General features: G+C 36.8%; 3 protein-coding genes and 1 long non-coding RNA gene across 7 annotated transcripts in view; 3 read left to right on the plus strand and 1 right to left on the minus strand.

The window, feature by feature from the left end:
* The first annotated feature begins 23,661 nt into the window (after nucleotides 1-23,661).
* Nucleotides 23,662-31,979, plus strand: LOC113923134 (early activation antigen CD69). 3 transcript variants are annotated; one of them, XM_027595744.1, is made up of 7 exons: nucleotides 23,690-23,815; nucleotides 24,354-24,458; nucleotides 25,308-25,393; nucleotides 27,875-27,997; nucleotides 28,930-29,129; nucleotides 29,494-29,597; nucleotides 30,875-31,979. In XM_027595744.1, exons 4-7 carry the CDS (start codon nucleotides 27,901-27,903, stop codon nucleotides 30,981-30,983), a joined length of 510 nt encoding a protein of 169 aa, XP_027451545.1. In that variant the 5' UTR covers nucleotides 23,690-23,815; nucleotides 24,354-24,458; nucleotides 25,308-25,393; nucleotides 27,875-27,900; the 3' UTR covers nucleotides 30,984-31,979. The 3 variants fall into 3 exon arrangements, with proteins under 3 accessions (XP_027451543.1, XP_027451544.1, XP_027451545.1); XM_027595743.1 differs by lacking the exon at nucleotides 24,354-24,458 and having other exon boundaries at nucleotides 23,677-23,815; XM_027595742.1 differs by lacking the exons at nucleotides 24,354-24,458; nucleotides 25,308-25,393 and having other exon boundaries at nucleotides 23,662-23,815.
* A 22,591-nt stretch (nucleotides 31,980-54,570) lies between these two features.
* Nucleotides 54,571-84,359, plus strand: CLECL1 (C-type lectin like 1). 2 transcript variants are annotated; one of them, XM_027594755.2, is made up of 6 exons: nucleotides 54,571-54,708; nucleotides 59,931-60,018; nucleotides 62,299-62,397; nucleotides 74,809-74,978; nucleotides 82,216-82,328; nucleotides 82,895-84,359. In XM_027594755.2, exons 2-6 carry the CDS (start codon nucleotides 59,973-59,975, stop codon nucleotides 83,025-83,027), a joined length of 561 nt encoding a protein of 186 aa, XP_027450556.2. In that variant the 5' UTR covers nucleotides 54,571-54,708; nucleotides 59,931-59,972; the 3' UTR covers nucleotides 83,028-84,359. The 2 variants fall into 2 exon arrangements, with proteins under 2 accessions (XP_027450556.2, XP_027450557.2); XM_027594756.2 differs by having other exon boundaries at nucleotides 82,913-84,359.
* A 17,781-nt stretch (nucleotides 84,360-102,140) lies between these two features.
* On the plus strand, nucleotides 102,141-113,246 carry LOC113922275 (C-type lectin domain family 2 member D-like). Its single transcript, XM_027594242.1, has 6 exons — nucleotides 102,141-102,277; nucleotides 103,105-103,248; nucleotides 108,548-108,717; nucleotides 110,789-110,892; nucleotides 111,286-111,347; nucleotides 113,236-113,246. The coding sequence occupies exons 1-6, from the start codon at nucleotides 102,229-102,231 to the stop codon at nucleotides 113,244-113,246; spliced, it is 540 nt and encodes a 179-aa protein (XP_027450043.1). The 5' UTR covers nucleotides 102,141-102,228.
* Nucleotides 113,247-138,885: 25,639 nt separating this feature from the next.
* The window catches only part of LOC113921385, a 7,876-nt gene continuing 2,582 nt past the window's right edge, over nucleotides 138,886-144,179 (minus strand). The window contains exons 2-3 of the long non-coding RNA XR_003519665.1: nucleotides 141,805-141,952; nucleotides 138,886-139,063 (exon numbers count right to left, since the gene is read on the minus strand). This is a non-coding gene — a long non-coding RNA (uncharacterized LOC113921385). The remainder of the gene's footprint in view (nucleotides 139,064-141,804; nucleotides 141,953-144,179) is intronic.

The following is a 144,179-nucleotide window of genomic DNA, read 5'->3' on the forward strand; positions in this document are numbered from 1 at the left end:
ATCCTATTTAAGGAATACTGCCCAATGTTGTCTGAATCAAAACATGAGGACCACCTCTGATTCTCTCTTTGTACCTCCTCTCCTTAAATTCTCTCATCCAATCAATCAGATGATTTTTACTAATCATGTCTTTAATTCCATGACTTTCTTTCATCTCTGCTGCCACCGCACTAGTCTTGAATACAATCATCTCTCTCTCCTCATGGTTACTACAGCCACCCTGTACTAGTCAGCCTAAGTAATACTTCTAAAAATGAGTATCTAATCTCAGTTAGTCCCCAATTTATAGCACTTTAGAGACTTCCCACTGTGGTTAGAATAATTCTAGATTATTTAACTTCATTTATTTGGTCCTTTGTTGCTTGCTTCCTTTGTTACTCCAGGTTCCTGAATTTCTGTCAGTTTCTCTACTGGACCACCCTTCCTCTCATCTCTGAGACTTGTACTATGTACTCCTATCTAAAAAGCTTTTCTCCTGCCCTAGTCACCTGGAAAATTTCTGCTCATTTTTGGCTTCCCATATTAAATGTTACTTTTTACATAAAGCTACACTGATCCTAAGCACATTCCCCAATATATGCCTCTTTAGCTCTCTTTATTTTTTCTATCAAAATACTAAGTATATTTCATCATAATTACATGTTTAATTGTCTGGCCAGACATCTGCAGGGATGGTGGAATTAAGACCTACAGAAAGCTATCCCTTCAACAAGAACATTAACAAAAATTGTCAATACCAACTTCCCCAAGATGCTGGAAATTAACTAAAGAGTTGCAAAACTCTAAAAGAATTTATTCAAGAAAACAGATGACTCTCATAAAGAACGGTGCTATTTGTGGTGTTTTGATTTGCTCTTCCCCCATCCCCTTTTCAGTTTCACAGTAATCCTGAAAACCAACCATCTCACAACTACAGTAGCTGTGGAAAACAGCAGCTTAGAAACCAGAGGGGGCAGAAGGAATTTGGAAGTTTTCAAAAGAAAACACTCAGAGTAGTCATTCACTGAACTATCTGGCATTTTCCCAGAAATTCCTGCCTATAGATCATGTCTTTATTTGGCCTGAAATCGACAAAGAGAGCTTGCTCAGTGCAAATAGATATTCTCCAAGGGCATTTGTCAAAAACCATTGACCCCAGTTGCTGAATATTTTTGCTGCCTGAGGTGGAAGTAACAGTTGGGGCAAAGGAAGATTGACAAAAAATTATGAGGGAAATTTGGGGGATGGAGGGGCTTTGAAAAGATCTAACATGTTGCTAGAAATACAGAATTTTATACACATGTGTAGGGTTTTTAGATACCCAAGAAAGACCAGAGAAGGCCCTAAATTCTCATCGGACAGAACTTAAGGCGCTGCAAAAGCAGAGAAAGGCAAACATTTTAAATCAGCTGTTTTAAATATTTTTAATGGTCTAAAGCAAGCAAACTTAAAGAACTAAAAGAATATATGAGAATGATGATTAGCTTGCTTCTCATTAGAGAACATGTAGGCAATGAGACAATGGATGACATATTCAAAATCCAAAGGGCTAAAAGAAATGTCAACCAAGAATTCTATATCCATAAAAACTATCTTTTAAAAATAAAGGAGAAAGACATTCCCAGATAAATAGAAACTAAGAGAATTAGTTGCAATCAAACCTGCCCTACAAGAATGAAGAGAGTCCTTCAGGTTGAAATGAAAAACACTAGATCACAACTTGGATTCATGTGAAAAAATTAAGACCATTGGTAAAGGCAACTATTTGGGTAAATATAAAAGGCAGCATAAATATATTTTTATTATATATCAGTTTGTATAGATGTATAATTTGTAAATTTATGCAGATGCTTAATGCATACAGATGTAACTTGCATGATAACAATACCACAAAGGGAGAGGGGACAGAGCTATATAAGAGCAAAATTTTGGGGCACAATTGAAAGTAAGTTTGTATTAACTGGAACTGGATTGTTATAAATCAGGATGTTAATCATAATCCCCAGGGCAACCACTAAGAAAATAACTGAAAAAAGATATAGTAAAGTGAAACAAAATAATTAAATTGCACATTAGAAAATATTGAACACAAAAGAAGATAGTAGTGGAACAATAGAGGGACAACAAGACATGAAACCTATAGAAAACAAATAGCAAAATGGCAGACTTAAACCCTAATAAGCCAATTATTACATTAAGTGAACTAGATTAATTTTTAATACTATATTTGCTAAGAGAGTGGATCTTAAAAGTTCTCATCATGAGAAAAGAAAATTTTAACTGTGTGGTGATGGAGGTTAACTAGATTTATAGTGGTGATCATTTTGCAGTATATACAAGTATGGAATGATGTTATACACCTGAAATTAACATAATATTATATGTCAATTATATTTCAGTAAAAATATCAATCTGGTGATTAGAACTGGTGACTCAGTACCTCAATTTCTGTAATAAATAAAACTAAACAGAAAAGCAACCAGACCATGGAAGATTTAAACAACACTATAAGCCAACATCCATAGAACACTTCACTTAACAATAAGAATTCTTTTCAAGTGGACATATTCTCCATATTGACCATATGTTAGGTCAAAACACACTAAAACAAGTCTTAATCAATTTAAAATGACTAGAATCACAAAAGGTATGTTCTCTGACCACAATGGGATGAAATTAGCAACTAATAACAAGGAAATTTGGAAAATTCATGAATATGTATAAACTAAACAACAATGTATAAATATGTATAAACTAAACAGCACACTCTTAAATAACAAGAAATCACATGAAGAATTAGAAAATACTGTAATATGTACAAAAATAAACAGATAACATACCAAAAAACAAAAACTTTATAGGATGCAGTGAAAGCAGTTCTTAGAGGAAAATGTATTGCCATAAACACCTATATTTTAAAAAGGAGATCCAAATCACTAACCTAACCTTCTACCTTAACTAGAAATAAGGAAGCAAACTAGATGAAAAGCAAGGAGATACAAAGGAATAATAAAATTTGAGAGCAAATACAGAATATGAAAGCAATATAGAAAATCAGTGATACCACAAGATTTGTTTTTTTAATCAACAAAATGTTAAAACTTCAGCTAGAATGACCAAGAGAAAAGAAAGAAGACTAAATTCCTTATTGTCTGTCCTATTTGCTAGACTGCACATTCCTTAAAAGCACAGATACCACTGTTGTTTCGTCAGTTCTGTGTCTACAGTACCTATTTTCAGTGTTTGGCACAAAGTAGCAGTCTGTTAAATATTTGTTAAATAAGTAGATGAATAAATGAATGAGTGCAACTCAGTGGAATAGAGCGACTTCCCTACATTTGTACATTACTAGCAGTCAATCTTCAAATTGCCTCCATTTATGATTTCCAGGCCAGGATTCTACCATTTGCATCACAAGATACGTTAAGCCTCTCCATCTCAAGCTTTTACTACTGAAGTGAGCCGTTTCTATTTTGTTTTCTTTTTACCTGATCTTGCTACTCCCCACCCACTTCTTCAAATTCTATATCACAGAATACCTCTATGGTGTTGAATAATAGCACTTTAAATTTTTTTCAAGTTACCTGATGTGGTTTTAAATTTCCTGTTAGGAGATTAAGAAAAATGTAAGCTAGGGGCATAAAGTTCCAGAGCTTGAATACAAAGATCAGTAACAAAGATTTCTTTTTAGCAAATCTTTTCAATAATTGTTGCAGGTTGTTATGATTTTCTACCCAGTAGGCAATTTCTCCCTTCTTCTTTTCTAATACAAATTAAGAGGCTATTCAGGCATTCACTCTCTTCCATGTGGCTACGGTGTTCCAGGGGGCAGTAAATACAATCATTTAACTCAGAAGATGAGTCCCAATTGGTTCAATAATCATGGTGATATGCATTCTTTGCCAGCAACTGGGTTATGAAAGACTAGTGAGGGATAAAAGCTAACATTTATTGAACACCAACTTTCAGCCATGCACTGTTTTAAGTGTTTTACATTAAACTTTTGCAACTGCCTCATATGATAGTTACACTTATTTCCATTTTAAGTTTAATATAATTGAGGGACAACTAGAATAACTTAAACTTAATTTTTTTTAAAGATTTTATTTATTTATTTGAGAGAGAGAGAATGAGAGACAGAAAGCACGAGAGGGAAGAGGGTCAGAGGGAGAAGCAGACTCCCTGCTGAGCAGGGAGCCCGATGTGGGACTCGATTCTGGGGCTCCAGGATCATGACCTGAGCCGAAGGCAGTCGCTTAACCAACTGAGTCACCCAGGCGCCCTAACTTAAACTTAATTATTCTAGATTTGACAACCCCTGATAAAGAGGAATTAGACAGATTATCTAAAATAAACTTTTTTTTCAGAAATATATTGCATCTAGTCTAGAACTTTGAAATTACTAAAAGTTCTGGTATCAGTGTAAAAAGCCCAAGAAGAAATAATGCTGATAACTAGAATGGGGGTTATCTCCAGGCAGGAAGAAGAGTAAGAACTAGGAAGACTTGGAAAAGAAGGTAATTTCAAAGGATATGGTAATAACAATAACCTGAATGCTGTGAGAATTTGAGCAGACCAGGGAAAACAGAAATGCTTATAAATTCTAGTAAACTCTCACTGACAGACCACTTTCACCTCATTCCAGAAGCATAAGCAAAAGATCAGATATTAAAGAATATATATATCCTCTTCTTCACTGGTTGCCCTTGTGTCTGTATGGGATTCTTGGAACAGGTACAGCCATTTTGTGACCATTGGTGAAAATAATTCCAACGAATAAACAAAAATAGCAAGATAGAAAGATAGACAGCTCTTGATCCTTGAACTTTGGAAATTACTATCTCTGAACCTACCACCAGATAATGTTTAAGCCATCTCGAGTCAAGTTACCTGCTATGTACATCCAAATGATTGATACTTTACCTCTGACTCTCTTTTTTCAAGAGACAGTGATTCCTAACTGTTTTAGTCAACTGACACATGGTTTTTGTTGTTTCTTGCAACTAAAGTCACTCTTGTTTTTACTGGAATGCAAGATCAAAGTTATTAAAGATGAAGACTGAACTGACATAAAACCATCTTAAAGAGGAATCTCAGTGTCTAAGAAGTAACAGATTGAATATTTAGAATGTTGACATTAAAAGGATAATAAAAGCATATAATCATATAATAAACCAACAAATTCAACAACTTAAATGAAGTGGCCAAAAACTTGTCTGTTTTTCCTAAAGATTGCTTTGACTATTCAGGGTCTTCTGTGGTTCCGCACAAATTTTAGGATAGTTTGTTCTATTTCTGTGAAAAACATCTGGAACTTTGATAGGAATTGCATTGAATCTATAGATGGCTTTAGGCAGTAAAGACATTCTAATGATATTAATTCTTCCAATCCATGAGTACAAATATTTTTCTATTTATTCAAGACTTCTTCAATTTCTTCCATTTATATCTTGTAGTTTTCAATATACAAGTTTTTTTTCTTGTAGTTTTCAATATACAGGTTTTTCACCTCCTTGTTTAAATTTATTCTTAGGTATTTTATTCTTTTTGGTACAATTGTACATAAGATTGTTTTCTTAATATTTTTCCAATAATTCATTATTAGTGTAAAGAAATGCAATAGATTTTTGTGTATTGATTTTTGCATGAGAAAAGACAATAGATACAATCATTATGATAAGAGAAAATAATCTTAGAGTTGTTAGATCTTAGAATTATCTGACAAAAATTTTAAGACAACCACCATACAAAGTCTTCAACAAGTGATTATGGACACATTTGAAACAAATGAATAAATGGAATGCCTCAGCAAATAAGTACAAGATATAAAGAAGAACCAAATGGAAATTTTAGAACCTGATATTAAAGTAACCAAAAAAAATTTTTTTGTTTAAATGAATAAATAGGATCAACAGCAGAATGCAAGGGACAGAGGGAAAAAGTCAGTGAACTTAAAGATAGAAAAATAGAAATTAAACTGAACAACAGAGAGAAAATAGACTAGAAAAAAAAAAAAGAAACTGAACAAAGCCTCAAAGATCTGTGGGACCATAACAAAGGGTGTAGCATTCATATCATTAGAGTTCCAGAAAGAGAGGAGAAAGGGTAGAGCTAAAAATTTATTCTAAAAATTAAAAGCTGAAATGTCAAATTTGGCAGAAGATAGAAAGTTTCGTACTTAAGAAGCTGGGCAAACCTTGAAAAAGGGCAAATACAAAGAAATCCATGGCAAGACACATCATAGTAAAACTTCTGAAAAGTAAGACAAAAACAAAATTTTGAAAGTAATGAGACAGAAACAAAAGCTTACCTATAAAGAAGAAAAACTGAATGACAGGATATGGGAGTACTGTTACATTTTCCAAGTGCTGAACTGAAAATTCAGAATCCTATACCTAATGACAATATCCTTCAGGACAGAGTGGGAAATCTGGACATCCTCTGTTGAAGGTGAACATTGAATTTGTCACCAACAGACCTACCCTAAACAGGTGGAGTAAAGAAAGAATAGTTAAAGGAATAATAGTTAAAGAAAGTTCTCTAAATAGAAAGATAACATTTCAAGAAGGAACATTTGAACATAAAGTAGGAAGAAAGAACACAGTAAGAGCAAAAATATGGGTAAATACGATAGACTTGACTTCTCATCCTGTGTTTTCCAAGTCACTTCATGATTGATGTGGTACTAAATGTATTTACAGGAAATATTTTTAAATTATATTTAATCAGGGGAGGACAAAGAGTAATAAAGAGACTTAAGTTTTCTACACCTCACTCAAATTGGTATGTCAACACCAGTAGACTGTGATGTTATGTATATAAAATGCAATACCTAGAGCAATCACTAAAAAACCTATAAAACACATACATTCAAAATAGTATAGAGAAATCAAAAGGCAATTCTAAAAAGAATGTTCAAGCAGTCCACAAAACGATAGGGAAAAGAAAACAGAAAAACAGAAAACAGAGAACAGACACATATCAAAAAATAAAGTGGCAAAGTTAAGCCCTAACATATCAATAATTACACTGAATGTAAATGGTCTAAATATAACACTTACGAAATACAGATTGACAGAGTGGATTAAATGACATGACACAAATATGCTGTAAAAAATAAATTAATTTTAATTATAATGTTGTACATAGGTTGAAAGAAAAAGTGTAGAAAGAGACCTATTATGGAAACTTTAATCAAAGGAGAACAGGAGGGACACTTTGGTGGCTCAGTTGGTTAAGTGGCCAGCTCTTGATTTTGACTCTGGTCATGATCTCATGGCCTGTGAGATCAAGCCCGAGTCAGGCTCCCCACTCAGCACAGAGTCTGCATGGGATTCTCTGCCTCTCCCTCTACCTCTCCCCCTGCTTGTGCTTAATCTCGCTCAAACAAATAAGCAAAACTTGAAAAAAAAAGAAGAGTAAGAGTGGCTATTTAATATTTAATAACAAGTAATATAGACTTATAAATTTTAAAAAAATCATTACCAGAAATGAAGAGTGAAGTTAATGATAAAATTTCATTCACCAAGAAGACACAGAATCTTAAACACGAATGCAGCAAAAACAGAGCTGTGAAATATGTGAAGCAAAAACTTACAGAAACAAAAAGAGATGAAAGCATAACTGCAATCATAGTAGATGTTAACACTTCTCTTTCAACAATTGTTCGAATAAACATAAAGTAAATAATAATATAGAAAGACTCAACACCACCATCAACAAACAAGATCTAACAGACACTTATATAACACTCAACCTAACAAGAGGAGAACATTCTTTTCAAAAGCCTGATAAACATATATCAAGGTAGACTGTATCCTGGACAATTAAACAAACTTCAGCAAATTGAAAAGTATGGAAATAATACAAAGAATTTGGTCTGACCTCAATGGAATCAAACTAGATATTGAAAACAAAGACAATAAGAAAATCTCCAGATACTTGTGAATAAAACAACACGTTTCCAGATCATCCCTGGATCAAATAGGAAGTCTCAAGGAAAATTGGGAAAAGATGCTGGACTGAATAAATACAATCTATCAGTATCTGTGGGCCAATTAAGCGAAGGCAGTGGTGAGAGGGGAATTTATAGCACCAAATGCTTTTATTATAAAAGAGAGAAAGTCTGAAACCAATGATCTAAGATTCTACATCAAGAAATTGAAAAGAAGAACAAAATAAACCCTTAGCAAGTAGAAGGAAGGACATAATAAATGTAAGATTAAAAATTAATGAAACTGAAATCAGAAAAATAATACACATTCAATAAAAACAGAAGTTAAAACATTTGCTCTGTAAAAGACTCCATGAAAAATATGAAAAGGCAAGCTGCAGACTGGAAGTAAATATTTGTAAACATATAACAAGCAAACGATCTAGGTTTGGGCAAGACACAGATGTTTCATTGTAGAGGACATACACGTGGCAGCTAAGCACATGGAAAGTTATTCAACATCATTAGCCCTTAGGGAAATAGAAACTAAAATCACAATGAGATGTCACCGTATACCTATCAGTATGGCCAATGGGAATGTACAATGCAGTGCTAATGGGAATGCAAAATGGTACAGCCACTGTAAGAGTTGGACAATTTCTTTTTTTTTTAATTTTTTATTGTTATGTTAATCACCATATATTACATCATTTGTTTTGGTGTAGTGTTCCATGATTCATTGTTTGTTCATAACACCCAGTGCTCCATGCAGAATGTGCCCTCTTTAATACCCATCACCAGGCCAACCCATCCCCCTACCCTCCTCCGCTCTAGAACCCTCAGTTTGTTTTTCAGAGTCCATCATCTCTCCTGGTTCGTCTCCCCCTCTGACTTACTCCCCTTCATTCTTCCTCTCCTGCTATCTTCTTCTTTTTCTTTTTTCTTAAAATATGTTGCGTTATTTGTTTCAGAAGTACAGATCTGTGATTCAACAGTCTTACACAATTCACAGCACTCACCGTAGCACATACCCTCCCCAATGTCTATCACCCAGCCACCCCATCCCTCCCACCCCGACCACTCCAGCAACCCTCAGTTTGTTCCTGGACAATTTCTTAATAAACCAACATGAAACTACCAAACCACCCATTAATTATATCTCTGGACATTTATTACAGAGAAATGAAAACTTCATTTCATACAAGGATGTATACACAAATGTTCATAGCAACCAATTATATTCACAACAGCCCCCAAACTGGCAACAAACCAAATGTCTTTTGAAGAGTAAATGGTTAGTCTATGGTACATCCATACCATTAAATGCTATATAGCAATAAAGAAGAAACTATAGGGGCGCCTGGGTGGCTCAGTAGGTTAAGTGTCAGCTGTCCACTCGGGTCATGATCCCGGGGTCCTGGAATCAAGTCCTGCATCAGGATCCCTGCTCAGCGGGGAGTCTGCTTCTCCCTCTGCCTGCCGCTCCCCCTGCTTGTAATATCCCGCTCTCTCAAATAAATAATTAAAATCTTTTTAAAAAATTAAGAAGAAACTGTTGGGAAAACTGAATGGGAAGAAATTAGAGAGGGAGACAAATCACGAGAGACTCTGGACTCCAGGAAACAAACTGAGGGTTACAGAAGGGAGAGGGTGGGAATGGGGAAACTGGGTGATGGGTATTAAGGAGGGCACATGTTGTGATGAGCACTGGATGTTATATGCAACTAATGAATCATTGAACTACATCAGAAACTAACGACGTACTATATGCTGGCTAACTGAACATAATAAAAATTTTTTTTAAAAAAGAAGAAACCATTGATGCTTGCAACTACACTACATGGAACAATTCACAGAGAATTATGCTGAGTGGAAAAAAAAAAAGCCAATCCCCAAATGTTACATACTGTATGACTCCATTCATATAATATTCTTAAAAATACAAAATCATAGAAATGAAGAACGAGTTGTTTGCCAGGGCTTATGGACAGGGGCAAGGGCAGATAGAGATGAGGGAGAGGCAGGAGGGAAATGCATTTGCCTCTAAAAGAACAACCAAAAAGATTCATACGGTAGGGGTGCCCACGTGGCTCAATCGTTAAGCGTCTGCCTTTGGCCCAGGTCATGATCCCAGGGTCCTGGGGTCGAGTCCTGCTTCGGACTCCTTGCTCAGTGGGGAGTCTGCTTCTCCCTCTCCCTCTGCCACTCCCCCTGCTTGTGCTCACTTTCTCACTGTCTCTCTCTCTCTGTCAAATAAATAAATAAAATCTTTAAAAAAAAAGATTCGTATGGTAATGGTTATGTTCTGTATCTTAACTGCATTGGTGTCAATATCCTGGTTGTGATATTGTATTATAGTTTTCCAAAATGTTGTCACTGGGATGAATTAGTTAAAGCTTAAAACTGCATTTGAATCTAAAATTATCTCAAAATTAAAAAAAACTAATTAAAAATGTTTGATTCTTCAATTTTTATCTACTTATTTTTATATGTATTTATTCATTCTCACTGTGTTACTACATCATACCTCATTTCTGATTTCACAGGAAAGCTTTCTCAATTATTTATCCTTAAGTACTATATATTTATAAACACTCTTCTATACTCTACAAATTAAGGAAGTTCATATAATTCTTAGTATGTTACAGGCATCAATCATGAATTTATGGTTAAATTTATCAAATACTTTATTTTACGTTTTTTGAGTTAGTTTTTTCCTTTTAATTTGTTAATGTGGTAATTATGCTTGATTATTTTTTGAATGAAAAAACAGCATTTTTTTCCTGGAATAAAACCAATATTGTTGAGCAAGATGGCAGAGGAGTAGGAGACCTGGATTTTGTCTGGACCCAGGAATTCAGCTGGATAGGGATCAAACCATTCTGAACACCTACAAACTCAACAGGAGATCGAAGAAAAGAATAGCAACAACTCTCTGAACAGAAAAGCGACCACTTTCTGGAAGGTAGGACGTGTGAAGAAGTGAACCTGAGGCGATATTCGGGAGGATAGATGGCAGGGGAGGGGGCCTCTGTAGGCCGCTTCTGGCAAGTGATAGAGCAGCGGAGCACAAAATTGGAACTTTTTGAAGTCGGCTCCGCTGAGGGACGTGGCTCCAGTGGCTAAGCGGTGGGTGGAAGCTCACTGAGACAGTGTGGTCTCAGGACCCTCGGGGTCACAGAAAGACCAGGGGTGCCTGAGTGCGACAGGGCTCCCAGGTATCGGAGCGGGGAAGCTGGCTGCAGAGACGGAGCCGAGGCACGGGCTCTCAGCTTGGGGTTGCCATAAACCATGATCCTCGGCCCAGTCAGGCCACCGCTCCTCCAGCAGGGACCCAAAAAGTGGCAGATCCAGGGAGACTCCCCTCCTTCCCCCGGGAGGAGCGGATTGGAGCAAATTACAGCAGAGAACTTCCCTAATTTGGGGAAGGAAACAGGCATCAAAATCCAGGAGACACAGAGAACCCCCTCTCAAAATCAATAAAAATAGTTCAACACCCCGACATCTAATAGTAAAACTTACAAGTCTCAGAGACAAAGAGAAAACCCTGAATGCAGCTCAGGAGAAGAGATCTGTCACCTGCAGTGGTAGAAACATTAGATTGGCAACAGACCTACCCACAGAGACCTGACAGGCCAGAAAGGACTGGCATGATATCTTCAGAGCACTAAACGAGAAAAATATGCAGCCAAGAATACTATATCCAGCTAGGCTGTCATTGAGAATAGAAGGAGAGATAAAAAGCTTCCAGGACAAACAAAAACTAAAGGAATTTGCAAACATGAAACCAGCCCTACAAGAAATACTGAAAGGAGTCATCTAAGCAAAGAGAGAGCCTAAAAGTAACATAGACCAGAAAGGAACACAGACAATATACAGTAACAGTTCCCTTACAGGCAATACAATGGCACTAAATTCCTATCTTTCAAGAGTTACCCTGAATGTAAATGGTCTAAATGCCCCAATCAAAAGACATAGGATATCAGATTGGATAAAAAAAACAAGACCCATCTATATGCTGCCTACAAGAGACTCATTTTAGACCCAAAGAAACCCCCAGATTGAAAGTGAGGGGGTGAAAAACCATTTACCAAGCTAATGGACACCAAAAGAAAGCTGGGGTGGCAATCCTTATATCAGACAAATTAGATTTTAAACCACTGACTATAATAATAGATGAGGAAGGACACTATATCCTACTTAAAGGGTCTAGCCACCAAGAAGATCTAACAATTGTAAATATCTATGCCCCTAACATGGGAGCAGCCAATTATATAAGGCAATTAATAACAAAATCAAAGAAACACATTGACAACAATACAGTAATAGTGGGGGACTTTAACACCCTCCTCACTGGAATGGACAGATCATCTAAGCAAAAGATCAAAAAGGAAATAAAGACTTTCAATGACACACTGGACCAAATGGACTTCACAGATCTATTCAGAACATTCCACCCCAAAGCAACGAGTACACATTCTTCTCTAGTGCCCATGGAACATTCTCCAGAATAGATCATATCCTAGGTCACAAATCAGGTCTCAACCGGTACCAAAAGACTGGGATCATTCCCTGCATATTTTCAGACCACAATGCTTTGAAGCTAGAACTCAATCACAAGAGGAAAGTTGGAAAGAACTCAAATACATGGAGGCTAAAGAACATCCTACTAAAGAATGAATGGGTCAACCAGGAAATTAAACAGGAATTTAAAAAATTCATGGAAACCAATGAAAATGAAAACACAACTGTTCAAAATCTGTGGGATACAGCAAAGGCAGTCCTAAGAGGAAAGTATATAGCAATACAAGCCTTTCTCAAGAAACAAGAAAGGTCTCAAATACACAACCTAACCCTACACCTAAAGGAGCTGGAGAAACAACAGCAAATAAAGCCTAAACCCAGCAGGAGAAGAGAAATAATAAAGATCAGAGCAGAAATCAATGAACTAGAAACCAAAAGAACAGTAGAACAGATCAACGAAACAAGGAGCTGGTTCTTTGAAAGAATTAACAAGATTGATAAACCCCTGGCCAGACTTATCACAAAGAAAAGAGAAATGACCCATATAAATAAAATCATGAATGAAAGAGGAGAGATCACAACCAACACCAAAGAAATACAAACAATTATAAGAACATATTATGAGCAACTCTATGCCAGCAAATTAGATAACCTGGAAGAAATGGGTGCATTCCTAGAGATGTATCAACTACCAAAACTGAACCAGGAAGAAATAAAAAACCTGAACAGACCTATAACCACTGAGGAAATTGAAGCAGTCATCAAAAGTCTCCCAACAAACAAGAGTCCATGGCCAGATGGCTTCCCAGGGGAATTCTACCAAACATTTCAAGAAGAATTAATACCTATTCTTCTGAAATTGTTCCAAAAAATAGAAATGGAAGGAAAACTTCCCAACTCGTTTTATGAGGCCAGCATTATTACCTTGATCCCCAAACCAAAGACCCCATCAAAAAGGAGAGTTACAGACCAATATCCTTTATGAACATGGATGCAAAAATTCTCATCAAAATACTAGCCAATAGGATCCAACAGTACATTAAAAGGATTATTCACCACGATCAAGTGGGATTTATCCCTGGGCTGCAAGGTTGGTTCAACATCCGCAAATCAATCAATGTGATACAATACATTAATAAAAGAAAGAACAAGAACCATATGATACTCTCAATAGATGCAGAAAAAGCTTTTGACAAAGTACAGCACCATTCTTGATCAAAACTCTTCAGAGTATAGGGAAAGAGGGTACATACCTCAATATCACAAAAGCCATCTAGGAAAACCCACAGTGAATATCATTCTCAATGGGGAAAAACTGAGAGCTTTCCCCCTAAGGTCAGGAACATGGCAGTGATGTCCACTATCAGCACTGCTATTCCACAGAGTATTAGAAGTCCTAGCCAGAGCAATCACACAACAAAAAGAAATAAAACGCATCCAAATCGGCAAAGAAGAGGTGAAACTCTCACTCTTTGCAGATGATATGATACTTTATGTGGAAAACCCAAAAGACTACACCCCAAAACTGCTAGAACTCATACAGGAATTCAGTAAAGTGGCAGGCTATAAAATCAATGCACAGAAATCAGTGCATTCCTATACACCAACAACAAGACAGAAGAAAGAAAATTAAGGAGTCAATCCCATTGACAATCACACCCAAAACCATAAGATATGTAGGAATAAATCTAACCAAAGAGGCAAAGAATCTTTACTCAGAAAACTATAAAATACTCATGAAAGAAATTGAGGAAGACACAAAGAAATGGAAAAACGTTTCATGCTCAGGGATTGGAAGAACAAACATTGTGAAGATGTCAATGCTACCTAGAGCATTCTACACATTCAGTGCAATCCCCATCAAAATACCATCCACTTTTTTCAAAGAAATGGAACAAATAATCCTAAAATTTGTATGGAACCAGAAGAGACCCCGAATAGCCAGAGGAATATTGAAAAAGAAAAGCAAAGCTGGTGGCATCTCAATTCCGGACTTCCAGCTCTATTATAAAGCTGTCATCACCAAGATAGTATGGTACTGGCACAAAAACAGACACATAGATCAGTGGAACAGAATCGAGAGCCCAGAAATGGACCCTCAACTCTATGGTCAACTAATCTTCGACAAAGCAGGAAAGAATGTCAATGGACAAAAGACAGTCTCTTCAACAAATGGTGTTGGGAAAATTGGACAGTCACATGCAGAAGAATGAAACTGGACCATTTCCTTACAGCACACACAAAAATAGACTAAAAATGGTTGAAAGACCGAAACGTGAGACAGGAGTCCATCAACATCCTAAAAGAGAACACAGGCAACAACATCTTCGACCTCAGCCACAGCAAATTCTTCCTAGAAACATCACCAAAGGCAAGGGAAGCAAGGGAAAAAATGAACTCCTGGGATTTCATCAAGATAAAAAGCTTTTGCACAGCAAAAGAAACAGTCCACAAAACCAAAAGACAACAGATAGAATGGGAGAAGATATTTGCAAATGACATATCAGATAAAGGGCTAGTATCCAAAATCTATAAAGAACTTATCAAACTCAACACGCAAAGAACAAATGATCCAATCAAGAAGTGGGCAGAAGACATGAACAAACATTTTTCCAAAGAAGACATCCAAATGGCCGACAGACACTTGAAAAAGTGCTCAGCATCGCTTGGCATCAGGGAAATCCAAATAAAAACCTCAGTGAGATACTACCTCACACCAGTCAGAATGGCTAAAATTAACAAGTCAGGAAAGGACAGAATTTGGTGGGGATCCGGAGAAAGGGGAACCCTCCTCCACTGTTGGTGGGAATGCAAGCTGGTGCAGCCACTCTGGTAAACACTATGGAGGTTCCTCATAAAGTTGAAAATAGAGCTACCATACGATCTAGTAATTGCACTACTTGGTATTTACCCCAAAGATATAAATGTAGAGATCCAAAGGGGTACATGCTCCCTGATGTTTATAGCTGCAATGTCCACAATAGCCAAACTGTGGAAGGGGCCAAGATGTCCATCGACAGATGAATGGATAAAGAAGAAGTGGTATATATATATATACAATGGAATATTATGTAGCCATCAAAATGAATGAGATCTTGCCATTCACAACGACGTGGATGGAACTGGAGGGTATTATGCTGAGCGAAATAAGTCAATTGGAGAAGGACATGTATCATATGACCTCACTGAGGAATTCTTAATCTCAGGAATCAAACTGAGGGCTGCTGGAGTGGTGGGTGGTGGGAGGGATGGGGTGGTTGTGTGATAGACACTGGGGAGGGTATGTGCTATGGTGAGTGCTGTGAATTGTGTTAAGACTGTTGAATCACAGACCTGTACCTCTGAAACAAATAATACATTATGTTTAAAAAAAAAAAAAAGGAAGAAGATAGCAGGAGGAGAAGAATGAAGTGGGGGATATCGGAGGGGGAGACGAACCATGAGAAACTATGGACTCTGAGAAACAAACTGAGGGTTCTAGGGGGAGGGGGGTGGGGGGCTGGGTTAGCCTGGTGATGGGTATTAAAGAGGGCACGTTCTGCATGAAGCACTGGGTGTTATATGCAAACAATGAATCATGGAACACTACATTAAAAACTAATGATGTAATGTATGGTGATTAACATAACATAATAATAAAAAAAACACTATTGTGGTATATTGTTTTATATACTGCTGAGTTCAATTTTCTAAACTTATTTTTAAAAATTATTCATTTATCTTCATGAATAAGACTGGCTCTTCTGGTTTTGATTACAGTGTTTTACTGACCAGATCTTTTTATCTTCTTTGAAAGAATTTGTAATTCCTTATTTCTTCCTTATATGTTTGGTAAATTGGAACATAAAATTATCTAGGCATGGAGTTTTGTTGGTTTGTTCTCATGTTTTATTTCTTTCCCAAAAGGACATATTTAGTTATGGATTCAATTTATTTAATAGTTATAAAACTATGCTATGTTTTAAACATTTCTTCTTGTTTCAATTTTGGAAAAGGTGTTTGGGATATGTCCATTTTACTTACATTGTCAAGTATGCTAACCTAAAATTATTCATAATACACTATTATGATTTTTCATGTCTGCCTTGACCCCTCCTACTTTTGGCAAATTCCTTTTAAGGGTCTCCATTTTCCTTTCCTAACATCTTGCCTCAGTAAAGACCAATCCAATCCATCAGAAATATTTTCATGCATTAGGGGTGTCTGGGTGACTCAGTCACTTAAGCTACCAACTCTTGGTTTTGGCTCAGGTCACGATCTCATGGGTCATGAGTTTGAGTCCCCATTAAGCTCCGGCAGAATCTGCCTGAAGAGTCTCTCCCTCCGCCCCTCCTCCACTCATGTATACTGTCTCTAAAATAAATAAATCTTTACAGAAATATTTTAATGCATTTAAACTTCACATTGATTAGGCAAAGGAATGGCAACAATTCCTGAATGTTTTCTACCTGCAGGTTTTTCTCTCAGTATATAAGTAAGTGCAAAGAGATCTACAGTTGTGATAAACAGTTCTGTCAAATTCATTGTGCATCTACCAAGATTCAAATACAAATGGATACATTTTATTTATTTTATTTTTTAAAATGTGGTTTCTTATGTTCTAAAGATTTATTTATTTATTTGAGAGAGTGTGAGCACAAGTTGGGGAAGGGACAGAGGGAAAGAATCCCCAGCACACTCCCCACTGACAGGGTCTGGGGGTTGATTTCAGGAACACAAGATCACAACCTCAGCCAAAATCAAGAATCCATCACTCAACTGACTGAGCCATCCAGGTGCCCCCAAATGGACACATTTTAGTCACTTAGTGGCTCAGGCCCTGGCCTGCCCCGCCCTGCCTCAAATTTCTATGTTACATTTGCCATTTCCACACTATTGTCTTTGAGAATATTCTCCCAAAATGTTCTCTACATGTAAGAAGTCTGGGACTAATTTCCGTAAAGTACTAAGATATGGTTATGAGAGTTCTTGTACATCTTTTACTTTCAAAAATAGTCAATTTTTTCAGAGTCCAAGTTTATGTATATGTGAACTCTGTTTTTAACCTTCACTGTTTCAAGTCAGGGAGAAGAAATATAACAGTTCATACTTTCCAAACCAACTCATTTCTGGTTTTTAGTAGATAGTCCACTGAAGAGGAAAATTAGAAAGTTCAAAGAGTAAATTCAGAGAGCAGAGAAGATTGGAACGTGTTTAGAACTGGAAATTCCCCCACTTACTCATGGTTACCTGCATTGACCCTTTACAGTAAGCAATTAGAAAGCACACACACATCTGCGATTTAAAAATAAATTTTATCAATTTGCATAATTTATACTAATTTGAGACAAAACATTAAAAACTGAAGTTTTGATTTCCAAGATTAAAAGCCATTCAGAAACCTAAATCACCCATTGAAAGAAAAAAGTTTCAGGAAAAAAATTATGAACACTTTGTCTCCGGAAACTGTCTTAGGTCGGAAGTTTGTGGTCCCTGTGAACATGAGCTACTAAAAGCATCCTGCTGAGCTGCTGTCTGATAAGGACTGTATATCCTGTCTTCTCCGCATCACTTTGCATCTAGCTCATATTACTTCATTTCCTTTCTACGACTTTGCCCCGGATTCTTCATATATGGTCAAAAGCTGCGCGGACTTCTGGTGTCCTGAGTGGTTTCTTCCAAATTTGTGCAGACACTAATTTCTCTAAGCCTCAGTTTTCTCAAATGAACTATGAAATGTTAATGATAATCTCTGCCCTGTGGATGTTCTTCAATTTTTTGATATGTATGAAATAAGACATACAACATCTCTGAAAGAATTGAAAGCTACATATGTATGTCTATATATATATATATAGAGAGAGAGAGAGAGAGAGAGAGAGAGAGAGAATTATGTGTATTTTACAAGGAGATTGAAAAAAAGTTTAGTTGCACTAGTTTTGTTTCTTTAGTTTTCTTCATGTGTTTCTTTGCTTCACAGAATTGAATCCATCAGGGCTGACCACACAGGAAACTTGCTTCCATATTTAGATGAATAAGGGGCAACTGAAAAACCTGACCCCAAAATCTCTCCCCCACTGCATCCTGATGCTCTACACTTTGCTTTGTCCTATTTACTCTAATTCCACATGTAGAGACACCCTTCTTTGATTTAAAAAGTACTGATTAGCAATATGAGCGTATAATTTATTGTATATAGTAAGACACTCTGGCAAGTGAAATGACATCAGGACAACAAGTGTCAACCAGAGCTGTGCTGGGCAAACCCTCTTCATTGTCCTTCCACTGCTTTACATGAATCTCAATTGATTGCTTTCTCATATCTACGGGAGATTTCTTACACTTAAAAAGAATAGGGAAGCACGGGGCGCCTGGGTGGCTCAGTTGGTTGAACGACTGCTTTCGGCTCGGGTCATGACCCTGGAGTCGCGGGATCGAGTCCCGCATCGGGCTCCCCGCTGAGCGGGGATTCTGCTTCTCCCTCTGACCCTCTTCCCCCTCGTGCTCTCTATCTCTCATTCTCTCTCTCTCAAATGAATAATAAGTCTTTAAAAAAAAAAGAATAGGGAAGCAGAGGAGGATTCATGGAAAAATATTAATTCTGCAGTGAAGTTCAGGTTATTGTAAAGGACTTGACTAGCAGGAGGTCCAGTGGATACCTAGAAGGCCTGCTGATGACATATGTTCTCAGGAATTGGGCTGGTTTTTATGTTAGTGGAGGCTGCCTACTCCCATCTATACAAGTGTTGATTTCAACAGAATACTTTGGCTCCTCCCATAAAAAGAAAAATGATTTCAGAAAAGGGTAACAGATTTTGATCAATGTTATGTTTACAGATTTATTTACTTTTTTAAAGATTTATTTATTTGAGAGAGAGAGAGTGAGAGAGAGAGAGAGCATGAGTGGGAGGGGCAGAGGGAGAGAGAGAATCTCAAGTGGACTCCAGACTGATCACGAAGCCCCACACGGGGCTTGATCTCAAAACCCTGTGATCATGACCTGAGCCAAAACCAAGAGTTGGACGCTTACTGACTGCACCACCCAGACACCTCCAGATATTTGTTTTCTTAAAATAAGATCTCATTATCATTTTTCTGTGCCCAATGGTCTGCATATATAATACATATTACATATTCAAAGTATATAATAGATGTCACATATATATGCATGTGTTTATAAATATAAATATATATAAATATGTACATATAATATTCATTCAGTTGATTATGGCTGAAGAAACGAGAAGACTTGAGCACACAGGCCAGTGTCTTAGTGTCATGGGCACTCTCAGAGGTGGACCTAGGAAACAGCAGCCTCCCCTGTCTGTATCCTAGACAGACAAGAGCCACATTAAATACATTACATCATCACAGCAAGAATGCTGTGACTTCTCAGTTTTATATCTTACATCAAATGCAAATCTTTCCCTTTTTATGACTTATGTCAAACTGATTCCTTTATACATCATTAAATGCCTAATATACACCAAACACCTTGGAACACTAATTTTCTAGTTTATAATTTTTTCTTCACAAAACTTTATAAGTTGGATGCTAATATTTTTAGTTCACAGATAACAAAGCCAAAGCTCAGTGGATCCGCACAGTTAACAACCACTTGAGCTAATATTCACATACATTCTATCATGTATCTACCCAGTAAATATTTATTGAACTCCTTCTATGTTCTTGACGCTTATTATATGCTAGAGATTCATTGTTGAATAAGTTGGCCATGCCCCTGCTCTTAAAGATGTTACTTTCTATAAGGGAAGTAATCATAATAATGATAATTTTTTTTTGAGAGAGAGATAAAGAGTGTGTGAGTGGGGAGGGACAGAGGGAGAAGGAGAGAATCTTAAACAGGCTCCCCACTGAGCACAGAGCCAGATGTGGGTTTGATCTCACAACCCTGAGACCATGACCTGAGCCAAAATCAAGAGTCAGATGCTTAACCTTATAACCAACTGAGCCACCCAGATGCCCCAATAATGATAATTTTTAAAACTATATAGATATGCATATATCTAATGAGCTACAAAATTTCAGATGAGGATATATTTAATGAGAGAGTGAAGTAATAAATTGTGGCCAATGGGAGGTAATTTGTACAGGGGATTAGGAAAGGTCTTACTGAGAGGGTGACATGTGAGGTAACATAAATAAGAAGAAAGTGTCAGCCATGGAAAATCTGAAAGCAGAGAAAACAAGAGCAAGAACACCCTCCATAAAATTAAAATAAGTTTAATTTTTCAAGGAACAGAAAGTCAGCATAGCAGACTTACAGGGAATAAGAAGGAAAATTGTGGGAAATGATTATTTGTCTGTAAAATCTATACTTTTTAGATAATGTTAATTAGCCTAACTGTACTGGAATATATAATTTCAAAAATAGTTGGTGTCCAACTAAGACAGTTATGTTTTTCACATGAATATGGGAGTCATCAGAGGGGAAAAGTCACATTAGTAAGTGGTTAAACCAGACTACAATTTCTAGGATAGTTCAATGAGCTATTGAAAACTGCTTGGCATATGGGAAACACACACGGCAAGGGTTATTAGTGTGCGTAAAGATATTTTCTTTCCCTCTCTTTATACCCCACAGACTTAGAAGAGTTCAAATACTGTTGCAGATTTAGAACTGCTATATTACCCTGTTACCGGACCCCCAGGACTGTTCTTGAGCCTTAATGTCATAGAAATGAACACTGAACGCAAGAGAAAGAAAGCCAGGCAGAGTTTATGAGAGATAGCTTGTATACAAGGGAATCAACAAGAAAGAGGAATGTTGCTCCCCAAAGGGGTAGTGTGCAAGGCTTATAAAGGCACTCTTCCAAAGGGCAAGGGGCTGGGAGTGGGGAAGCGTCCTTCGGTCCCACGGTCATTATCTTTGGTCGTTACTTTTCAGTGGACATGAGACAATTACAGGATGCCTTTCTCCATGGTCGACATCCTTCTAGGGCTCCTGGAACGTAGAAATACTTGTACAGCAGACTTTAAATTGTGACTCCTAATTTTGCCCAGATGACCATTAATCCCTAACAGCTGTTATCTCTCATTTGTTTGCTTTCCCAGGACGTATCTGTGTCTAAGAGTATGAAAACTTTTAACCTCAAACTTTTGCCTCAGACCTGTGGCCTTACAGGAATTAAGTCCCTCTTGCTTTCCTATACTCCCTCAATCCCATGCATTCTTCACATTATAGGGTATGTAATTAGTATCAGGATGTGGACATTAACTCAGATCTCCCAAGTTTAGAAAAATAAACTAAGTTGCTTTCACCCAAAGAAATTAGCAAAAGCATCAGCCGTTTCCCTTAAGTACCCAACTTGACCCTTCCGTCACTCATCTGCAATATTCAAGTGGGCATTCATCTACAATATCCACTGGCAATCTACAATCCCACACACCTCCTCGAATAACACGCTATAGTTTAGAACTTTTTATGTTTTTTATACATATTCTTTCATTAGTTCATATTTATTTATTCATGCATTCAACGAGTATTTACTGTTTGTACTGCCTACGTACCAGTTTCCAGTTACTATGTCAGTGGTTAGAGGCACAGAAGGGGCAAGCCAGAAAAAGTTCTTGCCCCCAAGCAGTTTACAATCTAGTAAAGAAAGTAGACAATAAACAGTGGTATAATATCAGATATCACCAAGTGATATAAAGAAAGATAAAGGTATATGGTGGCATAGAGCATGAGATTCTTTTTACATAAAGAAGGTAAGTGAAGACCTTCCTGGGCAGATCACAGTTGAATAGTTAATAAAATGAGTTGAAGGGAGACCAAGACTTGCAAGGAGGTGGAAGAAGAACCTTTTAGAGAAAATACAAAGATTCTGTAGTGGGGGTATGCTTGACATTTTTGTGGTATAACAGAGGTTACAGCAGGAGAGGACAGTGACTAATTGGGAAAATGGCCGGAGAGGTAGCCAGGAGTCAGATCATGGACCTTCTCAACTATAAGAAGGTCTTTGGATTTTATGGCAATTTTGATAAGAAGACTTTGAGGGTAGGGTGGGGGATGAACATCTCACCAAAGTGATTTGACTTAATTGTAAAACAACCTTGCTGTTATGTGGAAAACATAGTAGGAAATTGACTGAAAAAATGGAGTGGAAGCAGACAGCCCTTAAGACCAACATACACCTCTTCATGTCTTACTTTAACAAATAAATACGTTGGCTCAACAAAGCTATGGTAGATGATAATGCCGAACCTACCTAGGCATAATACCTCCACAAATGTTTTATTCTGAAAACACATAGTCTTTAAAGAGGTGATATTAATGATAAAAATTAGGGCAGAAAGATTGGTAACCAGAGTGGTATTTTGATCCCCTCCTTAAATCACCATACACAGACATTCTGCCTTCATAGCTCACTGGGATGGTATTGATACCATGGTAATATATTTTTTATAATAATCATACTCCAAATGTCTGACACCTCAGAGATACAGGAAAATAATCTAAAATAGGGGAAATTTAGAGAAGAATAAGGTATTAGGAGAAATTAGGGCAATCTATATGAAAGTAAAATATGACCAAAAAATTAACAGGAGATAAATGAGACAGATAATTTAAGATAAACAATTTTAGAACATAGAAAGGAAGTTCCGGACCACAAGGTTTCTATTTCCTTAAAGCAAGTACGTACTAAATGATACCTTACAAGAACTAGTCCCCAGGAAGAAGTGAACGATACCCTTCTGACAGCCAATTTATCGCTTCCTAAGTAAAATTCTTCCAGAGTGGAGAGAGATCCATAAGGACAGAGGTCTTAAGATTCTTATTTAACAATAAACCCTCTAGCCCCAAAACAGGTCAGGTTCAAAGTGCATGCTCAATAAATATTAGTTGTTTATTAAATAAATGAATGAGGTTCCAAGGGAAATATTGCTCTCCAAATTATTTCCACCTCAAAGTTAGGAATCCTTAACTTTTCATTCTTTACTTAAACAGGCTGTCTCCTAAGTTATTTGTGTTTTTCACAAATTTAAAGAAGGATGTCTCAGATTCTGGGAAAATCCCGCTTGTCTCTTCATGCTACACCTACAGTTGTGAGAAAGCACATTTCAGACAACAGGGAAAACCCGCAGCTCACCACAATAACACATTGTAAATTGTCTGGGCTGTTGGAGCATAAATTAAAGAGAACTGATGAAACTGAGTGGTTAGGAGGCAGGAGAAAGGGGGTGGAGACAATACAACCGAATATAAACGCTGAGATACCTCACAGACTCAGAGACTGAACAAGAGCTTTGGCAAAGACTTTTGCTATAGATTGGCTTGACCTGGGATTAACCGGGGAATCTTGACTAGAACAAAGATGAATTCTGAAGATTGTTCCATAACAGAGAACAGCTCCTTGCGTCCAGAGGGTGGACAACAAAGTAAGTCAGACCTCTGTTATATACTGGTAACAAAACTCTCTCTCTCACACACATCTACCATGTATCATCTCTCTCTTTCTCTCTCTCTCTCTCTCACACACACATCTATCTATCATCTATCTTCTATCTCTCTATCCTCTGATATTAGCAGTATTTTAAAAAATGAGCCTTTGTCTTAGAAACACTCGATTACATTTTACTTCAGTCCAGGTAAAGGAGAAAATGAGAACAAGTAAATATTTCTCTATCCATGAGAAGACAGGATACCTGAGACTTGAGAGGAAACCACAAAGGTGGATTTCTGAAGATAGTTGAGATCTGTTTTTTGTTTCAGTTTATATCATATCAATTCTTCAGATTTAATTAGAAAATTCCCTGCACTGGCCCAGTGCATTCACCACCGTTTTTCCATATCCATCTGTACCTGCTTCGGGATGCATTGCCTCTCTTTATAGCAATTCTGTTTTCCCCATAACCAATTGCATTCCTTATTGTCTTCACCTTGTGTCTTTCTTTGTATGCTTTCTGTTTGCTTCAGCTTGTGTTCTCATGACAGCATCTTCCAGTTGCTGGGAATGAAGGTTTCCAATCTTTGAAAGAATAGCTGTATCTGAACATATCTGAACATTTACCAGGCCTGGAGGTAATTTCTTAGGAGAATGTCATGAAAAATTCTTGAAAATATGAACTTCTACTTCTGTACTCTTCATGGAACTCTTCATTTCATCATTCTGACTCCCCCTTTCAATCACAGGCTTCAAATTCTACATGAATCATACGTGGTTCTTCCTTTCTTTTGTTTTTCATCAAAATACATCAAAATATGGCCATCTTAGCTATTTACCTTTTCCTCTCTTCTATTCATCTATTCTGTCCACAGACCTATTCTATTTCCTATTATTAGGATGCTCCCATTGTTTTTCCTATAATGTGTTTCTGTGAGGTTTTCTTGATTTTTTCCATATATCCCTCTTCCTCTGTAATTAATGAGGTGCTCCAAACACTAGCATGTGGGAGGGACAGTTTACTTATAAACAAAGTAATCCAGTAATAAAGGGGTGTGTTATGAGCAGCAGAGCTGAACAATCTGGAGGAAGGGATTGTTTTCTGAGTGTGTGTCTATTAGACTGGTTTACCTTAAAAAGGCATCAGTCACTTCTGATAAACCCATCTTTCACCTAAGAACACAAAATCAAGGGTAGATAACAAGTGCATGCCACACAGATTTCTGGTGGCTAGGTAACCGTACTTTTATGGTCCAGTTGAGCTGCTGAAAAGAAGAAATGTATATAATAATAAAACTACTCAATACATAGAAAGCATAGTTGAAAGAAGAAGGACCTAATTCAGGAATCCTCACCTTTTTCTGAGTTCATCCAATTTTCTGTTGAATGTTTAGTTTATGCTGCCCTTGCGGTTGCTTTATTAGTATGAACAATCCTCGGGCATCACCTTTGGATGTCTCAGTATATAATTGTTGATTTATTTTCAGTTTCTTCATTAATGAACAAGGCCCATAATCAGAGCGGAAGTATGCTGTTGGGGGAGTGTTTTGTCACCTAGGTGATAAATCAAACTGTGAGTAACAATAGCCCTCACGAATGGAAAACAAATGTACAGTCTGAGAATTATCTCCACAGCTTGCCCATTGGATAAGCCAATAGACTGAGCTAGGCTCTGAGTCCATGAGCCATCTGGACAAGTTAGTGTTTGCTAAGGAACCAGAACTGTTGCTTCATTGAGTCTAAGCGGCATGATCGACTCTCACATGGGAAGAAGTGAAACTAGACAGACAGCTCTGAACTTAACACCCTACCTATCAAAGGCTGCTTCTGGTGATCTACTGGTGAAAAAAAGGAAGATTTGCTTTGAGAAGCTGTGAGAAATAGAACTAGATAGGAGCTCAGTAAAGGCTTCTCTTGCAAAATCTGAATGCAGACCTCCGCTGGGAAAAACAATCCCCAGCAGCAAAAGCTGATGTTGGCAACCAGTAAACAATGAAAGAAAGCGTATGTCTTTGCTCAGTCTGACTTTAGAGAAATGTGTCAAGGAATAGAAATAAAAAATTTCAAGATATGTTCTCTGTTAACATCCTTTGAATTATGAAAGCCATACACATTGAAAAACAGGATATGTTTGCATTTGAGGCTATTTTGCTTGGTAAACTCTAATATCATGCAAGTGGCCATTTTACATTTCAGGTTTTGAGAACACATTAGGGAAATACAGATTTCTTGTGAGGCCAGATTTTTAAAATCTCAAGAGCTCATCCTAGCAAAAATCAAATTCAAACTCTGGATGCAAAATCCCCTTCTCTTCTTCCTCAATTATTTACTTATATTCTAAGATAGATATTCTTCTAGTTTTTTTTAAACTAAGAATCATCATTCACATCATATTCATATTCCACAAAAATATTTCTTACTGATGAAATCAAATTTTTACTTGGTTTCAGCACTATATGGAAGGTAAATGAAATAATCAACTTCCACCTAACATTTGTTAATATTGTTATGTTTCTTCTATTAATTTAACTTCTCTTGAAAAATTCAAATATTTGACTCTTCATCTACATATCACTTTTGACTGAGGTATAATTTACATACAATGGATGCACACATCATAAGTATGCAGTTTAATGAATTAAAACAAAAACTCCAATCAACATTTGAAATTTTCTATCACCCTAGAAAGTTCCCCTGTGTTTCTTTCTGGTTGAATTACTTTTCCTACACACATAAAAGCAATCACTTTTCTGATTTCTATCACCAGAGTTTAGTTCAACTATTCTTTTATTTTTAAGTATAGTTAACATGTATTATTATGTTATTTTCTGGTGTACAGAAAATGTAATGCTACATCCTTTTATGTTATGCTATGCTCACCATAAGTGTAGCTACCATCTGTCACCATACAATGCTACTACAGTATCATTGACCATAATCCTTATGCTGTGCATTTCATCCCCATGACTTATTCATTCCATAAGTGGAAGCCTGTATCATCCATCGCCCTTCACCCATCTTGTCTTACCCATTCCTCCATCCGCCTCCCCTCTAGCAACCATCATTTTGTTTTCTGTATTTATAAGTCTGATTCTGTTTATTGTTTGTTCCTTCATTTGTTTTGTTTTTAAATTCCACACGTGAGGGAAATCATATGGCACCTGTCTTTCTCAGTCTGACTTATTTCACTTATAGTTCAGCAATTCTCGAATGTCATACAAATGGAAATATACAGTATATAGTTATAACTGCATTTTCTTTACTCAACATTTTTTTGAGATTCACGCATTTTGTTGCATTTATCAGGGTTTTTTTTTAATTGCTGAATAGTATTCAGATATACCATAATTTGTTCATCCATATTCTTATTAATGGATATGTGGGTTATTTCTAAGACTTGGCTCTTAAGAATAAAGCTGCTAGGAACATTCTTGTTTTGTACAAGTTAGATTGCTGGATCATAGGGTGGGTGTATATTTAATTGTATAGAGAAAGAGTTTTCCAAATTAGTTTTCCATTTTACTCTCCCATGAGTAATATATGAAAATTTCAATTGCTTCACATCTGTACCAACTTCACCAAAAAGTACCATCAATCTTTTTTTTTTAAACTTTCAGTCACGCTAGTTGTAGCTATTTATATATCAATTCAGTATTTTTTATTCATTATCCACACCTATTGCATTTATGTCATCTCTCTTAAACAGTGACTACAGAAAGGTAAAGGCATTGTGCTTAGGATGTCCCTTTTATATATCTTCTAGGATAATCAGAGATGTAATAAATGTTCTTGTGATTCAAACAGTAAAATTATGATATACTTAGAATTTTTGTAGCTACTAAGTGCATAGATTGGGGAGATATTTTATGATCTCATTATTATTCCTGAATTGTTTCACTATCCTAATTCACTCAAAATTGGGGGGAAGTTAGCTTATAAATTTCATAGAACAAGGTAAGGAAGAATTAAAATGTAAATGCCTCAGGAGAATATCGAATGTCCCTTTCTTGCTTCTACAGTCTGCCTGAATTCATCATCAACTTTCTCTCTTCAGGTAATGCCGCCAGCCCTCGTTTTGCAATGCAGCATGAAGGGTCCCTTCAAGTTCCTATCCCATGTGCTGTCGTGAATGTGGTCCTCATCACTGTTTTAATCATAGCTCTCATCGCTATATCAGGTGGGTCAGTACTTCATGAATTCATTGAGTCTCTGCTGTTAGCGTTTATGTCCAGCTGAAATCAACAGGGATTACTTGGTCTAATTAATGAGAAATTCTGATTAATTTAGAATTATCCCAATTATTATATGTGGCTGATTTCTTAAAGAATACTAAATATAATTCCATATTCCTTAGATGATCAATACAGTGCTTTCTGAGTTTTCTAGAGCTTCTTTACAAGTATTAAAAGTGTCTATGTTTTATACATTATTGTGGGAGAAAATTACACTTGAGCATATTTTAAAATCCAAAATGAAAGGGACTGATTTAGATTCTAAATAAACAGACATTTAGTTAGAAAAAAAAATGTGGGCTTCACATTCACCCTTGATAGAAAAAAATAGTATCGAAGCCATAGATTAATCAGGTATTGATCAGTCTTCTGTCTCTTATCTCCAAGGCCACAGAAGGGTGGTTATGGATAATTTAAAATATATCTAGAATCTCCCAAAGAGTCAACTGTGTTATGGTATTCAAAACATATAGCAATACCAAGATACATTTGTGCCTTTACAAACATGAAATTTTACAACTTTCTGAAACATCCTCAGTCAGGGATCTTTCTGTATTCTGAATTACTTCCCTGTAAATGTTTCTGTCCTTCAACTCCCAATACAGTGTTATATTGACTGCATTGTAATTTATAATGCCCTGTCCCCTTTCTAGTCCAAAGGCTACTTGCAAGATTTTTCTATTTTCCTACCCCTTTCTGAGATTATGGCTCGAAAGACACCCTCTTATTTCTTATATGCTGACAATAATGATTAGGCACAAGAAGAGATTATATAAGGTTGTCACCTAGCACTGCTCAGCACCTCCTGAACTGATTTTGCATACTGTGGGTATTTACTTTCTTTTGTTACTAAAACAAACCACTTTCCTGTTCACAGTGGGCCAATACAATTGTCCAGGCCAATATATGTCCCCATTGCCATCAAATAGCCATGTTTCTTCATGCTCCGATGATTGGATTGGATACCAGAAGAAATGTTATTTTATTTCCACTGAAAAGAGGGGTTGGACGCCGGCCCAAAACTTTTGCTATGAACAGGGTGCTACTCTTGCGTTCATTGATTCTGAAAAGGACATGGTAAGATAGTATTCAAGAACAATTTCATAAAATATTGCTATTTTTTAACATAGATAATCTGTGATTCCTTTCTGTCTCCTGCTAAGTGACGACATTGTGCCTCTCTCCCTTGTGGGAAAATTTAGTCACAGAAAAGCCATATGATCAGTCTGAGGTCCCAATCAGGGTTCAGTTTAATCTTGTAAATTTGCTTTGATTACTTAACATCAAAGCCCAAAAATACAAATGAGCTTGTCCTAAATAGAGCTAATAACTGATCGGCTTAGCTATCATGCCTTGAATTGCAGCTTCTGAAAAATAGAATTAATTATGTACTTACCCAGAGGGGTTGTTTAACACACACATCCTTTGTACTTTCTTCAAGAGCTTTTTAAAACAATATGTGGGTATAACTAATCATTGGATTGGGCTGAAAACTGAAGATGGTCAGACATGGAAATGGTCAGATGGCAAAGAATTTAACAACTGGTAAGTTTCAAGATGTCTCTTTATCCTCCCCAGAATGGCAGCTCAGGGAAGCCATTTTCCTTTCAAAGCACTGTTGTATATGATGGTTGTGCCCTTTAGGAGCAGAGCTTTATCAGTCTGTTTTGTATGCACTCTTTCAAATTCTTTAAAGAAGGGTTAATATTGCCATTTTTTCTTTTTATCTACTTGGAAGTCATAAATAAATGTTTCTAGTAATTTTATCTCAGCAAATTTTAGTGTGAGTAATAGACTCAGACATATTCCAGACATAATTACGATGATGCAAAAAGAAAAATCCAACATTGCCAATCTAATATATATTTTTTCCTGATAAGCTGAGTTTTTAGAAAATAATCCCCTTTTACTCTTTCCCAGTTGTCATCCCCACAAGGATAAAACACAGTATTTCTAATAGCAAATTAGAGGCTTCTATGAACCTGACAGAAAACTTGCCCCAGAATGGAAGATGTTGACTTTATTACCTGTAGTTGATGTACATTTTGAAGTTTGAAGGACATTTTATATAGTTAGTATTAACCTTTGCCATCTGAAAACTCAGAACTGAATAAATTTCTAGCCTTCTAAATAGCCTTTTTTAAAGATTTATTTATTTATTTATTTATTTATTTATTTATTTATTTGACAGAGAGAGACACAGTGAGAGAGGGAACACAAGCAGGGGGAGCGGGAGGGGGAAGCAGGCTTCCCGCTGAGCAGGGAGCCCGATGTGGGGCTCGATCCCAGGACCCTGGGATCATGACCTGAGTCGAAGGCAGACGCTTAATGACTGAGCCACCCAGGCACCCTAGCTTTCTAAATAGTTTTATGATAATTACTGATAAGGAAAATAAATTTAAATTTCTAGATAAGGCATTTTTAATATGTGTCCTATGGTACTTTACACACAGATTGGCTTCAGGGACCATCCACCCTCTAAAATTGTATGCCTGATTGTTGAATGTGTATACTTTCTGGGAATTATTTCTCCAGGAGTTTAACTGAGAAACACCAAGAGTCACTCCTCTGGTGGCATGCCAACCAGATAAATGGAACACTTTGCTCTTACCTTTTTATCTTCCTTCCACAGACCCTTTCTTGCAATTCTTGTCTACTGTCTCTACAGATTGGTTTATGGTCACTTGACCAGATGACTTGCTTCATGAACTCCTATCAAACAAACAAACAAATCTGAGGCTACCCTCGCAAAGTTCATTTTCATGTAACTGAATGAAAATAATGAATTCAAAATCATTCTAAGTTTCTTTATTGTTCAACAGGTTCAGCCTCCCAGGATCTGAGAACTGTGCATTTCTGAATAGTACAGGGGTCAGCAGCACAGCATGTGGAAAGAATTTATATTCGATATGTAGCAAACCCGCTAAATAATGAGGAAACATATTTGCTTTTAGACTATTATAACATGGAACTCAAGGAAATTTGTGTTGATCGATGCTGCTCTATGGTCAGAAATTTTCCACAAAGACTTTCTGAAAAAACTTTGTCTTATTTTGGAAACCTTCTTCCAAACAAGACTATGGGAAAAAAGGAAGAGAAATTCCAGGAATATCTGTATTGTGGAACACTCTTGCCATGAGCTGAAAAAGTCACAGGTTGACTGATCGTTACATCCAAGAATGAGAAGAACGACTTTAAACCTTATGGATGCACTTTATATATTTTAGAATTAAAAATAATAAAATAACTAGGCTTAGAGTTATTATTTATTGTTGAATGACTACCAAAACTGAGTGTGCTTCATGTATTTGCACTATTTGAAAACGTTAGGTGAGGTATTAAAAACTGAATGTAAACAAGAAATTTTAACTGGTAGCATGGACATTTAGTCTAAATGCATTTTTTTTTAAGTCAGAGAACATGTATAAGTGGACAAATGCTTATGAAGCTAAGCTTTGTAATATTTCTCTCTTTTTAGAGAAGTTTGCCAGGTGACTTTGTCATTTTCCCACCAAAAGAGTGGGATGATCATGTATTTATATTGTTGTTGTTTTTACTTCTTCTGTGTAATTCATCTTTTTCAATGTTACATAATTCACTGTCTTAAGAATCTTACACGTAGCATTTTACAGAGATACGGACAAAAACAAATATGAGGAATATTTGTGAAACAGATGAAGTATTGGAAAATGTGCAATATGTGATGTGGCAAATTCCTATCAAGAGAACTTCTGTATTGTTCAAACTTGGAATAATAATAGTCTTATCTGACTATACGTGTGTACCTTTCCTAATCAATTCTATCATGTGCAATGCTTCTTATGAAGTGTTTTCTGAGTGCAATAGTGTTTCTTTGTTTGTCTTTTGTATTCAGTGCCCTTATAAGCTGATTTTATGTATGTTAAAATAAAAGTAGAATCGACAAAATGGTTTCTAAGAAGTGTTCATTTCTTGAAATACACTCAAAATTTTATGTCATACTAGAAATCAGAAAACAGAATACTATAACATTTTTTAAACTTATCTATAGTAAAAACTTAGCTTTATAAATTTGTACTTTTTGAATTGTTTTCATATATATTTCCAAAAGAGCTACAGTTATTTTTCTGTACAGCAGATCCTCAGTAAATATTCTAATTGACTTGGGAGGAATATATGTCACTTAAGGTTTTTTCGACTCTATTTTCTTCCTTTCTGTTATTATTCATCACCCTCATACTAAAGAGGCATAGGAAATTAGGAGACCCCTAGAGTCATCTTGGGAGGACCTGTGATTTGTAGCTCATCTTCTCTCCAATAAAAGGATAACTGGTCCTCATAAATGATGCTCTGAAAGCATCTTGTTCAATTCTGAAGTTCTAGGCATATTTTAGTTATTTACACAAAGTAATCCATGAAGTAGAAACAAGGCACTACGCTAATCTCTATGAGATACTTCAGTCAGGAAAAATTCTGTTACCTTCAAAATTGTTTTGTGAATGTATTTCATAATATTCTTCTCTGAAAGCATTTCTGAATGCTATTGTGATATCTCTAAACTATTATCATGAGTACAGCATATTGAAAAGAAATGTGAATGGGGCGCCTGGGTGGCTCAGTTGATAAGCGTCTGCCTTCGGCTTGGGTCATGGTCCCAGGGTCCTGGGATGGAGCCCCACATCGGGCTCCCTGCTCGGCGGGGGGCCTGCTTCTCCCTCTCCCACTCCCCCTGCTTGTGTTCCTGCTTTTGCTGTCTCTTTCTGTCAAAAAAATAAATAAAATCTTAAAAAAAAAGAAAAAGAAAAGAAACGTGAATTCCAGACATTGCTTAGTGATAAAAAATATAGTTTCCTTCATCTCCATGTCCTTCAGTTCTCACAGCTGTAAAAGGAAACAAATGGCCTTCACCCTCTAATATCCCATCATTAGTAACAACAATATGCACCTGAGTCGTGTGAGAAAGCAATGTCTTGTGATTCGTGTGTTATGAAATGTATAAATGGGGGGCGCCTGGGTGGCTCAGTTAGTTAAGCGGCTGCCTTTGGCTCAGGTCATGATCCCGGGGTCCTGGGATCGAGGCCAACGTCGGGCTCCCTGCTCGGCAGAGAGCCTGCTTCTCCCTCTCCCTCTCCTTGCTGTTCTGCCTACTTGTGCTCTCTCTCTCTCTGTCAAATAAATAAATAAAATCTTTAAAAAAAAAAAAAGAAATGTGTAAATGGAAAGTGTTGCTAAAAGCCAGAGCACAGGAGAAATACTGCCTGTTTCATCTCTGCCACCTGCTAGTTGCCCAACTGTTTTAGTTAGCATTAGTTAGAAATTTCCCCCAAATTGGGTAGAAATTAAATTAGTTAATAACGTGAAAATGAGTTTAGAATAGTACCTGGCTCACAGTGGTGTATTAACTTCTAGTAATGATTGTTATAAATGGGAACATTATGTCATTAAATTTCCAGTATTGGCAAAAAGCAGCATTTCTACATAATATGTGTACGTCTACATAGCCTGTCTTTCTTTTTGGAGGGGTTATTTGTAAAACAATAAACAATTACATTAGGGTAGTGATGAAGCGTATACTAGGGAAAGTGTAGGGTGCTGTGGAAGTATATTACAGATATATACTTGATTTGCTCCTGTGTTCAAGCTTTTAGCTAATTTTTAAAATGTTGAATTTATAGGCTATATTCACCCCGGATAATTATGTTAATATGTACTGAAGGTAACTACCAGTTATCTGTGTTTTATTTGGCTTTTGCAACATAATTGCAATTCCTTCCTCTAAAAAGGGTAATAACAGTTCACCTGCTTATTTCACATAAATATAGGGATTCAATGAAATTAAAAGTATTTTTTAAATGATTGAATGGCACTGAAATGTTAGGTCCTATAGTCAGTATTGAATTGATTCAAAACTTTTAGTATTAATATAGTATTGATATAGAAATTATCTTTCTGTGCTTGTTCTCAATTTTCATAATTTTGACTAGATTTTAACACATGAAAATTGATCACAACTGAGATTAAAATGCTAAGAAAATTCTAGAGAAAATATTGGAAAATATATGGCCAGAAAGACTGTGAATGATCACATAAATTGGTATAGTTTGACCTTTGGAATACAGTTTTAAAATACTCATCAAAAGCCCTAACAGATTCCCTGTTTCTTTTGATGTGACAGTTTTTGGGGTGGGGGAGAGGAAGGACTTTAAAGGAATAATCTCTGATGTCCAAGACATAACCACAAAAATGTTTATCAAAGAACTATTTTTACCAGTGATAAATCAGAAACCACTTAATGGTTCAAAATTAAAGATTTGGTTAAATAAGTATGATTCTACTACATGATGAAATAATCTGACAACAATGAAAAATAACAATAAAAAAGAAAGTTGAGGAATATGGGGAAATATGCACACTATTATTGTTAAGCCAGGTAAAATAATACAGCCAGTAAGAGTCTATCCTGTTAAATATTGGACAGAAATACATATGCTTTGTGTTTCTATATACTTGAAGAGAGAAAATCACAAAGGTAAGCACAATGATTTTCCCTGAGTAATAGGAGTAAAGATAACCTTTCTTTTCTTCTTTATGTTTCCTTATAGTTTCAAGATATTCTATAAGAAAAATTTATATTTTAATATAGTATCATTAAAAGAAAAAATTTATATTTTAAATATAGTTTCATTAAAGTAGTCATTTTATTATTTAAAGCACAGCTCTACTTTCTAGTGACCAATGACATATATTAAAAATTAGTTTGCTTTGAAGCAGACCCATAAATACAGAGAACAAACTAATGGTTGCAGAGGGGAGGGGGCGGTGGGATGGGAAAAATGGGTGAAGCGGAGTGGAAGTTACAGGTTTTCATTCATGGAATGGATAAGTCACAGGGAGGAAAGGTACAGCGTAGGGAATATAGTCAGTGATGGGAGCTATACTTGTGAGCCCAGCATAAGGTATTGAGTTGTCAAAACACTATGTTGTACACCTGAAACTAATGATAATATAATTGACACTGTATTTCAAGAAATAAAAAAACAACCAGTTTGTTTCAAGAATCTCCTCTACCCTAAATTAACTCAAGTCCCCCCAGTTTCATGGGCAGCCACAAGCTGCAGTGTCATCTAGTGGCTGGATAAAATCATGGCAGTTTGGGTTGGTTTGGTTTCTTGGTCCAGGAGATATACTTAACCTGAGAAAAATTAAAGTTTTGTTTTTCTTTTCAAACAGTTTAAGCACAGTTTAAAGTTCGTGGGTAATGTAATCAGGTTAATGTGTTTCACCAGAAAGACATTGCATCTACTTTCTTTTTCTTATTATTATGTTATGTTACTCACCATACATTACATCATTAGTTTTTGATGTGGTGTTCTATGAGTCATTGTTTGCGTATAACACCCAGTGCTCCATGCAGTACGTGCCCTCTTTAATACCCATCACCAGGCTAACCCATCACCCCACCCCCCTCCCCTCTAGAACCCTCGGTTTGTTTCTCAGAGTCCATAGTCTCTCATGGTTCATCTCCCCCTCCGATTTCCCCTCCCCTTCATTTTTCACTTCTTACTATCTCTTCTTCTTCTTCTTTTTTTTAATATATATAATGTATTATTTGTTTCAAAGGTACAGGTCTGTGTTTCAACAGTCTTACACAATTCACAGCACTCAGCTTAGCACATGCCCTCCCCAATGTCTATCACCCAGCCACTCCATCCCTCCTCCCCCCACCACTCCAACAACCCTCAGTTTGTTTCCTGAGATTAAGAATTCCTCATATCAGTGAAATCATATGATACATGTCTTTCTCTGATTGACTTATCTCGCTCAGCGTAATACCCTAAGTTCCAGCCACATCATTGCAAATGGCAAGATTTCATTCCTTTTGATGGCTGCATAATATTCCATTGTGTATATATACCACATCTTCTTTTTACATTCATCTGTTGATGGACATCTTGGCTCTTTCCATAGTTTGGCTATTGTGGACATTGCTGCTATAAACATTGGGGTGCATGTACCCCTTTGGATCACTACATTTGTATCTTCGGGGTAAATATCTGGTAGTGCAATTGCTGGGTTGTACAGTAGCACTATTTTCAACCTTTTGAGGAACCTCCATACTATTTTCCAGAGTGGCTGCACCAGCTTGCATACCCACCAACACTGTAGGAGGGTTCCCCTTTCTCCACATCCCCGCCAACATCCATCATTTCCTGACTTGTTAATTTTAGCCATTCTGGTTGGTGTGAGGGGGTATCTCATTGAGGTTTTGATTTGAATTTCCTGATGCTGAGCGATGTTGAGCACTTTTTCATGTGTCTGTTGGCCATTTGGATGTCTTCTTTGGAAAACTGTCTGTTCATGTCTTCTGCCCATTTCGTGATTGGATCATTTGTTCTTTGGGTGTTGAGTTTAAGAAGTTCTTTACTGATTTTGGATACTAGCCCTTTATCTGATATGTCATTTGCAAATTTCTTCTCCCATTCTGTCAGTTGTCTTTTGGTTTTGTTAACTGTTTCCTTTGCTGTGCAAAAGTCCCAATAGTTCATTTTTGCCCTTGCTTCCCTTGCCTTTGGTGATGTTTCTAGGAAGAAGTTGCTGCGGCTGAGGTCGAAGATGTTGCTGCCTGTGTTCTCCTTTAGGATGTTGATGGACTCCTGTCTCACGTTTAGGTCTTTCAACCATTTTTAGTCTATTTTTGTGTGTGGTGTAAGGAAATGGTCCAGTTTCATTCTTCTGCATGTGGCTGTCCAATTTTCCCAACACCATTTGTTGAAGAGACTGTCTTTTTTCCATTGGACATTCTTTCCTGCTTTGTCGAAGATGAGTTGACCATAGAGTTGAGGGTCCATTTCTGGGCTCTCGATTCTGTTCCATTGATCTATGTGTCTGTTTTTGTGCCAGTACCAAACTGTCTTGATGATGACAGCTTTGTAATAGAGCTTGAAATCCGGAATTGTGATGCCACCAGCTTTGCTTTTCTTTTTCAACATTCCTCTGACTATTCGGGGTCTTTTCTGGTTCCATACATATTTTAGGATTATTTGTTCCATTTCTTTGAAAACGGTGGATGGTATTTTGATAAGGATTGCATTAAATGGGGTGCCTGGGTGGCTCAGTTGGTTAGGCGACTGCCTTGGGCTCAGGTCACGATCCCGGAGTCCCAGGATCGAGTCCTGCATTGGACTCCCTGCTCAGTGAGGAGCCTGCTTCTCACTCTGGCCCTCCCCCCTCTCATGTACTCTCTCTCTCTCATTCTCGCTCTCTCAAATAAATAAATAAATCTTTAGAAAAAAAGGATTGCATTAAAATGTGTAGATTGCTCTAGGCAGCATTGACATCTTCACAATATTTGTTCTTCCGATCCATGAGCATGGAACGTTTTTCCATTTCTTTGTGTCTTCCTCAATTTCTTTCATGAGTATTTTATACTTTTCTGAGCACAGATTCATTGCCTCTTTGGTTAGATTTATTCCTAAGTATCTAATGGTTTTGACTGCAATTGTAAATGGGATCAACTCCTTAATTTCTCTTTCTTCTGTATCATTGTTGGTGTATAGAAATGCAACTGATTTCTGTGCATTGATTTTATATCTTGCCACTTTACTGAATTCCCGTATGAGTTCTAGCAGTTTTGGGGTGGAGTCTTTTGAGTTTTCCACATAAAGTATCATATCATCTGAAAAACAGTGAGAGTTTGACTTCTTCTTTGCCGATTCTGATGCCTTTTATTTCTTTTTGTTGTCTGATTGCTGTGGCTAGGACTTCTAATACCATGTTGAATAGCAGTGGTGATAGTGGACATCCCCGCCACATTCCTGACCTTAGGGGGAAAGCTCTCAGTTTTTCCCCATTGAGAATGATATTTGCTGTGGGTTTTTCATAGATGGCTTTTATGCTATTGAGGTATGTACCCTCTATCCCTACACTCTGAAGAGTTTTGATCAAGAAAGGATGCTGTACTTTGTCAAATGCTATTTCTGCATCTATTGAGAGGATCATATGACTCTTGTTCTTTCCTTTATTAATGTATTGTATCACGTTGACTGATTTGTGGATGTTGAACAAAACTTGCAGCCCAGGAATAAATCCCACTTAGTCATGGTGAAGAATTCTTTTAATGTATTGTTGGATCCTATTGGCTAGTATTTTGGTGAGAATTTTTGCATCCATGTTCATCAGGGATAATGGTCTGTAATTCTCCTTTTTGATGGAGTCTTTGTCTGGTTTGGGGATCAAGGTAATGGTGGCCTCATAAAATGAGTTTGGAAGTTTTCCTTCCATTTCTATTTTTTGGAACAATTTCAGAAGAATAGGTATTCTTCTTGAAATGTTTGGTAGAATTCCCCTGGGAAGCCATCTGGCCTTGGCCTCTTGTTTGTTGGGGGATTTTTTATTACTGCTTCAATGTCCTTAACAGATACAGGTCTGTTCAGTTTTTTTTTTTTTTAATTCTTCCCTAATTTCCTGGTTGACCCATTCATTCTTTAGTAGGATCCTCTTTAACCTCCATATATTTGAGCTCTTTCCTACCTTCCTTTTGTGATTGAGTTCTAGTTTCAAAGCAGCGTGGTCTGAAAATATGCAGGGAATGATCCCAATCTTTTGGTACCTGTTGAGACCTCATTTATGACCTAGGATGTGATCAGTTCTGGAGAATATTCCATGGGCACTAGAGAAGAATGTGTATTCTGTTGCTTTGGGGTGGAATGTTCTGAATAGATCTGTGAAGTCCATTTGGTCCAGTGTGTCATTTAAAGTCTTTATTTCCTTGTTGATCTTTTGCTTAGATGATCTGTCCATTTCAGTGAGGGGGGTGTTAAAGTCCCCCACTATTATTGTATTGTTGTCGATGTGTTTCTTTGATTTTGTCATTAACTGGCTTATATAATTGACTGCTCCCAAGTTGGGGGCATAGATATTTACAATTGTTAGATCTTCTTGTTGGATAGACCCTTTAAGTAGGACATAGTGTCCTTCCTCATCTATTATTATAGTCTGTGGTTTAAAATCCAATTTGTCTGATATAAGGATTGCCACCCCAGCTTTCTTTTGGTGTCCATTAGCTTGGTAAATGGTTTTCCACCCCCTCACTTTCAATCTGGGGGTGTCTTTGGGTCTAAAATGAGTCTCTTGTAGGCAGCATATAGATGGGTCTTGTTTTTTTTATCCAATCTGATATCCTGTGTCTTTTGATTGGGGCATTTAGACCATTTACATTCAGGGTAACTCTTGAAAGATAGGAATTTAGTGCCATTGTATTGCCTGTAAGGGAACTGTTACTGTATATTGTCTGTGTTCCTTTCTGGTCTATGTTACTTTTAGGCTCTCTCTTTGCTTAGAGGACCCCTTTCAATATTTCTAGTAGGGCTGGCTTCGTGTTTGCAAATTCCTTTAGTTTTTGTTTGTCCTGGAAGCCTTTTATCTCTCCTTCTATTTTCAATGACAGTCTAGCTGGATATAGTATTCTTGGCTGCATATTTTTCTCATTTAGTGCTCTGAATATATCATGCCAGTCCTTTCTAGCCTGCCAGGTCTCTGTGGATAGGTCTGTTGACAATTTAATGTTTCTACCATTGTAGCTTACAGATCTCTTCTCCCAAGCTGCATCCAGGATTTTCTCTTTGTCTCTGAGACTCATAAGTTTTATTATTAGATGTTGGGGTGTTGACCTATTTTATTGATTTTGAGAGGGGTTCTCTGGGCCTCCTGGATTTTGATGCCTGTTTCCTTCCCCAAATTAGGGAAGTTCTCTGCTGTAATTTGCTCCAATATACCTTCTGCCCCTATCTCTCTTTCTTCTTCTTCTGGGATCCCAATTATTCTAACATTGTTTCATCTTATGGTATCACTTATCTCTCGAATTCTGCCCTGGTGATCCAGTAGTTGTTTATCTCTCTTTTCCTCAGCTTCTTTATTCTCCATCATTTGGTCTTCTATATCACTAATTCTCTTTTCTGCCTCACTTATCTTAGCAGTTAGAGCCTGCATTTTTGATTGCACCTCAGTAATAGCCTTTTTGATTTCGACTTGGTTAAATTTTAGTTCTTTTATTTCTCCAGAAAGGGTTTCTCTAGTATCATCCATGCTTTTTTCAAGCCCAGCTAGAATGGGAGAAGATATTTGCAAATGACATATCAGATAAAGGGCTAGTATCCAAAATCAATAAAAAATTTATCACACTCAACACCCAAAGAACAAATGATCTAATCAAGAAATGGGCAGAAGACATGAACAGACATTTTTGCAAAGAAGATATCCAAATGGCAACAGACACTTGAAAAAGTGCTCAACATCACTTGGCATCGGGGAAATCCAAATCAAAACCTCAATGAGATACTACCTCACACCAGTCAGAATGGTTAAAATTAACAATTTAGGAAATGAGATGTTGGCAGAGATTTGGAGAAAGGGGAACCCTCTTACACTGTTGGATTGGAACGCAAGTTGGTGCAGCCACTCTGGAAAACAGTATCGAGGTTCCTCAAAAAGTTGAAAATAGAGCTACCCTACAACCCAGTAATTGCACTACTGGGTATTTACCCCAAAGATACAAATGGAGGGATCCAAAGGGGTATGCACACCCTGATGTTTATAGCAGCAATGTCCACAATAGCCAAACTATGGAAAGAGCAAAGATGTCCATCGACTAATGAATGGATAAAGAAGGTGTAGTATATATATATATATATATATATATATGTATATATATATATGTGTGTGTGTGTGTATATATATATATATGTATATATATATATATATATATACACAATGGAATATTATGCAGCCATCCAAAAGAATGAAATCTTGCCATTTGCAATGAGGTGGATGGAACTTAGGGTATAATGCTCAGCGAAATAAGTCAATCAGAGAAAGACATGTATCATATGATCTCACTGATATGAGGAATTCTTAATCTCAGGAAACTGAGGGTTGCTGGAGTGGTGGGAAGTGGGAGGGATGGGGTGGCTGGGTGATGGACATTGGGGAGGGTATGTGCTATGGTGAGCACTGTGAATTGTGTGAGACTGTTGAATCACAGGCCTGTACGTTTGAAACAAATAATACATTATATATGTTAAAAAAAAAAAAGAAGATAGTAGGAAGGGAAAAATGAAGGGGAGGAAATCGGAAAGGGAGACGAACCATTTGAGACTACGGACTCTGAGAAACAAACTGAGGGTTCTAGAGGGGAGGGGGATGGGGGGATGGTTTAGCCTGGTGATGGGTATTGAAGAGGGCATGTACTGAATGGAGCACTGGGTGTTATATGCAAACAATGAATCATGGAACACTACATCAAAAACTAATGATGTAATGTATGGTGATTAACATAACATAATAAAATAAAAAATAATTTATTCAGAAAATATAAAGAATTCCTTACTAATTAAAGCTTCCAAACAACTGCTTTATTTTATCCTGTCAATTCCTCGCAAATTTATTATCTCTTTGTCTACAATGTATCAAAACTGCCTGCCTTGGTCATTTCTTTGGGTCTCAATTTCATTATTGGGTCTCCATGTGCATGTCATAAAACTTTGTCCTTTTTTTCTCCTGTTTATCTGTCTCATATCAATTTAATTCCTAACTATCGAGAAGAACCCTGGGAGAGAGGGAAGAAGGAAATTTCTCCTTCCTCAACACTAGCAACCTGGGATCATTTCCCTTCAATTTTAGCAACTGAAAGGTTTGAATTCATCTCCTTCAAAGACTGGTCCACTCTCCCCTCAGCCTTACTCCTTGGGCAGTGTTTTTCAACCTGGGATGTTTTTGCCCCTCGAAGGATATTTAGCAGTGTTTAGAGATATTTTTGGTTGTCCAACATGGTGGGCAGTCAACATGGGGGAAGGCTTGATACTGGCATCTAGAAGGTAGAAGTAAGAGATGGTTCTAAACTATATACAATGAACACAGAACAGCTCCCAACAACAAAGAATAATCTGACTCAAAACGTCAGTAGTGTCAAGGTTGGAAATGTTGTCCTGGTGTGTAACTTTTTGGTGAACCAACCAGATATACTGATTTTTCAGGCTCCCTATCTCTGCTTGAGGACTGGAACCACCCTAGCTCTTAGACTGCCAAAAGCCCTGCTCTGCTCCTCAGTTTCTCCATCTGTCTTTGAGAATCTTGTATAGGAAATGCAACTCTTCTTTCTGGCTTTCAGCTTTCTTTTGGACTTGCATTGTATCATTCACTAATTTGTTATCTCATCCATGCCTTTATTTATTTATTTATTTATTTATTTATATTTTGGGAGAGAGAGAGAGAGACAGCATGTGAGCAGGGGGGAGGAACAAAGGGAGAGCGAGAACCCCAAGCTGATAGTGGAGCCCATTGTGGGGTTCGATCTCACAACTCCAAGATCATGACCTGAGCCAAAATCAAGTGTCAGACACCTAACCAACTGAGCCACCCAGGCGCCGCTCACCAGTGCCTTTAATATGTTTCAAATATTTTGCTGGCTTTACAGGTTGTCCTTGGTGGAGAGAGGGTTGGTATTAGCTAGTGAGTGAGTATCCATGCTCTTTTTGAATAGCCAAGTAAAGGTATTTGAAGTCGCATGCCTTTAAGAAATCTTTTCTGATAGGGCTCAGACTCAGGGAGCACTTAAAAGTTTTTTTGTTGCTTAATACCTCTCCCCCTTAACCGTTGCTCCAGGCTGCTCCATTAGTCACATTGTGCTGATTTATACCTTCTCCACATGGTACAGCTTTCAATCCATACCACTTTGCTAAATGTGAGGACATTTGCTCCCTGTATAATCCAAAGCACCAAAATTAAATAAATAAATAAATAAATAAATAAATAAATAAATGTAACAAAAGTTTGTATTGAATGATGATACGATTATTGAAAAGGATAATAAAATATAGCAATAACTATAATCAACACTACATAGTGCCTCCATATGTCGGAGACTAAACACTTTACAGATAATTTATTGAATGAATCCTCACAACAGCCTTATGATTTAGGGGTTACTAATATCTTACTTCATATATAAGGAAACCAAGTTACAAAGAAAGTAAATTCTTTGCTCAGGCCTTAAAATTTTAGATTGAGGCAATCTGACACTTTGGGAAAACACGATTTATATTGGCATATAAAAATACAGGATGTTTCAATCTGAAGAGCAAGTTTCATTGCTGCTAAAATTAATCACATAGGGCCCCCTACTGGCAGAACATCTCCTCTTCCTCCAGCTTTCACCAGCTTGCGAAAGCTTGCCTCGTCATCTTCAAATCAAACGGTAAAAAACCCATCTAGTCTTTCTCTAATTCCTGTAGGTGTTTGTCCAAAACGTCAGCGACAATTGTTTTGCTTCCAGAGGCAACAATAATAACATTGGAGATAATGTATTATCTTGCATTTCATGCGTTAGAAGCAAGTCATGGGTCCCACCCACACTTAAGAAGGAGAGGGATCATCCAAGGGCACGAGGGCGAGAACAGAAAGGCTGTGAGGCCGTCACACATTTTTTCCACCACACCCAGCTTCAGAGGTGCATACTCCCTCTAACTCCTTAGCATCTGGAGTTCTATGGCTTAAGTCGCTTGCCATATTCTAAAATGTGTGAACATTTACCTTTTGTGTTCATTTCCTCCTAGTCATTTTTGTTCCATTAAATTTATTTTTCAATGAACATTGTTTTGATGGAGTTTTTGAAGAAAGCACAAACAAATACAGCTATTCAATATTACAAGGGCACCTGAAAGTTCCCTACGGAATTTTTAAGTAATCTTTGTCCAACAAAAAAATCCATTACTCTTTATATATATAATATATATTATAAAAATATATATAATGTATAATGATATAATATATTATACATATAATGCATATAATATAAATAAGTAATACATATAAGACATAATACATATAATGTACTACACATATAATATAAATATAAATACATATAAAATACATATAATGTATAATAATATACTATAATATATAATAAAATACAGATAATGTGTGCATGTAAAAATACATATAATACATACATATAAACTATATATTCTATATGTAATATAATATATAAAAATAAATATATAAAAAGAGTAATATTTCTATGTTATTCCTAAGATGTAATGGAATTTATATATATAAATCATATATATATAAATTAAATATATATATGTATATATATATATGTCCTGCTTAGACTCCTAGCACACACAGAGTGAGATAATAAATAAAATTATTTTAAACCACTAAATGTATGGTAATTCGTTGGTCAGAAATTGAAAACTAATACAATAGAGAGAAAACATGGGGAAAACTGTAGTATTAGTTGAAAATATATATAAGGAACATTTTAATCTCTTGAGATCCTTTCCACCTTGAAAAACCAAACTGCAAAAAATTGGACGTTTACTGGCTGGCATGACTAAACCAAAAAAAAAAATCTGAATTCAGGTTGGGAGTCTTTAGGAAAGGCTAAAGGAGGAAGCATTTTATTAAAAAGAGAGAAATTAATTGGAATTATGATAATGAAATCAGAGACTCTTTTACTCTATTTAAATAGCTTCAAAATCCTTAAGAGCCTGGCTTCAGGCAGCCTGGCTGAAAACCAGAGAATTGTTCTTTTTTGTTTTTCAATTGAGGTATAATTGACACATAACATTATATTATTTTTAGGTTTACAACATAATGATTTGATATATGTATATATTGTGAAATCATCACAATGTCTAGTTGACATTTCTTACCACACACAGTAACCTTTCTTCTTGTAATAAAAACTTTTAAGATCTTTCTTAGCAACATTCAAATATACAATACAGGATTATTAACTATAGACACTAAGCAGTAAATTACATTGTCAAGACTTATTTTATAACTGGAAGTTTGTACCTTTTGATCACCTTCACCTATTATTTCCACCCCTGAACCCCCAACTTGGCAACCACCAATCTATCCTCTGTATCCATGAGCTCTTTTTGTTGTAGTTGTTGTTGTTTTTAAGAGTCCAGAATTTCAGAATTCAAGGAAGATAAAGATCAGATAAAGATTCTTAAAGTTTCCAAATAGAAAAGTTAGGCCACAGACACAGAATCAGAAATTGGAATCCTAATGTATTTTTTAATAACAATACATCATCTGAAAAAAAAACCAATACATCATCTGACAGAAAGTTCCACTAAAATTCATGATTACTAATCTTAACTTTACATCCAAACTATATTTCAAGCTCATAAGTATAATAAAAATCCATTTCAGACAAATTACTGAAAACTGGAATCACTTTCTCCCTCATATATATATCTCATACTGGACAAAAATCCCTTAACCCTAATGGGAACAAATTTCTGTGCTGATACGTAAATGTCTCTGAGTTACTTTTGGCATCACTTACTAGTTAGAGAATATTGGTCCCTCCACTTTTGATTAAACCTAATTTCTTTATCTGCAGTTGAAATTAATGATTTTGTGACTCTATGATTTCTCTTAAGCTAAAATTTTACTCTTTATTTCAGAACATATTTCCTCTTTTTGTAACGAACACTCCTGAACGAACACTCCTGATCTCACAACTTCTCTTTTCTCAGACTTCCCCCTAAGTGTGGTTACTTACTTAACACACTATTTTTCTGTTCTATGTTTTTTTACATTGTAGCACTATTGGACATTTCATCTTCTATTGCGATGTTGTATCTTATTTTTCTGCTTTATACTTTAATCACATTGGTGGAGAAAGGGAACTTTACAAATTCTTAAGAATGTGTACAATTTTTTATTAAATAACTATTTTTCCTTAAGCATTGCTATATTCAGTCTTTTTTCTAAACACAAAAATGCCTCCTTGAAAACACCAGATAATTGGAACAGGCAAAATGAAATAAAACCCCAGGGCTTGAGAAAGGGCTTTAAAAAACTACTAGAGTAAATGTCACAGAAAGTCAGTTGTAAGGACTCGGGGCGGGCAGCTCCAAAAATTTGCCACAATGGCATATGATTACTTCGAATTAAACCTATTGAAGAAACAGCCTGTGCAACAAGGACACACTGACACTCTTTTACCTCATTGAAAACAGGAAAGAAATTTTTCATGTGAAGTGTACCTTTCCTGTATCAGGAGGTTAACAGACATCCTTATCACCAACTAGGGGATTTAGAGCCAGGAAAACTGTGTAGCAGGAGAGATGATGGACTCTGAAAACAAACTGAGGGTTTTAGAGGGGAGGAGGGTAGGGGGATGGGTTAGCCTGGTGATGGGTATTGAGGAGGGCACGTTCTGCATGGAGCACTGGGTGTTATGAACAAACAATGAATCATGGAACACTACACCAAAACAAATGATGTAATAAATGGTGATTAACATAACAATAAAAAAATTTTTAAAAAGTCATAATTTAAAAAAAAACTGTGTAAACAAACCTTGTTACTTTTTATTAATTTACTAACTTAGTCCAAATTCTGTTTAGAATTCCTTATTAATTGAAGCTCCCAAACACAACACTCTGGCCTGTCAATTCTTCACAAATTTATTGTTTCTTTGTCTAAAATGTATCAAAGCTTCCTGCTTTGGTCATTTCTTTGGGTCTCAATTTCATCATTGAGCTTCTGTGTGCATGTAATTACACTTTGGCCTTTTAGGGGCGCCTGGTGGCTCAGTCGGCTAAACATCTGCCTTCAGGTCTGGTCATGATCCCGTGGTTCTGGGATCAAGCCCCACATCAGGCTCCCTGCTTGGCCGGGAGTCTGCTACTAGCTACTCCCTCTCCCTCTGCCCCCTCTCTTGGCTCATTCTCTCTCCCTTTCTCACAAATAAATAAATAAAATCTTTTAAAAAAAAGAACTTTGGGGTTTTATTCTCTTGTAAAACCGTCTCAAGTCAGTTTAATTCTTAGACTAGCTGGAAGATGCTTAAAGGTAGAGGAAAATTTTTCCTTCCTCACAGTGGTAAGCAAGAGATAAACAATAGTTGTATATTTATTAAAGGTTACAGCGTCCCATATCTTGCAGTAGTGCTTTAATATTATGTACATCTGTGGTAAATTGGAGCATTTGCCATTCAAAAGATAAATTTGCCCAAAGTTGTCTAGGTACTACACTTTGAAGTCAGGATTCAAGCCCAGGTGTTTTGCATTCCAAATTCAGTAGTGTTATAATGGTTATGATGGAAACTCAAAACCAAATAATATAGAAAAAAATAAAACCAAAACAATTAGCAATATAATATTCACCTTTGGAAAGCATTTGATTATAGAATATAATATGAATGAAAATATGTTTAAAATGAACAGCTCCACTAGCCATGATGGATTAACAAGAATCATTCTTAACTTCCCATTATAATCAACTAGAAAACTCAACAGATATATCAAAAAATTATTTCAGAAATTATACAATGGACAGCTCAGGACTGTGACCCTTCAGAAAAGGGAAACAAGTAAGGTGGACACTAAGGCAACCCCAGATTTTACTGGGAATAATTTTCCATAATGTAGGAACAGGAAGGAGCATCCAAAGGAAGCTAACAGCCTCACTGAAATTGAGACAAAGAAAAATTTAGGAGTTTGGGGCAGCTGAAGCTGTGGGCAGAATTTCAAAAAAGTTCCCTTGATTCTGCTGAATACTACAATGCTTATACATAGAATAAAATGCACAAAGCTGGGCAAAAACAACAAAGTAGTTACCTGCAGACCATTTCTCAGATCCCAAACAGGGTGGGGAGACATTCAAGCTCTTACTAGCCAAAGTGGAGAGAGCCATTAGTATACACCATCACTACGGAAGCATCAGACCCTAGCGGTAGGAACAAACTATCCCAGCGGCAAAGGCACAAGTTTCAAAATGGTTAACTTGTCTGCAGGTAGCTTAACTGTCTGGCATTCTTTAAATGAAGACAAGAAACCTAACGTTCTTTTTTTTTTTTTAAGATTTATTTAGAGAGAGAGGGTGAGGGAACATGTGCATGCAAGTAGGGGAAAGGGGAGAGAGAAAATCTTCAAGCAGGCTCTTCGCTTAGTGTGGAGCCCATCCTGGGCTCTGTCTCACGACCCATGAGATCATGAGCTGAGCTGAAACCCAGAGTCAGGCACTCAAACCACAGCCACCCAGGTGCCCCAAGAAACCTAACATTTTTTAAACAAAGACCAGAAAACCAGACAACCATAAACACAAAGTCACAATATCCCACATCTCATCAGAGATTATCTAAATGCCAAGAAACAGGAAATGTGAAGAATAGCAAGTTAACTATGTAAATAAAAACAGATCCTGAAATGACAAATGATGTAACTGGCATACAAAATCGTTCAAATAACTATTATAATCACATTCAAACATTTGGGCCATGTGAGCACATTCTTTTTGTACTAACCATAAAAATCCTCCCTTCCAAAATTTTAACTAACAACCCAAGTGTCCATCAACTGAGGAATGTATAAACAAAACGTCATTTGTCTACACAAAGGCATAGTATTTTATGCCATAAAAAGGAATGCCACAACCACAAATGGAAATGTACACACCATAAAGTGTATAGCCCTTCCATTAAGAGAAATAGTTTCATGCAATTACTGTATTTATCTTCACCTCCAGGGTGTCAAAACTATGTATATGTCTCCAAGTCAGATTTGTGTATGACTTGTGGGCCATTGATGTACATTTAAATTGTAATTTAACCTGGTCCTTAAGTCTCCGTGCAAGTAAGCACCTCATCAGATACCTCCAAAAAAGATGCTTTGCTACAACAGAACACAAATTGGTGGTGGCTAGAATAAGAGAATGCTGACTATTCAGCACTCCCGCTAAATTTAGAATATGCAAACTTAGGAGCAGGGGCAGTAACATGCAACATCATACCTCTCAAATCCATTAGTGCAAGGCAGATCCTCAAACACCGATCTACTTTTCCTCTGCTAGAAGGCAAAGGGTATTTCCACACACTCCCTTAGTTGTTTTATTTCTGAGATAGCATCCGAGACATATTCTATAGGGCACAAAGACAACTGGCGGAGGCCCATGATCAAAAGCAATCCATGCATGCATTTCATTTAGCTCACAATGAGTCATGGACTTGTTTTAAAAAAGAAATCAAAGCTAACTTATCAGAGTCATATGTTTTCCTCGGGTTTGGCCTCTACTACTAAGGAGTTTCACTGGTTTGTGGAACATAGTAGACCTTGTTTTCTTTGGTGCTTTGGTGTGTAAGAACCCAGTCTCTTCTGTGTCAGTGGTGCTGCTATTTCTGCTTCTGTCACGGCTGTCTGATTTTTTCTTCTTCTTGTTGCAAAATCTGTACCTCACTCCAAACTCACATGTGATAACTGACAGTTTTCAACCTTGACTACATATGGAATCATATATAAAGATTTAAAAAATTCTGATGTACAGGACACAACCCAAATGAAAATCAAATTCCTCATGTAAAGCCCACACGTCATTTTTTTCTTTTCAAAAATATTCTTATTAAGGTATAATTGACATATAATGTTATATTAGTTTCAGGTGGGCAACAGAATGATCGAGTATTTTGTATATATCGGAAAATAATCATCACAATAAGTCTAGTTAACATCATTACCATACATAGTAACAGAAATTGTTTTTCTTGTGAGGAGAACTTTTTAAGATCAACTATCTTAGCAACTTTCAAATATGCAATACAGTATTATCACTGTAATCACCATGCTGTGCATTACATCCCTAATGACTTCTTTATTCTTTTTTCTTCTTGTCTTATTTTAATTTCTCATTTACCAATAGGAGTAGGATGAATTGAAGGCTTTTGGGGCGAGAACTTTTATTAATTTTTATTTCTCTTTAAATTTATTTTTATAGTATAGTTTAACACACAATGTTACATTTCCAATGTACAACAGTAATTTGACAAGTCTATGCATTATGCTGTGCTCACCGTAAGTGTAGCCACCATCTGTCGCCATACAGCACTATTACAATACCATTGACGATATTCCTATAATGTGCCTTTCATGCTCATGACTTACCTCATTCCATAACTGAAAGCCTGTATCTTCCATTCCCGTGCACCATTTTGCCCATTCTCCAACTCCCTCCCCTCTGGAAACATAAGTTTGTTCTCTGTACTTACTGTTGGTTTCTGCTTTTCCATTTTTTTTGTTTTGTTTTGTTCTTTAGATTCCACATATAAGTGAAATCATATGCTAGTCATCTTCTTTTTCTTAGTTATTTTGCTTAGCAAATACCCCTTCGATTTATCCATGTTATTGCAATGTCACATCTTCTTTTTTTGTCCTATTTATTTTTTTTTGTATGTAGTGTTCCATGATTCATTGTTTGCGTATAACACCCAGTGCTCCATTCAATACGTGCTCTCTTTAATACCCATCACCAGGCTAACCCATCCCCCCACACCCTTCCCCTCTAGAACCCTCAGTTTGTTTCTCAGAGTCATAGTCTCTTGTCTCCCCCTCCAATTTCCTCCCCTTCCTTTTTTCCTTCCTGCTATCTTATTCTTTTTTTTTTTTAACATATAATGTATTATTTGTTTCAGAGGTACAGGTCTGTGATTCAACAGTCTTGCACAATTCACAGCGCTCACCATAGCACATACCCTCCCTAATGTCTATCACCCAGCCACCCCATCCCTCCCACCCCCCACCACTCCAGCAACCCTCAGTTTGTTTCCTGAGATTAAGAATTCCTCCTATCAGTGAGGTCATATGATACATGTCTTTCTCTGATTGACTTAGCATAATGCCCTCTAGTTCCATCTATGTCATTGCAAATTGCAAGATTTCGGGAGTTTTTTTTTGATGGCTGCATAACATTCTATTATATATATATATATATATATATATATATATATATATATAAACACATCTTCTTCATCCATTCATCTATGGATGGACACAGGCTGCTTCCATAACTTGGCTATTGTAAATAATGCTGCAATAACCATAGGGGTGCATATATCTTTTCAAATTACTGTTTTTATTTTCTTTTTGTAAATACTGAATTACTGAATCATATGGCATTTTCATTTTTAATTCCTTGAGGAACCTCCATACTGTTTTCCACAGTGACTGCACAAATTTACATTCCCACCAACAGTGCACAAGTGTTCCTTTTTTCTCCACATCCTCATTTTTTTAATGCTCTCCAAAATATTTCAATGTCCAGTCAAGGTTGAAAACCACTAACCCGGAATAATTAGATAATTAGGAGAGTTATACATTACTGAAAAAAGGCAAACAATGTCATTTCCATATAAAATTAATTCTTTCACACACTTGGGGCGCCTGGGTGGCTCAGATAGTTAAACATCTGCTTTCAGCTCGGATCATGATCTCAGGGTCCTGGGATCGAGCCCCATGTCTGGCTCTCGGCTCAGCGGGGCCTCTGCCTCTCTCTCCCTCTGCCCCTACCCCCTGCTTGTGCTCTCTCTCTCTCAAATGAATAAGTAAAAAAAAAAAAATCTTTAAAAAATCTTTCACACACTTTATAAAGTGTGCATATATGTATACACGATATTACATATATACATATATATAATCATTAACCTTAAAAATCTATATGCACACACACACACACACACACACACGGATACAAATATATCACAGGACAAGTAATTCTTTTCCTGTACTCACGTTCTAGCTAACCTGAAAAAAAACTTTCTTTCCCTTCAAAAGTATTCAGAGAAGTACATTTTTCTACTTCACACTCTTGCCATCACAGGAAGAGTTACCTTATTGGTAAGTTTTTTTTTTTTAAGATTTTATTTATTTATTTGGGAGGGAGGGTGAGGGAGGGAGGGAGCCGAGGGGATGGGGTCGGGGGGGGCAGGCTCCCCGCTCAGCAGGGAGCCCGATGTGGGACTCGATCCCGGGACTCGATCCCGGGACTCGGGGATCATGACCCGAGCTGAAGGCAGTCGCTTAACCAACTGAGCCACCCAGGTGCCCCCTTATTGGTAAGCTTTTAATCATTCTCTGTATTTTCCTTCCTGACCCCACATGGCATCTTTCTCTGAGCATGTTCTCAATCAAATGCTCAGCTAAATTGAAAAGGACTCCATCTCAAATGAATAAATTATTATATGCTACAGTCCCATCACTCACCCCACACATACTTTTTGGAAGGGGACAAGAGGTATATAAAGGAGAGATATTAAGCCTGAGTTTCTGCAAAGGTAATGGAGCAACTAAAAGAAAGGAATGATCCAGTGGAAGGAGAGGTGAAGTTGGATTATTTTTGATTATTTTGATTTTGAGGTGTTGGAAGGCAGTTGGAATTGAGAACTTGTACTCCAGAAAATAGGCCAAAATTGAGGATTCCATGTGGGATTCCTGCACAGAACCATGATTAATAAAATAACTAAAGTTAGGACAATAATAAGAAACATTTCAAATGCATAATATTTAATTACTTAGATCTGGTATCCATCAATAATGATAACGGAACACCACATACTTTAATCACTAATGCTTAATTGAACTCAACATTCAAAAAAGTTATAGACTGGGAAAGTTGCCACCAAATTTGAGATCATTTTAAGCTGTTATTCTTTCATGCCTTTACTGATGAATATTAGATTGAATCTAGAGTACTTAGCTGAACAGCTCTATTTTGTTTCTGGACATATTTTATTTCTATTATTTAATGACACATGTTGCAAAGGCACAACTACTTTTAATATGCCATTATTTAACTAATCCACAAGTTGACTGTCTATAAAATGGTCTTTCTGGCTAAGTGAGCCCTACCTACAAGAATAATGACACTCAATCAAAGTTAAATCTCAACAAAGTTAGAGATTACTTCAAAACTCATACCTTGGTTACTTATTTTGGACATAGAGAAGAAACAGATTATTAATATTAAATGTGTAGATCCCAAGAATTTATTATCTTACTTAAATAGAGCCTCTACATGCTACTATTTCTTTTGGTTTTATGGTTAAACCTTCAATAATATTTTTCATATGAATAGAAGTCTACCTTTTTTGTCAAAAATGATTGCTTTCATTCTGGAAAAATATTAAGAGTACAGTAATAAAATTCAACGTAGCATTAACTGTTTTGGTAATCCAACATATAATTACTAAGTGTCTGTTAAATTTCAGGCATAGATTGAGAGATGGATATAACAAAGAAGAATAATAAAATGTGATACTCGCTCTCAAAATCTAGAAAACATTATCGCATCATAGTGTGGGCTTTGGACTGTTTTGATATGGTTCAAATCCTCACTCTGAAAATGTACTGGTTATGCAACTATTTGCATATAACCTCCTAAAGTCAGTTTTTCATGTATAAAATGAAGATCAACATATAAAGTGTTAGAACAACCCAGGGAAGAGAAAGTGCCAATAGCAGTCTTGAGAGACAGAGGTCAACCCATACATAGCCCATCCATGTCAGAAGCCTAGTGGGTTTAGCCATTATACTGAGCGAACCCTCAATGCCAATAAACCAAGGTCTGTTCTCTAGCTATTTGATTAACATAGATAAAATTCCTTGGATCTGAGGGGGTAAGGATGACTGCAGTTTAAATCATTCTATGCAATGTATTTGGATGAATGTTGAGGAAATCAACTCTTTCATGTGCAGAATTTCAATCTACTAGTTATAAACTAATGCCTCCTGTCATTTTTCATATCTGACATTTCTGAGCTCTGAGTCTTATGAGGGTTTCATGGGGGCTGATCCTTCTCAGGTATTTCCCTTGCTTATTTTTGACTTCACTTTCTCCTGCTTTGTTTCATCAATTATCATATCTCTATCTTTTGGGAAGTGGCTGATTTTTTTTTTCCTTATCTGTTTAGAATTCACTTATTTTTCATTATTGTTTTAGACTTCTAAATTTTTATTCCTTTAATATAATATTAATGGAGCTTTAGAAGAGCCAGGAGATTAAAATCTATTGTTTTCTATATTGCACTCAAGAGGAAAATTCTATGAACCTTATTTAAACATAAGATTTATTTTTTTATGACACAACCTTGAGTCATTTTGACAGAGAGTTTATTTCTGTCTCTGAAATATAATTTTCCAGCTTGGAAATCCTCTGTAGGATCCATGCTTTGACTCAGTTTGATGTTAATATTATAAACCACATGAGAGAAGAAAGAGGGTTTAAGGAATTTTTACCTAGGTTAAAAAAAAGGTAATACCTAGGTAAATGCAATGCATTTCACGATGAGAAGATGCATTTCTATCGCCTCCATAATAAAATCCCTTTTTTTTGTTCTCCCTTCCAAATTGCTATTCCACTTTGGAGAAAATGCTGAATGATCAGAGTTTCTACCAGAGACTATATGGTCTGAACTAAAAGAGGAAGTGGTTTATAGAAGAAAAAAGGGGTATGATATCTTCTGTGGTATTAAATGTTAAAATTATTACAAACCTAGAAAACAAACTGTAGAGCAAGAAACTGCTGGATGAATAGTAGTTTTTCTTCCATATCATGAAGTGTTCAAAAATCTATTACCTTGATTGGTAAGACGGAATACATTGCTTTTGTCCTATATTCATAGAGGAAATCCACCAAATTTGGGGAGAGCAGATTATTTGACTTCACCAGAAGCTTATTTGCAGAACTATGAGACTCCCTTCAGTAGAACATCAGTTTTGGTCTTCTCTCTCTTGTTAATATGCACAATGGCTGGAGATATAGTCTATGCTGATATTAAAATTGATGGGAATCTTTCTTTAGAAAAATTCATCCTCTCTTCAGAAATCTGGTAAGTTGGCTTTAGAGGTCCTTTAAAAACTGATATTTTACCTTTAATCTCCTTTATTTCTATCCTGCATTTGTTTATGTCTTACTAAAAATAGAAGACTAGATTCTAAGAAAAATTGATTGAATGCAAGAATAAGAGTGAATTTTTTAATGAAACAAAGGTTAATTGTAATTTTATTTTCTTCTTTTCTTTTTCAAGTTTTTATTTAAATTCCAGCTAGTTAAATACAGTGTAATATTAGTTTCAGGTGTAGAATTTAGTGATTCATCACTTTCATACAACACCGTGGATGCAGCTAGAGAATATTATGCTAAGCGAAATAAGTCAGTCAGGAGAAAGACAAATACCATGTGATTTCACTCATATGTGGAATTTAAAAAACAAAACAAATGAACATGGGGGGGGGAAAGAGAGAGGCAAACCAAAAAACAGACTCTTAACTATAGAGAACAAACTGATGGTTACTGGAAGGGAAGGGAGCAGGGGGATGAGTTGAACTATGCTTTTGATTTTCATAGCCTTTCTATTCTTTTTATTTCTTACAGTGACCACTTACACTCATACAGTGGACATCTATATTTATGACCCCTTTCTTTACAGCTTTATGTACCCCTGATTATATCTTCCTTTTAATATAATATGATAAATTCACTTACACAAAGGAAAAGAGCATTTGGCTATATAATTCACATTGTTAATTATCTTTTAAAATTTGCATATTTGATAGGATAAAAATGTTAAACTGAACTAAGGAGACATGAAATGCTATTATTTTTATTTCATGAAGTTTAGAATTAATGAACCTCTGAGTAATGGAATATTTGTGAAATACAAAGAGAAAGGCATATAGCTAAAGATAACATTGTACCTTAAACATAAGAAAGATGATAGATCTTCATATTCAGTGTGTTTTTTATCCTTTAAAGTATTAGGGAAATTTTCATGTTGCATTTCTCTTCTTTTCTCTAGGATAAGAGTTTTTTATATTATAAACTTTATATAAAATGTTTACATAATTTAAATCTCCTCATTGCATTTGCCCTTGTGGAATGAATATAATGTTTTGCTTTTCTATATTTCCAAAGAATGTATTTCTTCTTTTATATTTTTAGTTTGCAGTTACCAAATGAATCTGAGGTGTGGTTTTCTCTGGTTGCAAAAGCATATTATTCCTTAATTTTAAACATTACCGCTCTGACTTTGCCCAATAAAAGCTTATTCGCTATCTTTTCTCCCTAGACTGGGTGCTCTCATTTCCTTTCCTTTTTTTTTTTTTTTTAAGATTTTATTTATTTATTTGACAGAAAGAGAGAGAGACAGAGAGAGAGGGAACACAAACAGAGGGAGTGAGAGGGAGAAGCAGGCCTCCCACCAAGCAGGGAGCCCAATGCGGGGCTTGATCCCAGGATCTGGGATCGTGACCTGAGCTGTAGGCAGACGTTTAATGACTGAGCCACTCAGGTGCCCCTCATTTTCTATGAGAAGATAGAACTTAATTTGAAAAATAATGTGGGCTAGAGTTGCTTTCTTATTCTCCCACCCATAAAAAACTCTCATACTATTAGTCTAATTTCCTAGAAGTTATTTTAGCTCACTTCAAGCAACAAAACTAGTATTTTCAATTTTGCATTCCAGGGTTTTATTTCCTTTTTTTTAAATTATGTTATGTTAATCACCATACATTACATCATTAGTTTTTGATGTAGTGTTCCATGATTCATTGCTTATGTATAACACCCACTGCTCCATTAAGTACATGCCCTCTTTAATACCCATCACCAAGCTAACCTATCCCCCCACCCCCACTCCCCTCTAGAACCCTCATTTGTTTCTCAGAGTCCATAGTCTCTCATGGTTCATCTCCCCCTCTGATTCCCCCCCTTCATTTTTCCTTCCTGCTATCTTCTTCTTTTTTTTTAAACATATAATCTATGATTTGTTTCAGAGGTACAGATCTGTGATTCAACAATCTTACACAATTCACCGCGCTCACCATAGCACATACCCTCCCCAATGTCTATCACCCAGCCACCCCATCCTTCCCACCCCCACCACTCCAGCAACCCTCAATTTGTTTCCTGAGATTAAGAATTCCTCATATCAGTGAGGTCATATGAGACATGTCTTTCTCTGACTGACTTATTTCGCTCAGCATAATACCCTCCAGTTCCATCCATGTCGTTGCAAATGGCAAGATTGCATTCCTCTTGATGGCTGCAAAATATTCCATTGTATATATATACCACATCTTCTTGATCCATTCATCTGTTGATGGACATCTCGGCTCTTTCCACAGTTTGGCTATTGTGGACATTGGCTGCTATAAACATTGGGGTGCACATACCCCTTCGGATCCCTACATTTGTATCTTTGGGATAAATACCCAGTAGTGCAGTTGCTGGGTAATATGGTCACTCTATTTTCAACTTTTTGAGGAACCTCCATACTGTTTTCCAGAGTAGCTACACCAGCTTGCATTCCCACCAACAGTGTAGGAGGGTTCTGTTTTCTCTGCATCTCTGCCAACATCAGTCATTTCCTGACTTGTTAATTTTAGCCATTCTGGCTGGTGTGAGGTGGTATCTCATTGAGGTTCTGATTTGGATTTCCCTGATGCCGAGTGATGTTGAGCACTTTTTCATGTCTGTTGCCATTTGGATGTCTTCTTTGGAAAAATGTCTGTTCTTGTCTTCTGCCCATTTCTTGATTGGATCATTTGTTCTTTGGGTGTTGAGTTTAAGAAGTTCTTCATCAATTTTGGATACTAGCCCTTTATCTGATATGTCATTTGCAAATATTTTCTCCTATTCTGTCAGTTGTCTTTTGGTTTTGTGGACTGTTTCTTTGCTGTGCAAAAGCTTCTTATCTTGATGAAATCCCAATAGTTCATTTTTGCCCTTGCTTCCCTTGCCTTTGGCGATGTGTCTAGGAAGAAGTTGCTGTGGTTGAGGTCAAAGAGGTTGCTGCCTGTGTTCTCCTTTAGGATTTTCATGGATTCCTGTCTCACATCGAGGTCTTTCAACTATTTGGAGTCTATTTTTGTGTGTGGTGTAAGGAAATGGTCCAATTTCATTCTTCTGCATGTGGCTGTCCAATTTTCCCAACACCATTTGTTGAAGAGACTGTCTTTTTTCCATTGGACATTCTTTCCTGCTTTGTCGAAGATGAGCTGACCATAGAGTTGAGGGTCCATTTCTGGGCTCTCGATTCTGTTCCATTGATCTATGGGTCTGTTTTTGTGCCAGTCCCAAACTATCTTGATGATGACAGCTTTGTAATAGAGCTTGAAGTCCAGAATTGTGATGCCACAAGCTCTGCTTTTCTTTTTCAACATTCCTCTGACTATTTGGGGTCTTTTCTGGTTCCATACAAATTTTAGGATTTGTATTTGTTCCATTTCTTTGAAAAAAGTTGATTGATTTACTTTTTGTTTACAGATAGAACTGTACTTCTTTCCTGGTTTAGAGATTTTGGGGATTACCCACAATGGTGCTTGTGACAAGAAGTCAAATGTTTTTTACTCTTTCATTGCATATCCCTAGGGTTGTATAAATAAAACTTCTGTTCTCATGTGTCATATCACTGTAGAGGCAAAGAATTATTTGATACACCGAATTGTCATGTCCTACAGAGCCCTACATACACTATGACATGACTCTAGTCTTCCTCTTCTAACTCCCTATGTCTTACTTACTTTGCTCTGGCTATTGTCCTCTTTCCTCCTTGAAGTTACCATATTCCTACCACTTCAGAGCCTCATATGTGCTGAGACGGTTTCCCTAATCTCTTAATCTTCATATTCCCAGCATCTCACACAGTACCAAGTATATAGCAGGCAATCAGAAGATGCTTAGTAAATGGATGAATGTATAAATGGATAAATAAATAAATGGATCTCCTGAAATACTCAATAGATATTATAGGTTCATTGGTTCTCTAAGATAAAACAAAGAAGGCTGTCATGATGAAATTGAGCAGATTATCGGTGGGAAAGTATGATTCCACTGAGACTATCCCAGGCTAACACTGAGAAAATCATGCTTTTCGTAAATCTTACGTTGGGGCCTAAGAGAATGACCTAATATCCTTTATGTCAGTCTTTTAATGAGATCTGAAATTTTATTCTGTAAGTCTTTAGGTCTGTAAACTTAGTTGTTTATATTAAAAATATATGTAGGGATACCATCATCTTCTTCTTGCAATTACCTTAACTGGCACATTTGCATTGTTTTCCATGATAAATGAAAATACATGGATATTTTATGTTCTGAGAATTAATAAGCTTCCATGAAAGATGTTTTACTTAACAACAGTAATAATTTGAACATAGAACAAGTACTCTATAATAATAGATTAGCATTCGGTTAATTGGTCTTAATGCTTGACTTTATAATTCGTTGTATTTCAACACCAATTATTTTATTACTTGCTCAGTGTATTGTATGCATGTTTGTGTATATCATATATCTAGTGGAATTGATACACTGCAATTATTTTGGATTAGAGATTGTTGGTTTAACTATCAGCCAAAGATAATAATTCTTGCTTCTTTTTCGGATTTATTATTATCCTTTTGACCATAAAAGGCAATGAGATAGTATGGATAGCAAACCAGCCACTCGTTTGGTAATCAAGAGAGCTGAGGCCTAATCTCAGCTCTGTCACCAAATAACTGTGTGATTGTGGACTTGAATATGCCCATAAATATGTAGATGTTGGACAAGGTAATCCCTAAGAGTACTTTTATTTTAAAATAAAAATGAATGAAATGTATGAAATTATAGTGATATATCACTATTTAAGGTAGGTGCATTACATAAAAGAGAAAAGAATGGGATCAATCCAAATAGGTGGGTGTTTGTCAATAAACTTATTAGAGAATCTGGAGGATTTCAATCTTATATAAAAACTTAGGGGCTGTAGAGAGTAGATCATTGTAAGATTAATGCTGTGGAACATGCATCATGAACCCACAAACAAAAATTCATATCCACTCAGTTTTATAAGTCCCCTCTTCACAAACCAGAAAAACCAAATATGTTCTCTGTGTGTGTGTGCATGTGAGCCAAAAGAAGCTGGGTCTATGTATTTCAAAGGAAACTAACTTAGAAGCATGATAACCAAGAAAGTTTATTCAGCTCCTTCTTATCTCTAACCATATAAGGAATTACCTGCTGGGCTTACTATCCAATTTTATCTGTCCAATCTATCCAACTTTGTAGATCCTCGCTGTCACAGAATTTTCCTGAAAGTTGGATGGTGCAATGATCATCATTCTCTTTGTAACAGTAATTGTGCTGAGCATTTTGGGTAAGTAATTATCAAAATGATTCATTTATCCTGAAGCATTTTTCTCTAATGACCTGTTGTAATTGTGTTTGCTGCTCAAGTGGTTCTTGAACAATACAGGACAACTTCACAAAATGTATGAAATTTGAAAAAATTAAAATTAGAGATATTTCCATTAGAACTTCAGCCTGTGATGTCATTATGGATTCAAATGAACTGATAAAGGAAAGAGAAGTCAGGACTATGTTTATATTTATGGTCAAAATCACACAATGCAGTTTGATAGTGAACTAAATATGAGCTTCTCTAAAACTACATTCAGATGAATGGAAATGAAATTGTGTAGTAGTATTTTCTGTGTAAGTTTATTCATAATAGCTACTACTGGACATTATCAATCTTGTATCAATAGGTGAGAAACTTGCCTACAATTAATCAACTAAATGCAGCATTTAAAAATTGTATTCATGTACTTTTGGACCTAACAGCATAATCTAATATTCAGATAGCAAATGTTTTTAATTATTGAATAAATGCTTGGAGAAAAGTTTTTCACATATATCTATAGAACAAAGGTAATATACAGATTGTATATATTCCCAGGAATTCAGGTTTCCAGATGAAACCCTAGAACAGGCCAATGCATACCTGCCTATGTCAAAGAACCCTTGTGAATGATATTAGCAGTTATGAATGGCATTGTGAGAATGCAAGCTGTGCAGCCACTCTGGAAAACAGTATGGAGTGTCCTCAAAAAGTTGAAAATAGAGCTACCTGATGACCCAGCAATTGCACTACTGGGTATTTGCCCCAAAGATACAAATGTAGTGATCCGAAGGGGCACATGCACCCCAATGTTTATAGCAGCAATGTCCACAATAGCCAAACTATGGAAAGAGCCTAGATGTCCATCAACAGATGAATGGATAAAGAAGATGTGGTATATGTATACAATGGAATTTTAGGCAACCATCAAAAAAATGAATCTTGCCATTTGCAACGACATAGATAGAACTAGAGGGTATTATGCTAAGCAAAATAAGTCAATCAGAGAAAGACAATTATCATATGATTTCACTGATATGTGGAATTTGAGAAACAAGGTGAAGGGAGGGAAAAGTGAAACAAGATGAAACCCGAGAAGGAGACAAACCATGAGAGACTCTTAATCTCAGGAAACAAACTGAGGGTTGCTGGAGTGGTGGGGGGGTGGGAGGGATGGGGCGGCTGGGTGATGGACATTGGGGAGGGGTATGTGCTATGGTGAGTGCTGTGAATTGTGTAAGACTGATGAATCACAGACCTGTACCCCTGAAACAAATAATACATTATATGTTAATTTAAAAATTAATTTATTAATTTTAAAGATATGAATGGCATTGGAAGTTACAAATAAATAGGCATTGTGGTAGAATTCTAGAACTAGAAAGAGCTAGAAGTCCAGGTCAAACCTCTAGTTGAGATGAACACCGTAAGCCCCAGCAAGATAAGTTAAAGCCCCAGAAAGATAAGTTATTTGAATAGTTTAACCTAACATATTGTCTAATTGCAGCTATAAAATTAGGGGAGAGGGAAGCAAAAATAATTAGAATGAAAAATCTCTTCTATATATTTTTTGTTAAGGTAATAGATTTGTTTGTTACTAAAATGACAGTTTTTTAATAAAATGTATTTGTTTGTCACTAATACGTTCATTACCAAAATACATTTTAAAGATTCAATTGCCTAATACACCCTATTTTGAAATTAAAAGTTTATTTCAGTTAAAATTATAAAAAAAAAGATACTCATAAAAAAGATACTTTCCTCTTTGGAGAAAAAGTACTCTGGGCTCACACAACGCTTCTATATGCAGCATTTACATGCAGCATCTTGAAAGAAATAGAATTATGAACCAAACCAAAGCATATAAAATCTTCCCCCTGAATCAGGTGACACTGGATATCATTTAACAATATCTCACTAAACACAAACTATCCAAATGAGGCTTACGTCCACAGCTGGTTATTTTGTATTTATTAAAATGAATTATGAAAACTCCAGGAAAAAAAAAAGGTGAATATCCCACTGGTCCCAGATCATATTTTTTTCATTTTTGCTAAAGCTGACATTAATAAAAATTAATAAGAGTGCAAAGGAAAGTTCAAATCTTGGAAAAATAGTGTTGTTTTTCCCCCTTAAATTTTTAATTATTTAACTTACTATAGAATTTCTACATTATTGAACTTTAGAGAGTCACTAGAACCCAATGGTTTTATGCTTTTTTATTTAATTAGGAAAATATGTTTCTTCTTTCATCAGTTACCCAGTTCAAATCTGCAAGACATAATACAGTGGAAAATGAATCAAAAGAGAAATTCTGTACTGGGAAAAATAAACCTAGAAAAATCACCTCAACAGGTAACATTATTTTATATTGCCTAATTCCTGAGTAACCAGACATGTACAGTAGCATCGGTTTTACTGGAATATATCTGAAAAGAGAGATTCCTCTACCACTATAGAGGGATGGTTTAGATCATTGTTTTTTATGGACCCATTATAGTCCATGACAAAAATATTCGACGATCCAAGGCAAATGAAAAAAATGAGCCTATAAAGAGTTCTAGATTTTTGAAAAGGTATTTCATTGAAATAATTGCATTTTATTATTTTTATTTCTATTGGGGCATGTGCAAGTGCAGAATATAGTCAGAATATTTTCATTCTTCAAGTTCATGAGTATACTATTTTTTTTCTTACCGGGTAATGTTATTACATGCAAAACAATTGTAAATGGTAATCTTATGTTAATCTTTCTCTTGCTCTCTCATATTTGCGCACTTTTAAAAGTCAAGAAAACAATTATTTGGCCTTTCTGCTCTCTTTTTTTCCCAGTGGTTTTTATTACATTTTTAAATCTGTTAATTTAATTCTTAATTCCATATGAAAAACTATATGCCATTCTTCTTTTGAACATCCCGGTGTAAATTCTATTAGAAAGACTTATCAGTCCATAATGTAGAGTATATACGAATTCTGGGAATTCATTAAAACATTAAATTGGATTTGATATTTCCAAGCCCCCTTGACCACATTCTAAAACCTATCTGATACAACATATGTTCATTTTTTCAACACGTGTGACTCTGAGGAACATTTTGTGAGACATCATCCCCAAAGCAAAAGCGTTGCAGTGTACCATACCTACCACAGAGGTGGTAGTAGTGGTATTAAATAAAACTCTAGCTTTAAGTTCTGTCACGCTGTTTTTGTTTTTTTTTTTAAGATTTTATTTATTTACTTGTCGAGAGAGAGTGTGTGTGCACAAGCAGGGGAGCGGCAGGCAGAGGGAGAGAATCCTCAAGTGGACTCCACGCATAGCTGGACCCAGGGCTCGATCTCACGTTCCTGAGATCATGACCTGAGCTGAAACCAGGAGTCGGAGGCTTAACCGACTGACCCACCTAGGCACCCCCAATGATCAGAGTTTTCAATCCTAAGGACTTATTTCCAAACAAGCCTGTTAGCTTTTGATAGTGTCCTATTATCTGATCTTTTTTTTACTTATTCTTTTATTTTTTAAATAATTTAAAACATTATTATTTATGACACATATGATTTTTTTAAATACCTAAAGTCTTTTGTGACCACATTTGCTGTTTGTATTTCCTGCTATGTTGCAGGTTTTAAAAAGCATTTGGTATATTTTTACTTTAATTTGAATGATTTCAGTTGATGGAATTGCTAAAAAAATAAAGATATTTTCTTGCAAAAATTATTTACATTTTCATCTGCAGGGAGGCAGTGAGGAGCTAATGATTGGATGACTTGAGGCACTTTTGAAGACCCTGAACTAATCAGTCTCACTGACTCACTCCATCACCTTTTGGTGAATCCGAGGTCTAGTCTTATGACCCTAGCGCTGATATAAATCATTAGCCTTGAGGGGCACCTTCCCTTATGAACTCACTTATGCAAACACTTCCCCATTCCACCTCTAGCTAAGTACCTCCCTTTAGCTCTTCCCCTTATTTCTTACAAGCTAAGCAATATTTTTTAATCTAATTCTTTTAGGATCTAATTATCTTATAGCAAAAGTATCTTCAGAAGAGAGTTTTGTCAACAGTGTGCCCTAACATTTGTATGTATTAAGGTTCTTGAGCTATAAAGATCCAGGTGGTTAATTGGTAGACTGTAGACTTTATTTATTTATCTTGCTATACTTTAGAAATTTTTTTTAATATTCCATGATACAAAAATGGTTGGTACTATCTAGTCAAAGTATCTATTATCAGAAATATAGAAGTGAAAATATAGTAGTTTCTCATTAAATATGTTCTTGAAAGTCTCAGTTGCATTGTTGCTGTGTCTTTAGCTATAATTACAGCATGTCTTTGGCATTATTATCTGGAAAGGTTTGGATTTGGTGTATTATATCAATCTAAGAAGAACTGTACAAGCGAGACCATTGTGTGGACTTAATATTGAAAGCAAGAACAAAGGTCTTTTGAATGTACGTTGCTCACCTTACGCTTTTATTTTTACCCGTATGTTTGCCATTTCTGATGTTGTTCTTTCTTCAATATGAAAGTTTCCGTTTACAAACATTTCCCATCAGCCTGAGAACTTCCTCTAACATTCATTGTCCTGACTATTTGATAACGAATCCTTTTAGTTTTCTTTTATCTGAAAGCATCTTAAGTTTGCCATGATTTTAAAAAGATATTTTCATTGGATATAGAATATTTTGTTGACATTTATTTTTTTTCCCTTAAGCAATTTTTTAAGTTTTTATTTAAATTCCAGTTAGTCAAAGTACAGTGTAGTGTTAGTTTTGGGTATACAATACAGTGATTTAACAATTCCATACAGTACCCTGTGCTCATCACCGCAAGTGCCCTTCTTATTGCCTATCACCTACTTCACTCATCGCCCTACCCACCTCCTTTCTGGTCACCATCAGTTTGTCCTTTATAGTTAAGAGTCTGTTTCTTAGTTCCCTTCAACAACTTGAAGATATTTTTCACTCTATTCTGTCCCCCTATAATTTATGATGAGAATGAGGGTTTTTTTTAAATAATCATATCCCTGTAAATGGCATGCAATTTTTCTCTGCTTTCAAGATTTTTCTCTATCTTTGGTTGTAAGCAGTTTTATTTCATTTTTACATATAATTTTCTTCATATTTATCCTGTTTAGGGTTGGATAAGCTTCTTGAAAGGATATATTTTATAAATTTAAAATAATTTGGGAGAAATTTTAGTTATTACCTTTTTCCCCTTATTTTCTCTTTCCTCTGATTCTAGGACGTCGATTTCTTTTCTTTTTTGCTGTATTTTTTAAAGATTTTTATTTATTTATTTATTTGTCAGAGAGAGAGAGAGAGCACAAGCAGGGGAGCAGCAGACAGAGGGAGAAGCAGGTCCCCCGCTGAGCAGGGAGCCCGATGTAGGACTCATCCCAGGACCCTGGGATCATGACCTGAGCCAAAGGCAGATGCTTAACTGCTGAGCCACCCAGACATCCCTAGGACTTCAATTTCATATATGTTAGATGTTTTTATATTGTCCTGCAAATCTTTGAGACTCTCCATTTTTTCCAACTTATTTTCCCCTGTTTTTTTTTTTTTACCTTACCTATTTTTATTTTGCTTAAACAATAGTTTGACCCTTTTTTTTTTCATTTTTAAATTGTTATGTTAATCACCATACATTACATCATTAGTTTTTGATGTAATGTTCCAGGATTCATTGTTTGTGCATAACACCCAGTGCTCCACGCAGAACGTGCCCTCTTTAATACCCATCACCAGGCTAACCCATCTCCCCCCCCCCTCCCCTCTAGAACCCTCAGTTTGTTTCTCAGAGTCCATCGTCTCTCATGGTTCATCTCCCCCTCCGATTTCCCCCCCTCATTCTTTCCCTCCTGCTATCTTCTTCTTCTTCTTTTTTTCTTAACATATGTTGCATTATTTGTTTCAGAGGTACAGATCTGTGATTCAACAGTCTTGCACAATTCACAGCACTCACCATAGCACATATTCTCCCCATTGTCTATCACCCAGCCACCCCATCCCTCCCACACCCCCACCACTCCAGCAACCCTCACTTTGTTTCCTGAGATTAAGAATTCCTCATATCAGTGAGGTCATATGATACATGTCTTTCTCTGATTGACTTATTTCACTCAGCATACCACCCTTCCAGTTCCATCCACGTGGTTGCAAATGGCAAGATCTCATTCCTTTTGATGGCTGCATAATATTCCATTGTGTATATATACCACATCTTCTTTATCCGTTCATCTGTCGATGGACATCTTGGCTCTTTCCACAATTTGGCTATTGTGGACATTGCTGCTATAAACATCAGGGTGCACGTACCCCTTCGGATCCCTACATTTGTATCTTTGTGGTAAATACCCAGTAGTGCAATTGCTGGATTGTATGGTAGCTCTATTTTCTTTCTTTTTTTTTTTTTAGATTTTATTTGTTTATTTGACAGAGAGAGAGAGAGAGAGCACAGGCAGGGGGAACAGTAGAGGGAGAGGGAGAAGCAGGATCCCCGCCAAGAAGGGAGCCCTATGTGGGGCTCGATCCCAGGACCATGGGATCATGACCCGAGCCGAACGCAGATATTTAACCATCTGAGCCACCCAGGCGCCCCTGGTAGCTCTATTTTCAACTGTTTGAGGAACCTCCATTTGTTTTCCAGAGTAGCTGCACCAGCTTGCATTCCCACCAACAATGTAGGAGGGTTCCCCTTTCTCCGCCTCCCTGCCAACATCTATAGTTTCGTGACTTGTTAATTTTAGCCATTCTGATGGTGTGAGGTGGTATCTCATTGAGGTTTTGATTTGGATTTCCCTGATGCCAAGCGATGTTGAGCACTTTTTCATGTGCCTGTTGGCCATTTGGATGTCTTCTTTGGAAAAATGTCTGTTCGTGTCTGCTGCCCATTTCTTGATGGGATTATTTGTTCTTTGGGTGTTGAGTTTGATAAGTTCTTTATAGATTTTGGATACTAGCCCTTTATCTGATATGTCATTTGCAAATATCTTCTCCCATTCTGTCGGTTGTCTTTTGGTTTTGTGGACTGTTTCTTTTGCTGTGCAAAAGCTTTTTATCTTGATGAAATCCCAAGAGTTCATTTTTGCCCTGGCATCCCGTGCCTTTGGTGATGTTTCTAGGAAGAAGTTGCTGTGGCTGAGGTCGAAGAGGTTGCTGCCTGTGTTCTCCTTTAGGATTTGGATGGACTCCTGTCTCACGTTTAGGTCTTTCAACCATTTGGAGTCTATTTTTGTGTGTGGGTAAGGAAATGGTCCAGTTTCATTCTTCTGCATGTGGCTGTCCACTTTTCCCAACACCATTTGTTGAAGAGACTGTCTTTTTTCCACTGGACATTCTTTCCTGCTTTGTCAAAGATAAGTGACCATAGAGTTGAGGGTCCATTTCTGGGCTCTCGATTCTGTTCCATTGATCGATGTGTCTGTTTTTGTGCCAGTACCATACTGTCTTGATGATGACAGCTTTGTAATAGAGCTGGAAGTCCGGAATTGTGATGCCGCCAGCTTTGCTTTTCTTTTCAATATTCCTCTGGCTATTCGGGGTCTCTTCTGGTTCCATACAAATTTTAGGATTATTTGTTCCATTTCTTTGAAAAAAGTGGATGGTATTTTGATGGGGATTGCATTGAATGTGTAGATTGCTCTAGGCAGCATTGACATCTTCACAATGTTTGTTCTTCCAATCCATGAGCATGGAACGTTTTTCCATTTCTTTGTGTCTTCCTCAATTTCTTTCATGAGTATTTTATACTTTTCTGAGTACGATCCTTTACCTCTTTGGGTAAATTTATTCCTGGGTATCTTATGGTTTTGGGTGCAGTTGTAAATGGGATCGACTCCTTAATTTGTCTCTCTTCTGTCTTGTTGTTGATGTATAGGAATGCCACTGATTTCTGTGCATTGATTTTATATCCAGCCTCTTTACTGAATTCCTGTATGAGTTCTAGCAGTTTTGGGGTGGAGTGTTTTGGGTTTTCCACATAAAGTATCATATCATCTGCAAAGAGAGAGTTTGACTTCCTCTTTACTGATTTGGATGCCTTTGATTTCTTTTTGTTGTCTTATTGTTGTGGCTAGGACTTCTAATACTATGTTCAATAGCAGTGGTGATAGTGGACATCCCTGCCGCATTCCTGACCTTAGGGAAAAAGCTCTCAGCTTTTCCCCATTGAGAAAGATGTTTACTGTAGGTTTTCATAGATGACTTTTATGATATTGAGGTATCCTCTATCCTTATACTCTAAAGAGTTTTGATCAAGAAAGGATGCTGTACTTTCTCAAATGCTTTTTCTGCATCAATTGAGAGGATCATAAAATTCTTGTTCTATCTTTTGTTAATGTATTGTATCACATTGATTGATTTGTGGATGTTGAACCAGCCTTGCAGCCCAGGGATAAATCCCTCTTGGTCATGGTGAATAATCCTTTTAATGTACTGTTGGATCCTATTGGCTAGTATTTTGGTGAGAATTTTTTGCATCCATGCTCATCAAGGATATTGGTCTGTATTTCTCCTTTTTGATGGAGTCCTTGTCTGGTTTTGGGATCAAGATAATGCTGGCCTCATAAATGAGTTTGGAAGTTTTCCTTCCTTTTCTATTTTTTGGAACAGTTTCAGGAGAATAGGTATTAATTCTTCTTGAAATGTTTGGCAGAATTCCCCTGAGAAGCCATCTGGCCCTGGGCTTTTGTTTGTTGGGAGATTTTTGATGACTGCTTCAATATCCTCAGTGGTATAGGTCTGTTCAAGTTTTCTATTTCTTCCTGGTTCAATTTTGGTAGTTGATACATCTCTAGGAATGCATCCATTTCTTCCAGGTTATCTAATTTGCTGGCATAGAGTTGCTCATAATATGTTCTTATAATTGTTTGTATTTCTTGGTGTTGGTTGTGATCTCTCCTCTTTCATTCATGATTTTGTTGATTTGGGTCCTTTCTCTTTTCTTTTGATCAGTCTGGCCAGGACTTATCAATCTTGTTAATTCTTTCAAAGAACCAGCTCCTAGTTTCGTTGATCTTTTCTACTGTTCTTTTGGTTTCTAGTTCATTGATTTCTGCTCTGATATTTATTATTTCTCTTCTCCTGCTGGGTTTAGCTTTCTTTGCTGTTCTTTCTCCAGCTCCTTTAGGTGTAGGGTTAGGTTGTGTATTTGAGACCTTTCTTGTTTCTTGAGAAAGGCTTGTATTGCTATATACTTTCCTCAGGACTGCCTTTGCTGTATCCCAAAGATTTTGAACAGTTGTGTTTTCATTTTCATTGGTTTTCCATGAATTCTTTTAATTCTTGTTTAATTTCCTAGTTGACCCATTCATTCTTAGTAGGATGCTCTTTAGCCTGCATGTATTTGAGTTCTTTCTGACTTTCCTCTTGTGATTGAGTTCTAGTTTCAAAGCATTGTGGTCTGAAAATATGCAGGGAATAATCCCAATCTTTTGGTAGCAGTTGAGACCTGATTTGTGACCTAGGATGTGATCTATTTTGGAGAATGTTCCATGGGCACTAGAGAAGAATGTGTATTCCGTTGCTTTGGGATGGCATGTTCTGAATATGTCTATGAAGTCCATTTGGTCCAGTGTGTCACTTAAAGTGTTTATTTCCCTGTTCATCTTTTGCTTAGATGATCTGTCCATTTCAGTGAGGGGGGTGTTAAAATCCCCCCACTATAATAGTATTGTTGTCAATGTGCTTCTTTGCTTTTGTTATTAATTGCCTTAAATAATTGATTGCTCCCATGTTAGGGGCATAGATATTTACAATTGTTAGATCTTCTTGGTGGATAGAACCTTTAAGTAGGATATAGTGTCCTTCCTCATCTCTTATTACAGTCTTTGGTTTAAAATCTAATTTCCTGATATAAGGATTGCCACCCCAGCTTTCGTTCGGTGTCCATTAGATTGGTAAATGGTTTTCCACCCCCTCACTTTCAATCTGGCGGTGTCTTTGGGTCTAAAATGAGTCTCTTGCAGACAGCATATCGATGGGTCTTATTTTTTAATCCAATCTGATAGCCTGTGTCTTTTGATTGGGGCATTTAGCCCATTTACATTCAGGGTAACTATCGAAAGATATGAATTTAGAGCCATCATAGTGCCTGTAAGGGGACTGTTACTGTATATTGTCTGTGCTCCTTTCTGTCTATGCTGCTTTTACGCTCTCTCTTTGCTTAGAGGACCCCTTTCAATATTTCTTGGAGGCTGGTTTCGTGTTTGCAAATTCCTTTAGTTTTTTTTGTCCTGGAAGATTTTTATCTCTCTTTCAATTTTCAATGACAGCCTAGCTGGATATAGTTTTCTTGGCTGCTTATTTTTCTCGATAGTGCTCTGAATATGTCATGCCAGTCCTTTCTGGCCTGCCAGGTCTCTGTGGATAGGTCTGTTGCCAATCTAATATTTCTACCTGTATAGGTTACATATCTCTTCTCCCGAGCTGCTTTCAAGATTTCTCTTTGTCTCTGAGACTCGTAAATTTTACTATTAGATGTCGGGGTGTTGACCTATTTTATTGATTTTGAGAGGGGTTCTCTGTGCCTCCTGGATTTTGATGCCTGTTTCCTTCTGCACATTAGGGAAGTTCTCTGCTATAATTTGCTCCAAGATACCTTCTGCCCCTCTCTCTCTCTTTCTTCTTCTTCTGGGATCCCAATTATTCTAATGTTGTTGCTTCTTATGGTATTGCTTATCTCTCAAATTCTGCCCTCGTCATCCAGTAGTTGTTTGTCTCTTTTTCTCAGCTTCTTTATTTTCCATCATTTGGTCTTCTATATCACTAATTCTGTCTTCTGCCTCATTTATCCTAGCAGTTAGTGCCCCCATTTTTTATTGCACCTCATTAATAGGCTTTTTTATTTCGATTTGGTTAGATTTTAGTTCTTTTATTTCTCCAGGAATGTTTCTCTAATAACTTCCATGCCTTTTTCAAGCCCAGCTAGTATCTTTAAAATCATGATTCTGAACTCTAGGACCGACATCGTACTAATGTCCGTACTGAGTAGGTCCCTGGCTGATGGTACTACCTCTTGTTCTTTTTGCTGAGGTGATTTCTTTCGTCTGGTCATTTTGTCTAGAGGAGAATAGATGAATGAGAGAACAAAATGCTAACAGGTTAACAACGTCCCCAGAAAATATACTTTAAACAAATCAGAAAAGACCTGAAACCAGGGGAAAAGAAAGGGAAAGAAAGAAAAAAGAAAGAAAGAAAAAGAAAAAGATAAAAACAAACAAAAACAGAACAATACAAAACAAAAAAAACAGAATATGATCAAATATGATCAGGCTAGTGCATAGATCAGTGCCACACACTAGATTTTGGGTGTATTTTGGTCTGTTAGAAGATAGTGCCTCCTAAAATTGTAAAGAAAGAAAGACTTATATATGTACAAAATAAGGGTTGATACAATAAAGGGATAGAAGATGACTGTAAAGATGAAAATTATAAAAGATTTTATAAAAGGAATTGATAAGAAGTTGTTTGAAAAAAGAAAGAAGATTTAAAAAAAAAAAGGGAGAGAATGTGATCAGGCAGGAGACTAGAATAAAGCCATACCCTAGAGATTTCGGGTATATTTTGATCTCTTAGAAGAAACTGTATCACAAAATTTTAAAGAGAGAACAACTTATATATATTTGCCAAAATAAGGGTAACTACTATGAAGGGATAGACTATGACTCTAAAAATGAAAACTAAAAAAATTTTTTTAAAAAGGGATTGATAAGATGTTGGTTGAAAAAGGGGAAAAGAAAAATTCAAGAAAAAAAAACAGTTAAAAGAAATTAACTTTGAAAAACTAATGAATCATGGTAAAAAAAAAAGCCATGAATTCTATGTGCAGTATTCCCCTAGCGCTGGAGTTCTGCCGTTCTCCTTGATCGGTAAACTTGGTCTTCGCTGGCTTGTTCGTGCTGATCTTCTGGGGAGGGGCCTGTTGCCGTGGTTCCCAAATGTCTTTGCCAGAGGCAGAATTGCCCCGCCCTTGCCGGCCCGGGCTAAGTAATCTGCTCGGGTTTGCTCTCAGGAGCTTTAGTTCCCTGCAAGTTCTCGGCACAGCTTTGGAGGATGAGAGTGAAAATGGGTGGCCTCCCAATCTCCGCCAGGAGGAGCCTAGAACTCGGGGGCCCCGCTCCTCAGTGCGCCCCCAGAAAAAAGCAGTCAATCACTCCTGTCTCCCTGGTCTCCCACCGCACTCCATGCTCACACGGCCTGCGACCAAGCATTTCTATCTCTGGCACCCGACCCCGTGTGGAGTCTCCAAACCCAGCAGATCCCCGCGGTGCGCTCCCATGCTGTTCCTCGCGGGGGAGGAAAGGGGAGTCTCCCCCAGCTCTGCTGCTTGTTGGGTCCCTGCTGGAGGAGCAGTGGCCAGACTGTGCTGTGGATCATGGTTTATGGCAACCCCGAGCTGAGAGCCCACGCCTCGGCTCCGTCTCTGCAGCTGGCTTCCCCGCTCCGATACCTGGGAGCTCTGCCGCACTCAGGCACCCCCGGTGTTTCTGTGACCCCGAGGGTCCTGAGACCACACTGTCCCACGAGGTTTCCACCCCCTGCTTAGGCACTGGAGCGACGTCCCTCAGCGGAGCCGACTTCTAAAAGTTCCAATTTTGTGCTCCGCGGCTCTAGCACTTGCCAGAAGCTGCCGACGGAGGCCCCCTCCTCCACCGTCTATCCTCCCGGAATATCGCCTCAGATTCACTTCTCTGCAAGTCCTGCCTTCCAGTAAGTGGTCGCTTCTCTGTTCAGAGAGTTGTTGCTACTCTCTTCTTCAATCTCCTGTTGAGTTTGTAGGTGTTCAGAATGGTTTGATCCCCATTCAGCTGAATTCCTGAGACCAGAAGAAATCCAGGTCTCCTACTCCTCCGCCATCTTGCTCCGCCTCCTTTTCCCTGTTTTTTATATTGGACAAATTCAAGTTCGCTAACCACTTTTTCTTCTAATTATCTGCTTTTAAGGCAATCTAACGGAATTTTCATATCACGTATCTCTCAATTATAAATTTCATTTCTTAATGAAATTCAAAATTCTCTATTTCTTGGAAGTATCTTTTAATTGCAAGCCTATTTCCTTTTTATGTACTTGAGCATAGTTAAAACAGCTGCTTTAGAATATTTGGGGATAATTCTAATATCTGCATCATTTCCTATTAGGCTGCATTGAATCCCTTCTCTTTTGAATTGGTCATATTTTCCGGGTTTTTTCTTATGTTAAGTGATTGGAGATTGTGCCCTGGACATTGTGAAAGTGATGCTAAGAAATCTATGGATTCTGATGTATTTCTGCAAAAAAATGTTGATTTTCCTATTTAAGCAAGAACTTGGTATAGTTGGACTCAAATTTTAATTTCTATCTTTTGGGCAGCAGCTCTAATCTCAAATCAGTTCTTTAATCCTTAGCTGGAATGTAACTTTCACATCCATCAGCCAGGAACTTGGAAAAATTTTAGCCATAGAACTTGGTGCACATCCTTTATGTTTTCTCATTTAAGGGATTCACCCTTCATTTTTAGCATCTGTGGTTGTCCCAAACTCTGTTCTCCAGTATTTTAGGCTAGAAAGACTGCAGATTGGCTACTGAAGTTTTATTCACTCTACATGGCATCCAACATTGGTCTGTCTTAAGCTAAAATGTGTAAAAATGAGAAACTTTTGCCTTGTTACCCCTATTTCAAATGTCACTTCCCCTCCAAAATCTGCCTGCTTTTGTTCACGATTCAGTGGCTTCAGGTCATTGTGTGTGACTACGTATGTGTGTGTTTTTAAAGGATATTTATTTGAGGGGCAGTAAAGTTTTGGTATATACAGGATGCCTATGTGTCATCATTTAAATCTACTGGCAAATACTATGAATTAAAAACTACCTATTACAAGCACAGTTTCTGGGATGTCAAGATCCTTTTTTGTATGGAAGGATCAATCTTTCTTGAGTTTTGGGGGCCACATATTGCACAATTTTGCCAAAGAAAAATTATTCAGTGTGATATATAACTCCCAAAATGTCTGGTTCATTGGTGGATCACTAATTAAAATCTCTAATTTCTACTTTTCCTTTAAAATTTTATCTCCCTGAAACTTGGATGTTCACTGATTGATCTTAGTGCCTGGTACATTGTTTTTGCTGATAGAGAACATGATATATTTTTTTATTATGTTATGTTAATCACCGTACATTACATCATTAGTTTTTGATGTAGTGTTCCAGAACATGATATATTTTTAAGTGAATAATTAAACAGAGAAAGAAAGGAAGAAAGAATGAATATATGCATGGTTGCAAGGCTGTTAATCTTTATTTTTTTCCAAGTAAATTAAATTAATTAAAGGTTTAGTGTCCAACATTCATGTAGTAAAATTTACTACTGTAGTAGAATTTACTACATTCATGTAGTAAAATTTCCCAAGTTTCAGGGAGATAAAAATTTTCCTTGAGAAAACCACATACTTTTGTCAAAAAAAGCTTTAGACAAGGGTGCCTGAGTGGTTCAGTTGGTTAAGCACCTGCCTTCAGCTCAGGTTGTGATCCCGGGGTCCTGGGATCCAGCCCCGTGTCAGGCTCCCTGCTCAGCGGGGCAGTCTGCTTCTCCCTATCTTTTTGCCCCTGCTTGTGCTCTCTCTCTCTCTCACTCACTCTCTCTCTCTCTCAAACAGATAAATAAAACCAAAAAAAAAAAAAAAGCTTTAGACCATAACTTAACAAATTTTGAGAGGCTTTCATCAGTATATGCTATTAGGGATACAGTTCTGAGTTTCTTGTAATTATTTCCTTTTTCCTTCCAGTTTCTTTCAATTTTTCCACTGTTCATAAATCATGCCCCTCTAAAGACTGGAAGCTACATGGGGGAAAATGTTACTGGATTGGTGAAGATAAGAAATCTTGGGATGAAAGCAAAAATGACTGTGCCATGAAAAATTCACATCTCATGGTGATTCAAGACTTCACTGATATGGTGAGATATCTAACTTAGAGATTATAGCATCCTTCACATTTTCAGTGCAGTTGTTGCGCTACATATTTGAAAATTTCTTTTTTTTAAGATTATTGATTTATTTATTTGTCAGAGAGAGAGCACAAGCAGAGGGAATGGCAGGCAGATAGGCAGAGCAGGCAGAGGGAGAAGCAAGCTCCGCACTCAGCAAGGAACCCCATGCAGGACTTGATCCCAGGGCCCTGGGATCATTACCTGAGCCAAAGGCAGATGCTTAACTGACTGAGCCATCCAGTGTCCCACATATTTGAAAACTTCTATGAAATAAATTTTAAACTTCATTGTTATTAACTACACAAATGTTGGTTGAATGAATCACTGAACTACAGGATTATTTTGGGCTCTTTGGGGGAGCTCTATGGATTGGATGAATTCATTTGGTATTGTACACCTAAGTTCTTCTCCATAAGGGATCCCCACTGTTTACTAGATTCCATTTTAAAATGTAAGACTGTTAATATCTTACCTCATCACTCATGTTTATTGCAATGTTCCTGAAGGCTACAGTCAGATACCATGGTAGCTAAAATTAAGATGATATTGAAAGAAAGGAAATACAGAATAGTCCTCATTAACATTTCATTCTCCCTTGAGCAGAATACTTCACTAACTCTGGTTTAATTTAAATTGAAATTTTACTACATGAATGTTGGACACTAAACCTTTAATTAATAAAGCCAATATAGATGTTAATTTGCAAGTATCAAATAAGGGTATTCAGCATGAGGATTAGTATATTGGAATGACAAGTTATGTCAAAGGTTCCATTTCTGAAAACCCAATGACCAGCAGTGTTTTACAACCCTGGTTGAGTCATAGCCATCTGGGGGAAAAACACAGCTGTTGAAACTTCTGAAGAGAAAAAAGTCTTCTGAGTTTCACAGGAATCCACCACAACAAGAAAAACAAAAACAGAAGTAAACTTCTTGCTGTAACCAGTGTAACCCCAAATCTCAAACTGTAAGACTATCAGATGCAGTTCAAATTGATTCAAATATGATCCAAATCCAGGATAGGTTAAGAGCTGAAGAGATCTGTTTTTGTCTCTAAGAGGTCAATTTTAAGACAAGAAAGGGGAAGCAGGTATCAACTGGAAAGCCTCTCATGAGAATGCTCTGAAAGGGATAATCACTGCATGGAGAAATCGTGCAATAAAAGATTTCACTCAGAAACTCATCTATTTCCTGCTCACCATCAAAGGGAAGGATGCTGAAATGAAGAAAAGACATGTTTTCTAGGCAATTGATAAACCAGACTAGGGAGACCAGCAGACTAAGAAAACATTTTTAAAAATTTTTTTATTTCAATTCAATTAAGTCAACATACAGTATATTATTAGTTTCAGGGATAGACTTTAGTGATTTATCAGATGCATATAACACCCAGTGCTCATTACATCAAGTGCCCTCCTTAATGCCCACCACCCAGTTATCCATCCCCCCACCCACCTCCCCTCCAGCAACCCTCGGTTTGTTTAGAAACTTTCCTCTTCCTGTTTAGATTACCTCTCTCACATTTTTCCCAAGCAAATGAATGGGCTAGATGTAATCATTCTCTTTCATGGATAAATAAGAACCTGAAAGGAATCAGCATAGGATTTATGGATACATATTTCTGTTTCCAAACTTTTCCAAAAAAGACAAGTAAAAGTCAGATAAAACATATATTATAGAAGAATAATTACTCCAAGAAACAGAGAATAATTTTCTAGCAAATACTTTTCCAGCTCTCAAGTAAGTTAAGAATAAAGTGAAAAAAAGAGAATTGTTAGTCCCAGAATTCCCATGTGTCATGATATGGCAAAAAAGAAAGAAAGAAAAGAAAGTAGAAAGAGGAAGGAGAAAGAGGAGGAGGAAGGGAAAGAAGAAGGAGAGTGAGAAAAAGAGGTATTTAAACAACAATAAAAACAGAAAAAGAAAAAGGAGGTGCAAGGCTTTCATTCCATGATGCAAAGATCTTGAAGAAATGTTACTACAACTTTCAAATGAGAAAGATCCCCGTTAACTTTAAATTGCCAACTTGTTTCAAATCCATTGGAGACTTAAGTTTGCAGAGCCAAAATCTATGTTGAAACAGGTACCTGTGGGAGAGAGAAGACACATCCCCACTTACTTGGGACACACAAATCAGACACCGGACATCAGAAAGAAGGGTTCTGTCAGAGTAATTGAAAAATGAGTTAAGTCTGAGTGTAAGTGGGCAAAACAGTTCTTCTGAGCTCTGCAGAAATTGGGGAATTTTACAGTCTTTTGAAGGCTATTTTTTTTTTCTGGAAATGCCACTGGTGCTCCAGATTGGAAAGAACCATGAGAAAGTGTCCATTGTGGGGCAGACCTGGGAGAAGAAAACAGCAATGATGCAGCAGTGGCAAAGAATCCTACCTAGATCCTTGTCCCTTGTCTGCTTTCTGCACTACGCAGCAACAGCTTTCATGTGTGTGTTGGTGAGAAGGACAGGTGCCCTTAGGGAACTGGTGAAACATCACTGCAGGTGCAAAAGAGGATTGGGGACAAAAGATACTCTTGTGGGAGAGGCACGAATACACGATGGGACCACAGCTACAGTCAGGGTAGGGGAGGCAGAAGGGAGAAAGCATGGAGAAGACACAAGGATGAGAGGCTGCCTAACACTGAGGCATGATCAGAACAAGCAAGACCACGGCCTCAGCTGCCTTTCACTGTCATGCTAACAAGTTTCAGACAGGAAGTCAAGAAGAACGCTGTTGGGAGAGGGACAGGGGAGGAAGAAGAATGTGCAGAGAGATCTTCTCTGAGGCATGGTGCAGAGGGGAACTAAAACACTCAGGTCAAGAAGACGTGTCTCTGGCAAACAAACAAACAAAAACCACGAAACACAAAACATGAGATATCATTACAGGATTTGAAACCTGTGGGGCATTGAGGGTAACCAGAGCAACGATAAATCACAAACTCACCCCCATAATGATTAACTTAAACCCCACATTAAAGACCCAGGAGAAGGAACTCTGTGTTCATTTCTATCCACAAAACTATTTAACCCCATCGCTACATGCTAGACAGCTTTCAACAATCAAGTACGAGGTAAAAAAGGAAAAGAAAGAAAGAAAGGAAAGGAAAGAAAGAAAGAAAGAAAGAAAGAAAGAAAGAAAGAAAGAAAGAAAGAAAGAAAGAAAGAAAGAAAGAAAGAAAGAAAGAAAGAAAGAAAGAAGGAAGGAAGGAAGGAAGGAAGGAAGGAAGGAAGGAAGGAAGGAAGGAAAGAAAGAAAGAAAGAAAGAAAGAGAGAGAGAGAGAGAAAGAAAGAGAGAAAGAAAGAGAGAAAGAAAGAAGAAAAGAAAAAAGAAAGAAAGAAAGAAGAAAGAAAGAAAGAAAGAAAGAAAGAAAGAAAGAAAGAAAGAAAGAAAGAAAGAAAGAAAGAAAGAAAGAAAGAAAGAAAGAAAGAAAGAAAGAAAGAAAGAAAGAAAGAAGAAAGAAAGAAAGAAAGAAAGAAAGAAAGAAAGAAAGAAAGAGAGAGAGAAAGAGAGAAAGAGAGAGAAAGAAAGAAGAAACAGGACACTCCCAAGAACAAGGAGGACTATTGCACAATGATGAAGGGGTTGTATGAATTTGCCAGGGCTGCCATAACAAAGTACCACAAGTTTAATGATTTAAGCAACAGAGATTAATTTCTTGCGGTTCTGAAGGCTGCAAGTCCAAGATCAAGGTATTGGCAGGTTTTGTTTCTCATGATGACTCTCTCCTTGGCTTTCAGCTGACTACCTTTTTACTGTGTCCTCCTCACATGGTCTTTCTTCTGTGTACATGCATCTATGTCTCTCTGTGTGTCCAAATTTTCTTATAAGGACACCAATCAGATTGAATTAAGACCCATTCTAATAGCCCTCCTTTAGCTTAATGATCTCTTTAAGGGCCCTGACTTCAAATGCAGTTATATTTTGAAGTACTGGGGGTTAAGCCTGCAACATATGAATTTTGGAGAGACACAATTCAGTCCATAATATTCCACTCTCTAGCCCCTGAATCTCATAATGGGGGTCAATTATATATGTATATGCAATAAGGTTAACACTGATAAAACTAAAAAGAGAAATGGAGAAATTCACAACTACAACTGGAGTTGTCAACATTCCTCTTTGAGTTGTCAACATTCCTCTTTGAGTAAAACAAGTCCAATAAATAAATAAATAAATAACCTGAACAATACTATCAACCAATTCAACCAAATTAATCTTATGGAAAACTGTATCCAACAAAAGAAGAGTACACATTCTTTTTTTCAATACACCTGGAACTTTCATGAAGACAGACCATATTTGGAGACCTAATAAACTTTAAAAAATTACAAATACAGATAAGATATTATACAAAACATGTCTCAGACCATAACAAAATTAAACGGAAGTTAGGAACAAAGTAATATTTGGAAAATTCTCAAATATTTGAAAATTAACACACTTCTAAATAATGTATAGGTCAAAGAAGAAGTGGTCAGAAGAAAATTTTAAAACTATATTATGAATTGAATGAAAACAACATTTTAATGTTCTAAATCTAAAATTCACAGGTTTCAGCTTAAGCAGAGCTTAGAGGGTAACTTATAGCCCTGAGGGATTACATTTGAAAAGAAGATAATGTAGAATCAATCATCTAAGCTTCTCTTTAAAAAAAAAAAAAAAAGACTAGAAAAAGAGCAAACTAGACCCAAAGCAAGCAGAAGAATGGAAGATGTACGTTACTAAATGTCAAGTCTTACGATAAAGCAAAATTAGTTAATATGGTGTAGAATTGGCAAAAGAGAGATATGTAGATCAGTGAAACTGAATCAAGGCCTGCAAAATTTAGTCAACTGATTTTTCTGGCCATAGTGCCAAGATAACTCAATGGAAAAACACTATTCTCTCTCTTGTATGCCTAATGACTATTATGTTCCTACAAACAGTTATGATATTTAGCATATGAGTTTGGCTGCAGGTGAGGGAGAACCAAAATCACTGTAGCTTATACAAGGTAGATGTGTACTTTGTTTATTGAATCTAAAACACTTTTAATTATAAGATGTAACAGTACACTTAAAAGCATCAGTACAATTAAAAAGCAAAAACAAAGCTCCCAATTAAACTGCTACAAGCTATAGATTGATGTTTCCAATTTCAAAGCATTAAAATAGGAGAAAAATCTGTCTATTCATATATGCAATAGGTCATGTCACTCACACGGCGATCCATACAGCTATGGATTTCTGGTCTCATCAGTAGGGTACTGTCCGTGTCTATCTATTTCCGGTTGATTCACCACCATGTCCACGTTCTAGCCATCAATAAAGAGGGAAATGATGAATAGAAGGATATAACCCTACCTTTCTTTTATTAATTTTATTTTATTATGTTATGTTAGTCATCATACCTTACATCATTAGTTTTTGATGTAGTGTTCCATGATTCATTGTTTGCATACAACACCAGTGCTCCATTCAATAGGTGCCCTCCTTAAAACCCATCACCCGGCTAGCCCATTCCCCCACGCCCCTCCCCTCTAAAATCATCAGTTTGTTTCTCAGAGTCCATAGTCTCTCATGGTTCTTCTCCCCCTCTGATTTCCCCCCCTACATTTTTCCCTTCCTACTATCTTCTTTTTTTTTTTTTTTTTGAACATATATTATTTGTTTCAGGGGTACAGATCTGTGATTCAACAGTCTTACACAATTCACAGCGCTCACCATAGCACATACCCTCCCCAGTGTCTATCACCCAGCCACCCCCTCCCACCCACCCCCCACCACTCCAGCAACCCTCAGTTTGTTTCCTGAGATTAAGAATTCCTCATATCAGTGAGGTCATATGATACATGTCTTTCTCTGATTGACTTATTTCGCTTAACATAATACCCTCTAGTTCCAGCCGCGTCGTTGCAAACGGCAAGATTTCAGGTTTTTTTGATGGCTGCATAATATTCTAGTGTGTGTGTGTGTGTGTGTGTGTGTGTGTGTGTGTGTGTGTATCACATCTTCTTTATCCACTCATCTGTTGATGGACATCTTGGCTCTTTCCATAGTTTGGTTATTGTGGACATTGCTGCTATAAACATTGGGGTGCACATACCCCTTCAGATCACTACGTTTATATCTTTGGGGTATTGCTGGGCCATAGGCTAGCTCTATTTTCAACTTTTTGAGGAGGCTCCATACTGTTTTCCAGAGTTATAGCCCTACTTTTTAAATGCCTGATTAGAATTTCAGTATCATTTCCATTTTAATCCATTAGCCAGAAATTAGGTCAGTCACTTAGCCAAAATGGAGCTGGGAAATGTAGCCTTCATTACTTCTGGCCATATATATCGCGTGGGGTTATATTACTATAGAAAAAGAGATATTAAGAAAATTAAGATATTAAGATATTAAGAGATATTAAAAAGAGATATTAAGAAACTATGAACAGTATGTCTCACATCAGCTCAGTATTGCTTTCTTTCTTTAATTTTCCCTGTATATTCCCCTCCTTCTATATATTATTTCATACTCATTTTTACAATAACCACTAACATTTATGTAATGAGAATTTATTATGTGCCAGGCAGTATATAATAATATTATTTAATAGCAAAACAATAGTAACACTTTAAAATAGGTACTGTAATAAATGAGTTGCCGAGATTGGGGAAAACAGCAGTAAAAACATTCAATAACTGCAGAGATGCACAGTAGTAAATCATAGGACAGGGACTCAGATTTGGAAATTTGACTTCACAGTCTTAATATCTCCTGCAATCATACAAAATTCCACCTGACTGTCACCACGTTGCACTGCAGTAATTTGTCTCTCTGCTCTGATCTGTTAGAAAAACGTGAAGTAGGGGCGTCTGGGTGGCTCAGTCGGTTAAGCGTCTGCCTTCGGCTCAGGTCATGATCCCAGGGTCCCTGCTCAGCGGGAAGGCTCCTTCTCCCTCTCCCTCCACCTCTCCCCCCAACTTGTGCTCATGCTCTCTCTCTCTCTCTCCCAAATAAATAAATAAATAAATAAATAAATAAATAAATAAAATCTTTTAACAATAAGGGAAAAAAAGAAAAACGTGGTGTATGTCTTACCTGTCCATTCCCTGCTTCCAGTTCAGGGCCAAGCACATACAAGTTTCTCTCTCTCTCTCTCTATATATATATCTATATCTATATCTATATCTGTTAGAATCAGTCAGTTGTTTGTTGTAACATTTCCTGTTCTATTTAGAGTTTTCTGTGGCGGTACCTAAATACTTCAGTGTTTTACTGGATTGGCTTAACTATTCCACCTGGAGGGCAATCATGGACCTGGGTAGACAACAACCCTTTCGACTCCCGTCTGTGAGTTTATTGTATTTCAGCTTTCTTACAGTTTTAATCCCATATTGTGTGACAAGAAAGAGTCATCTGATGTTGTTGGAAACAGGTATAAATTTCCTGACCAACTCATATGATCTGATAAATATATGTATAGAATGGTCTACTCGGAAAGTTGAGAAACAAAAGGAATCTCACTCCACCCACTCAGAAGATTTAGGTGTGAAATAGGGCTTGCCAATAGTGTCTTTTTATTTGATCATCTTATTTTAGAGGTAAATTGACAAATGTAAAATCTCTTATAAGAACCCAATTTTAGTTTATAAAATATAAATTTCTGCTCATTTCAATAATTTTTAAATGAGCAAACCAGAGATGCCCTTTTAGCATCATCCATATACATCTCTGACTAATCATCATTAGCTATTAAGTTCTCTTGAGAAATAAAACTGAGGGTGGGAAGAATCACTTTACTCATCATACTGTGTATTGTTTAAGTTGTTTTCATGATCATATTTTTATTTTAAAAATTCGAAAGTATTTTCTGAGGCCCTCCTCAGTCTCTGGACATATGCTGATTTAAAGATAAGCATTTTCTTTCCTTATAGGTTTTCAATAGAGGAAAAACGGATAACCCGGAGCAAGAAATGTGCCCAGGCGTCTCCTAGTAAGGTAGCCAGACAAAACTGTGAGCAAAATGATCAATGGATTTGTCAGCTCTAATTCACGCTGCAGAACATCAGTCTCCATTTCTCTGACTGACAGATGCCACACGAAGTTTGATGTCAGACTATATCATAGTCCAGAGGGCCGTGTGTGTGGGGTGGGGGTGCGAGCACATTTCCTAGTGCTTATTTAACATATCAGATCTAAAATCTCAAAGGCATTTCAAGCTCAACGTGTGAAAATAATTCATTAGCTTTCCTCACAAAAGGAACAACCCTCTAGCACTTGGCCTCTCAGTCAATAGCACGCCACACAAGAAATTACACAACCTATAAACCAGCTGTCTCATCACCACCCTCTCTCTGGCCCACACTTCCGGGCTGTTCTCCACTCTGCCTCTCACAAAACCAAGTCTTGTCACCTTTTTTACTAAATATCTCTCAAATCTGACCTCTTCTCTTCATCGCTTTCACAATCTTAATAGCAAATAATTAAAATGTTAAATAACTGCCATAACAGGGTCTTCCTGTTCTATTCCTAACCCATTTCAATTATTCTCTGACATGTAATCTAGGTGACATTTAAAAACTATGTATACTAAAAATACAACACTTCTTTTGAAAAATACTTTAACATCTTTCTTAAAATAACACCAAACTCCATAACACAGCTTAGAAATCCCTTGTCAGGTCTAATCCTTGCTTACTTAGTCAGTGTCTGTCTACACAAAACTTACCAAAACTCCCAGCACCACAACCGCATTAGACTAAATTTCAAGAACTCATACAGAATTTTACCACACTGCATTACAGACATTTTCCCTATACCTGGAATTCTCTTTTCTCTCTTCTCCATCAAGTGAACCCTCAAACATTCTCTCTATATAAGCTGAGTTTTTAAGGTCAGATTAAATGTGTGTGGGGTGGGGGTGCGAGCACATTTCCTAGTGCTTATTTAACATATCAGACCTTGAGCTCCATGACAAGGTCGAATTTCCCAACATTAGAGTCCCCTCCCCAGCACTTACCACATTTTGGGTCTTACATATGTCAATCTTTGAGTGAATATTTGATTAATGTTCTCCACCCTCCCCTGACTGTAAATTACATAAGGTTTCAATATCTGTTTTTGAATTTCTAGTGCCTTTTAAAGTATCTAGCACATAATAAATACTCGAAAGATTATTTACTATTTTAAGTTTCCTCTAAGTGATCACAGAAGTAAAATACTGATGAGTGGCTGGGGAGATAGGCTACAAAAGAAACAGAGACTCAGACAATGGAGGCTCAATTGGTAGGTCATTGAGTGCCAGGGGAAAACTGAAGAATTGTTCTGTGTGGGTGACTGATATTGAAAGAGAATCCTATAAATGCCAAGGGAGTTTATATGAAGGGTTAAATGCTTCAGAGACAATTTTTTTGTGTGATGTTTATGCTCACCTCTTTCCAGTGATCATATCCTTACAAGTTTTCTTGCACATCATATCATAACACGACAAACCAACCTGTGTATGTTGAGTTGGACAGTTATAAAAACTGATGGGTAAAGCATTTGTCTTATGGCATGTTGGCACTACATTCCAGCAAAAAAAAAAAAAAGTTTCATTTTATGAGCACGGTAGTGTTTATAAAACTGTAAGAATATCTATTAGCCTGATTTTCAGACTAAACTACTTGAAAACACAGAATATTTTGAGGGACAATAATCACCAAGGAGTTGCTGTGTACAGGGGATAGAACAAAAATACCTAACACTGGGTGGCTCAGTCTGTAAAGCATCTGCCTTTGACTCAGGTCATGATCCCAGCGTCCTGGGAATGAGCCCCACATTAGGCTCTCTGCTCAGTGGGAGTCTGCTTCTCCCTCTGTGCCTCCCCCGCTCCTTCTCTCTCTCTCAAATAAATAAAATCTTTTAAAAAAATACCTTACACTTTGTACTGCAAGTGGTCTACAAAGGTCTTGGAATTCAGACACAGCTGATGACAGTGCAGGTACTCTGGTTTGCATTCCTTCACTAAAGGGCATGGGGTGGTGGTGTTTCCTGCTCATGTGATTCTAGGGTAGAGTCTAGCAAGTGATTCCTTGGTGGTCTCAGAATAATTTGTTTGGTAATCTTGCCTCCCTTCTTATTTTCTTTCTCCTCTCAAATTTGGAAATCCATTCTTTTTTTTACATATATATCCAGGAGTTCTTGGATTATAGTCTTCAGGAGATAGAAGCTACTGGCATCCATATGCCTAGCTGTAGGCTCTTTCCAGGGAGAAGTCTCTGATGGATGAAGAAAACAGGCAGACCTGTGAGGCAGACCCAAGCCACAACTTCATTCATCGTTTGACCTCCTTCTGCCCCTTCTCTGATCAGTGTAATACAATGACGGCTTGGGTCTCCTGAAATTAGTGCCCACTCAGAGCTACTGCCCAGCAACTCCTCAAAAGTCTTATTATTTCTCTTTCCTCAATGCATAGTCATCCATGTTAATGGTCATAGATCTTTTTAGGGAAGAGTGGGGAAAAGATGAGCTATATAATTTTTTTTTCTGTTTAAAAGAGTTCTTTCTCAGAGACTTGCCCCCCACTTGTAATTAAAGAGATTCTGGGTCTGTAAAATGGCTCAAGTCAGGAAATTAACTGAAGGAACATGATCGCTTATTTATAGAATTGGTTAGACTTCTGTTCACTTAACCTAGAACCCATCTACTTAAGGGAGGGAATTACAGGTGCTTCAAGCAAAGCAAGGCTAACCTCCTCAGATGCGTGTGGAAGGGCTCCATTTGCTGGCAAAAAAGACTCAATAAAATTTAGGGTTCCATGTCCCTAGCTTGATTAGAATCTTCCTATATATCCCCATTCCAGTTCTCAAGATCTCAATCCTTCCAAATGGTGCCCTCACTTTAACAGAAGACATTTTGCAATGCTGAAAATCTAGAACATCCCTCTCTTCAGTCCCCCACAATGCTGCTAACAATAGTTTCATCTTTAGGGCAATTTCCCTGAAAAATGTCCAGCTATATCTAGGTACTTTCTAGCTTGTCTCTGACAATTTTTTTTTAAAGATTTTATTTATTTATTTATTTGAGAGAGAGAGAATGAGAGATAGAGAGCACGAGAGGGAAGAGGGTCAGAGGGAGAAGCAGACTCCCTGCTGAGCAGGGAGCCCGATGTGGGACTCGATCCCGGGACTCCAGGATCATGGCCTGAGCCGAAGGCAGTCGCTTAACCAACTGAGCCACCCAGGCTCCCTGTCTCTGACAATTTTATCTGATAACAAAAACAAGCAGTTCAGACTCTCTCCAGCAGATGGAGCCATTAAACAAACGTGTTCTTAGGAAGCCCTCATTAGAAAACTTTGCCCCATTTCTTATGGTCTTCTGAGATACTGACAGCAAATGTTAACATCAGTAACTGACTTACTACAGCTTACCGATAAGAGAGGAAAAAGAAAAAAGGTGCAATTAGTAGACACCATACAAAAAACATAGGGAATGAAAGAAAACCCTGACCACAGCAGAGGCAAATTGATATGGAGCCGAGAGCATACAAGTAGGAGCTGACCTGTCTTCAGAGCTTAGTGACACCTTGTGGTCTCTAGTGATTCTCAGGAATCACAGGAAGGAAGTATGCGGGCCCTTCCTGGGGAATGAGGGTGGGAAGGGATTGAAAGGAAATTTTAAGGTCCCTGCAGCCAACAAGCTGTCTACTGATGTCTCTGGAACAAAACCTGTACCTAGAAACTAAAAGCTGAGCTATATGAAGATTCACAATGAATCATCAGATCACTGTTCATCTCCACAATGCATTTGATTCCTTGTATAGCCCAATCAAATAGTTAAATTAGCCTTAAAAATGTTTTTTGGGGGGGAGCATGGAAACATAGAAGCAAATCACTATTAACACATCTCATTTTTTCAGTTTCCATTAACCAGAGAATCATAGCACCCCACTCTAAATACAGAAGTGAACCATAAAACTGACACAGACTGTTCGATAAGAACAGTGGCAACAGAACCAGGACAGTAAATCTGAAATATACCAGTTGGGGGAATAAGGAAGAAAAATCAGGGCACTACAAGATCAACATGAATACTAAAAATCGGATGCTTCTGTGAAAAAGAAGCTACAGAGATATGAATTAAAATTAATTTCATCAGGATGCTTAGAAGAGTTGAAATGAACAAGATCTCTGATGTAAATTGAACAAATGCAAAATAATCCCAAATTTGCTCTAAACAGCTCACTCTCTTTGGTCCCCTACTTGAATACTAAAAAGTCTCCACTTAAATAGTAGGTACTACTTGTTGAACATAGTTCTAAGGTGCTTTAAAATTTTTAATATATTTGAACCTCATCAAAAATCTGCTAGGTAGGGGCACACGGGTGGCTCTGTCGATTAAGTATCCAACTCTTGATTTCAGCTCAGGTCATAATCTCAGAGTGGTGAGATTAAGCCCCGTATTGGGCTCCATGCTCAGTGTGGACTCCTCTTAAGATACTCTCTCCCTCCCATCTATGAAAAACACACAGCAAATATCATTCTCAATGGGGAAAAACTGAGCGCTTTCCCCCTAAGGTCAGGAACACAGCAGGGATGTCCGCTATCACCACTGCTATTCAACACAGAGCTAGAAATCCTAGCCTCAGCGATCAGACAACAAAAAGAAATAAAAGGCATCCGAATTGGCAAAGAGGAAGTCAAACTCTCACTGTTTTTCAGATGATATGATACTTTATGTGGAAAACCCAAAAGACTCCACCCCAAAACTGCTAAAACTCATACAGGAATTCAGTAAAGTGGCAGGATATAAAATCAATGCACAGAAATCAGTGGCATTCCTATACACCACCAACAAGAGAGAAGAAAGAGAAATTAAGGAGTCGATTCCATTTACAATTGCACCCAAAACCATAAGATACCTAGGAATAAATCTAACCAAAGAGGCAAAGAATCTGTACTCAGAAAACTATAAAATACTCATGAAAGAAATTGAGGAAGACACAAAGAAATGGAAAAATGTTCCATGCTCGTGGATTGAAAGAACAAATATTGTGAAGATGTCAATTCTACCTAGAGCAATCTACACATTTAAAGCAATCCCTGTCAAAATACCATCAACTTTTTTCAAAGAAATGGAACAAATAATCCTAAAATTTGTATGGAACCAGAAAAGACCCCGAATAGTCAGAGGAATGTTGAAAAAGAAAAGCAAAGCTGGAGGCATCACAATTCTGGACTTCCAGCTCTATTACAAAGCTGTCATCATCAAGACACTATAATACTGGCACAAAAACAGACCCATAGATCAATGGAACAGAATCGAGAGCCCAGAAATGGACCCTCAACTCTATGGTCAAATAATCTTTGACAAAGCAGGAAAGAATGTCCAGTGGAAAAAAGACAGTCTCTTCAACAAATGGTGTTGGGAAAATTGGACAGCCACATGCAGAAGAATGAAACTGGACCATTTCCTTACACCACACACAAAAATAGACTCCAAATGGTTGAAAGACCTCGATGTGAGACAGGAGTCCATCAAAATTCTAAAGAAGAACACAGGCAGCGACCTCTTCGACCTCAGCCGCAGCACCTTCTTCCTAGAAACATCGCCAAAGGCAAGGGAAGCAAGGACAAAAATGAACTATCGGGACTTTTGCACAGCAAAGAAACAGTCAACCAAACCAAAAGCTAGGTAGACACGGTTATGATTCTCATTTGAAAGGTGGAGAAACATCGTTCTGGAGAATCTGAGTAAATTTTACAAAATCTCACATCTAGTAAGTGGAAGAGTGGAAATTTAATCTCAGGTAATCTGATTTCAGAGTCCATGCTTAACTACTCAGTTATATTGTATCTAAGGGCCAGATAGGAAAGTTAGCTGAGTGAAGATGAGAGCTATGGGGACTGTGGTGAACTCGAGTGCACCTTCAAAATTAGTATTGGTATTTTCTATTTAAACGTCCTGTGTGACAAAAATCCTCTAATCGTAAACCAAATACCCTAGCTGTCCATGATACGAAGTCTGCCTTGGACCAGCATTATATAAACTTGATCATAAACAACACACATATGTCTTAGCCCAGAAATATTAACAACATCAATCATTAATTCTCTTAGTCCTGAAGGAGCCACCTGTGGTTTGGTGACAGTGTGTCAACCAAATAAAAGTTTGCCTGTGATCTAACATACCTCAATATGGAAAAGTTCATGTAAGCGATACACTTTTGAGTATTAGAAAAATTAATTTCACAACCCCTAAGGAATTGATATGTTCCTTAATTTTAATAGAACCATATAAATAATCATGCTTTCCTCTCACTTTTAGCTACCGGAAATCTCAGTTAGTTCTGGCTATCAGAAAGCTCAGAGTTAAATTCAGTATTAAAAAATCACAAGTTTAACCTAGTTTTATGGCAATATATTAAGTTGCCTCCCTTTCTTTGGTCTTGTTAATAAATGAATATTTCTTTAAGTGTATATATTTTTATAAATCAACTCTAAAGTAAATTTTGGTCAAAATAAATATATTTTTTGTTTGTTTTATTTATTGTGGTTTGAAGCAACTCCAGGATATTTCTTCTCTTAGTAGATGTCTGGATTTGGATTCATACCAAAGTATCTTCCAGAATAATTGAGAGTAGGTTACTGAATACCAAGAGCCTTATTTTACCTGCATCGCTTCCTGTCCCTTGAGGAACTACATATTCTGCCTCTCCCATACCACTAGGCCCAATGCTATGAACAGAGTAGGAATTTGAATGAATTAATTAATAAATGAGTGAATGAAGTCAACATCTTCATTGTCAAAGGGCTTGGAAACACCAGGTAAGTCTCCAACTCTTCTTTCTTTGGGGTCTAGGTGGCAATTCTATGAGTTCAAAGGATTCAGTTTTATCTGAAGTTTCTATCAGAAGAGTCCTAGGAGTTCACATGAATAATGGGCCTAGCAATTGATTACCAATTTATTGCCTCTTCACCCCAGATCTATCATTCACTACCTGTTCTGTTATCATGGAGGTGGACTGTAAATTTTCCTGCCACTCCAGCTGGCGCAGAGTGAAATTTTGTCAGTTGAGGGCACCGGAGGAACTCTGTAAGAAGAAGGAGTTTCTCTTCCTGGTTCCAATGTACTTTGTTCACCAGGCTGTTGCACAGTTGGTTTCTTTTCAGTACCCAAAGGCCAGCTGCATGAAGCACCTGCCCCTGGGAAACTCGTGATGATACCATTTCGGTGCCTTCATAATTGAGTGGCACCAGGAGGGCAAGTCTGATGGTGGGCTTCCCCTCCTATGTGCTCTGGTGGCTCTGGAATGAACTCCTGGTTGTAGCATCTTCCTGTGGACACTTTCCCCAGCACTCTGGAGGGCAGATTTGCAGATTCCTCCTGACTTGGCACCTTACCTAGTGTTTCAGCACCTTACCTGGTGTTTCAGCACTACGTGCTGAGCCATGCTGGAGTCCTCGGCTGAGGTCAGGATTTCAATCTGCAGTGTGGCATTGGAAGGGGGGCTCTTCCCCCAGGGTTCTCTCCCAGCTCAAGTGCTAATGAGTGGCTACTTCCTGTGTCTAATATTATATTCTTTAGAGTTTTCTTTACCTCCTTTTAACCAACACCCTAAAACTTTAATCCTCTATTAATATTTTTATATTCAAATTTCTCAGTTCAAGGAATCATGGGTTCCAGTCCCTTGCTTAGACCCTGCCTGATACAAGAATGTAGTTAATTCAGTTGAAATTTTACTTGATCCATTTTTTTCACTTCTAGTACCTCCAGAATTTCCCTCTGATTCAGTGGTATTTAAACTTTTTAAGTAATGGAATCCTGTTTAGGGACAAAAATCCCACGTGGAATAACAATAGGTATAACACATAAAATGCAGAAGTGTTTTGATTTAAGTGGGTATAGATTGCAAGATGTCCCAGGTGTGGCTTCTCCTCCTCCTCGCTCTCTGCTCATGGTGGTCTTGAAACACCTCTCTGGAACACAGAAGAGTCTCAGGACACAGCGTCTTTGTCAGGGATGGCGGCTGTTAATGAAATACCACTGTCTGAGTGAAATTTATTTCTCACAGTTCTGGAGGCTGGTAGAAGTTCAGGGCAGGGTGCCAGCATTGGCAAGTGAGGAGCTTTTCCAGGCTGTGGACTTCCAGCTGTAGCCTCACATGGTAGAAAGGGCCAGGAGCTGTGTGGGGTCCTTTTTACAAGGCACTAATTCCATTCATGAGGGCCCTACCCCCAAGAATTCATCATCTCCCAAAGGCCCCACTTGCTGATACCATTACATTGGGTGTTAGGATTTCAACATACAAATTTTGGGGACAGCAAACATTCAGATCATAGCACACAACTTGAGAAACAACTCTGCGTCCATCTTATGTATAATAAAATAAAGACCCTTCCTCCAAATTTTATAAATTATATTGGCATATTGATTATAAGCAGTTCCTCTTTTATTCAAGAAATAAAATAATGTCCTTTTAGACTGATCCAATTATCTAATCCTGGAGCAGTAAGATAGAGTAGCAAGAACTTAAGGATCTCTGAAGAAATGTCCTTATTTCTATTAAGCCAGAGAGTTGACTCAAAATGAGAGGAAATGATAGGATGGGATTGGATGTTTGAAGGGATGGATTTCTAATTTCAGTAGCTGAATATTGAAAATTACATAAACATTGACAAACATAAACTTGTAATTCACTTCTTGCATGGAAGACAGAAACTTCCAGTTTCTCTGGAAAGTCCCTGTTTTTATGGGGCAAAAAGGGAAACGCTGAGAGAGACAGCTTCTCCTTTCATAGAGGACCATTCAGTCAATAGTAGAGTCCTCAGCCTGAAAAGCCCTCACCTCAAATCTGCACGTGAACTTAATATTATCCACCCTTTAATTCAGAGAATGACTGAATGTGAGCTACACCGCAGAGGTCTCATCCTTTAGTATTAGCATCTGAGGACAGCACCCTGCAGAGCCCATCAATATTCTGAAATAAAGTGGAACAAAACTATTTATCTTCACAATGACCAATGACTTGCTTTCCTGATATCAACATAAAACAAACCTGGTTTGCCAAAACAGTATGGTGAGAACTAGGCTGTAGTGATCATACAGTACAGATTCTGGTGTTCTGGAAGAATTTCATGGAAGGAGAAAAGGATAAAATAAATAATATCATAAAAATAAGATAGCATTCTCCTGAGATTTCCGTGTAATTGATACATTCTGGAAACGAGGTATAACCAGGTTTCATGTTTGCAATCATCCACAAAAACAAAAAACAAACAGAAAACACTTCTCTGCAGCTCCTGTTATAAAGAGAATTATTATAAAAAGGTCCATGTATTGTCATTCTTAGACTCTTAGACTATGCATTGATTATTTCCAATTTGATACCCCTCTCATATGAGAGGGGTATCAAATTGGAAAGAGAATGACACAATCTTCTGAGTACAAGTAAAACTAAAACCAGTGAGTTTTGATTATTGAACACAGAAGCTCAAATTGCCAGATGAGTTATGAGTTGAGAATGTGATAATACAGAATTGACAACTCAAACTTCTACAAAGGTCAGGAGGTCATGTGAGTGTAGAAAGTTAAGTGAGGACTGATTTAGTGGTAAACCAAAGAGCATGTACCCCACCACATACCCCATGTCAATGTTTGCACATAGAATTTACTCTGGCTGAGCCTCCATTCAGAGATTACAATGGAGTTGGTCACAAGGGGGACCCAGGCATGTGTGTTTTAAAATCAAAGTGTTTCGAATGTATTCAAGTTTGAGAATCCCTGTTATCTTCCATTCTTGCCCTCAGCTCCCCCAGAGATTGTTGCTAAAAATGATTACAGGCCCAATGATGATATATTCCAGTATTTTGGGAAACCTAGCTTTTTGTGTAACAGCTCTTGACTTTCAAATGTAATCTAACATGGCAAATGTTTTTTTGAAACATTGTTTATACAGACAAAGGAACTATGAAGACAAATCCCATCCCTAGGTCACCAGGTTGTAACTTTGTTTTTTGTTTTGTTTTGTTTTTTTGTTGTTTTTTTTAAGATTTTTTTTATGTTATGTTAATCACCATACACCATACATTACATCATTAGTCTTTGATGTGGTGTTCCATGATTCATTGTTTGCGTATAACACCCAGTGCTCCATGCAGTATGTGCCCTCTTTAATACCCATCACCAGGCTAACCCATCCCCCACCCCCTCCCCTCTAGAACTCTGATTATTTATTCATTTGAGAGAGAGAATGAGATAGAGCATGAGGGGGGGGAGGGTCAGAGGGAGAAGCAGACTCCCCACTGAGCAGGGAGCCCAAGGCAGGACTCGATCCTGGGACTCCAGGATCATGACCTGAGCCGAAGGCAGTCGCCTAACCAACTGAGCCACCCAGGCGCCCAGGTTGTAACTTTTGAATCAGAGACTTTTTTCCCCAAGGAAATATAAAATATGCAAAAGGGAATGTGGCTTTTGAAGAGAAATGCAATAGAAAAAAACATGAGTTTTGGAATCGGACAACCTATGTTTAGCTGTGTCATACCAAGTAGCTTACTCTTTTGATTCCTGATCTATAAAATGTGTATCATAAAATATGTTCTACTTATAAAACACAGAAGTTTCGTGAGGATCAACTACGCATGGGAAAACTATATTTTCCTGAATTTTGACAAATTTTTTTTAGGTTTTGGGTTACATGCCACACTTTGACCTCAAATTTTCTTCCTTTTTGGAAAAGAGGAAGATGGAAGAAATAAAACAAAACTCACAAAAGGCAAAAAAAAAAAAAAAAAGAAAAAATACAGTTGTAAGAATCTTCTCACTGTCCTAGAAACCCTATCATCATCTGGACCATCTTTCCCCTCTCATATTATTTACCACTTCTCAATGTAAACCTACAATCCAGCTGGACCTCTCACTTTTCTGTTAATTAAAAAGGACATAGCCATAGTTATTCTAAAAGTTATTCCAAAAGGGGCTGTGCTATTTGCCTAGGTCTGGATTAGAAGAGCAATTATTCCAGAGAAGGTGAGACAGTGTGATCCATGGCCAAGCATCTGCTCCCCTCGGGAAAAAAATAGAAATGGAGTAGCAAAGGAAAACTGCAACAGTAAATAAGTCAAGGTACAAAGAAGCTCAGTGTGATGGAAATAAGAAGAAGCACAAAAATGCTGGTTATTTTCTCATGAAGGACTCATATGTCCGTATCTTCTTTGCCATCAGTATGTTATCTGGTAAAATGATGCCAGCTGACACAAACTCCCTTATGTAGACAACACCTCCCTCTCTCACAATGATTCAGAATTCTTATGCCCCATTCTTGCATGTCCAATCACAAAAATAGAAGGTTGGATCCTGGATTACCCAGAGGTCGATGCTATCAAGTAAGGAATGCACAGTACCTGTACTAAAGAGGTAACATCTACTTCCAGTGTACTTTTGTAATGAGAAAATAAACACATTAAAAATAAAAATTGGGGGTACCTAGGGAGCTCGGTTGGTCTTGATTTTTTGGTCAGGTCATGATCTCAGTGTCCTGAGATCAAGCCCCTTGTCAGGCTTGTGCTCAGGGTGGAGTCTACTTGGAATTTTCTCCCTCTCCCACTGCCCCTCCCCCTGCTTGCACACACGTGAGCTCTCTCTCCCCCTGAAAATTAATTAATCAATTAGCTAATTATTTTTTTAAAAAAGAAATAAAAATTAAACTAGTTTTGTCTGTTTTCAAATATATCAATCAAGCAACCTAGTGGCAGTAAATTAGCAAATAGCCCTCCACACATCAAATGTTTTAATGCTAAGTTTAAAAAAGTAAAATAATTAGTATTCATAAAAATAAATTTGAGGCTAAAAGAAAAAATAAATTATTTTATATTATATGAGGTTTGAAACGCAGTGCAACAGATCTTACCTTTACAAAATTGCAAATGAAACATTTATTTTTTATTTTTTTTAAGATTTTATTTATTTATTTGACAGAGAAAGACAGAGTGAGAGAGGGAACACAAAGCAGGGGGAGTGGGAGAGGGAGAAGCAGGCTTCCCGCTGAGCAGGGAGCCCGATGCAGGGCTCAATCCCAGGACCCTGGGATCATGACCTGAGCCGAAGGCAGACGTGTAACGACTGAGCCACCCAGGCGCCCCAACACTTATTTATATAGTTGATTCTTAAATATAAAAGTTAGAAAAATTTCATATGTACAAATAATTAATTCTACATTAATAAGTAAAAATATGACTTTTGTTATAGACACAAAATTACAAATGTTCTATCAAAATGAAGATGTTATCTTTGTTATATTGCAAAGTGGTTATTGACTTTTGTCAGTGAGGATTAAACTTTCATTATATGCTATTGCTTTGAAAGAATCCACAACACCCACAAATACAAATGTAATAATACAATATTTGCTCTTCTTAGCAGTTGGCTAAATTTATTTATAGAGAGCAACTCAACTTGTACAAATAACTGAACTGAATTGAATTGTTGTTGAGTGGAGGTAAGCTTTGGCCTGGGGCCCAGGTTTCACATGGAAGAGGGAAGCCACATTGCCTAATAAAACAGGGAGAATGGGGAGAAATAGACCAAAGAATAAGTCTTTGCGACATATTAGGGAAAGTGTATAAAGAATTTTCTTTTAAGAATGAAGCAAAGTTTTTGAAAAAAGAAATAATTATAAAATAACGTGAATAATTTGATACTCCCATATAAAAATTTTATTCCTATTTCATATATATTCTTACTCCATACACCATTTGTTTGCACAGTTGACCCTTGGGCAATAGTGGAGTAAAGGGTACTGACCCACTGCACAGTCAAAAATCCAGTTTACTTTTGACTCCCCCCAAACTCAACTACTAGCCAGCTATTGACCAGAAGCCTTACTGATAAACAGTCAATTAACACATATTTTGTATATGTATTGTCAGGCTTGTGTTCAGGGTAGAGTCTACTTGGAATTTTCTCCCTCCCTCTAATATATGTATTATATACTGTATTCTCACAATTAAGCAAGCTAGGGAAAAGAAAATGTTATTAAGAAAATCATAAGAAAAAGAAAACACATTTACAGTATTGTACTGTATTATTTATTAAAAAACTCTACATATAAGTGAACCCATGCAGTTGCAACGTTTTTCAAAAATCAACTATGCTTTCTATTGACTCATACATACTGACAATTTCAAACCTTTAGCTTTAATTATATCTCTTCCCTAAAATCTGGAATTTTGTATACCAATGCCTACTAGACATCTTTACCTAGATGTTCAGAGGAACTTTAATATCAATGTGCCCCAAAATGAACTAGTTCTATTATTCAACTAAATATGTTCATTCTGTATTTTTGATCGTAGCTGCAGCAAGAAGAAACTGCTAGCACCAATGGAAAACAGTTTTGACTCCATGAATACACTGCAATCTAAATATTTATGATGTTCTTATTCCACCCCCACCCCAGACCGACTTCCCCATTTCCAATGCTTCTGAGCATAAATAGCTCCCTACTCAAGTTCTGACTAGGGTGCATCTAACTGGGTATAGCCCACATGCCCCTCAGCATCCTCAGTTCCAGGGGAGGCTGGGAAAGTGAAAAGCTTCTTTAGCTTCTACAGTGGAGAAGGTTTTGCCTGCCATCGGGACTCATGTGGCAAAGAACAGCCTCAGCAAAGGAAAGTGGCTCAGTTGCTGTACATCGGAAATAATGACAAAGAAACATCCACTGCCCCATATCCTTCCGGTTATCCAAGTCAAATGCCTGGAAGTTATCCTACATTTATCTGTCTCCTAGCATAAATATTTGATGGGATGTGTCTTAATGGGAACAAAGTGGAATACAGGACCTTAGTATGACATTAAAGAGGTAAACAGAAAGACAAATTTAAAAATAAAGGCACGTAGGAATGACTGATGAGATAAGTTCAGGTGCTAAGGTTACCGACAACTGACAAAGATCTCTCCCATGACATTCTGTAAGGGTCTGGTAAAAGGATGGCACAGAAAAGTATAAAAACAGACACACACATACACATACACACTCACAATCCCGGATTTTTGCGATGTTCATAAGTCCCTTGAAGCTCAAGAACTTACTTTATAATGTATATTTCAGTGTAGTACCTTTTGCCTTTTAAAAAAATGACATCACCTAGTACAGTATTAAGAGGTGTGGACTCAAAAAAATGTTTGGTCTTGACTAGAGTTTCTATATTCAGCACTAATGAATTTAATTCCTGTGTAGAATTAAGAAATTAATCTCATAAATTAGAAATATTAAAATAAATGGCATTGATTTTTTTCCCATGAACAAAAAGAAATCTCAAATAGCAGTGATTGGGCATGGTGAGCAAAAGCATGGTTTTTTTTGAAAATATGAAAAGTGATGTAATTGAAGTGGTAAAATACCTCCTCTAATATTTTATAATATAATTCTCATCTTCAGCAACTAGTACATTGATGGTTAATTGTAAGAGGAAGAAGGCAATGAACAAGAATTTGAGGAACTCTGGTCTTTCTTTTCCTTTGACTTGTAATAAAATACTTTATCCTGAAAGATTTAGCCTGTTGGTGCTTTAAAACAATATTTATTTCATAAAAGAAAGGAGGCTACTCATATAAAAATATAACTAGTAATAAATGTACAGATGAAGAGTTCCAAACAAGTTCTATCAACACTCTGAGAAGGAATAACTATTTTGAAGGCAGATTAGAATGTGAATAAATAGAAGGGAGAATGACATTCCCAAAAGGATGGAAAAGATTTAAGGTTTATGCTTTAGCCTTGCGTGGTACTTCCAGTTTGGCCAGTTCTGTATGTCTCCCCATTTCTCACCCATGCATTTGCTTTGTTTTTGTTGTTGTTGTTGTTGTTGTTGTTGTTGTTGTTTTAATTCGGTGACTATGTTTTTGTTTTTGTTTTTTTTCCTCATAGACACAGACCCATGATTAGGTTTGAAATTTTTCAGGCTCTGCTAGTTATGATCTCAACCCCTTCCAATCCCTTGTAGGCTGAAAACATGGGTTTATGTCTTATTGTTGCTTCAGGTCCAGCTCCTACAAAGGACAGGGAATATGTGGAGTTAACCTGGGGAGCTAACATAGTTTCCCAGGGTTAGTCATCTTGCCTTTGTAGAGTCAGGGCTCTGAAACGTCCCTAGTAAGTATTGAATACCTACAAGGATATGAATGAACTAGATATAATGTAAACAGAGCTGGAAGGACTATATAGAAAATTTCTGAGTATGGGGTTCCCCAAGGCAAGGAAAGAACTTGAAAGAAAAAGTTCTTTTAGAGAATTTTCCTCTATTTTCTGTTAGAGTGATCATTATCAAAAGTCTGAGTTGAACGAGTGAGCTTAGAGACTATTTAGCAAAGAGTTTCAAAGTAAAAGAAAAAAATAAGGGAGAATTTCAAAATGCATATAATCAGATGGATGTTGTGGGATAATTCAGTGATATAATTAAGCTTGTGATCTGCCAATTATTAAGTATTTCTAGTTATCATTTAACAAAAGATGATTTTCTGACTCTTTGTAAAGAAATACAACTTGGGAGAGGGCAGCAAGCAACAGATTAATGGAAGACGCAGGTGTCCATGTGAGAAACTACAGGCAAGAGAGGGAAAAGAAAAATCATGTTAGTTTGATTTCAATTGTTTTTAATGAGAGTCATATTATTTTGGCTCCTGAGGAAATATTGTCAGTCACTTAGCTGAGCTAAGTGGCTCGGGGAAAGTGGCTAGGAAATAAAGCCAGAAACCAACAGGGAGAGGAACAAATGCTTGTTTTGTAATTCGTGAACAGAAATTTGTTTTTAGAAAGTGTAGATGAGTCCAACTATGCTGAATTAGACTCTGTAAGAAGGATCTAGAACATTTATTTATTCATCCAATAGACACTGGTTTTAGCACTTTTTTGGGGGGTCAATCACTGTGTGGTAATACAAAGATAAATAAATAGATTCCCTTCCATCTTGGAGCTTATAGTCCCTTAGAAAAGATAGATATGAACAAATAAATATAATTTAATATAACAAAGTTCTATAATACAGTTATCTAGAACCCAAAATGGCAGCATAAGATTCATGGGGAAGTTTACTAACTCTGCCAAAAGATTTAAGAGTAGGTTTTTTTTTATTATAAATTTGGTTTCAACAGAGGCAAATCTTAAGCAGAGTAGACAAGTGGAGCAGGGCACATCAGGTAAACGTAAGAGCCTGAGTGAAGGCAACAGAGTGAAAGAATGTGTTTGGAAAATGATGCAAAGTCCAGTACAGAAGAGAAGGAAGAACAATGACCTGGATAATGTAATTTGACATTTGAATTGCTAAGGGTCATTCTAAAGCGCTTAATTTTCATTTTGGAGATGATAGAGAAGAATTCACAAAAATTAAGTGATAAAACTGATGGATAGATTTGTGATCTAGAAAAAAAAAGATTTTGACAGTAATGTGAATGTTGGATTGAAAGAGAAGGAAGAGATTGGCCTGGAGGAGAAGTAATTAGTTAGAGGTTGTCATAAATGTCTGGTTGAGAGATAATAAGGGACTAAAATATTTATTAAAATTGGGGTGGGAAAGAAATATACAAATTAGAGAGATTTTTATGTATAATTGTGACCAATATTATTTGTGGGTAAAAAGATTAAACAATTTGAATATTAGTCCTCAGTCTCTGGTTTGAATATCTTGTGAAAGTTGAGAACAGGCTTTCAAATCCCAAAGCAAATTTATCTACGAAGTTGGACAAAGATGTTGGAGAGAAAATGAATTGGGAAACAGAGAATCAGAAGCCTTTACTAATCAGCTGAGTACCTTGAATAATTTATTCATTTATGCTTGATTCATTTTCCTCATCTACAAAACACAGTGGTTGAAACACAGCCTTTCATCTGTAAAATCATGACTACTGGTGTGTATCAATTTTGTGTTGCTATACAACTTTATCCTTGCAAAGTTAGGCTACTGTATCTGCAATATGTCTTTTTGAAAACATAGCAGAATCATCAAGAAGCGAACATAATAGAAGAGTGAAGAAAAAAGGAAAGTGAAAATACACAGGAGAAATAAGAAAAGTTTATGTGGAACTCATTTTGAAAAAAAAGATCAACCTGACTTATATAACGATGTTACTGCCCATAAGGGAAAAGAAAAGGCAGAAAGCAGCAGTCTTAGATAAAGTTCTTAATTTAAAAAACAAAACAAAACAAGTAAGATCTAAGAGATTGATCCCAAAAATAAATAAATTTTAAAAAGACAATGGCAAAATTTGACCGGAAGTCCTCAAGAAGGACCACAACAAGTTGTGGCTTGTGACGACTGGCCCTTGAATCACTCCTTGCAGATATATATATTGCTCTGCAATTCCTCTTACTAGTTGTAAAGCGTACTTCCCCACTCCCTGACTTTGAGGTCAACCAGAGACTTGAAATATGCTGAGTTGATGGGCTTAGTCTCTTGCACCTCTGACATCTTCGTGAGAAGAGCTTCTGGAGTAGCTGCTGCCTCTTCAGCCTGGACCCTAGAATAGCAAAGAGACAAGGACACAGACTCAACATCTTGAGACAGAGCCTCAGCCAGACAACCCAGACGACTCAGCCAATGCAGCACAGACTAGTGAGTGAACCAGGGTTTGGGGTAAGGCTTGTAAAATAGCATTAATATGGCAATAGCTAACTGGTACACAAGCAAAATTTTGGTTTTGAATAGCATATAGAGTTTGGGGATACTTTTTGCTTCAGATAAAGAATTGAATAAAATAATCTAGCCAGAGGTCTCCCCAATCTCTCTTTCTTTCTCTGTCTCTATGTTTCTGTCTCTGTCTCTGTTGCTCTCTCTCTCTCTCTCTCTCTCTCTCTCTGTCTCTCTCTCTCTCTAACACACACTCATGGCTCCTGAAGTAATTGGTTTTTTGGAGATGTGAATTAACATTCATATATTAAAAACATCAACATGCAAAATTAGAGAGAACTCTATTCCTTACAATCCAGCTTTAAAAAATGTCAACCCAGGGCGCCTGGGTGGCTCAGTTGGTTAAGCGACTGCCTTCAGCTCAGGTCATGATCCTGGAGTCCCGGGATCGAGTCCCACATCGGACTCCCTGCTCGGCAGGGAGTCTGCTTCTCCCTCTGACCCTCTTCCCTCTCATGCTCTTTATCTCTCATTCTCTCTCTCTCTCAAATAAATAAATAATATCTTTAAAAAAAAAAATGTCAACCCATTACTTTCTGTTTGTCTCTCAAGGAAGGGACTTTGAAATACGGGCTGTCATGTATTCACCCTCACCTACATCAAATGATTATAGATGACTACAATGATCTTAGCACAACACCAATAGCACAATACTTTTTTTGCTGTGGTTGAACTTGAGGTCTGCTTTCTACATCTGAAAGTAGGAGTTCAGCATATGAGAACGCTCATGGCAAGGTCCCGAACAGACAGAAGCAGGACAGTAGAGCGGTGTGGTTAAATGATCAGAGCCAACTAACATCTAAGCTCAGCCACATATTGGCTATGTTACTTTAAGAAAAACTTTTTCCCTCTCTGTTACTTTAAGGAATTTGTCTCATCTGCAAATTAATGGTAATAATAAGCTCCTATTTCATATGATTATGAACATAAATTGAATCATAAAAGTTAAAAGCTCAGAACTAGGCCTACCATAGAGTAGGTACACAATAAATAGGAGATATGATTGTTCCTATTATTATTATTACTATTAAAGACAATTGGTGTTCTTTTCACTGCAATCAAAGTTGTTATTTTATGCTCAGATCCTTTCGAATTGGCTCATGGCTGGGGTCCATAATGGCCAAAATTATCTAAAAATATTGGTAGGTCGAGGTGATAGTGTGAAGACTTAGTTTGTTGGCTTCATAAACTCCTGGACCTCACTTCCTTTCCGCTGAACCCAACCCATCAGAAGAATCATTTCAGAGTCTCCCACCACCTCCAGTGGCTCCTCAAACTGCAGTGAGATAGAATGGTATCTGGACAGCAATGTAGCAAAAGGGCAGGAGTTATGTCATTGGTCAGACTTCTGAGGCGATTCATCACAATTCTTACATTATTGTGATATTCTCAATTTAGGATGTTGTAACATTGTATTCTCATTTTAGACTGTCTTTAACTTTATATTCTCATTTTTGATCGCTTAACTTTATGTCCTCATTTTAGACCGTCTTCATATTACTGACACTAAATCCAACTGTGGGCAGGGATCTTGAATCCCGTGCATTCCCTACAACCAATCTGTATTTTCGCTTTGCCAAAGAGGAGACATGGATGATGACACAACACTGACAAACTCAGTAGATTCCCAGTCTTCAGGTAAGAAGTACACGTATGACAGGCTTTAGGCGCTATATTTGTAAAGTAAACAAATTTACATTTGGTGGGCATTTGCTATCAATTCTGATTGCTAACCTTCCTGAGAGAGTCGGTATCTCCATGCTCTTCATTTCTTCTATCTGTGTCATATTATTTTCAGCTATCTCTCCAAAGTATCTTATAAAAATCCACTCTGTGTGGATAAAAGATAACTAATTTTTGTATAATTTTTAACAGCTTTATTAGATAAAATTCACATACATTAAAATGCTTAGAAACAGCTGCCAATTTCTACCTCCCCCCCCACAAAGTGCCTGCTGGGAATTTTGTTTGGGATTGTGATGAAGCTATAAATTGAGTTGAATTGATATCTTCACAAAAACTGTGTCTTCTGACTCACAAAAATGGTATCTTTCTCCATGTATTTATGTCTGTAATTTATTTCAACAATGTTTTCTTGCCTTCAGTGTACAAGTTTTGCATGTCCTTTTTTTTTAAGATTTTATTTATTTATTTGACAGAGAGAGAGACAGCGAGAGAGGGAACACAAGCAGGGGGAGTGGGAGAGGGAGCAGGCTTCCTGTGGAGCAGGGAGCCCGATGCGGGGCTCCATCCCAGGACCCTGGGATCATGACCTGAGCTGAAGGCAGTCACTTAACCGACTGAACCACCTAGGCGCCCCATGTTTTGCAAGTCTTTTGTCAGATTTATCCATAAGCATTCAATATTTTTATGCTATTGTAAGTGGTATATTTGAATTTTGTATTGATCACTGCTAGCATATAAACTCACTTACTAGAAACTAAAAACTGATTGATTTTTTATAGGAGATGTTATCACTTTCAACCTTACTGGAAAGTCACAAGAACCCTCAAAAAGGCATAAAAAGAGACTTTGTATCTCTAAAATTATCACCACTGTCATCTTCTTCCTGGTGATTTTGATAACTACACTGGCCTCAATTTTATCAGGTGAGTTGCCCACTTCTCAAATATGCTCATATTAACAAAATATTACATCATCTGTGTGCTTTTCATATTGTGGCTCAAGATAAAGGGTAATTTCAGACATCTTTGTACATGGGATGAATGTATATTTCTTCTTCTATAAAATGGGGATAATAGCTCTACTGTATATTGTGGGATAATAATAACTTAATGCATATGAAACTTCCTTCTAAATCAGTATTGCTTATAGTCCTTACAAGGTAAGGGGCTCATGGTAAAATGTAAATCACTATACTGATTCCTTCATGAAGAAAGTCTCCTTATGAAGAAATAGCAAAAGAACTACACAATATGTTTGGTGACACAGTTAGTTAACAATGTGCCATGAGATCCTTATCTCCCTGTGGACTGGTAGCAAACAGTTTATGGAACATTATCTATATATGGACGAAACCATATACTTTTACATAAGTATCAATATCTTTTGCTAAGCTGCTTCTAGCTAATGACTATCATTTACAAGAAAGGAAACTGAGTTCAAGGGGCAAAACATTTGATCTCTGTCTGGTTGTGCAGCTTCCCATGATACGGTCACATTTACAAGTCCCAGTCATAGTTCACAACTATACATATGGGTTATAGAGAATTGGACAAGAAAAAATGTTGCCATCCTAAAGACCATAATTTTTACCCAAAATATAGATTACTCCTAACCTCTAAAATTAAGTTGAGAATGATATATCTCCCCTTTACGAGGGTAAAATATATACATATATTCTAAAAATAACTTGAAGTAATTTTAACAAGATGTTTGACAATATATACATAAGCATATATTCATATAGATGTGCATATATAATATGATTTACACATGAGCATATTTATTATAAGTGTATATATTATACATGGATGTCTAAAGTCATTTGTAGAAATTAATGTGCATATATATTATACATACATGTATACATAAATGTGCACATAAGTATGTATAAATGAGTTTATATAGTATAGATATATTGATCAAGCATATTCTATCAACTAGGCATTATGCCTTGTATATATACATGATTATGTGTATATACTTGACTATATTTACATATGGATGAAATGTATATATAAATATGTGAATATACTGTATGTATATAAATGGATGGATAGGTAGATAGATAGAAGATTGATAGATGATAGATGATAGATAGATAGATAGACAGATAAAGGAGATGGGGAAAGAAACCATTATATGAACTAGGCATTATGCTAGAAAAACAAGACAAATATGGTTCCTGTCCTCATGGAATTTACTCAACTGGAGAAAAAAGGAGGATGAAGAGGTGGAGGAGGAGGAGTTGGAGGAAGAGGAAGAGGAAAAAGTTTTTTGATAAAAGTATATATTTACAAAGTGTTTTATGCTTCATAAGATATTTTAATACACAATATTTTATTTGCATTTTTGAGTGACCCAGAGAAGTAGTGAAGTATTATTTTCCTTATTGCCTTTTGTTATATACAAGGACTTTGAACTTCAGAGATAGTAGCTGACTATCTAAACACAGCTAAGTTATAACCTGAATCTAAGTCTTCTGAATTTTATTCATTGTTCTTGACCATATCTACAATGTTGTCTCTTCCTAAATGTGCTTATTTCCTATGGGGTCTATATAAAATAAACACCCAGTAATTTGCTAAAGGAGATGAAATATGTTCAACCTGTTCTTAGAAAGGCAGTTTCTTCCAGGCCACCTACTGAAGTCTGTGCAGGCCATCCTTACCAGGTGCTCCTAATTTTCACTCAGTGGAATTTATTCAATGGAATTCCTAAGGATCTTCATTTTGTTCTCTGATTTAAGCTATGTTCAAAAGACTATTTTATAAACTTTTTATATTTACTATTTTATAAAAACACTATACACAGTTTATAAAGGTTAATATGCTTTAATCCTGCAGTGATATTGGAATGTGGGACCATTCAGTAATTTGCTAAAGGAGATGAAATATGTTCAACCTGTTCTTAGAAAGGCAGTTTCTTCCAGGCCACCTACTGAAGTCTGTGCAGGCCATCCTTACCAGGTGCTCCTAATTTTCACTCAGTGGAAGTTATTCAATGGAATTCCTAAGGATCTTCATTTTGTTCTCTGATTTAAGCTATGTTCAAAAGACTATTTTATAGACTTTTTATATTTACTATTTTATAAAAACACTATACACAGTTTATAAAGGTTAATATGCTTTAATCCTGCAGTGATATTGGAATGTGGGACCATTTCAATGTGGGACCAATTCAGTGATATTGAAATGTGGGACCATTCCATCTCCAGGTTTTGTCATCGGTTATAAGTCATCCAGTGTCTAACATCTCAGCTTCCCTATCTATACAACGTAGGACTGGACTGGATAATTTTTAGTGCAGCTTGTGATGCTAAAACACCCTGATTTCCTAAAGTTATTAAGCAAAAATAAGGGTTATTTAACAAAGTCTAGGAGAGGGGAGATAAGCATGTTAAACTCCTATGACTCAGATCAGATGACTGATTCTGTGCTTTGGCATAAAAATAGGCTTCTCCTACTTAATAGATATTAATACTTAGGTTAAAATAGTCTGCAATACAATAAGTCAAAGATCTAATCATGTCTAGAGTAAAAATCATATTTTCTCTTAGGTATAATTGAGAATGGTTACATAGATTTTTCTCAGAGGTGTATGAAAGTCATATTTTTTTTAATTTTTTATTGTTATGTTGATCACCATACATTACATCATTAGTTTTTGATGTAGTGTTCCATGATTCATTGTTTGTGCATAACACCCAGTGCTCCACGCAGAACGTGCCCTCTTTAATACCCATCACCAGGCTAACCCATCTCCCCACCCCCTTCCCCTCTAGAACCCTCAGTTTGTTTTTCAGAGTCCATCATCTCTCATGGTTCGTCTCCCCCTCCGATTTACCCCCCTTCATTCTTCCCCTCCTACTATCTTCTTCTTTTTTTTTCTTAACATATATTGCATTATTTGTTTCAGAGGTACAGATCTGTGATTCAACAGTCTTGCACAATTCACAGCGCTCACCATAGCACATACCCTCCCCAATGTCTATCACCCAGCCACCCCATCCCTCCCACCCCCCACCACTCCAGCAACCCTCAGTTTGTTTTCTGAGATTAAGAATTCCTCATATCAGTGAGGTCATATGATACATGCCTTTATCTGATTGACTTATTTCACTCAGCATAACACCTTCTAGTTCCATCTACGTCACTGCAAGTGGCAAGATCTCATTCCTTTTGATGGATGCAGAGAAAGCCCTCCTACACTGTTGGTGGGAATGCAAGCTGGTGCAACCACTCTGGAAAACAGTATGGACGTTCCTCAAAAAGTTGAAAATAGAGCTACCATACGATCCAGCAATTGCACTACTGGGTATTTACCACAAAGATACAAATGTAAGGATCTGAAGGGGTACGTGCACCCCAATGTTTATAGCAGCAATGTCCACAATAGCCAAACTGTGGAAAGAGCCAAGATGTCCATCGACAGATGAATGGATAAAGATGTGGTATATTTTGTTTATTTATACAGCAAACAGGCATGACATAACCTCCAGGTGCTAGGATAGAGAAAAAAGAGGCAACATTTATAGTCATTACTATAATGTATTAAATCTGATAGTCTATTAGAAGCCAAGAAAATGGAAAGGAGAGTATGATCAATTCCACTGGGATAAAGTAGAGGAAATTCGTAGAGGAAATTATGCTTTAACATAATAGATTATTGAAATACAAGTAGGTACTTTCTAGTTGGACAGGGATGGAATTTTTTTATTGCAAGTTAATGTGGGACTATGGCACTGGGGAACACAGGTCAGCATGAACAAAGGTCCAGATATTACCTAAAAGTAACATTACATGAATGAGGAAATACAAGAAGTTTGGTATACAAGAAAATGAAGAGAGAAACAAAGTGCCTACAGAAAAATAAGAGGAAATGAAGGTACAGATGTAAATAAAGATCAAATCCTGATGCATTTTTCATTACAGTTTAAAGAAAAAGTTAGGGGTGCCTGGGTGGCTCAGTCAGTTAAGTGGCTGCCTTTGGCTCAGGTCGTGATCTCAGGGTCCTGGGACGGAACATCACATCGGGCTCTCTGTTCAATGGGAATTCTGCTTCTCCCTCTCCTTCTGTGCTCTCTTCTTCTGTGTTCTCTCTCTCTCAAATAAAGTCTTTTTAAAAAATTAGAACAATAATAAAGAAAAAGCTAGGCTTTAAACATGGTCTAAGCATAGTGGAAGCATAGGTGGAACTGGATCAGATATATCCCACTTAGTTGTTTCATACACTTCAGATTGAACACTTGTTTTTTTCCCCAATCTGATTTTTTCTGACAATTATTTTTATGAATCAACATGCCATCCATCCAGTCCATACATCATCATCTATCTCTAATTTTGAGACAATCCTTTTAGTATAAGGTGTAAAATCTTTACTGTGTACATAAGCAACACCTAGCTCCTGTTTATTCTTCTGGCCTCAGCTCTTGTTATGCTTCTTCTTTCTCTATACTCCATTCAGAGTGATCTTCCTTTCTTAAGTGAAAAGATCACTCGCTCCAGGGCCTTTACATATTCACTTCCTCTTTGCTGAGAACGTGCTTTCCTCATTCTTCATCTGACAAGCTAGCTCTCTGCATCCTTAAAGTATCAGCTGAAATGTCTACTGCAATCCCCATCCTTGAGCTAGACCAGCTCCCCTCAACTTACGTTCTCTTAGTACCTACAGCTATTGCTCTTGTACCATTCCTTGAATTTGTAATTATTTGTTCAATATCTATCTGCCCCACTAGACAATGATGGCAGGGACCTTGTCTCTAATAAACATACACAACAGTGCTTAGCATATTAGTATATGGGAGATTTCTGATGAGAGGCCTGGGTTGGACATATCACTTTAATAATTATCTGTATAAACACGAGAGTCACATCATGAGAATGAGTATGTTCTCCTAGGTGGAGTGTGTCACTTGAGAAGAGCACCAATCCTTGAATCTGAGCAATACCAACATCTACATGAGTGGCATCTGCCAAGGATTTCTTTCAACTTATCAAGAAAAATAAATACAAAAATTTAGGAGCTGACTTCGTTTGGAGAAAAACAAAGGATGATTAATGAAGTCCAAAACTTCAGATTGAAGGGCCAAAGCTAATTTGATGAATTTCATTTATATGGATAAGAAAACTGCTTTAAAACAAATTAAATTCTATTGTATCTCAGAGCAGACATTCAGGTCATGCCACCTCCTCAGTAGTTAATATATTATTAAATTCTTTTCAGTCAAAAAAGACAAATCTTCCACTGAATGTATGCCATGCTTGAATGGCTGGATTGGTTACCTGGGAAAGTGCTTCTATTTTTCTGAAAATACAAGAACCTGGGCAGCAAGCCAGAACTTCTGTGCGTCTCATGCAGCCACTCTTGCTGTCTTCAACACCACAAAAGAACTGGTAAGCCAATTCTTTTGCATTATAGTTATGTTTTCAGAGGTCATAGCTGATGTGGAGAAGGCACTGGAAATGGAAAGAGCCAGAAAAGAGCCTCTCACCCAGCCTAGAAGCCCTTTTTTTCCACATCAATTTAATCATAGAAAGAGCTCACATCAGGTCAGAGCAACCCTTAGAGTACAGATTACTAGGCAACATTTAGGAGATGACTTCCCCACTTGACTTTTCAACTGGGAGTAAAAAGTATTTAGAAATAAGTTACATAGTAGGCATTTTCCCTACTATATATATATAGTAGGGAATATATACTACTACCCACCAGAAAGACCCCAACTATTGTCCAAAGAAGTTCAACCACATATTACCCAGCTCTACGTTTTCAAGTTGGAATACAGCACCAAAATCCAGGGAAAACCCAAAACCACGTCCCATGAAGTTCAGACCCATGAAGCCATAATAAAGCCCTCAGTAATGAACTATTATTACCTACCATTTTACACCAAATTAAACTTGCCTTTGGGGGAACTATATTCAAAAAAATAATAAACAGAAAGTCATGGCAAACCAGTCGTCAGAGATACTGGAAAGGATTAATAAATGAGTCAGTATAACCAAGAAGGTCTGGGAGCTTCAGGCACAGAAAAAGATCAATGGAGAAACCAATCACACAGTACAAACTTCCCCAAACCTGAAATAATAAAGATGTAAAACAACAGAGGTGGTAAGAGACAAAAGAGTTAAGACCTCAAGGAGCATAGGGATATATTTAACATTTATTGGCCACATACTCTATCAGGAAAGGACAGAGAGGGATTGTCCCAAACTGATATTAATTTAGTAGGTCATTCTGACAAAGATTTATAGATAAGTACATTTGGATGGTTGAAAAATATAAATGAAGTCATACAGCCCATTCTGTAGAATAATAAATCAAGAAAAACTAAAGCAGGGAAAAAATGAGAAATTATGAATACTAAAACAAAACAAAAGAAATATTTTAACTAAAAACCATAGTCATTGGAATAATTTTTGGAATAAACATAAAAGAGTCCAACAAAATAACGAGGATACACAAAAGCAAAACTGGTTCTATGCATAGACAGGATTGATCACAGAAAAGGAAAAAAGACATATGCATCTAATAAATACAATTACAAACAGTAGCAATTTAAAAGCATAAAATCTTACAAATAATTTTATGTCGATAAATTTGAAAACTTTGAAGAAATGGATAATTGCCTAAACAATTATTTAAACAATTGTTTAGACAACCTATATTGGGATATTTATAGACAAGAATGTTTTTTAAAAAAATTAAGTGGTAAGCATCAAAGAGTAAAAAATGTTCAAACAAACTAAGGTGTTCAAATAAATTAAAGACATAGAAAAAGTATCAATCCAATAGAATTCAGAAAAGGTAAAAGAACAAAGAAAAACTAGTAGTCAGAAAACACAACATTGATAAGTCCAAATACAACAGTGATCATGATAAAATATGAATGTTTTAATTTGTTTCTTAGCGACAAAAATTACCAGATTGGTTTTAAAAAAAGCAACAAAGTCCAGTAACGTGCTACTTACAGAGACATATCTAAGTGCTTGTACACACACACACACACAAGTTGGAAAATGAAAGGAAAAGTTATGCAAAGCAATTACTAACCAAATCCAAACAAAACAAAAAAGCTAGTTAGTGGTAACAAGATCAGAAAATATAATGTATCAGAATAAATTATGAAAATATATAAAACCTAGATGAACCAACTCTTCAATATATTTCACTGCTAAGATTCTCCCATCCTAAAAGACACTAAACCTAGGATTTACTGGCAAATTAGAGCAAGCCATCACAGAACAGATAATTTCTGTCTTATAAAAACTCTTTGGAAAATAGAAAAGAAAGCTACCCAATGCAATTTACTATGGTAGTTGTTAGAGAAGTAACCCAACCCATGAACTAACCTATGAACCAGATAAGGATGCTGTCCCCTTCTATAAAGTGTATAATGAGACAAAAGAAAATCCAACCAAATAAAGCATTTGCCATTCATCCTGTAAATATACTCTATTAAAGGATTTCCTGAAACGATATTCTGACCATTCTCAATATTGGATTGGACTGGGTCGAGAACCAGGACAGACCTGGAAATGGATAGATGGAACCATATACAGTGGTTGGTAAGTCCTGGGTATATAATTTATACACCTAAAGCCGGGGCTCTGAGCCCTTTGCCACCACAGAGAAATCTGAGTTACAATCCATCCACACCATTCTCCTGGAAGTTTCCTTTGTGGTGGAAAATAAAATGAGCCCAGAGAAAAAGTGGTAATGTAAATATTATTGTACAAAGTATTTAATACCTACAGTATTCCAAACAATGCTTCATAATCATGATCTCATTTAACCTGCACAACTGTGGGAAGTAGGTACATTTATCGCCACTTTACTTGCTGTTCAAAGACGTTGGGTTAGAGTAAAAACTCAAACAGAAGAAATTTTTTTCTCTAATTCTTCCAATCAGTGCTCACCAATCTGTTGCCTTTTATTTTTCCTTCTGTGTTTTGTTTCAGGTTTAAAATAATTGGAATCGGAGAATGCGCCTATCTACACAAAATTGGGATTAGCAGTGCCAGTACGCACTTGGTTAGAAAATGGATTTGCAGCAAACCAGACACATGTATACCCAGAAGTTAAGACATCATAGATCTAAGATATTTTACACAAAATGTAGTTTTCATTCCTCTTAAAAGAAATATATTATATTAATATAAAAGTACATGAAATTCATGTTTAGAAATTTTCATTGGTGTTTTTTATTCCCAAATCTCTAAATCCACTTTAATACAACTATTAAGTTCTTAGTATTCAAGAAATATATGCCCAAGATATGTCCCCAAACCTCTTATAGAATAAAATTTCTGATACATTAAAATATGAACGAAAAATTTAAATGACATTTTAAGACACTTATATGAATTTCGGACTAATGTCATTTAAAATTACTTGTTTTTTTAAGAGCTCTAATAATATTTTGCCCCGTCTCCTTACTTTTATTATCAATACTAGTTGTTGATTTTCTTTCAGTTTTGCAAGATTTATGAGATCCACTCATGAAAGTAGTGTAATTTAAACACAGCATCGTGTTTAAATGTGTTGATTTCCTAGCTAAATGAATTTCTTTCATACACCAACCTCGCAGCAAAATATAAAACCAAATTTCATGTTCAGATCATCGTGCGAGGGGCATCAAGATTTTGAGTGAACAGTCTGAACTAGCAGCTTTCTAGTAGTGAATGCCAGGAGCCTGTTGCATAATGGACAATATGAATGGTACAAATTTGGGAAGCAGATGGGTGAGGGAGCAATTTGAACTTTGCGACTCAAGCTTCTAGTTGAGAAAACAATAAATTAGGTTCTGTGTCAGAATGTGTAACTTTTCAGGAAATATTATTTTCATGTTTACTCAAGGTTAACAAGATCTCTTTGTTAAATATAATCCTTTTCTTAAAAGTGAATGTGATCTGCATCCTGTGGGTGTGTGTATACTCACTGATAGAAATTAGAACAGTTGTAATAGAACACATACTGGAGAATGGGACAAGTGAGAACTTAGGAAAATCACATTGGAAAGTCTCATTCGTGTATATTTTACAAGCCAGGCCACAGTTCCCATCTTTTCAACCTCTCTCCGCACCCTTATTTTCACTTCCTTTTCCTCCCTGTACTGCCCCCTCCTCCATTCTTTAGAAAGTCAGAGATGGGCTAGATAAACCTTCAACAGGTAGTTATCAGTGTAAGGAGTGCACAAATGTAGATGATGTATGAAAAGTTTCAATGACAGCAGAAGGAAGAAAGTGTCCCAAGTCTGAGAAAGACATTCCCAGGGAAATCATGTCAGGGAAAATATTGTGAAATTGACAAGTAAGGTAAGGGTTTTCTGGGAAGAAAATTCTCAGGAAGAACATTGCCAGCAGAATGGAAAGCACAGGTGAGAATACCAAATGCTACTCCATTGGGAAACTATTCTAGTCTGGAAGCACTGCGCTGAAGAGAGTGAGATAAGAGAAAGTAGGAGCTGAGGTTGGGAGTGAGGAGGAAGGGGAGGAGGAAGGAGGGCCGGGGCTGAGTTTGGGAGGAATTCTATGCCATGTCAAAGGAGGGTAAGCATTGATGCTCTAGGTTATTTCTCTAAAGTTATTGAAATAGGATAGTGACATCTTCAAATATATATAATTATCAAATAAAAACAAAAGATATTTTTGAATTATTGAGTTTTAGGAGCCCATAGGAAATCCAGGTGGAGATGTTTAGTAGGATGTCGAATGTGCCATTCTGGAATTCACAAGCAAGTCTGGGCTGGATATATAACATGAACACAAATAGAGCTGCAGAGGTCTGAGGGGTGAACTGACATGACAAAAGGAGCAAAGTGCTTGGTAGCAAAGAGCAGGCAATTATTTGCTTAATGAAAAAATAATCTTTTATAAGTGCTTATTTCTGATTTTTGTTTTACTTTTTAGGTAAGCTTTAAATTTAAGTTGTTTAGGTTTGGTCACAGAGGTGAATCTGTGTCCGGAAGAGCACTAGTAAAACAACAGTGTAACTTTAGACAAATAAATTAGTTCATGTGTATTTACAGAAGTCTTAAATGAGACAAGGGCATATTTTTTAGAAGACAGATGCTGAAATACTCTGTAAAACTGCAGAACTTCTAATACTGAATCTGCAAAAACTTCTAATACTGAATCGTATCCAAGATGAAGTAGGAAAATGTACTAATGTTTCTTTGCCCTTCCAATGTATAGTTTTAAAAATTACATGATCATTATAACAGCCCTCTCTAATAATAGAGCAATAATGTCAAGAATCCCTTTGTATGACTCGTCACTTTTATGGTACCTAATGCTACTGTATACTTAATAACATAGATTTTAAAGTTGTCTGCCTCAAGTGTACTAATTAATACTAAAATAAAGTTGTTACTTTAGAAACAAATTGAGAGTTTTGGTGTTTTTTATATTTTCTTTTTTTTTAAGATTTTATTTATTTATTTGACAGAGAGAGACACAGCGAGAGAGGGAACACAAGCAGGGGGAGTGGGAGAGGGAGAAGCAGGCTTCCCGCTGAGCAGGGAGCCTGAGCAGGGCTCGATCCCAGGACCCTGGCTGGGATCATGCCCTGAGCCAAAGGCAGATGCTTAATGACTGAGCTATCAAGGTGTCCCTTGATGTTTTTTTAAATAAAATCAAAACATTTTTACATCTCTCTTGCAAGAAAATAATTAATAATTATGCTTGGAAATGCATATCCCTAAAATTTTGGAAAGACAACTTATAAAACATTTTTATATTTGATTAAAATTTTTATTATACTTTTAATTATAATATATATGCACCTAAATATTAAGTATATATGTATATGTTATATATATATAATATATAACATATACATATATATATAACATATATATATGTATATATGTATATGTACATATACATATATACATATATATGTAGACCCCCTAGGTATATATTTTAGTATGTATATATTTATAGTATACATATTATATATATAATATACCTACTGAGTATAAACAAAGTATGAAAGTAACATGTTAATTTATACAGTGATTAGTGGAAAAGCTAGGGAGTTCAAAGCAATTGAAGATAAATAGGGGGGAAAAGATGTTTAGGAATATAATCTTATCATTGCATAAGAGTGAATATATGATATTTCATTTGACTTAAAAAATGCTTACTTGAAAATGGGAATACTAACTCAGTAGCTATCCAGTATCTATGGGCATGTTTCCATAGTAGCAATTTAATACATGTGAACAATTTACTGTTAAGGATTTATTGCACAACGCTTTTTGCTCCTTGAGAATTCTGCTTTGGGTTTGGTCTAAGGCCACACCCAGCATATATCTCAGACCTACCACCTTTGAGTTGCCATATCATCCAATGGACATCTTAACTATTAAAATAATCCCATTTTTTCATTTTTGTTTTTGGGAAATAATCAAACTGATTTCTGGGAATTAAAAAAGTACAGCAGGAAAATAATGATAATGGCAGAAAGGGAGCCCTCAAGGATGAAGAAGAAAGTAGTATGAAGAGTTCCTTGGCTAAGGGTGTTCCAACAAGTCCACCCTGCTGAACTGGCTACTCAGCAAACCAGTGTGAAGAGGGCATGCACTGAGGTGCACCTTACTGTGTTAACACAATGTCAGAGAGAAAGGTGCTGAGGGGGGCAAGTGGGCAGTACAACTGGTCCTTTCTCTTTTTCACATTTCCTATCTACCTAATGTTAGATCTTTTTTGGTTTTTAAAGTTAATGCACCAGATGAGGTGAAAAATTGTTACAATGGTATAAAAATTTTCAAAGAAGGTGAAAGGGGCCAAGGAACAATAAGCTGGAAATGATATAACAAGACTTCAGGAGCAAAAGAATCTCAGCCGTTCCTTTCCCTGAGAGGGGAGGCAGACTTAGCACTCAACTTTAATAGGAGTATAAATGGGAAGTTGCACGTGGTCTCATCAAAGTTTTTAGTGAAGCAATAGTGAAGTAATAGTTTTCCCCAACTGCATACATACACATAAACCTATATACATTCCAAAAGAAGTCTAAAGTTTAAGGATAAAAACTTCTGAGTGTCATAAATTATAAATTTATTCCTAAAGGATTTTCCACTGAGAATCTTCTAATTTACATCATTTAAAATGCTCCCCTCCCAACAGTTAGAATCACTGTATAATTAAAAATATTAATTTGGACAACTGGGTAATCTAAAAATAACTTTAGTTGTTATGATTCAGGCAATCTAATCCCTTAAAAATATACATATATGTAGATCTATAGTGGATATAATAAGACAAGCTTTGATTTCTAGAAGGATTTTTAGACATGGCTAATTCAATTCACAGTCGTTTTTAGAATTCTTGTATCAAAATTGCACCACTAAAATATTTCCTTAGATACAAAGGCAAATTTTAGAACTTAATGGGAAATATTATTTCAAGAATAATTCTTGAACAAGAATTTTTTTTAAAATCCACAGACCTCTTAATCTTCCATCATTTTTCCCTCCCTTCTCCTTAACTGCAACTTCTCTCCTAACATTTTTTCCCACATTTCCCAAATGTACACATTAAAAAAAATAGTACATATGTTTGCATTCATTATACTAAATAAACATGGATTTGTGTACTCTGTGTTTAATTTTTTAAGTTAGTTGAAGTTCTTATATTTCATTCCCTGTTAACTATAATTACTTCTGTTCACACATATCAATTTGCAATAATTTTTTTAAAATTCATGTATGACCTTTAAGTTTTTCTCTTAGTGGATCTAAGACTTTAAAGTAGGTTTCCCATTGGTGATTTCATATTTAACTGACAAACATTAATGTAATAATTTCTCTGCTCCAAGTCTCAATGTAGGTTCTAGGTCAAAAATAAAAACAAACAACAAACCTGGAAAATTTCATTTATTAGCCCACGTACACCTAACACTTGGAGAAAAAAAAAACTAAACAGAGTGGTTTACTGAAAAAAACAAAACTAAACAGAGTGGTTTATTTCTCTACAGGCAGATTATGATCATCTAGGCTAAGGGAAGCTCTGTGCAACTAGGAAAATTTGTGCTGGGGAAACAATAAAACATGTTACAAATAATCTCAACAACATAATAAGTATTTATTTATCATCCATCATGCATCAGGCACCTTGTCTTTTCCATACAATAATGAGGATCATGTCCTTCCAGAGCTTACAGTATGTTAATAAATACAAATAATTAAACGATGGTCAAAAAATAGGGTATTAAATGTTAAGATAAGTATAGGAAACTATGAAAATATACATCAAATGCATATAATTTAGTCTGGAGTGGAGAATGGTTAAGGAAATATTTCCACCAAGTGGCACTTAACTGGTCATCTGAAAAATAAGCAAGAGTTAAACAAGAGAGTATGAAAGGGAAGAATATCAAGCTGAGGCAAATATACAATTAGATCTGAGGCAAGAGAAAGCATGACACATTTGAGAAACTGAATAAATTTAGGTTGTCAGCATCATTAAAAGCATGGCGGTGCAGAAGGAATGAAGACGAGCCATGACACAAAGAGTCTGGGAGGAGATGGTCAAAGATTTAAGCAATGAAAAGGAATTAAGTAGTGAGTAATGCGGTCTGATATGACATTTAGACAATCATTGTGGTCACGATATGGAGAATGGACTTTGGCAGACAAAGCTAGAAACAGACAAAACAACTGTTGCAGGAATCCAGGACCACAGGATGGGTCTGAAGATATGTAGATGGATTCAGAAATAATTATGTGGTAAAATTGATGGGATTTAAATGAGTGAATATCGAGGGTGAAAAGAAAGAAGTCATGGTTGACTCCAGGGACTCTGGCTTGGACTAATGGGCACGTTGCTGCCATTTGCTAAGCTAACGAGTTTAATTTTTAACATGTGAAGGTTGAGGGGCTTTGAGATGTCCAAATAGAGATGTCCAGTGGGCCAGCACCTGTAATAAGGTCTCGGTTAGAAATATATATGAGTTTGGGAGTTATCAATAAGTTGATGAATATCGAACTTACAATGTGGTTGAGTTTAGCCAAGAATTATGTATGATTAAGAATTCACCCAAAAAGGGGGGCGGAGCAAGATGGCAGAGAAGTAGGAGACCTGGACTCCGTCTGGTCTCAGGAATTCAGCTGAATAGGGATCAAACCATTCTGAACACCTACAAACTCAACAGGAGATCGAAGAAAAGAATAGCAACAACTCTGAATAGAAAACTGACCACTTACTGGAAGGTAGGACATGCGGAGAAGTGAATCTGAGGTGATATTCGGGAGAATAGATGGCAGGGGAGGGGCCCTCTGTCAGCTGCTTCTGGCAAGTGATAGAGCCATGGAGCACAAAATCGGAACTTTCAGAAGTCAGCTCCACCGAGGGACGTCGCTCCAGAGGCTAAGCTGGGGGTGGAAACCTCTCGGGACAGTGTGGTCTCAGGATCCTCGGGGACACAGAAAGACCAGGGGTGCCTGAGTGCGGCAGAGCTCCCAGGTATCAGAGCGGGGAAGCCGGCTGCAGAGATGGAGGCAAGGTGTGGGCTCTCAGCTCGGGGTTGCCATAAACCGTGATCCACAGCACAGTCGGGTCACTACTCCTCCAGCAGGGACCCAACAAATGGCAGATACAGGGAGACTCCCCTTCCTCCTCCAGGAGGAGCAGCGCGAGAGCGCACTGCAGGGATCTGCTGGGTTTGGAGACTCCACATGGGGTCGGGTGCCAGAGATAGAAACGCTCGGTCACAGGCCGGGTGAGCACGGAGTGTGGCCGGAGACTGGGGAGACGGGAGTGACTGTCTGCTTTTCTCTGGGGGCGTACTGAAGAGTGGGGCCCCGAGTTCTTGGCTCCTCTGGGGTGGAGATTGGAGGCTGCCATTTTCACTCTTGTCCTCCAAAGCCATAGGGAAAGCTTGCAGGGAACAAAAGCTCCCGAGAGCAAACCCGAGCAGATTACTTAGCCCCCGGACCGGCAAGGGCAGGGCAATTCTGCCTCTGGCAAAGACATTGGGGAACCACGGCAACAGGCCCCTCCCCCAGAAGATCAGCAAGAACAGCCAGCCAAGACCAAGTTCACCGATCAATGAGAACGGCAGAACTCCAGCGCTAAAGGAATATTGCACATAGAATCCATGGCTTTTTTACCATGATTCATTAGTCTTTCAAAGTTAATTTTTTTAACTTTTTTTTTTAATTTTTCTTTTTCCCTTTTTCAACCAACATCTTATCAATGCCTTTTTTTAAAAAAAAATTTATTTTTCATTTTTAGAGTCATATTCTATCCCTTCATGGTAGTTACCCTTGTTTTGGCATATATATATAAGTTGTTCTCTCTTTAAAATTTTGAGATACAGTTTCTTCTAACAGATCAAAATATAACCTAAATCACTAGTGTATGGCTTTGTTCTAGTCTCCTGCCTGATCACATTCTCCCTTTTTTTTTAATTTTTTTTAAATCTTCTTCTTTTTTCAAACAACTTCTTATCAATTCCTTTTATAAAATCTTTTATAATTTTCAACTTTACAGTCATATTCCATCCCTTCATTGTATCACCCTTATTTTGTACATATATAAGTCTTTCTTTCTTTAAAATTTTAGGAGGCACTTTCTTCTAACAGACCAAAATACACCCAAAATCTAGTATATGGCACTGATCGATGCACTGGCCTGATCATATTTGATCATATTTTTTTTTGTTTTGTTCTGTTTTTATTTTTATCTTTTTCTTTTTCTTTTTTTTATTCTCTTTCTTTTTTCTTTCTTTCCCTTTCTTCTCCCCTGGTTTTAGGTCTTTTTTGATTTGTTTAGAGTATATTTTCTGGGGATGTTGTTAACCTGTTAGCATTTTGTTCTCTCATTCATCTAGTCTCTTCTGGACAAAATGACAAGACGAAAGAAATCACCTCAACAAAAAGAACAAGAGGTAGTACTGTCTGCCAGGGACCTACTCAACACGGACATTATTACGATGTCGGACCTAGAGTTCAGAATCATGATTTTAAAGATACTAGCTGGCCTTGAAAAAAGCATGGAAGTTATTAGAGAAATCCTTCCTGGAAAAATAAAAGAACTAAAATCTAACCAAGTCAAAATCAAAAAGACTATTAATGAAGTGCAATAAAAAATGGGGGCACTAACGGCTAGGATAAATGAGGCAGAAGAGAGAATTGGCGATATAGAAGACCAAATGATGGAAAATAAAGAAGCTGAGGAAAAGAGATAAACAACTACTGGATCACAAGGGCAGAATTCGAGAGATAAGCGATACAATAAGATGAAACAACATTAGAATAATTGGGATCCCAGAAGAAGAAGAGAGAGAGAGAGGGGACAAGGTATATTGGAGCAAATTATAGCAGAGAACTTCCCTAATGCAGAGAAGGAAACAGGCATCAAAATCCAGGAGGCACAGAGAACCCCTCTCAAAATCAATAAAAATAGGTCAACACCCCAACATCTAATAGTGAAACTTATGAGTCTCAGAGACAAAGAGAAAATCTTGAAAGCAGCTTGGGAGAAGATATGTAACCTATAAAGGCAGACACATTAGATTGTCAACAGACCTATCCACAGAGACCTGGCAGGCCAGAAAGGACTGGCATGATATCTTCAGAGCACTAAATGAGAAAAATATGCAGCCAAGAATACTATATCCAGCTAGACTGTCATTGAAAATAGAAGGAGAGATAAAAATCTTCCAGGACAAAAAAAACCAAGGAATTTACAAACACAAAACCAACCCTCCAAAAAATAATGAAAGGGGTCCTCTAAGCAAAGAGAGAGCCTAAAAGCAGCATAGACCAGAAAGGAACACAGACAATACACAGTAACAGAAACCTTACTGGCAATACAATGGCACTAAATTCATATCTTTCAATAGTTACCCTGAATGTAAATAGGCTAAATGCCCCAATCAAAAGACACAGGCTATCAGATTGGATTAAAAAACAAGACCCATCGATATGCTGTCCGCAAGAGACTCATTTTAGATCCAAAGACACCCCCAGATTGAAAGTGAGGGGGTGGAAAACAATTTACCATGTTAATAGACACCGAAAGAAAGCTGGGGTGGCAATCCTTATATCAGACAAATTAGATTTTAAACCAAAGATTGTAATAAGAGATGAGGAGGACACTATATTCTACTTAAAGGGTCTATCCAACAAGAAGATCTAACAACTGTAAATATCTATGCCCCTAACATGAGAGCAGCCAATGATATAAGGCAATTAATAACAAAAGCAAAGAAACACATTGACAACAATACAGTAATAGTGGGGGACTTTAACACCCCTGTCACTGAAATGAACAGATCATCTAAGCAAAAGATCAACAAGGAAATAAAGACTTTAAATGACACACTGGACCAAATGGACTTCAAAGACATATTCAGAACATTCCATCCCAAAGCAACGGAATACACATTCTTCTCTAGTGCCCATGGAACATTCTCCAGAATAGATCACATCCTAGGTCACAAATCAGGTCTCAACCGGTACCAAAAGACTGGGATCATTCCCTGCATATTTTCACACCACAATGCTTTGAAACTAGAACTCAATCACAAGAGGGAAGTCCGAAAGTACAAATACATGGAGGCTAAAGAGCATCCACTAAAGAATGAATGGGTCAACCAGGAAATTAAAGAAGAATTTAAAAAATTCATGGAAACCAATGAAAATGAAAACACAACTGTTCAAAATCTTTGGAATACAGCAAAGGCAGTCTTAAGAGGAAAGTATATAGCAATACAAGCCTTTCTCAAGAAACATGTAAGGTCTCAAATACACAAACTAACCCTACACCTAAAGGAGCTAGAGAAAAAACAGCAAATAAAGCCTAAACCCAGCAGGAGAAGAGAAATAATAAAGATCAGAGCAGAAATCAATGAACTAGAAACCAAAAGAACAGTAGAACAGATCAACAAAACTAGGAGCTGGTTCTTTGAAAGAATTAACAAGATTGATAAAGCCCTGGCGAGACTTATCAAAAAGAAAAGAGAAAGGACCCAAATCAACAAAATCATGAATGAAAGAGGAGAGATCACAACCAACACCAAAGAAATACAAACAATTATAAGAACATATTATGAGCAACTCTATGCCAGCAAATTAGATAACCTGGAAGAAATGGGTGCATTCCTAGAGATGTATCAACTACCAAAACTGAACCAGGAAGAAATAGAAAACCTGAACAGACCTATAACCACTAAGGAAATTGAAGCAGTCATCAAAAATCTCCCAACAAACAAAAGCCCAGGGCCAGATAGCTTCCCAGGGGAATTCTACCAGACATTTCAAGAAGAATTAATACCTATTCTCCTGAAACTGTTCCAAAAAATAGAAATGGAAGGAAAACTTCCAAACTCATTTTATGAGACCACCATTACCTTGATCCTCAAACCAAACAAAGACCCCATCAAAAAGGAGAATTACAGACCAATATCCTTGATGAAAATGGATGTAAAAATTCTCACCAAAAAACTAGCCAATAGGATCCAACAGTACATTAAAAGGATTATTCACCATGACCAAGTGGGATTTATCCCTGGGCTGCAAGGTTGGTTCAACATCCACAAGTCAATCAACGTGATACACTATATTAACAAAAGAAAGAACAAGAATCATATGATCCTCTCAATAGATGCAGAAAAAGCATTTGACAAAGTACAGGATTCTTTCTTGATCAAAATTCTTCAGAGTATAGGGATAGAAGGTACATACCTCAATATCATAAAGGCCAGCTATGAAAAACCTACAGCGAATATCATTCTGAATGGGGAAAAGCTGAGAGCTTTCCCCCTAAGGTCAGGAACATGGCAGGGATGTCCACTATCACCACTGCTATTCAACATAGTGTTAGAAGTCCTAGCCACAGCAATCAGACAACAAAAAGAAATCAAAGGCATCCAAATCAGCAAAGAGGAAGTCAAACTCTCACTCTTTGCAGATGATATGATACTTTATGTGGAAAACCCAAAAGACTCCACCCCAAAACTGCTAGAACTCATACAGGAATTCAGTAAAGTGGCAGGCTATAAAATCAATGCACAGAAATCAGTGGCATTCCTATACAACAACAACAAGACAGAAGAGAGACAAATTAAGGAGTCGATCCCATTTACAATTGCACCCCAAACCATAAGATACCTACGAATAAATTTAACCAAAGAGGCAAAGGATCTGTACTCAGAAAACTATAAAATACTCATGAAAGAAATTGAGGAAGACACAAAGAAATGGAAAAACGTTCCATGCTCATGGATCGGAAGAACAAATATTGTGAAGATGTCAATGCTACCTAGAGCAATCTACCCATTCAATGCAATCCCCATCAAAATACCATCCACTTTTTTCAAAGAAATGGAACAAATAATCCTAAAATTTGTATGGAACCAGAAGAGACCCCGAATAGCCAGAGGAATGTTGAAAAAGAAAAGTAAAGCTGGCAGCACCCCAATTCCGGACTTCCAGCTCTATTACAAAGCTGTCATCATCAGACACTATGGTACTGGCACAAAAACAGACCCTTAGGTCAATGGAACAGAATCGAGAGCCCAGAAATGGACCCTCAACTCTATGGTCAACTCATCTTTGACAAAGCAGGAAAGAATGTCCAATGGAAAAAAGACAGTCTCTTCAACAAATGGTGTTGGGAAAATTGGACAGCCACATGCAGAAGAATGAAACTGGACCATTTCCTTACACCACACACAAAAATAGACTCCAAATGGTTGAAAGACCTCGATGTGAGACAGGAGTCCATCAAAATCCTAAAGGAGAACACAGGCAGCGACCTCTTCGACCTCAGCCGCAGGAACTTCTTCCTAGAAACATCGCCAAAGGCAAGGGAAGCCAGGGCAAAAATGAACTATTGGGATTTCATCAAGATAAAAAGCTTTTGCACAGCAAAAGAAACAGTTCACAGAACCAGAAGTCAACCGACAGAATGGGAGAAAATATTTGCAAATGACATATCAGATAAAGGGCTAGTATCCAAAATCTATAAAGAACTTATCAAACTAAAGACCCAAAGAACAAATAATCCAATCAAGAAATGGGCAGAAGACATGAACAGACATTTTTCTAAAGAAGACATCCAAATGGCCAACAGACACATGAAAAAGTTCTCAACATCGCTCGGCATCAGGGAAATCCAAATCAAAACCTCAATGAGATACCACCTCACACCAGTCAGAATGGCTAAAATTAACAAGTCAGGAAATGACAGATGTTGGCGGGGATGCGGAGAAAGGGGAACCCTCCTACACTGTTGGTGGGAATGCAAGCTGGTGTAGCCACTCTGGAAAACAGTATGGAGGTTCCTCAAAAAGTTGAAAATAGAGCTACCATATGATCCAGCAACTGCACTCCTGGGTATTTACCACAAAGATACAAATGTAGGGATCCGAAGGGGTACGTGCACCCCAATGTTTATAGCACAATGTCCACAATAGCCAAACTGTGGAAAGAGCCAAGATGTCCATCGACAGATGAATGGATAAAGAAGATGTGGTATATATACACAATGGAATATTTTGCAGCCATCAAAAGGAATGAGATCTTGCCATTTGCAATGATGTGGATGGAAATGGAGGCTGTTGTGCTGAGTGAAATAAGTCAATCAGAGAAAGACATGTATCATATGACCTCACTGATATGAGGAATTCTTAATCTCAGGAAACCAACTGAGGGTTGCTGGAGTGGTGGGGGGGTGGGAGGGATGGGGTAGCTGAGTGATGGACATTGGGGAGGGTATGTGCTATGGTGAGCGCTGTGAATTGTGCAAGACTGTTGAATCACAGATCTGTACCTCTGAAACAAATAATGCAATATATGTTAAGAAAAAAAGAAGAAGAGAGCAGGAGGGGAAGAATGAAGGGGAGTAAATCGGATGGGTAGACGAACCATGAGAGACGATGGACTCTGAAAAACAAACTAAGGGTTCTAGAGGGGAGGGGGTTGGGGGGAGGGTTAGCCTGTTGATGGGTATTAAAGAGGGCACGTTCTGCATGGAGCACTGGGTGTTATGCACAAACAATGAATCATGGACACTACATCAAAAACTAATGATGTAATGTATGGTGATTAACATAACAATTAAAAATTTAAAGTATAGACGTAAAAAAAAAAGAATTCACCCGAAACACTGAAGAATGTCAGTATTGAAGAAATCAGAAGAGAGAAGAGATGCTTCAGAAAAAACTGAGTAGCAATGGCAGGAGACATAGATACAGGTTCAAGAGGGCATTGGGTCATACACAGATGCTGAGGTTAGATAATATTTCTAGAAGAAAGGATAGGTCAATAAGGAGCAACACTGCTGAGAGTTAAAATGAAAGCTACATCATCTTCATTGTGTTTTGCCAGAAGAAAGACATTTGTGACGTAGTGAGAACACTTTAGTGAAATAGGAAAAGCAGAAACCAGATTTTAGAAGAACCTGGAGTGGGAGGTGAAAAGAGGAAAAAGCAAGTAGAAACAATTTCTAGGAAGTTTGACTTAAAAGAGGTGGAAGAAACTGGGCTGAAACTGGAAGCCACATGTGGTTCAGGGAAAATTTTCTTGTGCTCTTGCATGTTTCATTGCTAAAAGAAAAGGCGGTGGAAGAAGAGAGAGGTTAGAGTGGAGATGGAGTAAGGAAGCTCCTTGAAAAAATGAAAAGAGACGCAATCCCAACTGTAGATTAGAGATTTGATTTAGACAGATGGAGGGATACTCCTTTTTTGGAAATAGGAGGAGAGGAAAAAGAAATAAGTAAGATGCAAACAATTGTGTAGACTCAGTAGTAGAAAGTCCATGAATATATTATTTGATAGCTTCTCTTAAAAAAAAAAAGAAAAGGTTTCTTTCCCAGTGGTGAATGAGAAGTATAGGGAATTTATTTTAACATTTTATTTATTTATTTATTCATTTATTTATTTATAGTGGGAAGAGGGGCAGAGGGAGAAGGGAGAAAGAAAAGGATCCCAGGCAGACTACCCCTGGCACGGGGCTCGATCCCATGACCTGAGCTGAAACCAGGAGTCTGAGCTTAAACAAATGGCTGAGCCACCCAGGCGCCCTGGGGAGAGAATTATTGAGCAAAGGGACAATTTCTGTCTAAAATGGCCACCCTAATGAATAGGAGATAACTATAGAAATACAGCACCGATGACCAGATAGAGCCAGGGGCATGAGTTGAGGTTAATTGCCCGGATTGAGAGTGACACAAATCAACACCATTATCATCATTATCACCATAATATTTCTTGTAAAAATAATGTGTTTTGACAAAAATACATAAATTAAAAAGTCCTTGTGACTGGTTTTTATAGGAAGGATAAACTGGGATAAGTTTAGAGGTCACTGTCTGCAGAAATCACGTGTTGACATATCCAGTAACTCTGATTGCAACACTTTTCAGAAAACACACCCTTCTTTGTTATCACAGCACAGGCATTATCTTCAACCTGGCCCAGGACTTGAAATCTGTAGAGGAAAAAGCAACATCCTGTTCTCATTTGGCTAAAAACACAACTGTGTATATTTTGTATGTTTTCTCCCTCCTTAGGAGGGATGTACTCTCCAAACTGGAGATCTAAGACACTGTAATTTTCAGACAAGGAATGCCTGTTAAAAAATGACTTCATTAATGAAGGTAGTTGCTCCAAATAGTTTCTTACCAAAAATGGTCATTTGTAAATGGAAAGGCTATGTGGAATTAAATAAATATGTGAATAAGAAGCACTGGTTTCCCAATTCCATGTGATCATACCAAAAAAATTAAAAATAAAGATCTTAGAGGACTGTTATCTGTTATGGTCTGAATGCTGTGTTCCCCCCAAAATTCATATGTTAAAATCTTAACCCATAAAAGTGATGTATTAGGAAGTGGGGCCTTTGGGAGGTGCTTAACTCATGAGGTGGAATCCTCATTCATTCCTTATAAAAAAGACTCCAGAGAGATCCCTAGCCCTTCCCACCATGTCCTCACATGGCTACAAACCAGAAAGAGGGCCCTCACCAAAACATGACCATGCTGACATCTTGATCTTGGAGTCCCATTTTCCAGAGCAGTGAGAAATAAATTTCTGTTGCTTGTAAGCTACCCAGGCTGTGGTATTTTGTCACAGTAGCCCAAAAGGACTAAGATAGAGGATAGTCCTGCCCTTTTAGGAGAAAAAGTCCTTTTATTACTCCAAAGATTCCTGATTCAACTTTTTAAGTATCTGCAACAATGGAATGATACCAACTTTATAACAGACAGTATCATATTTATCATTCTAAAATTTAGAAATATCAACACATCTAAAAATATGCATGTTTTTCAAAAAGTATTAAACCAATTTTCTGTAGAAAATTAAACTATTACCCTTGTCATTTTCCTGACCTAAATCCCAAGTGTAACACCTTTCAAAAATCTTGCTTCACTGTTTGCCTATAATAAGCCTCCTAACTTCTACAAGAGATCCTAAGAAAGAATGGTATATCTAGACTTTACATATTAAATGTGGCAACAGTAACCCCAGACAGAATGGCAGAAGGAGTGAAAGTTAGAGTGAGCAATCGAGAAGAAGACCTTCCCACTTTTAAATGTTGTAAACTCACATGGACTCCTCAGCAAGGGAATTTCTGTGCATTTGTGTATATATGGGTGTACCCAAATCCTTTACCCTTTACACGAAAGAAGGAAAATTCCCCTAAGTTCTGTTTTTCCATGATATTTTAAGCCAACTTTTCTTGTCTTGAACAAATAAGCCAAAGGGCATCTAAAAACTCTGAAAGAAAACCCTCAATTTTAAAAACAAGATTGGCAAATTAGTAATTCTAACCAAGTTTGCAAGTGGGTTGATAGAGCATCACTTTAAAAAGATGATGATACATTTCTATTAGAAATAATCAAAGGTAAGAGTGCCTGGGTGGCTCAGTCCGTTAACGGTCTGCCTTCAGCTTAGGTCATGATCCCAAGGTCCTGGGATCAAGCCCCCCACTGGGTGTCCTGCTCAGCAGGGAACCTGCTTCTCCCTCTCCCTCTGCCTGACACTCCCCCTCCTTGTGCACTCTCTCTCTCTCTCTGCCAAGTAAATAAATAAAATCTTAAAAAAAAAAAAGAAAGAATCAAAGGTAAGTTTTTAAAATGAATTTAGTGCTTGATGTACAGAGAATATGATGGCATGGGTAGGTACGGAGTGTAAATTTTAACAAGAAATATTGTAAATAGTCTCTGGATAAGAATATTCATTTGTAGGGTGAATTGCTCTGTTTCAGAGCATTTTTCCCCCTACTCTCAGCAAGTCTGGTGGGCCTGCTCTATCACTCCAGAACATCTATAGTCTTCCTAAATCCCCTTAACGTCACATCTCTTTAAGAGACGCAACAAAATTCCACATTTTCAAGAAGTGTAATTAACTTTGGTGATACCAGAAACCTTGATGCTGAGAGTAGAGAGTTTAACCCTGGACTCCCAGGAGCTTCTGCCTGTGTTTTGGGGATTAGTGTCTAACGTCTAAAGATTTTAGCACTCTCTACCCATGGAACTTAAGCAGAAATGAATGAGGTGCATCAAAGTAAACACACATATTGTTGATTGGGGTGACACTATTTAAAAAAAGTCAAATGCTATTTGTTGTATTATGTAAAACATATTCCTTAATATTTCCCAATAATTGAAGTCTTCCTACTAATCAAAATAAGGATTATTTGGTTAACTTTTAAGAAATACTTCAAAAGAAATGAAATTTCGAGAATTTTATGTAAACTACAGTTTTCCATTTCTACCTCTAGGATTATAGATAAACTCAAAGCCCAAATAAGATAATAAATTAGCTTAGAAGACTTCATTTCTTTAAGGCAAATTTCCTAATCATTCACTTATTAACAAAGATCAAAGTCTTCAGTCTAGGGAACCATTTGGCTATCTGGAGTTTCAGGCAACCCCCCATTGGGACTGGTTGTTGAGAGACTCAAATGCTAAATACTCACAACTGTGGATTTAAAGGGGTGCCATCCAGCCAGGTCCATGTCTTTTGTGGGTGTGTGATGTTCAATCCAATCCAAAAGTAAATTCCATCTTGTATATTACTCTGTATGAAATCCTATGAAAAAGGATCCAGAGGAAACAGAGTTAAACCTATTAAAATATGGTTTTCTGGCTTTTGTCCAGACTTAAGAAAGTCTTGGTATTTATCTCCCTATTCACGAAAATCTTAAGAAGTCTGAAGAAGTTTCCTATATATTTAGGGAAGGAAACTGATGTAGGAAGGTTTTCAAAACACATGACTCATATATATTATGTGCAGGCATGTGATGCTTAATGGGATTCATGGGGATGATGATGTGAACAGCGACTGCTGAGGGGGCTCAAAGAGGATGTGAAGACAAAGCTAGGGATGAATAAGTCTGCTTAAAGGAGCAAGAGCTATTCTCAGAGTGCTGTTGCTAATGTGCAGTCTTGGGGAAAACTGGTGCCTATGGTAAAACTACCCACGAGCAAACTAAAGAGCCCATCTTCCCTACCCAAGATACTAGGGATATTGCCAGATACTGATAATATTCAAAGAGCTCGTATCTTTCTTTCCAAGAGGTCTTGTGGAAGGACGCATTGATATCCCAGCTTTGTCACTCACATGCTGAGTGAAATAGGCAAGTTTTACAACCTGTCAAGTTCTGCAGATTCTTCCGGAAGTGGGGAAAATATTACCTATCTCATAAAGTCACTGTGAGCACTAAGCTTGATAACATTTGCAGCATGCCTACCACAGTGCCTGGCATTTGCTAGGAATTCAATAAATGGCCATAATTATGAGCACCATAATTCTATTATAAAACCTACTTTGGGTCACCCGGGTGGCTCAGTCGCTTAAGCTTCTGCCTTCAGCTCAGGTCATGATCCCAGAGTCCTGGGACTGAGCCCTGTGTTGGGCTCCCCGCTCAGCGGGGAGTCTGCTTCTCCCTCTCCTTCTGCCCTTCCCCCTGCTCATGCACTCTCTCTCTCTCTTGCTTACTCTCTCACTCTAGTTGTCTCTCAAATAAATAAAAAATAAATCTTTAAAAAAAAACCTACTTATTTCTCTCAGCTTTAGGAGGGCTAATTTTCATGACAAATTAGCTCTTACCAGTTCAGCCTTGTCTTGGATCATCAAGAGATGCGATTTCATTATTAAACAGGATTTTTGACTATCGGTCCATGATTTAAAGGTTTTTAAAAAATTATAGCATTTCCCTTTTTTCTGCAGCCAGTTATTAGGGCATAAGTTTAGCCTCGGTTTTGCTGAAATGGGAAAATACGAAGGATAGGAGAAGAGCAAGTTTTGAATATCAAAAAAATGTTTTCACTAATTTTGTAAACTTTTCCCTTAAAAGTAAAGATTTTGTCCCATTTTTAAGAAAAGAACTCCCTTTCCACTGATGAATAGTCTTTAGAAGAGATAAATGCCAGAAATATTCATAATTATTGAGTAATTACCACATGTCAAATAGTTTCCTATCTTTTTATGCACACAAATATATGAAATGTTTTTCCTTACAAGAAATGTATAAGATACATAAAATTATTAATTTCATATTCCTCATTTTGTAAATAAAGATAGTACAGTTAAGGAGAAGTAAACAAGTATAAAGTGGGGAGATGAATGTAAATGTTAAGGAACTTACTCAAGGTTATAACTAATACAGCCAATATAATAAGTGGTAGGACATAGGGAAACTTAAAGTAAAACAGAGTCTAAAAGGTATAAGGCAAAAACTGCTGTGGAAAAAAAATACATATACATCCTTTTCAGAGTCCCTTGCTGGTACAAAAAATATATATTTCATGATATATTTTATCAGTAATTTTGTAAAACAAATTTTTCACCATGACCCCAATAACCTTAATGACCACCAGAGGTATCTCTGAAAAGGAAAAATTTGAAATAGGTATTAAAATAAACCTATCTTCAAAAATAGGTACACACAGGTTTCAAGTAAACTAATAATTTCTTGTATTTTAAGCCGCATGGTAGGTTCATAAGTATTGATTGCATTCTATTTAAACTGTTGTATATCTTAAGTATTGTATATTTTTTAAATATCCACAAATTTGTGTACAAACTTGCCTGATATATTAAATGAGATGAACATGAAAATGTAAACTATAAAATACTCTGTACAAAAGTTAGTTATCACTGGCGAAGCTCTTTGAGAGAGAGTATGAGGAATTGTATTATATGGAGAAAATATCACATACTAAGTTTCTGTTTTCAATCAGCAAAGTACCCTGATTTTCACAACACTCTTCCCAGAACATTTTATTTTATAAGTCATAACAACATGGGCATTGAAATAGTTTATTAATGAACTAGGTTTTAACTGCACTGGCCAGGAAAAATACCTCAAAACACACTTCAGACCAAAGCTGGGGACAAATTTTGGTTTTGCTGAAATTTAATATCGTAAATTATTGACAGAAATAAATGACCTTAAGCTCTTGTGCTTATTTAGAGGTTTACTGTGATATGACCTTTGCTGTGGTAGCATATGGCCTCTAAAATAAAACACGAATTATTCACTTCACTCTTCTATTTGTTTGCCTGAAAGTCACATACTACAACAATAAAGAAGCCCAGGCTCTTGTCAGTGCGGTAAAGTGGAAAGAAATTCATCCATTGGAAAGTACAGTTATTTAGAGTGTGAGAGACTATTATTGATATACCAAAGATATCTCTTCTCAGCCTTTTGGCTTAAGATCAAGTGATACGCCAAAGACAAAGTGATGAAAATAGCAAATAATTTTTGAGTGCTTTAGTGCTGGGACCCCCATGGTAGAAAGGCTTCCAAGTGGTCTAGAGAAGCCTAGAAGAGTAATGTATGGGGAGCAATATAGAAATGTCCATAATGGAGAAGCACTGAGTTGACCTATTACAGAGATGTGATATATAGACTAAAGTCTTAAGGGAAAAGTGCCAACATAAACATGCACATTAGTTATATTTTTCATACTATTTTCCATCACTCTCTATGACCATCAATATTTAATTAGAATGCATTTATTAATTATCTAAACTTAACGTACAGTTTAGACATATATTTTGGCATAAATCATGGTATTTAAACTATGCAAAGTTTATAGTTTGGGTAGATTTTTTACTTAGAAAATAGTTGTAACTTGGGAGAAAAAGTTAATTTCCTTATTCTACAACAAGCATTGATGAGTAAGAAGAAAATAAACATTATTTTTTTTTTAAAAAGACAAAGTGAAAACCAGGCAGTTTACAGAGTAAAAACATATAAATATCCAATGTATGTGATTTGATTTTTAATTTCCTATTATGTAAGAAATGTAACTAAAACCAACGATGTGTATTTTTATCAGATTATATCAGTGTTACAGTCTGAACTGTGTGTGTGTGTGTGTGTGTGTGTGTGTGTGTGTGTTAGAAGGGTTCAGAGGGTAGGATGTTGCAACAGAGAGATAAATATCCAAAAGAAATGGATTGGATCATCAATGAACAAAGACTTGAGGTTGAGAGAGTATGTTGCATTTTATTACCATACTGAGGTTTATTTTGCTGGAGGCTAGAGTGAAAAGAGGAAAGTTGCATTATGAGAAATGAGACTGCTATTGTAGGAAATCAAGACCCAGAAAGAAACAATGTTAAAGTGCTTAGGCTTATAGTCCTTAGATTTTAGTCCTTAGACTGTAGAAAGTCACTAGAGAGTCTGAAGCACAAGAGTGCGGAAGGAGAGCAAAATATACCACCCTGAAACATGCCTCCTTGGCATAAGGTTTATCCCGAGGTGGTTGTTTTTAAGAAACTGCAGACACAGAAGGTCTGAAAACCTAGTAGAAATCATCCTCTTGTAAGAGACATTTACAGTTACATGGGAAATCTCCATTTGTAAGGGTGTCCTTCCACTCTGTATCAGGAAGAAGAAGATGACCAAAAGCTCTAGAAACTTATTAAAGGAGAAGGCATGGATTTAAATCTTCACAGCAACCATATCCTTGTTTACTGCACTTTGCCTGAAAACCTCCCATAACTGGTGAAGGTATTAGGAGTTAGTGACTTTCTATCTTTTGTATATGCCTAATATAATCAACAGATGCAGGAAGAAGCCTCCTCTGAGCTTCCCTTATCTGACTAAAAATAGAAACTTCTGAGATAGGAGGTTGTCATAAATTCCTCTTTGGAGTGGTTTACTCCCAGAAAAAAACCCTTTCTGGAGGAATTCTGTGACTATGAAGAGGGAAAGACTACACATACCTGTGTATACAGACACTATTACTTTATTATCTCCAGTTTGTTCTCCTGAAAAGGCCATTTGTGTTTCCTAAAGAAATGTATTTGTTTTTCCCTGAGAAGCCACATCTTGCCCCACCTTTCTCCTACTAAGCTAGGTATAGAAACCTTTTACTGTAACTGGGCAGAGCTAGCTACTTCTTTTGTTACCTCTCCTATGAATGCAAATAAACCTTTTCTTCCTGTTAATTGGTCTTTTGACAGTTTAATTCACAGGCCCCTGGTACCAAACTTAAGAGGGTAGAGGAAAAGTTTTTCTTCCTCTACAATACAATGAAATATAACCACTTACTTGTGAAGTTTGTATTGTCCTGCTGTTTCCTGGGAGAAATATTCATACAATCACAGTCTTTGATTCCATGCTCGCTACTTAGGTGACTTACTGCCAAATGAAGGAAAGGAGTAACACTAACTAGATTTCTACAAATATAAGCTTGTGCCTTTTAATCATCCGTTAAAACAAAACTACAAATGAATGCACACTGGTGGCTAACAAACCTGTCTATAGCATTTCAACCCTATATTTTGACAAAGGATGAACAAACTTAGAGACTCAGGAGATTTCCACTTATGAAAACGTATGTAGAAACAAACAATAAAAATTATCTAAGTAAAATTAAAAATATATTGAAATTTGTGTCTGATTGGCATGATAGGTTAGAATGCTGTGTGATCTTGAACTTTTACATAGCTTTTCTGTTTCTCAGTTTACTCATATATAAAAGGGGAAAATGCTTAACAAACAGTTGTCTCGAGACTAAAAAATGATGTGTGTAAAACGCTTATCACAATTTCTAACACATAGAGGGTCACAACAGGGACACCTGGGTGGCTCAGTCAGTTAAGTGTCTGACTCCTGATTTCCTCTCAGGTCACGATCTCAGGGTTGTGAGATCAAGCCCCATAGAGAGCCCTGTGGTGGGTGTGGAGCTGATTAAGATTCTCTCTCTCTCTCTCTCCCTCTCAACCTCCCCCACCTTGAAAAAAGAAAAAAGAAGAAAAGAAGGTCACAACAAATAGAAACAGTAACAGATATAATTACCCATAGCTCTTCCTGAAATAGAGCTCATTTTAGGAATAATTCAGGTTAAATTTAACTTGGTCTTAAATTTTCAAACAGCCGATAAATTTTGTCAAAACTTCAAAATATCAAACTACTTCTAAAGTCTAAAAGCTTTATTTAAAGGATCAAAAATCTAAGTGCTTTTACCAAAATATAAAACTTCACTTCATAGAATCGTGACTGCCAAACCCACACAATTTACCAATTAATTAAAATTATAAGCAGAATAGGCTTTCTAAATTTACAAGTTTGTTGCCTCCTCTGTATAGGGACAAAAATACTCATTATTAACGAAATTATCAACTGTGTCATTTAATACCAATGTAGTTTAAGTAATAGTGGAAGAATATGTTAGGTAAATGTGAAAAATGGTTCTGGAAAAGTTGGAGAAATAAAGGGAAACTCCAAAGGAAATACATTAATCTCTATAGTTGAACATACAGCTTTCAGTTTACTCACCCCAAATAGTTAGTCCAGTCACTGTGGCAGTGAGTATAACCAGCACAATGCTGCTCAGTCTCAGAACAGTGCGATGCCACTTGGGACATTTAGGGTAATCTGTAATAAATAATTTTTCTTTCTGAAACATTTAGTCATTTAAAACAAATTTGAAAATACATCATAGAAATGTATAATTCTGAAGGGTACACATTGTCTTAAGGAGAGGGAAAGTAATATTCAATCTCTGTTTAAATTATCTTGATATGAACACATACTTAATTATCTTTAAAGAATTGAGTTTATTGATGCTAAATTTTGAGGTCCATATGTTTCATGTACTATTTATTAAATATCCTTCTTATGTAACACTTCCATTCAACAACTACAATTCACAATCAAATTGGTGGATATTAATTGATCAGCTGGTTAGTCAAAACATTGCCACTAAAATTTGTCATCTACCTTCATTTACATCTTTTCTGAATCACACAGATATTATTCAGTGGGACTAAAGCCTGGGAAGGCAAAATATAACTAATACCAGAATAATTGAACAATAATAAAAATGAATGTCAAAAAGAGAAATATAAGCAAGACTGAGTTTTGTAGCCATCTTCTCAAATGTTGTTTGAAATAAGAATTTTATATTTATATCAATTCATGAAACAAATCTCAGATGCTAACCTTTATAATTACATACCTTGCTTTAATAAAATAGCATTATAACACTCATAATCTTCAACCCGGGTCAAATAAAATCTGATCCATTACATTCCATTAATAAGATCTACATAAACATATTATTTAAAAGTAAGATAAAACATTTTCTGATTAACAGATTCTAGTTCAAATTCTTAAAAGTCCTCATTAAAAGATTAGGATTAAAAGACACACAGAAAATTCTAACTGTATTACAATCTGTGGGCTAATGGAGGGTTATAGGTTCTTACCTTTGCATGCCCACTTGTGTTGGCAATGATAGGGATGCTTTTTTGGCTTCTGCATCATTGATCTCTCTGTGTTTTGCCTCTGTCCAAACATCCTGTAAATAGAATAATCCATATTTGAATGAGATGGAAAGAGAGACATTACCTGATCAAAAGCAGAGTCAGCCTCTACAAACTGTGGCATTGAAATAAACCCAATAGCTGAAAACCACAAAGGATGTGATTTAAGAGTGAGTTGAACTTCATTTTTTTTAAGTAAACTGTTCCTTTTAGGATAGTTTTAGACTGGCAGAAAAATTGTGAAAGTAGTACAGAAAGTTCCCATATACATCATACCCAATTTCCCCTATCACTACTATGTTACACTAGTATGGTAAGTCAAAATTAATGAATCAATATTCATGCATTATTATTAATTAAATTCTATACTTAATTCATTTTTCAACTAAAACCTTTTCTTAGTTTTTACTTAATACATTTTTCTATTCAAGGACCACATTCAGGATACCACAGTTCCTTTATTCTTCACATCTTCTTAGGATAATCTTGGCTGACAGTTTCTCACTCTTTCCTTGTTTTTGATGTTTGGTTTTGTTTTTTGTTTTTTTACAGTTTTGAGAAAAGTGGGTCAGCTATTTTGTAGAATATTCTCAAATTGGGGTAGTCTGATGTTTTGCTCATCATTACCCTTGGGTTAAAGGTTTTTGGAGGAAGATCACAGAGATGAATTGCCATTCTTATCACAACTTATAAAGAGTATAAATGTTACTCTCTTTTCTCCATTTCCATACTGTACCCTTTGAAAGGAAGTTAATATGTGCAGCCCACACTTAAGAAGTGGAGAGTTATAACCCTTCTCTTTCACAACAGAGTATCTACATGAATTATTTAGAAATCTTCTGCAGGTAATTTTTGTCTAATCTCCCATTTACTTCTTTATCAATCATTTATATCAATAAAACTCAATCATATTTATTTGATATTTTCCATAACAATCCAATACTACTTTATCTATTTTGTTGCTCACATTGTTCCAGCTTTGGCCACAGGAACTCTTTCAGTTGGTTCCATGAGTTCATAGCCTCCAAAATTATTTTTTTAATTTGCATACATTAAGGTTCACTCTTTCTGCCATAAAGTTCAGTGGGTTTTAACTAAAACATAATGTCATGAATCCACCATTATAATAGCATACAGAATAAATTCACTGTCCTAAAATTTAAATCCCTTGTACTTCACTGAAATAAAGAAGACTTGGGAATAAAGGATTGAGACATAATTGGAGAAAGAATGATCTGATTCTGGACATAAGTTTGAGATGCCTATTAGATATCCAAAGGGAAATGTCAAATAGGCAGGCAGATATTTGTACCAGGAACTCAGGAAAAAGAACTGTACATGAAGCAGAATTAGCTCTAGAAAGTGCTTGCCTGGGGCTGAGTCCTGTCCCTTGAAGAACTTTGACAGTTGCAGCTAAAACAGAAGGATGGAAGCCAGTAGGTAAGACTGAGAAGGGGAAGCTAAAGATGGCAGAAGAAATACAAAGACAAGTTCAGAAATCCACAAAAGAAATTTTTTAAGTCAGAGGGGGTCAGTCAACTGTGTTAAATGCTGCTCAAAGTTCAAGAAACACAAGGATAGCAAAATGGCCATTGAATTTGGCAATGTGGAATCCTTAGTGACATTAATCAGACCTTATTTTGTGAAGAGAAGAGAATGGAATATATTGAAAAGAGAACAGAAGGTGAGGCATTTGAGAGTGTATACTTAGCCAAATCTATTGACAAGTATACTCTGAGAGGAATAATGGGATAGTAGCTAGAGGAATATGTCTGGTCATGAGAGTTGTTTTAAAAATATAGTGAGTCCTAGAGCATTTTTTGGTAATAGAAATGAATCAGTGAAAAGGAAAAAATTGGTATTGCCAGAAAGGGTGGAAAAGGAATAACTCAATAGTGTTTTGAGAAGTCAAGAGCAAATGGGTTCCAGAGTACAAGTGGCTGGGTTTGCTTTTTATGGGAGCAAAGATATTATTTCCACTGTAACAAGTGGAGAAAATAGGTAGAGATAAAGATTTTAAATTTATACTGTTGGTGAATAGAACAAGGATGATCCTGTGTTTGAATTCTAGACACATTTGGTTCAATCTGCCAAGAGTTGTGTGCAGACCTATAAATTGTTTTTCTATATCAAAGAAAAGCATCTGTGGAAGGACAACCACAGTCTCTTCCTTTGCTGGCCACTTATTTCCTCTCTGCCGTAGTTCTGGCATTTCTTGGGCATATTTTGAAGACTGTGGTTTACCAAAAACTTCATCATATATGTTCTATGCTTTTGTGATTTATTTGAAATTTCACAGAAAAAAAATAACAAATTAGACCAGCATATATCTAAGTGGATATGAAACAGCAAACTGACTAATTGGGAGCCAGGTATATTATCAGGAGAATTGCTATTAAAAGGAGAAGATTTGGAACTAAAGGAGAAGTTCTTTCAGCAGTATCTTTACTAGAAGAGACCATTCTCCAAAAGGCTGGAGGAGAGTGGGGGAATATAGAAGGCAAATATGGTGAAGAAAAGAAGAAAAGAAGAAGAAGGAGAAGAAGAAGAAGGAGGAGGAGGAGGAGGAGGAGGGGGAGGAGGAAAATGATAATGACAGAAGAAAGGAAATGATAACAATATTATGGCAATAGAACTTAGAGCAATTTAAAAAGCAAAGTAAAAAGCTAAGATTGACCTTAAGATTATTCAGTGACTAAGAATTTTTTGTATTCTTGTACTTACCATATGAATATTGGAGTTACCTGTGTAAGTAGCAGAGATCATTGCTTTTCTATCTTTGGATTTACATCACCTAGTAGAATGCTTGAGGCATGTAGCTGTAAAAATATGTCTGTGTTAAATAAACAAATACACGAATGGGGTTGATGAAGCCCAGTTGGTGCAAAGTGCAGTTCATTTACATGAACACACTTAAGATTGGAGGCAGAAAATGAAAAAATGAGGTAGGTATTCACTTATTTTGAAATAATAGAAACAGATATTTTATGATTATTTAAATAGTAGATGTTATTTCTAAATTGTTTTGAGTATTTATGGCATTCAGTGACACATATTATTTCATTTAACCGTTCAAACCACTCTATGAGGACTCTTCTTTCCAGTTTATTGATAAGGAAACTAAGTGGCAGCGAGAACAAGTTACTTGATGTGGGGTTGGAACTAGAATGTGGATCTCTACAGTCTGGCGCAGAGTCTCAACTCTTAAAACATATGACTATATCATTTCTCAAAACAAGCAGACAAACACACACACATTTTCCCAAAGACATCTATTCTGTACCACCTAAAAGTCTTTCGTTTCTCTTTATCCTATAAGAAATTTTACCAGTGACTACTAATGTGTGAATAATCATCTTTTCAATCACTTACTGTGCATTTGATTCAACCAAGAGCAATAGCCTCCTAATTACTTATTATTAAGGAAACATTTTGATAGGTAAAATAATAAAAATGAGCATTAGGAACTTCAGGGTCTCCAAGACAAAGAGAGCAAAGTGGTCTTTTGACAACAGAAAAATTTCATCATATGGAGGCCAGACCAAAAGATTCAAGAGGGAGAAATAGGTTATATAAAGAATGATTTTCTATAATTGTCTAGAAAAGGCAGGAATCATAAAGAAGAAATGGATAGGTTTATTGATAATCAAATGTGAAACTTGTGTACATCATAGCAAAAATGAAAGAAAAATAGCCACAAAACTGCATGAAATGTTATGGAACTGGTAGATTCCTTCCCTACTCAATACCATTCACCAAATAGTCAAATAACAAACATTATTTGATGGCACAAGGTAATTTATTCAATGGCCAGAGAATGTAGAAGGGGAACTTATGCTCTAAAGACCCCTTCTCCTGAGAGGTAGAGGGGCATAGATGATATGGCTGGGGGGCAAACCAGCGGTGCTTCATGTCGGCCAGATTGCAGGAGGAGGAGATGACTTCCAGGAAGGTAGGTCACATTCCTTTTTCTTCCTTATTTCGTGGCACAACACCCTTGGGGAGGAGATTTTAGTATGTTAATGTAATACAATGAAGGAATATTATGAACTTTGGCCCACTTTGTCATCTTGGGTCTGTCTGGTTCAATCCAGTTTCTTGTGGTCTGACATCAGGTTTATCTGGGTGGGAACACCTACAGGGGAGATACTAGAAAAACACCCAGCTTTTACAAAAGTTCTCTGTGGAGCTCTTTGGGGCTCATCTGGTGACAGAAACACAACTTTTTTCTATGTTAGTTGATTAATTGTATTTTCCCTTATGCTTAAAATTTTTTACCAGATCTATTGAGGTATAATTGACATAAAATAAAATACACATGTTTAAAGAATACAGATTGATAAATTTGATATACATATGCACCTGACACCATGACCACAATTAAAATAATGAACATATCCATTATCTTCAGTTTACTTCTGCTCCTTTGTGATCATCCCAAATCTCTCTGCCCCACCTCAGTCACTAGGCTATGTCTTTTGTCACTGTAGTTAGGTCTGAATTTTCTGGAATTTTATGTAAATTGAATTATAAGATATGCACTCTTTTTCACAGACTTGGTTCATTCACTACAATTATTTTAAAACGCATTGGTTGTATTTTATATGTCAGATGTCATTGTTATTTTATCACTGGATAGTATTCTCTTTTCTAAATGTACCACAATTTCTCGAACCAATTCACTGGTTGTTGGACATTTGGCTTATTTCCAGTTTTGGCTGTTAGAAATAAAGTTGCTATGAACATTTGTATACAAGTCTCTGTATGAACATATGCTTTCATTATTCCTGAATAAAAACCTAAGAGTGGAATGGTTCAGTCATATGAAACGTGTATATTACCTTTTAAAAATAACTTTATTGAGATAAGATTTACATATACCATAAAGTTCATCAGCTTAAAATGTATGGTTCAATGTTTTCTAGCATACCGACAGGGTTGTGCAACCAAACATAAAACCTTGTTGCCATGAGCAGTCACTCACACCCCTCTCCACCTCAGAAAACCACTAATCTGCTATCTCTACAGATTGGTTTATTCTAGATGTATTACATAATGTCATACCGCTAATGTCAACCACTAATCTGCTATCTCTACAGATTGGTTTATTCTGATTTATTACATAATGTCATATAATATGTAGCCTTTGTCACTTAACACAATGTTTGTCTTTTTAAGAAATAGCCAGACTGTTTTCCAAGGATGTTGTGCCATTTTCTGTTCCCCCACCAACATCATATGAGTTCCAAAAGCTGCATCACTTGCCAGCACTTAGTGTGATCAAACTTTTTGATTTTATACATTATAACACAGGTGTCTGGTCTCTAATTTTCATTTTCTTAATGACCAATGATGATAAGCATCTTTTCATGTGCTTATTTACCATCCATATATCTTTTTCTGTGAAGTGTCCATTCAAATCTTTTTTTAATTGCTTCTTTTATTATCACTGAGTTTTGAATGATATATATATAATAAATATAAATACATATTTATGTATAACAGATATAAAATATATTTTTTCTTCAAGTCCTTTATGAGACATGTGATTTGCAAAAATGTTTTTCCTAGTCAGTGGCCTGTCTTTTCATTTCTTTAAGAGCATCTTTCAAAGACCTGTTCTTAATTTTGATGAAGTGCAATTTATATATATTTTTTCTTTTATGTATCCTGCATTTGGAGTATATCTTAAAAAAATCTTTACTTATCTCAAGCTCAAAAGATTTCTCCTCTGCTTTCTTCTAGAGCTATTATAGTTTAAGGCTTTATATTAGATCTATGACCCATTATAGATTAATTTAGAAATAATTAACTTTATCCTCAGGTTAATATTTGTATATGATGTGAATTATAGATTGAAGTTCATTATTATTGTATATTGATCTTATATCCTACACCTTGTAAACTCATTTGTTGATTGTAGCAAACTTTTTCTATTTTCTCTAGTATTCTCTACAAATCGCCTACAATTGTGCCTTTCCATTTGGGGTAACTTTTATCCCTTTTTCTTCACCTACTGTAGTTTTTTTGTGTTCTATTTCATTGATTTTTCAATTTTATCTTAACTGTTTCCTTTCTTCTGCTTACATTGGATTTCACTTGCTTTTTTTTTTCCAATTTTGTAAGATAAAAACTATAATCCTTCATTTAAGATCTTTCTTCTTTTTTATTTATAGTCGTAAATTTTTGAATAAGTACTGCTTTACTAGCATTTTACAAATTTTTATGTTTGTGTCCATTTACAAATAGTTTTTTTGTAATTTCTTATTTGATCCACAGATTATTTATAAATGCATTATTTAGTTTACAAATATTTGAGAATTTCCTAGATATCTTTCCATTGTTGATTTCTAATTTATTTCCATTTTGGTCTAACAGCAAGTTTTATTTAACTTGAATAATTCTACATCTATTAAGGTTTGTCCTGTTTTATGGTCCAGAATATAGTCTATCCTGTTAAGCATTCTGTGTGCACTTGAAAAGCATATGTATACTGCAGGTGGAATGTTCCATAAATGTCAGTTAATGCAAATCATAGATTAGGGGAAATATTTGTAAATTATCTATTTGATAAAGGACTTTTATTCAGAATGTATAAAGAATACTTACAGTTCAATGATAAGAAAATAAAGAGCCTAAGTTAAATATACTCAAAATACAGGAATAGACATTTCATCTAAGAAGTTATATCAGTAGCTAATGAGCACACGAAAAGATGTGCTTAGGATACTACTTACGAATGTGGATATTAAAAACTTAATAGCAGCATTCTTCTTTCTTCTCCTGCAAATTCCAGCAGCCTTTGTTTCTCTGGTCCCTAGGCTCCTTTTCAACTCAGGGAGGCTGCCAGGATGGGCTCTGTCTGGAGTCTCACTGCCCTGCAGTCTGGAAACATCCTCAAGTCAGTAAGCTAGAGCAATCACAGAGCAAACTTCATTTGTTTTCCCATTTCTCAGAGATGACTATCACCCTCTGCTGATGTGCAGTGTTCCTAAAAGCCATTTTTACAAAGACTGTTTGTTTTTTTAGTTGTTTCAAATGAGACAAACAGAACCAATAGAAGTTTGTTTCTTGTTTGTTTATTATAGTAAGACTCATTCATTTACAGAGGCTGAGAAGTCTTGCAATCTGCTGTCTGCAAACTGGAAAACCAGGAAAGCTGGTGGTGTAATTCAGTCTGAGTCCAAAGGCCTGAGAGACAGGAATGCCGATGTCTAAAGGCAGGACAAGATGGATGCCCCAGCTCAAGCAAAGAGCAAATTCACCCTTCCTCTGCCTTTTGCTCTATTCAGATCTTCAACAGATTGAATGATGTCCACCTGTAGTGATGAGGGTGATCTTCTTTACTCAGTCTACTGATTCAAATGCTAACCTTGGTGTGCCTGGGTGGCTCAGTTGGTTGAGCATCTGCTTTCAGCTCAGGTCATGATTTCAGGGTCCTGGGATAGAGATCCGCATCAGGCTCCCTGCTCAGCAGGTAGTCTGCTTCTCCCTCTCCCTCTGTGATTGCTCTCACTCTCTCTCTCAAATAAATAAATAAAATTTAAAAATAAATAAAAGAATGAATGTTAACCTCTTCCAGAAACATCTTTGCAGACTCCCGCAGAAATACACAATTATGGGGCATCCCTTAGCCCAGTCAAATTGACATACAAAATTAAGTATCTATGCACCTTAAATTGCCTGGTTACAGCCTGAGAGAGAACTGGTTTAGCAAGTGTGAAAAATTAAAAGCTTTTCATGCACTACAAACTCAGTATGCATCAATGTCATAACAAGGTTGCCAAAGAGGAGAGGAAAAAACACAACAAAGCAGCTTCAGTTTGGTTTAACAGAGGTAAATGGTCTGGAATGAGAAAGGCCATGTTTCTACTCTGCCTGCCTTGCATGAATTAGATCACTCCTGGAATAGTGCACTCAAGTCTGGGCATTGCTCTGAACTGGACCTGGCAACATGGGGCACAAATGAAAGAGAGAGCCCCTGTAGGTCTTCCACTTCCTTGGAGTGATCTGTCATCTCAGCTTCCATCTTAGGCTTCCACATTAAGAGAAAAAGTCATTCATTCATTCAGCACTTACTCTCTGAAAAGCACAGGAATGTGTCCAGAGGTGGATCTTCTTCGAAGCTGGTGAAGCTGAAGCTTCAAACTCCTTTCTGGCCTGGGTCCCTTCTAAGGCATTTTTGGATGAACCGAAGCAGTGTGTCTTCATAGCTGTATGTTTTTGCAAATTTGTAAACCTAAGATATAACTAATCAATGCTGTCTCTTTCTGTTCTGATCTGCTTTCCATCACATCACATTTCCTTCCACGTGTGTCGATGTCATTGGAGGGGTGGCCAACATTTTTTTTTTTAATCTTCTGAAGGGAAAGTTGAGGTGGCATTTTCAACTTAGTTAAGTGGCATGAATATATGTAGTTTTCTCTTATATGTTTAGGTATAAAAATATTCTTTCTAGCCTTCCGGGCATAAGTATGGCTTCCAGGAATATTCTTAACTGCCATGGTACAGACTTACCTTGTATCATAACATAAAGGTGCAAGACCAGAAGTCATATCATGATAAGACTGGATACTATGGAACCCAGAACCAGAAGCAAGTAGGAAAGGGGGGATAGGGGGAAAAATTTGAAATGTACAAAGACATAGTCTGGTCTATGGAAAATTCTTCCAAGTATCACACAAGTAAAACTGTAAATGCAAGACTGATTCTCATCCATGCTTAGACAAAAGGGAATTTCCTTCCTGTAGGATAACATAAAAATATACTACACCACTGTGATGAGGACATCAGTGACATGTTGGAAAATGAAGGTCGTGAGGTCCAAGAGTTTTTAAGATTCATCCTTGAATAAGAACACTTGAAATATTCCCAAATCTTACAGCTATTTTAAGAAATAACTTATAAACACAACATCACCATTAACAAGTTGTGATGTTCAAAAAAAATTTCAAAACTCTTAAATATATGAAACAAGTGTGTGTCAACCATGCTTACTATCAAAAATAGCGTTATAAATTCTTCTTTTTTTTTTAGATCGGAGGGTTTCCTCTTGTTCCAACTTAAGTGGAAGTGGGATCTGAATTACAATTTAAAAATCAGAAAGCATCAG

This window comes from Zalophus californianus, chromosome 9, assembly GCF_009762305.2.
Source record: "Zalophus californianus isolate mZalCal1 chromosome 9, mZalCal1.pri.v2, whole genome shotgun sequence".
NCBI lineage: Eukaryota > Metazoa > Chordata > Mammalia > Carnivora > Otariidae > Zalophus > Zalophus californianus.

Coding starts and splice junctions, on each gene's coding strand:
- LOC113923134 (XM_027595742.1), top strand. CDS start 23,752: ATGAATTCTGAAGATTGTTCCATAACAGAGAACAGCTCCTTGCGTCCA. Junction 29,130..29,493: donor TTGATTCTGAAAAGGACATG/GTAAGATAGTAT, acceptor ACTTTCTTCAAG/AGCTTTTTAAAACAATATGT. Junction 29,598..30,874: donor GGCAAAGAATTTAACAACTG/GTAAGTTTCAAG, acceptor ATTGTTCAACAG/GTTCAGCCTCCCAGGATCTG.
- CLECL1 (XM_027594755.2), top strand. CDS start 59,973: ATGATCATCATTCTCTTTGTAACAGTAATTGTGCTGAGCATTTTGG. Junction 62,398..74,808: donor TAGAAAAATCACCTCAACAG/GTAACATTATTT, acceptor TTTTCCTTCCAG/TTTCTTTCAATTTTTCCACT. Junction 82,329..82,894: donor AACCCTTTCGACTCCCGTCT/GTGAGTTTATTG, acceptor TTTAAAGATAAG/CATTTTCTTTCCTTATAGGT.
- LOC113922275 (XM_027594242.1), top strand. CDS start 102,229: ATGGATGATGACACAACACTGACAAACTCAGTAGATTCCCAGTCTTCA. Junction 103,249..108,547: donor ACTGGCCTCAATTTTATCAG/GTGAGTTGCCCA, acceptor AATTCTTTTCAG/TCAAAAAAGACAAATCTTCC. Junction 108,718..110,788: donor TCAACACCACAAAAGAACTG/GTAAGCCAATTC, acceptor ACTCTATTAAAG/GATTTCCTGAAACGATATTC.